Source organism: Lepidochelys kempii, chromosome 4 (assembly GCF_965140285.1).
Source record: "Lepidochelys kempii isolate rLepKem1 chromosome 4, rLepKem1.hap1, whole genome shotgun sequence".
NCBI lineage: Eukaryota > Metazoa > Chordata > Testudines > Cheloniidae > Lepidochelys > Lepidochelys kempii.
The window spans coordinates 26963636-27107814 of NC_136383.1; the positions used below are offsets into that span (position 1 = coordinate 26963636).

At 42.9% G+C, this 144179-nt stretch overlaps 2 protein-coding genes across 6 annotated transcripts; both read right to left on the reverse strand.

The window, feature by feature from the left end:
• Positions 1-29417: 29417 nt before the first annotated feature.
• On the reverse strand, positions 29418-119098 carry EMCN (endomucin). Of its 5 annotated transcripts, XR_012158499.2 has the most exons (16): positions 118880-118900; positions 93651-93704; positions 91709-91776; positions 88821-88895; positions 88605-88652; positions 84096-84209; positions 79885-79953; positions 74623-74748; positions 67980-68009; positions 64642-64695; positions 62576-62671; positions 60722-60746; positions 59791-59852; positions 37865-37938; positions 34076-34157; positions 29418-31211 (listed from the first exon to the last, which is right to left on the reverse strand). XR_012158499.2 is itself a non-coding variant. In XM_073340791.1 (14 exons), exons 1-14 carry the CDS (start codon positions 118962-118964, stop codon positions 31206-31208), a joined length of 897 nt encoding a protein of 298 aa, XP_073196892.1. In that variant the 5' UTR covers positions 118965-119096; the 3' UTR covers positions 29418-31205. The 5 variants fall into 5 exon arrangements, 2 of the variants coding, with proteins under 2 accessions (XP_073196892.1, XP_073196893.1); XR_012158498.1 differs by lacking the exon at positions 88821-88895 and having other exon boundaries at positions 91709-91762; positions 118880-119097; XR_012158500.1 differs by lacking the exon at positions 118880-118900 and having other exon boundaries at positions 91709-91762; positions 93651-93681.
• On the reverse strand, positions 52030-54612 carry LOC144930534 (uncharacterized). The gene is made up of 3 exons (XM_078852669.1): positions 54582-54612; positions 53223-53615; positions 52030-52635 (listed from the first exon to the last, which is right to left on the reverse strand). The coding sequence occupies exons 1-3, from the start codon at positions 54610-54612 to the stop codon at positions 52100-52102; spliced, it is 960 nt and encodes a 319-aa protein (XP_078708795.1). The 3' UTR covers positions 52030-52099.
• Positions 119099-144179: the final 25081 nt, after the last annotated feature.

Below are 144179 nucleotides of genomic sequence, written 5' to 3' on the forward strand. Positions count from 1 at the left end.
AATATGCAAAGCAACTTTTAACTCAAGCTTTCCTACAATACCCTGACTCTCAGTCCCCTCTATGCAACAGAAATCAAAACCAAAACAAACCCTGATCTTGCCTGATACCAGTAGGAAAGGCAGGGAAGAGATATTGGCACTGTTCTTACCCTTGAGAAGCAGGCATACAATGGAAATCTTTGCCACTGCAATAACCGCAGTCAGTTTAGTACTTTTTGGGCAAGTTAGTGTGGGGGGGTCAAGAACAGTAAGCTGGTCACAGTCATTCCTGTGGAGCAGTTACCATCCCTCCATAATACATCATGTACATGGGAACGACTGTACAATACCCATAGTGCCTTTAGAACGTAAGCTCCCTGGGCAAGGACCAACTTTATGTTCGAGCACAGAGCAGGTGGTAGGTGCTGAATGAATGAATGAGAGGGAAAGAGTGACGGCTCTTGTGCAAAGTACTCAGGAGCAGAGCACTTCTGAATTTTAATTCTGTCGATGGACATCTTGAGCCTGTTTGGAGTAGCAAATGGAGGACTAGATTTAGATTAACCAAGGTCCTGGCATGTAATTATGCGTCAGGTTTTCTTGCTTTGCAGTGCTGGGCACTAAAGTTCTCAGCCTCTATGCTGTCAAGTAGCTTTTACATAATTCTGCTGCAGTGAAGGATGCGCAAACTGGATCTCGCTATATAGGATTTGTATTTGCAAAATGTAATTGGCTTCATTTTACATAATTTAACTGGCATAAAAACAAACCCGGTGTATAATGAAGCTGTGAAAGCAGAGACATTGGATTTATCAAAATTAAGATGGTGCTCTGAATCTGTACCTCCATCTCCATTTTATGTATATGCAGCAGCTAAAAACTAATTGATTCTGATCCACTTTTGCTGTTTTAAATCAGGGAATCCCCATGGACTTCAGTGGAGTTACACCAACATAAAGCCAAAGACAATCATTGGCATCAAGCTTGTCAAACTCTGCATACCCCAATGGACTTGACTTTACTATGTTCTTCCTCCTGGATGTTGTTTTCTAGGGTCAGTGACCTGTGGCTCTGATGGTCTGTGCAATGTTCCAAACCAATTAACTTGATTATGAACTGCAGCCTAAATCCAGGTTCTATTAGTGTCAATGGCAAGACGCCTATTGGCTTTAATTGGGCCAAGATTTGACTTTGTTGCTGTATTATGTAAAATTAAGGTCTACAATTCATGTTCCGCATAGCTGGGAAAGGGCACCAAAAAAAGTACCTGCTAAATTCTGCAGCTATTTCTACAACTGTAACACTATCTGAGAGACAGCAAGTTGCTAGATGCACTTTAGATCCCTTCTATATCTGTCACTTTGGCAGCATTTGAAGCTGATCACGAGAAGGGGTGGGCAACCATCCACACTAGCAAAAATAGTTGCGTGAAGTGAAACAAAACCATTGCTTTCCACTTTCAAGGCTTCAGCACCTCAAATCCAACCTCCAACTCCTCTAAACGTTTCCAAAAACCACACACAAAAAAGCTAGCAACGCAAGAAAGAGGAGCAACTTCCATTTTAGCCAGACATACAGCAAGTCATTTGTCTAGCAAAAGGCACTCCCATCACCCTATCTGGTACACTGTGCAGAGGATCCTCTTGATGTCATTACTCCATTTAACATGAGATAACTAACTACATTAGGCCGTGGGGTGAGAAGCCACTCCGCAGACTGCCCGGCCAGGAAGATCCCCATTCCCACTGTCCTATGAGCAATGAATCATTTAATACAGGATCACAAATGACAAAGATATCACCAGCAGCTCACCCTATAAACATGACTAATCCCTCAATAGTTCATTTCCTGTTTTTGTTGCAAAGTAATTACTGTAAACCTATCATTTTAGCATTGTAGTTAAATCCAATGATCATTGTGTAGGCTTTTCACTGTAGTCTGTCTACTTTTACAAGCTCAGTATTAAAGACCATTAAAAAACTGATTTACATGTGAGCTTTTGCACAATGTGTTTCTTATTCTTGAATATGAACTGAACTTCCTCACTGTGCACACGCTGCATTTGCACTCTCTGTTGCTCTTGTAGGCCTGTGCCTGTTATCCAAGCCCAGAGTCTATATATGCTATTCAAAGCAGGGGTTCTCAAACTTCACTGCACCGTGACCCCCTTCTTACAACAAAAGTTACTGCATGACCCCAGGAGGAGGAACTGAAACCTGAGCCTTGCTGGCCAGGGTGAAGGGGCCAAAGCTTGAGCCCCACCACCCTGGGGGGCCCAAAAGCTGAAGCCCAAAAGTTTCAGCCCCAGGCAGCAAGCCTGTAACCTGAGCCCCGCCACCCAGGGCTGAAGCCCTCTGGCTTTGGCCCCAGGCAGAGGGGCTTGGGCTTTAGCCCCAGATCCCAGCAAATCTAAACCAGCCCTGGTGTCCCAACCCACAGTTTGAGATCCATTGCTACATTGATAAATATCTCAGAATACACAGTTAACAACCTTCGAGCTAAAAATAATTTAAAATATTTAAAGGGGGATGGGATCACATGAGGTCCTACCAAGTAACTCAGCACTGCAATCCTTGCACTTGTTTACGTAATTCAGGAGTGACCCGCATAGGGGAATAAAAAGGCATAAGGTGCCTCTCACGCTCCTGCATAGCCTACTCATATTGCAGGTTGCTGTACATGGAAAGGAAAACAGCAAGCAGGGATGGGGAGAGGACAGAGCTTTGGCTCCGCTATTGAATGGACCAGTCAATGTAGCTGAGTCATCATGGAAGGAGAAGTCATCTGTGCTCGAAATAGGGCTGGAGCAGATTACCTCCTTGCCCTCTGGAACAAGGGGGGGGGGGAAATCAAGGCCAGTAAAGGACTTTCATGGCCATCTAATCTAATCCTCTGCATAGCACAGTGTGTAGAATTTCACCCACTAATTCCTACATTAAGCACAACATGTGGCTAAACTTGAGTTTATATTTTAGAAAGACATTGGCCTTGATTAAAAGACCCCCAGAGATGGACAATTTACTATATTCCTTGGCAATCTCTTCCAATTACTTTCACCATTAAAAATTTGCATCTCATTCCAGTTTCTTGGCTGCCTTCAGCTTCCAGTTATTGTTTTAGCTCTGTCAGATGACTCAAGAGCTCTCGGATATCTTCCTGCGTAGGTACTTCTGTACACCCTATTCAATAGCCTCTTCAACTGCTCACCAATCAAGTGTATGGATGGAGCTCCACTAGTCCTAGGCGATGCCTATACTGCAGCTGGGAGTAAGCCTACTAAAAATAGCAGTGTTGATATTGCAGTGCAGACAGACCATCCACACTGCTATTTTAGTGCCCTAGCACAAGTCCTGCTAGCTCCAGTCTGCCGACCGGTGCAGAAAGGCTCACTCCCAATGGCCGGGTAGACAAACCCTCATTGATTTGTAGTCTACAAAACATGAATTACCATCTCATAGTTTTTAATCTCTCCCATCTGGCAGTCAAAGCCCAAACCAGACAGGTAAATCTTGCTGAGAGAGATGGCCAACTGCTCCAGCTCCCCCCAAGTCTCTCTGTTCTAAGGGAGGAGGCAGCTTATGGTCTACCCCCTTCCTAACATGCCCTGATGTGGTGGCCCACAAATTCCCTGAGCCCTAAGAACATCTTTGAAGGATTCCTTCTGGCTGACAGAAGAGGAGAGGCCTGGACCATCCAATTCTTAGGACTCTGGTTCCACATCCGAGACAGTTGCATTCTGGATTTTCTCTGACTGCCAACTGCCACCCCATGACCACTTCTTCTCGCATTGGTTGTTTCCTGTGTCTATGGGGTCTGACTTTGCAGGATAATCTCTGGAACAGACAGTATAATTCTGGAGACTAATCCACCGTCTTAAAGGTCCCACCTGCTGTGACCATTGGGCCTACAGATTCACCTGAATTGTGAGCGTAATTGTAAAAAGTTCTTAAAATGTTACAATAACCTATAATAAATATAAGTGGAAAAAGGTTCAAAAGGGGACAGACTCACTGAATTAATCTAAACAAAGAGGCCAAGTTGATATGATTCAACGACTGTGCTGAAATTATGCTTGTTAAAAACAGAAGATGTGTAGCTGGAAGTGAATGAGCCAAAACTTGTATGTCAGCTATTAGGCCTAATTGGTGGACAAAATGAGGGGATGGGCTATTCCACCTATCACTCCCTTTTTGGGTCCTTGAAAAGAAAGGGAAAATGAGAGAGAAGACAAAGAACAGACAGGTCGCTTTCCCTCATGGTTGCCACTGCCACCATTTCCTCACACGCCAAGCCTTCATCATTCTGGTCCTGCAAGGTCTCCTTGCCAGAATGGGCTACAAAGAGGGACCCAGATGACATCACCAGCCCAACCAGTGCCAGATGAATCCCAACCACCAGCTAGGATGACAGCTATTACATTCTTTGATACTGTTTAAGATGCTGTCAAACAAGGGTGGGGGTGGGGTGTCCTTCTAAAATTCTCTCCAGCACCAAGAAAAGGGAACAAAAAAAATGTTAAAATGAAAGCCTATTTAATACTTAACATTTCTAATGTTTTAACTGTTTTTTCTTCTTTTCTTTATCTTCAATAAAGAGTTTAAAAAAAAGATTTTTAATGGTGTGTTTTCCCAACTCTGTGTCTCTCTTGTCTATATAGATCGTCTTTGTCTTGAAGAATGTACAATCTACTACTCTATTTGTACAGTGCCTAACACAAAGGAGTCCTGATCTTGGTTGGGGTCCATACTAGCAATCAGAATATCAGCCACTATTAATATGCATTTCAGATATAAGGAGGATCAGAAATTCTTTGCAGTTCTATCTACCGTTGGCAACAAACCAGTTTTTGTCCAAAGTTAGTACTGCCCAGGCAAAATTCTCTTTTAGGTGGTCAGATTAAAATCCATTTTTGTGCTCGGCAATGGTAGAAGCTAAAAACCTTGTAAAAAGGGTCAGCAAGGGTCACCACCTGGGTGTCTACTTCTCTGAAGGGAGAGAGAATGAGATTGTGACCACAGTCTCAGTGAAATTCAAGGAGGCAATGTCAGCCGATGCAGCTATGCGGATAGCTGCATACCTCTCCACTATTCTGTGAATTGCTCACAGCTTGCTATTGCGCATGAGTTAAGGTCAGAGGATGACGAACACTTCCCACAGGAGGCTGTTGGCCTTGCTTGTGTCTTATAAGCGGAGCTAGAGATGCACCTGGCCAAGCTCAGCCTTCGCATTACTGGAAGTAGCTCTACTAACCAGTTGAGAAACGCCTGCTAAGGCCAGAGCTGGACGTACCTTTTATGTGTAATGCTTGGCTGAAACTTTAAGATCTTGTCTTGCAAGGGAGGCACAAGATAAATGTATTGTCAGGACATTCTCAAAATGAAGCAACAGTGGCATCTTTTTCCAATCACCTCAGGGAAACCAGCCATCTTCTAGGTCAAAACCAATAGTGGTGGTGCTTCTAGTCAAATTCAGCCCTCTATGTATGCATGAAGTCCGCGGCATTAATGAGGTTGCAATAGTAACAGAGGAGAATATGGCCTAATATTTGGTTCTAATCGTATACATTTCTCTATTAATTCCACTGAGGTTTACTGTAAAAGACTGACATTAACTTTAGAGAGTCTGTGAGGGCACTTCTCCACAGACCCTCTCACCCACTATACTCTTCCATGGCATGCAGTTGCACATCAAGCAAGAAAATATATTGCACCCCAGAAGAGTATTTTGCCAGCCATCAGGGAGGCTGCTTAGCACAGCAGGATACATGGAGACTCCTCATCATTTCAAGCCAGACTCTGAACATGTGAAAGTGAACCTACTACTGTCCAAGGCGGTGGCTAAAAACAGTGCCTTGAGAAAATCAACATGGCTCCCTCCCTCCCTTCAAAGAGAGGGAAAATAATAAGACCATGGAATTTTGCAATCCAAGTATAGGGGTATCTGGGTGAAAATTAGTGGCCTGTGATGTATAGGTGGTTCAACTAGATGATCTAGTGGTCTCTTCTGGCCTTGAAGCCTGTGAAAGTATGGAAAAGACCTATAGATCATCAAGTCTGTTCCCATGCTAGTGGTAGATGCAGTCTCTCTAGAGAGTATGCATCGGATTGCCAAAATTAAGTATAGTAGCATTTTATTAATGGCCAAAGAAAAAAATTCCTAACAATTGCTGTGCTGACTGTACTGCTGAAGTTTGAAGTTTAGACTCAAGAACAAATCACTGTGCATGGGGAAATACTTGAGGAATGTTATTATATATGGTGGAACACCAGAGGGCTTCCTACCTGTTTAGCCAACTGGTGCAGCAATGACAGCAGCTACTAGCATGTTCAGATGTCAGTTACCCAACACTGGAAAAGGCATGTATTAAAGAATCACACTGCACTATTATCCTCCTTATTTCTTCTATTGTGAAATTTACACTGCTCATGAAAACCAGGCTTGATCCCTGAGTCAGAGTGGAGCTTACAGTCTTAGTGAAATGAAAACTTCTACTGCTTCTGCAATTTGCACCTTGGTTTATCACTTGCTTGTTTACCACAAACAGAGAGGGGAGATGTGTCTGCTGGCAGTTCATGATCAGTCCAATTATTAGAGGCCTACTAAAGCTGTGGAAAGCCTGGGGGGGTAGGGAACCTGAACCCACCTGCTGCAACACATGGGTCTTATTGCCAAATTTAATGCTGCTATTTTTATAGTCCTCCACAACCTTACAGCAAATTGACAGGCAATTATTGTAAGCCTCTCACTGGTCTCTGGTGTGAAGGACAAATCTCTGCACTGGGGGCAAGGGGTTATTTGTGCTTTGTACCAAAATGTATCAAATTAATTTTAAGACCTTGGATGGAAATAAAAAGTGCATCAGATTTTTTAAATAGCTCAGCTATCATTAATGCCTCTCAGAAATCCACAGGAGAACTTATGGCAAATTCAAAAAGGATGATGCTATTTAAAGCCAGAATGTCCTTTAATCCCTGAAGTGCAGCGAAAGACAGGCAAGACAATTGTTGGAATGTAGACTCTTTATAAACCCAGTCCAGGGAAGAGACAGTAACATTCAGATGTCGTGTTCTTCATAACCCATCTCTACCTATATATTAAACATAGGAACAAAACAGATTTGCCAAGCTGTGTATTGCTTTTGAATGTTGCTAGGTTCACATTCTAACCTGACCCCTTAAAATGACCTCTTGCTGTTACATTGCATTGTATTTGATTAGGTAGCTGCTCAGCTAGACGTTCACTGCTTTAGATAAATCTGCTGTATTGTTCCCTGGACACTTAGGGCACAGTTCTGAACTTTTAAAAAATTATTACTCTGTTGACTTCAGTATCAATCAGCTTTAACTTCACGGATGTAAGCAAGATCAGAATTAGGCCACGAGGATTTTTACCATCTGAAGTTCTTATCTCTGGTCTGCACATTCTGGAATCATGGATAGGACTCAATTTGCTCACACACAGATCTTGCCACAGGTGGAACTCTGGACAGCTGGTGTTGCTTCTCTGATCACTTTCTAAGTTTGATTTGTCTACCAATGCACCCTCTGTTCCCTGCATAAACAAAAACCCAACATTTTCTCTGTCGTTCATTTTACGGTCTGTTCTTATAAGTTTCCTCCAATTAGACAATCATTCATAACAAACAAATCATGCATCTAATTCTGTGGTGATCATGCCTAAAGGGCTCTCAGTTCCTAAGAAACCAGAACAATAAGAAAGCTAAAAACAAAAGCAATGAAGCTTCATGAATCAGAAATACCAACAGCTCACCTCCACCCGCAGACATATAATATGGTTGTAGCTGCAGCCCTGGAATTCCAGTCCCATGTCACTTCTACAGGTCCTCTCTTATTTTGTGTGTTAGAACGCTTGTCAATGGAAAGTTCCCATTGACTTCTGTGCAAGACACATTCCCAACACAACCACTGTACCATAACACTGAACTGAGACAAAGCCAAGCAAAAAACAGAACATAAACCAGAAGGATATGACAAATATAAGCCGACCCTGTTATAGAGTCGTGAGCCCACAGGACTTCCATGGATTTCAGTGACAGTTCTGCATAGATAGTTTTTGCAAAATTGGGTCTATAATACTCTATATGGAGGAGAACAATCCAGTGCCATGGAGCTTATACAATTAGAAGTCAACAAATCAGGTTTTTGCTGTACTCATACAAAGTACCTTTAAACGCCCCCCCCACCCCGAAAAAAAAATGGTCAAGGAGCATCTAATCCATGAAGATTTTTTTTTATATTACTTGGCTTAATTTTGACAGCAAGTAATTTTATACATTAAACAACTGAAAGACTGATAACGGAAGTAATCACAGTGCTACATCTCTTGGCAAACCAACAGGATCTCCTCTGATGTTCTTCCACTAAAGTCCCGTACATACACATGAGGACACTCTTGATATGGCAATATACATGGATAGGGCCCTACCAAATTCACAGCCATGAAAAACACATCATGGGCCATGAAATCTGGTCTTGTGCATGCTTTTACCCTACGCTATCCAGATTTCATGGGAGAGAGCAGCTTTTCTCAAATTGGGGGTCCTGACCCAAAAGGGAGTTGCAGTGGGGTCACAAAGTTATTTTAAGGGAGGTTGTGGTATTGCCACCCTTACTTCCATGCTGCTCTCAGATCTGGGTGGCTGGAAAGCAGCAGCTGTTGGCCGGGTGCCCAGCTCTGAAGGCAGCGCCCTGCCAGCAGCAGCGCAGAAGTAAGAGGGGCAATACCATACCGTACCACCCTTACTTCTGCGCTGCTGCCTTCAGAGCTGGGTGGCCGGAGAGTGGCGGCTGCGGATTGAGGGCCCAGCTCTGCAGCCAGCAGCGCAGAAGTAAGGGTGGCAATGCCACACCGTTCCATGCTTCCTTCTGCGCTGCTGCTGGCGGCGGCTCTGCCTTCACAGCGGGGATCCCGGCCAGCGGCTGCTGCTCTCCAGCCGCCCAGCTCCGAAGGCAGAACTACCACCACCAGCAGCGCAGAAGTAAGGGTGGCAGTACCACAAGCCCCCCCCACCACACGCACACACAATAATCTTGCAACCCCCCCTCACACACAACTCCTTTTTGGGCCAGGACCCCCTACAATTACAACATCATGCAATTTCAGGTTTAAATAGATGAAATCATAAAATTTATGGTTTTTAAAATCTTATGACTGTGAAACTGATCAAAATGGACCGTGAACTTGGTAGGGCCCTATACATAGATGATGTCGTTTGATACATGCACATATTCATCTAGAACTGCTGTAGATAAAGCTGGGCTACTCACGTCAAGGACAATTCTAGTGATCACACCTGCTATGATACTGTGTCATTGCTGTTGAGCTGCTGATGGGGCAGCCCCTTTTTAATCACACATGCACAATGCTGTCCTGGCCTCTCATGAACTCTGCTGACAGGGGTAGGACTAGGAAATACCACCATGAAACATATCACTTGCTTTTTTTAATATGAAGAATTAACACTTTCATGGAGCATTGGCACGTAATATATTGACTTAATTTTTGTTAATTTATTCTTTTCTATTAAGCAGGACCTCAGGATAGATGCTGTTGGAAGAAAAAAATCAAGTAGCATCAGTATTCCTATCAACACGCATTCATTACTCCCTATGGATGCCTGAAAGAACTATTTACCAAGAACAGTTTTGAAGCCTGATTGGGAAAGCGTGGTTTGGAGGGTGCTTCTACCACAGAACAGCAATCAGCTTTTGGATGAACGTTGGCCGCAAGTCAAAAAAATCATAAAACTGTCTGAAAAAAAATATCATCCAACTCCAGAAATTTTCTTTTGGCTCAGCGTCCAAACCTGGAGTTTTAAACTTAATTGAAAACTACTTTCAGAAAGATCAATAGTGCTGCGAACCAGAAGGTTTACGGTTGTTGTAAAGGTGAATAAACCCACTAGTCATCTTTCATTTTGGTAATTGTCCAGGTACTATAAATACTAAAAAGGGAACCATAGCACAAACATAGAATAAAGGCAACATTCAATTTTATCAAAACCTGAGCTTCAGCTAACGTAAGTAGACTGGGCTCCCACACCCTGGATTCCTTTACTGCAAATCATAGAATCATAGAATATCAGGGTTGGAAGGGACCTCAGGAGGTCATCTAGTCCAACCCCCTGCTCAAAGCAGGACCAATCCCCAATTAAATCATCCCAGCCAGGGCTTTGTCAAGCCTGACCTTAAAAACTTCTCAGGAAAGAGATTCTACCACCTCCCTAGGTAACGCATTCCAGTGTTTCACAACCCTCCTAGTGAAAAAGTTTTTCCTAATATCCAACCTAAACCTCCCCCACTGCAACTTGAGACCATTACTCCTTGTTCTGTCCTCTTCTACCACTGAGAATAGTCTAGAACCATCCTCTCTGGAACCACCTCTCAGGTAGTTGAAAGCAGCTATCAAATCCCCCCTCATTCTTCTCTTCTGCAGACTAAACAATCCCAGTTCCCTCAGCCTCTCCTCATAAGTCATGTGTTCCAGACCCCTAATCATTTTTGTTGCCCTTCGTTGGACTCTCTCCAATTTATCCACATCCTTCTTGTAGTGTGGGGCCTAAAACTGGACACAGTACTCCAGATGAGGCCTCACCAATGTCGAATAGAGGGGGACGATCACGTCCCTCGATCTGCTCGCTATGCCCCTACTTATACATCCCAAAATGCCATTGGCCTTCTTGGCAACAAGGGCATACTGCTGACTCATATCCAGCTTCTCGTCCACTGTCACCCCTAGGTCCTTTTCCGCAGAACTGCTGCCTAGCCATTCAGTCCCTAGTCTGTAGCTGTGCATTGGGTTCTTCCGTCCTAGGTGCAGAACCCTGCACTTATCCTTATTGAACCTCATCAGATTTCTTTTGGCCCAATCCTCCAATTTGTCTAGGTCCCTCTGTATCCTATCCCTGCCCTCCAGCATATCTACCACTCCTCCCAGTTTAGTATCATCCACAAATTTGCTGAGAGTGCAATCCACACCATCCTCCAGATCATTTATGAAGATATTGAACAAAACCGGCCCCAGGACCGACCCCTGGGGCACTCCACTTGACACCGGCTGCCAACTAGACATGGAGCCACTGATCACTACCCGTTGAGCCCGACAATCTAGCCAACTTTCTACCTACCTTTTAGTGCATTCATCCAGCCCATACTTCTTTAACTTGCTGACAAGAATACTGTGGGAGACCGTGTCAAAAGCTTTGCTAAAGTCAAGAAACAATACATCCACTGCTTTCCCTTCATCCACAGAACCAGTAATCTCATCATAGAAGGCGATTAGATTAGTCAGGCATGACCTTCCCTTGGTGAATCTATGCTGACTGTTTCTGATCACTTTCCTCTCATGTAAGTGCTTCAGGATTGATTCTTTGAGGACCTGCTCCAGGATTTTTCCAGGGACTGAGGTGAGGCTGACTGGCCTGTAGTTCCCAGGATCCTCCTTGTTCCCTTTTTTAAAGATTGGCACTACATTAGCCTTTTTCCAGTCATCCGGGACTTCCCCCGTTCGCCACGAGTTTTCAAAGATAATGGCCAATGGCTCTGCAATCACAGCCGCCAATTCCTTTAGCACTTTCGGTTGCAACTCGTCCGGCCCCATGGACTTGTGCACGTCCAGCTTTTCTAAATAGTCCCTAACCACCTCTTTCTCCACAGAGGGCTGGCCATCTATTCCCCATGTTGTGATGCCCAGCGCAGCAGTCTGGGAGCTGACCTTGTTCGTGAAGACAGAGGCAAAAAAAGCATTGAGTACATTAGCTTTTTCCACATCCTCTGTCACTAGGTTGCCTCCCTCATTCATTAAGGGGTCCACACTTTCCTTGGCTTTCTTCTTGTTGCCAACATACCTGAAGAAACCCTTCTTGTTACTCTTGACATCTCTCGCTAGCTGCAGCTCCAGGTGTGATTTGGCCCTCCTGATTTCATTCCTACATGCCCGAGCAATATTTTTATACTCTCCCCTGGTTAAATTGGTTAGTCTCTAAGGTGCCACAAATCCTCCTTTTCTTTTTGTGAATACAGACTAAGACGGCTGCTACTCTGAAACAGCACTTGTGGGAAGTTCAACACCTACTGCTCTATTTACAGTGTGAACAGTGGCTCCCCACAGCTCATGGTTCTTACCTTGGCACAGGGTGGGTAAACAGAGATCTCACCTCCCTAAGATCTTGGACTTCTCTAGTCATTCCTTCCAGCCTTGCCTATTCCCTACCCCTGTTAGCTGTCCTCAGCTGATGAGCTGAGCCACCCCATTAATTGGTTAACCATTCACTTTTTAATCAATTATCTCCCTATTTTGGCACATGTGTGGATGCTTACCCAGTTTCCAGAGTGGTGACAGCCTATGAGTAGCTTAAGGCTGGCTCACCACTCTGTCACAAGGAGAAGTTTGATAATCATTTTTGCTTTAGAGCTGATGAGGATTGGACACAGGACATCAAATGTTAACTTTGATAAGCATCCAAGGTAGTCTGGACCTAAAGTCTACAGAAAGGTCTCTGGTTTCTGTGGCACTCTTATTTAGCAGACTGGCAATTCTGTGTCTGGTTCATTTAATTTTTTTTTTCAAAAGCCAAATTTAAATCAAATATGAAATAAATAATAGAAGAAATACTGATATAAAATTTAATTTCATACCAATTCAGTTCATTCCACATGCAAGGACTGTACCGAGAAGTGAGTGAAATTGGAAGGCTGGACAGTCTGGTCTGGGATATCTGCGAGTTTTGATACTAAAGGATGCAGTTTGGCACTGTCGGGTGACAATAATTGCTGGATATGTCTGCTAAAATCACTGACACTTAAATAATTAGTGTGATTTTAAACTCTAAAACCTAATGCTGAGAGTGAGAGTCGTAAGTGGCCTGATTCTTTTTTTAAAAAGGTGACTAGTACCCACAACTCCCATTGATTTCAGTTACAGTTGTAGGGGCACAGACCCCCTGAAAAACACTAAAGGGCATTTAGCATATGCGAAGAGTGCAGGATCAAGACCTAATTGTTCATGTAGGTAGAGCTGGGAGGCAGGATGGTCTAAGTGACTAGTGCACAAGATTGTAAGGAGATTTAGGGCTTGTCTACACGTAAAACACATGACTGCGGTGCAAATTGTCACTGTAATGCTTCAGTGAAGACACTACCTACGCCAATGGGAGGGGTTCTCCTGTTAGCCTAGGTACTCCACCTCCCTGAGAGGCGAAAGTTCTCCTTTTGGGCTAGAGCTGTCTGCATCAGGGGGTAGGTCCGTTTAACTGTGTCACTCAGGGGTATGGATTTTTCGTGCTCCTGAGCAATGTAGTTATACTGCCCTAATTTCCTAGTGTAGGTCAGGCCTTTAGATTCTATTTTAGACATTGTGTGCTTGGGGCAAGTCACTGCACTTCTGATTTCCAGTTTTCCCTCTCAGGAAATTGGAGATAATAGGCCTCTCTCTTCTTTAGAAAGCACTTTGATTTCTATGGATGAAAATTATTATTCAAATACTAAGTGTTATTCTCTGTTTGAGATAAATCCCTGAACGTGGGGAAATTCTTTTATCCAGTACAATTAAAGCTCCCAGTTCTTCTTTCTACAATTAAAGCTCCCAGTTCTTCTTTCTAGTCTTAGGGAAGATAGATTTCAGCATCCAGAATGTTCAGTCTCTTAACACCATCCATTAACTTTTCCTTATTTCAGCCATCAGATATGTGGTCTTTGTATATATTCTACAATAATTCATATTGCTTCAGAAACATGCTGGTAAGATAGCAGGTTTTACATATCTGACCAGCCTAAGCAAAGAAGGAACATATTTGCATAACAGCTTCTGCTCAGTTAAACTTTTAGTTTATCCTTTGCATAACAATTTCAAACTAATTATCATGCTCCTGAAATTGTTGCAGTAAACAGGACCGTGAGAGTTAGTCAGGAGCCCTCGTTTAGCATAATGTAAGAGGTCCTGAACATAATTAATGAAGCATTTATATGTCCAGAGGTCATCCCTATATTGAAATCCATAACAAATCTCTACTGTCCCAGACATCTTCAGACAACTCTTATTTGGGTACAGCAATGTCCCATCTTCCCGCTTTCCCCCCCCCTCATGGAGATCACATTGCTGTCCTTGCTCTTACCCCTCCCAAGTTCTACAACTCCCAAACTGATTAATAGGATTCCTAAGAAATATATTGGGCTGTTATGGGATCACCACTGGTCTAGCATTTCCTCCTGGTCACTCTGAGGATTAGCTACTGAGGTCAATCAACACCCCCTTATACAGTTTGCCCACTGTTGTTCCATCTCTCACAGGTCTGCAGCTCATCCATCAGCTCAAGAACCATGGCATCCTCTTTGTAACTCAGCCCGGTCACTCAGCAGAGTCTCTCCTCCCTAGCAGTTCTAGGTTATCCTCCCTTCCACTCTCTCAGTGGCTGCTATAAGAACCCTAGCCCACCCTCTACTCTGGGTTCCAGTCCAGGGACCCTCAAGTCAGCACTTCTGGGCTTTTTTCTCTTAGTCCTCACAGCTCCTTCCCCGGACTGTTTCCTACCACACCTGGCTCCCTTTCACTCTCTCTCTGGGTGTATCAGGCCAAAACCCTCTTTCCAGGGAACAACTACTACCTGCTTTTCTACAGCCTACCCCAGCAACCCCTTGCTGGTTGCCACTACTGGGCTTTATATTGGCCCCCACCTGTTCCTGCCCAGCCGGGCCTACTTCTAATTAGTGGCATGTCCTTCTCCTCCTCCAGGTGCACCCCGTGGACTTAATTGACCTGCCTGGCTACCTTAACCTCTTTCAGCCCTGTGGGGGTGGGCAGTCATCCCATACCAAGGGTCAAATGCAATAGTTTGGCTCCATCTGGATGCCTATTGTTACTAACAACTCTTTGCAACTTTCAGGTTTAAAGTGCTCCCAATTTTGTACTGAGATGTAGTGAACCATGGGTACAATGTAGGCCCCACTGATGTCAACATTCCCATTGACTTCAGTGGTGCCAGGATTTTACCCCATATGCTTTTAGGGTTAAATTAGGCCTCTGTAATGAGATGTAGAACAAGTGTAACATCCGAATGAGTCACTGGGCCTGATTCTTCCCTCCTCCGCAACTCATGTCATCTCTGTGTCTGTGCAAAGGGAGTGTAGCATGCTACCACTCTTATCTGGTAGTGCTTTACACTCACTTTGCAGAGGTGTAAATGACCACACATGGCGCAGTACAAGGGAGAACCAGACCTGGAGCACCTACGTAAGGTTTACTGCCACCTGAGCTGCTGGAGGAGTGGAGTGAGAGGATGCACAGGAGACAAATTTTAAAAGGTATAGCACTGCGCTCCCAATGCAGCACAGCTAGCCTTGTGCCCGGGGCAGGGCCATAACCAGGGCGGGGTGAGCAGGGCAGCCACCCAGGATGCAAAACCCCAGGGGACGGCAGAAAAATGGGGTGGAAACAGAGGTGACATGTAAAACCCTGTGTGACGGGGTTGGTCGGGCCAGCCCCATATGGCGGGGCTCTGGGAGGGAGAACCTCTTCCACCCTCAATGCACCTCAGCAGCCTACCCACCCAACCTGTCTGGGTTGTGGGAGTGCAACCAAAATCTCTGGGGCGGGCAGGCAGCGGGGGGGAGGGGGTGAGGAGGGAACCTGACCCTGCATGCTCCCCCAACACGTGTCACCTCTGGGTGGAAAAACGATGGGGGAAAAACCATAGAGGGCTCAAATATGCTTGCTTGCTCCGGGCGCGAAAATGCCGACTTATGGCTCTGGCCCAGGGGCCAGGCCAGAGGCCCCAACCTTTTCTCTATCCAGGATTGGCTGCTTTGAGGGCACTAGAATGCAGAAGCCAAACTGTCTGTGCACTGGAGAAGGAATCATGAGGGAGTTCCTTGTGTCCTGTCCTCCACCCCTGCCCAGCACACCCACCCCAAAGCGCCAAGCATAATCTGATTCTCAGTGTTTGATTTCCTTTATTTCCTGAGGGCCTGTGAAGTGTAATTCAAATAACTTAGGAACTCCAGGAAGTGAGCGTTTTGATTCGGTTGTTGTTCTGATTGTAAAGCTCTACATGGCCTGAATGCACCAGGAGGGTTTATAGCATTTTCTTAGGTCTACACACTGCTCCCCAGTGCAGCTTTGTCCAATGGCCTACTACTATCAGTCCTCATTTCACAAGATGTGCTGCATATCCAAATACATGTGTGGGTTTTTTAAGCACATGTCCTTTTATAACACTGCCACCAAAATGGGAAAGTTAGGTAGGTTTGTTTGCAAATGATGCACTACGATTAAATATTCTATAGGAGGGAATGAAATCAACAACCTGTACTGGAAAAAAAGGACCTCAAGGACCCTATGCTGGAAGCCCCTGCTGACGTGAATAGAGGCCTGCTGGTTCAAGTCCTCAGTTACAGTAGCTCTTTCTGGCCTGTCAATTCTTTTCGTTTCTTTTTCTTTTCTTTTTTTCTTCAAGTTTTGCTTTTAAAAAAAGTTTCCTTTCCCTCCCTTTGCATGGAAACTAATGCCCTGTTTTATCTTGTCTTTCATCAAAGAAGTTAGCGCCTATGGGTGCCTTTTGGGTTGAGCTTTAAATCTGTTTAGTTTTGCAATTGTGGAAAAGGGCTTATTGTAAATCCTCCTTCGAATGAGCTCATACCCTACATTCTCTCCCTTCTGCTCAACATTTAATAGTTGGTGAGGCCTGAACGTTGTCAGTATTTGCAGCTTGAAAGGAGAAGTAAGCGCTACACATGTTGATCCTAGAAAGTGTCTCAAATTATTAATGCCCCGAAACAGAGTAGCCCTTAATATGAGAACACAGACATTGCCAAACTGCTCTAGCTACTTTGGCAATTTGTCTCTGACAGGAACCTACACCAGTCTCTCTGAGGGCCAGTTTGAACGGAGCGGCGATGCCCAGAAGAGAACTGATCCCCAGGTTCTCATCAACTAAAGCCATGTGACCACAGGCCATTAGAATTCTTATGGCATCTGTTCAATAGTTCTATGCTGCTTTGCTATTCTGGGAGCAGTATAGCAGTAGCAATAAATTGTAAAACATTTGCATGTTTTATGAAAAAGGCATAAGAGCCAAACTCAGAGACCTTAGGTTACACTTAGGTAAGGGGCGTCTTCCAGGCCATTTTCATTACTGGTGTAACTCATTGTTTGTATAGCAAATATAAGTAGGTGTAACTCCTTTCTCCTCCAGCCCATTGGAGTGTATCATGAAAAGCACGTAGGGTGACCAGATGTCCTGATTTTATAGGGACAATCCCGATAACTGGGGCTTTGTCTTACATAGGCACCTATTACCCCCCATCCCCGGTCCCCATTTTTCACACTTGCTGTCTGGACACTCTACAAGCAAGTAACAAACCTTTGTGATGGTTGAGCTCAACCAATATTCCAACAGGAATAACTTATAGATCACAATCACACTTGTGGAGCCTGTTTATCTTCCTGAGGCTGCTTCTCTGACGGCACTCATATTTCCACACTATGGGGATAGCAGCCTCCTTTTGAATTTAAATTTGCTAAAAGCCTGTTGTCATTTAGACTTGCAAGAGAGCTACCCTTGCTTTGAAGACTGTGAATTTCTACACTTATGGAACAAGCCACAGTGGTTCTCAAACTGTGGGTTGGGACCCCAAAGTGGGTCGCAACCCCACTTTAATGGGGTCACCAGGGCTGGCATTAGACTTGCTGGGACCCAGGGCCAAAGCCCAAGGGCATCAGCCCTGGGACAGGGCTCAGGCTTCGGTTTCAGCCCTGGGTAGCGGGGCTTTGGCTTTAGCCCCCCACCCGGGGTGGCAGGGCTCTGGCACCCCTGCCTGGGTCAGTGCCACAGCAGAGCTCGGGTAGGCTCAGGCTTTAGTCCCCCCTCCTGTGGTAATGTGGTAATTTTTGTTGTCAAAAGGGGATCATGGTGCAATGAAGTTTGAGAACCCCTGAGCCAGCAAGAATAGTGATTTTTGGTTTTGTTTGTTTTCAATGGAGAGAGAATGGCACATGGAAAGCTGTGAGGCAGAAAAGCCAATACCCAGAAGCTGGTTTCAATTTTGGTCTTGAACAATTTAAATGATCTAGCAATAAGTAAATTAGAAATGGAGATGAGCCATTTGGATTGAGGCTTCTCGCAGAGACCACAGAAAGGCAGAGGCAAGCAGTTAAGTTTGGATCCTAATTCAGACGTGCACGTCCTCAAATTTCAGCAGTGTTCTGCTCCAGCATTTTGGTTTGGACCCAACTCCACTACAACTGCAATTCTGAGCATTGAGGGTGGAATTGGATCTGAATATTAAAGTCTGGATCTCTTTCTTGGGCTGGTCTTAAAACTGTGGATTTGAATCTACCACACCAACCCTGAGCTTTGAGATGCTTGAAATTCAGATCTGAATTTTGTGGCTTGAGCTCAGGTGTATTTATGGGGCTAAAAAGATTTTGAACCCCCCCCCCCGACACACACACACACACAAAAACCCAGGTGGAACACTATCAAATTGCATTTCACTGTAGCTTTTAGGGCATCAACTATTTTGGATCCAATTACCTATTTATTATACACCCACAGGACGAAATATTGAAGTCAGTGTCGGTTTTGCATTCTCTTCCATGAGGCCAGGGTTCTGTATAAGGTGACTTGGCTTCTTGCAAGGATTGAGATCTTGGAAGGTTCAGCTCAAGAAGGCAGCTAAGCAAGTGGACAGAGCTGCTAAGTCTTTTTGAAAACAAGAAGAAAAGGAGTACTTGAGGCACCTTAGAGACTAACCAATTTATTTGAGCATAAGCTTTTGTGAGCTCCAGCTCACTTCATCGGATGCATAAAGCGGAAAATACAGTGAGGAGATTTATATACACACAGACCATGAAAAAATGTGTGTTTATCATACACATTGTAAGGAGAGTGATCACTTAAGATAAACTACTACCAGAAGGAGAGTGGGGTGGGGGGGAGAGAAAACCTTTTGAAGTGATAATCAAGGTGGGCCATTTCCAGCACATTTCCAGGAGTTAACAAGAACGTTGACCCACCTTGATTATCACTTCAAAAAGTTTTCTCTCCCCCCCAACCCACTCTCCTGCTGGTAATAGCTCATCTTAAGTGATCACTCTCCTTACAATGTGTATGATAAACACACATTTTTTCATGGTCTGTGTGTATATAAATCTCCTCACTGTATTTTCCGCTTTATGCATCCAATGAAGTGAGCTGGAGCTCACAAAAGCTCATGCTCAAATAAATTGGTTAGTCTCTAAGGTGCCACAAGTACTCCTTTTCTTTTTGCAAATACAGACTAACACGGCTGCTTCTCTGAAACCTTTGAAAACAAGGTCCTACATGTTTGTGTTGTACAGAGACAGACAAACCACAGCAGGAATGGGTTAAATATTATTAAAAGCAACTGAAAAAGAGTGAGTAACTTAACTCTTTCAGCCAAAAGCAGCTTGGTTGAGATTTTCCACACACCATCTTCAATCCTGTTCTATTGAAGCCAGTGGCAGTTTTGCCATTTGAAGGGAGAATGAACAGGCTAATTAATTCAAGTATAACTTTACCTATAATTATGCTAATATCCTTGACGGCCTCAGGACAGGTGACTATGATAAAATAGCAACAAAACAACAATTAAGATGAAGAATGAATTAAAAAAATTTTTTTTTAACTATTGCTATCTAAGTTGTCATAAAGGTATAGAGTCTGTTTTACTCATTACTGCAGCATAGTACCTAGAGTGTATGTACACTTTATATTGTAATTGTCTCTCCTTATAAAAGTCTATTTATATTTTATAACATACCTACAAGAAACACAAATTTGATTGAGTTTTCAATTTTCATTTTACATTGCTTGACCTCTGAGTACTTCATTTTTCAATCTGAATGTTGCCTGAAAGCTTTTCATTTTTGCATACTTAGAATGCACAACCTGTGTGGGTGTCTTTGAAACCAGAGAAAGTTCAATCAATTATTCTTCTACCAAAGTCATGGGACTAACAAGAATTATTAAGACATGCCTATTAGGTGAATATTATTAACTATGTCTATACTAGGTAGCTCATAAGGTATTTTCGTATGATCACCTCATTCTAACAATTCCCTTTGACGAGAAACACAGGAGAACCTTTCTAAGGAAAAATGCTTGTGAATAAACACCTCCTTTGCACTCCTTGATAAACAAATAAATGCCAACACCACAAAGACATCACAGGTCTCTTTTAAACAAATCAGGCTGGATTGACAATCAACTGCATTTTCTTTTAAGCTTTTTATTTGGTTTGCAGTCCCAAAACAAAACAAAAAACAACAACAAACTATGTGCAGTCAAAGCAGGATCAAACCATGGATCCTTCGAAATCATCATGAGGAAGCCACCAGGCAAAGCAAATTTTCATCAACTTTGTGACAGAGGTTACCGAGATTGCTGCAAGAGAAGCTCTATGAAATGGATTGCTGCAAGGGTCTACGGCAGATACCTGATCGAGAGCTTGCTCTAAGACAACTCATCTAATTGATTGGCTATAGTCATGGAGAAATTCTTTCCATAACTGAAAAGTACAAGAACTAAAATAGCTGAACTGAAATACAACCCTTGGTAAAATATGATTGATGCAGAGGACCTCATTGGTATTATGGTGCATATTTGCTGAGGATGTTTTCTGCCAGCTTCTATTTGGATCAGTTTGACCGTGTTACTAACATTAAAATAGCAGTTCAATAAATTAAGAAGATCTGACAATAGGGATGCAGTTGAAGTAAGGCTCTTATTTAACAAGCATATTCCTTATCTTAGTTACCAATGTAGATTGTGTGAAGTGTCTGATTTAAAAAAGAAAATCAAGTTTACTTGTGCTTATTTCTTCTGTTTGCATTGCGCTCAGCTTGGATAATAAAAATCAGCCAGTCAAGTTCACCTTCTTGTGTTCATGCACAATGCTGCTGATCTGAGCTTGCAAAACTACAGAGGAATATTTTAAAAATCCTCTCTTTGAAAGGTTTAAAGATCATAAACATTTCTATTCATGTTCAATTTTGAGAAAACACTTTAAAAGAATGAGGCTTATCCTCAACTCCATCACACTTCTGTTATACTGATGGAAAACAGGGATAAAAAGAGTGGAGAATCAGGCCCCAAACCTAAGTTTCTCTTTATCTGACAGCATCACTTTCACAGTGAATCTGTAATCATTATGCATAACTGTGCACTTCAGTGTCCTAAAGGGCGTATGGGGGTGTGTGTGGGGAAGCTTTTCAGCTCATGTGACAGAAGGAATGTGTGTTAAAGGAAACTACAATAGAAACAGTAATACCCTTCTCAGACCGAACTGAGTTACCATTTCTATATTTCTACGTTATCATCTTTTCATGTGCTGTATATTTATACCTACCTCCTGAATTTTTCACTCCATGCCTCTGATAAGCCCACAAAAGCTTATGCCCAAATAAATTTGTTAGTCTCTAAGGTGCCACAAGGACTCCTCGTTGTTTTTGCTGATACAGACGAACACGGCTACCCCTCGGAAACATTTCTACATGATGAGGGGCAAAAAAGCTTTAAATTGCCCCATCTACTGGTCAACAACAAATGATACATGAGACCTAGTGGCGTGAACAGGCTCCTCAGAGGAAGTGCAGATAGGCTGTTGCTCATCTGATATAAACATTAACTGAAAGACACTACATTGGTGTTCTCAGATGAATGCAGATTGTCTGCTATAAATCTGAGTTCCATAAATTTAGAAGCCAAGGTGGGGGTGGGAATAACTAACCAGAAAACATGCTTAAGCCACTACAAGCTGCTTTGCTTGACAGTAACTCAGTGAATATGGCAACCTACTAATTGGCTCATTATTGACATTGAAAATAGGCCTTTTTTAGATGTGTTGATTGGGAGTGGAATGTCTGAGGAAGATATATAAGCTGGGTCTGTGGTTCTTCAGTCGGTCTGGATTTGGAGCATGGTGAACTAGAGAGAGGAAATAATGTAAGTGAATAGAGATAGCAATAAGTACACTGTACAGTCTATTTTAGTTTTGCATCAAGGCTAATATTGCTATAGCAGAGAAAATAAGAGCCTGTAGCCCTATCACAACAACCAGTTTCGTAGACAGCAATCAATCTTGTCACATAACACTACTGCAGTGCTTTAAAAATACTGCTCTACCACTCTCATTTGTTGCACGATACTATTCACCATGCAGATCCAACATAGCCATGAAATACGATGCATTGGGGGAAATGGTACGCTGAAATGTGATGTAAATATGCAGCAAAGAAAGTTTGTATAAGCAAAGACTTAGCATTTTCTTTAAAAAAAAAAGTGCTTTAGCTATCATTTATTTTTCCATATCCCAACCAAATAATGTTCAGTAAGTATTTGCAGGCGTTACTGTGTGTCTTGCTTAGTGAAAGACTGAGAATCTGAATGAGGGAGAAGAAAACAAACATTAGGAGCCTAATTCTGTTCTCTCAGCAGTGCAAGTCAGGACTAGTGTCTATTTCACATCTCTGTACATTACAGGTACTACTGCAAGGATGAAGCTGATCTGTGCAGGAGACAGAGTATTTTTGGGGACTCCTGCAGGAAGTGGAACTGGCTCAGAGCTTGCCATCTTCCAGACCAGTGCATGATGCACTTCTTCAACCTGGCCTTCATAAATAAGAGCACTTAGCCCCAGGGAAACAATAAAAACAAATCAAACGAGAAAAAAATAAAAACAGAGAACCCACCTACAATTTTCCACTTGGGAAGAGGAATGGAAAAAAAACACATGGGACAGATACTAGTCACTTTGCTTAATGCATTGTCCAGAAGGTGTTCAGTAGCCATTGTGATGGGAGCAACATAAGACCCTGAATAAATTAGAAAAGGGATAATGGAAGCCCTGTTTTCTTCAACCATAACCTTCTTCTCTAATAGCTTCTTGGACTAAATGCTATATTTTAATTCACTCAGTAAAACAGGATATTGCTAGAGATAGTTAAAATTCAGGGTCGTTTTGCAAAGCTAGCATTAGGGATGGTTCACATCTAGGTCCCATTTTATCTGAATGCCCAGTGGGCCTAATTCAGTACTTTCGCCCAGAGTGCTCAACAAAGTCTCAGCTATGCAGGAAGTTTAAATCATTGCCTTCTGCATTCACTATAAAAATCCCAATAAAGTACTCTGCTATGTATCCCATGCAGACAGCAACTTGGGAAGTCAGAGGGATGATGCTTGTTGCTGGTGGCCATCTCCCTGGCACGTGATCCAGCAGCCGTCCGTTGCCTGGCAGCCAACCTCCAATTGCAGCTTGCCAAAATGTCTCCACAGAGGTCTTGTCCGTAAGTTTGTGGCACACGCACCGATGTATTAGAAGCCAAGTTGTACTGCACACAAATCATCAGTCCGCGTCCATGTCAACCTGGCAGTATGGGCCTACCAACTCACTGTCTACACTGCATGAGTGTGTACACCCACAAACCACAATCCTGACAGAGAATGGGGCTGAATGGGCAGGGGACCCCTGTTTTCATCCTCTTATGGGCATTAGTCTTAAGTCAGTCCTGTGCAATTACCCACACATGCTGGAAAATACCACCATTCCACAGCATGCTACCACCTGCACATCAGAGAAGCTGCTATTGTTAGCGGTCTCATCTCATCCCATCCCGACAGGAGAGGTGTGAGACAGATAGGTATTATATGTGTAGCAGCAGCTAAACCACCTTCTCTGGGATGGGATAGCCAACGCTCACCCCTCACCCAGGGCCAGCCTATTTCCCCACCTGTACCGGACAAGAGCACCGGCTTCTGTACGAGGGCATACCTAAGAAGGTACATAATCAGGTTTTGAATTTGGAAGTGAATTTACTCCACATAGATCTGCTTATTTGACCTGAAAGTTCAAGCACACGGTGCCAGAAATTGACATATTGAACTTAGGATGTACAGAACGACTTTGACAGAAACTAAGTAGTTAATAAATTTTGTTATCACTTGGTCTGGCTGATTTTCTTCTTTGAGATGGTCTCTTAACTAGGGCTTGGTTTCACTAAGATAATCCATTAAATACAAGCCTTGGCTTGGGGAACCCTTCCAAATTTTGGATTCTTGGCAGTATAGTACTTCCACTGAAAAATAAAATTAGCTGAAGCCCAAGTACTAAGTCTTTTGAAAGATAAAGCTCTAAGGATTACATTAATGTGTTCACAGTGTTCCTTTCCTTTAAGTAAGACTTAGAAGAAGATCACTGGAAAATATGACGAAGGCTGATAAGGATGATCAAAATCCAGCAAGATCAACTCCCCCCAGTCCTTACTTAGGTGTAGCGCTCTCAAAGGTGGCTGGTGTCACGGCATTTAATTGTTAACTCAGGAAGAGTACGTATCACTTTTCAGAGCCCCAAGGGACAGGGTAACATTCTACTTTGCTTCACATCTGTCCTCCCTAAAGATAGGTCTGAGCTGCAGAGTTCCCCAGCCCTAAGGTCCCCAGCCCTAATCCTCACTGTTTCAATTTTAACAGCTGAATTCAAGGGCCCCACCTCTTGCACAAAAGCCTGAAAAAGAGAGTTCAGAAGCAGAGGTACTGGAAAAGGCCTTAACTGTAAAGCTTACGGAGCCCCTGAAGAGCAGCAGCTATTATATATCAACATGCGATGGGTCACATACATTTGTTTTAATTTCTCAGAACCAATTTCATCTCCATTTCTTAATTCTATTGCAATGTGCTTTGAAGCTGCTTTTGAGTAATTTACAACCAGGTCTTACCATCCATGCAAAATGGCTTCAATTATTACTTTTCATTAAAAACAAAACAGAATTTTGTTTTACAGATTTGCCTACATCAGAAGGCTGAGATTCAGTCTTTGATCCAGACATAGTCAATCCACATCATGTTCCGCTCAGTTGGCTTGTTGCTATTCTATGCTCTTCTTTTTGTGGTGTGTTATAATGGCACTGTATTTTAGTTGTGTATTTAGCTCCCGAAGAACTTCAAGCTGGTATGGTGGAGATGACTAAGCAATAAAAGTAAGTGGGGAGGGAGGACAAATGACAAATCACATCAGTTAAAGAACACAGTAGTGAATAGAGAAATGTCCCATTGATCTAATTAGAGAGCTACAAGATGTTAATAACAGCAACAACAGTATTAGCATAGTTATTCCTCTACTGAATAGAGCTACAGCTGGAAAAATTTTAAAGAATCATTGAAATTAGAGGTGAAAAAAATCATCTAGCCCCCAGGCCTGCCAGCATAGAATTGTTCTCTATAGTAGGTTTACTTTTCTTCTTTCTAGAAGAATGTTGAGTCAGATCCTCTGCTGTAACAGAAGCTTTGAGCTGCCTTTGTATGCCTTCAGTTCTGAGGCTGCTCTGTGCAGCACCATTCCCCTGAGTGCTGTTTGAACTTGTACCAACTGCCTATGGCCCCAAGGACTCATAACAGCAGCTGGGGATGTTTGGTGGACAGATACAACCCAGCCAGGCCCATTGTACTGGCATTGCTATTGTAGCTCTATGCTGTTTGAGGAATTCCCCCCTTCTCACAGAGAGGGTGGCATTTTCCAGGGGACAAATAAACTTTGTGTAAGGGGACTGTTGCCCCCTTACTAACATTCAGGGGTGAGAAGTAGAGGTTTAGTCTGAATGAGCAGGAATGGTGAAGTTCTCTGAGACCAACTCCACCTTTTGCAACTGCTATGCTGATGTAGGGGGACTGTTGCCCCCTTACTAACATTCAGTGGGGGTGGTTTAGTTGCTAGCTCCCAGTACTCAAAGGGGAAGGGTCGATGGGGAATCAGGACCCTGAGACTGACAGCCCACAGGAACAATGGGGAGAGGCCAGTGCTCCAGGTCAGCCTGAATGCAGGGCAAGCAGGCTAATCAGGGAGTCAGGAGGCCAGGGAGGTCCCGTCCTCCATGTGAGCTGGATTTGCCTGGGTCAGACAGAGTGGAGCTGAGCTAAGGAGAAAGCAGGGCCCCGAGCTGAGCTGGGGGAGGGCAGAGCTGTACCAGATTCAGAGGGACCAGAAAAGCAGCCCAGAGAGAGCAGACCCTGTCCTTGGAGCAGAGCTGCAGCCCCAAAGCCAGAGGCACAGCCCAGAGAGAGCAGACCTGTCCTGGGAGCAGAGCTGCAGCAACCAGAGCCAGAGAGGCCAGAAAAGCAGCCCAGAGAGAGCAGACCCTGTCAGGGAGCAGAGCTGCAGCCCCAAAGCCAGAGGCACAGCCCAGAGAGAGCAGACTTGCCCTGGGAGCCGAGCTGCAGCAACCAGAGCCAGAGGGGCCAGAAAAGCAGCCCAGGAAGCAGGTCACTGCTGGGAGCAGAGTCACAGAAGCAGCCTGCAGAGCAGACCTGTCCTGGGAGCGGAGCAGTAGCAACCAGAGGCAGAGGGGCCGGAGAAGCAGCCCAGGGAGCTGGAGGCAGGGGAGCAGCAGCAGTGCAGAGACAGAGTGGTGGAGCTGGGGCTGGAGCAGTCTGGAGCTGGGTGTGGTGAGCAGCTGGGGAGAGCGAGGGGCACCCTGGGCAGCGGGCCCAGCACAGGGAGACGCCTCAGCCAATGGGCTCTGCAGGCCAGGCTTGGATCGTAACCCCGCCAGGGTGGGGGCGGAGGTGACACTGGTAAAAAGGGTCCTACCACTTAGAGCCTGAGAGCATGTGGCCACCACCAGAGCAAGTGTCCAACCCACAGCATCCCTGCAGCACAGCCAGGGCCTGAGAAGGAGGCCTGGGACTTACAAGGAACAGACTGTGAACTGCCCTGACATTCCAGAGACGCTGTTTGTGATGTTCCCTGCCACAGGGCGGGGTGATGTGTTTCCTTTAACCTTTCCTATTATTCCTTATTCTTTTTAAAATTAATTGTTGATTAAATAACTTGCATTTGCTTTAACTTGTATGTAATGGTCAGTGAGTCAGAGAAGTGCCCAGTGCAGAGAGAGTACCCCGGAGTGGGGACACTCTAGCCCTTGTCCTAGGTGACCACAGCAGGGTTGGGGGTCGAGCCCCCCAGGAATCCTGGGCCCAGCCTTGGTGGGGTTACGAGGACTCTGCCAGACAGGAGAGTGGAAGGGGCGTCCTCAAGGGCAGGGAGGCCACTGGGTAAAGGAAGTGGGAGTGAGGACTCAGATCCTTTCGCTAGCCCACTTCACCAGGGTAGTGCAAAAGCCAGGAAAGGTCCCCACAAGAGCGGGACTGTTCCCCCGCTTACATTTGCATTGGCAGGTTTGGCACTAAAGTCTGGCCCTTTATGTTTTCAATAGGTATGAAAGGTTGTTGTAAAGATAACTGTATGGCAGGTCTTGAATGAAACTGGAATACACAGTGTAATTCTCCAGCACAGACATAACTATACAGCACAAATAAAAAACAATTAAAGAGAGAGAAAGAGAGTGTTTGAGAATTCTTGTTTTTTTTTGTTTCCATAACAACAAGATCATAGATGAGGAAGCAAGATTCTTATAGGGAGAGATGCTACTAGTAATAAGCATAAAGAGAAGAGGGTAGGATTAAGGGGAATGAGAGGGGTATGTTTATGTAAAGAAGGGGGCATTACACGGAGGTGCAGGTGTAAGCTGTGTTTACATATGGACTGAATGAAATTAGAGGTTTAAAGACTGATTTGTGTCCTACCATCAGTGTGCAAATGCAGAGAGAGAGAGTGCAAGGAACATTCCCCATGCAGGGGTTGAAAACAACCCCAGTTTGGCATTCAGGCAAGTGTAAGTGTGGACATAGACTAGAACCACGGGGCAAAGGAGGGACAGAGAGGTGGCTGGGCTATCGCTTGCCTTGAATGGAGTACATTTTGCAGGGTGACTTTCTCCCTCCATTCATTGTAGCACAGGGCCAGATCCTCAAAAATATATTTAGGTGCCTAACTCTACTTGATTTCAATGCAAATTAGGTTACTAAATACCTTTGTAAATCTGGGCTATAATGTCTCCCAGAGCTCCTACTGAGGCTGTGTACCTCTGCATCATCTCCAACCCAGGGCAGTGCCTATATCTGGTAAACCACATACAGCTGTTTAACACTACTAAGTTATGGGCCATCTTTCCAGCAAGCTGGCACAGCACAATAATAAATCAACGTTCTAAAGCGGGATCTGTTCAAATGTGTTTCTAAAAATGAACGTAAACTCTAAAAGGCAGGATTAGCCAGAACTTCCAAGTCAAATAGAAAAAATAGTTCTTACGAGGCTGCCAAGTCTTCTGTAAGTCTGGGCAGGAACAAACCGTATGAAATGTAGACACCATAGGATAAGCACTTGGACCCAAGCTGAATGCTGCCTAATACAAACACTGAGCATTCTTCTCCCCTGACAAACTTGACTCCAAAGTGCTTTATTAATCACGACTCAATACATCTCTGAAGGAGCTGAACATAAATTGCTTGCCGACCCAAAATATCTTTTATTCTTGAATTGCAACAATGCACACTAATTACCTTCTGATTATGTTCAGACTGCTGAAATTTTTGAATTCGGTTCATATTGCCATGCAGAACAAATACAGGCAAGATTCATGCCTTGGATCTAGCTCTTGGTTACACAGAAGGTCAGACTAGATAATCTAATGGTCTCTTCGGGCCTGGTTTCTATTTCAGCCATGTTTTACTGACAGGTATCAAACTGGATCCACTGGAACACATCTCACTAGGCTTGATTTTGCATCTCACCTAGAGATCCCATGAGTGTTTTATGTGTGTAGCTGTTTACCTTTCTGTTAAGCTAAAAGCCTAGTGTCTCTCCTTGGTGGGTAGTTTGTCCCCCAGCTAGACCATTAAACGCCACCCTGTTACCCCAAGAAAGTCCCAAAAGGGACGCTTCTAATCTCTTTCCCTGGGTCACAGCACTTCCTCAAGCATCTGTCAATCGTACAACTCAAGTGCCCCTTACTGGTCATTCAGAGAGAAAGCCTTGGCCCCTCAAAAATGAAGTGGGGGCAGGTCTAACCACTAGCTTGTCCCACTGAGAATATTTCCTTTTTTCTTGCTACAAACACTCACTTTTTGAGGTAACTTCGCCTGTGAAATTAGCATGGCTGTCTTCTGAAACCTCTTCCCAGGCCTTTTGACAGGAGAGAGACAGAGCACCTGCTCCTTTCCTAGTCTCTCTCTTGCTCCTTTAGCAGCAAGACTTACAGCAAGCCCAGCTCCTGCTCCTCTCTCTCTTACACTGAGAAAGAGAGCTCCTTATATCCCCAGCCTCTTTCCCAGTATGCTTTGCTGCAAGGCCTAAAACTCGCTGGTGTCCCTTGGAGCCACAATGCCAACAATGCTTCGCTGCAGAAACAGGGTAACATTTGGACCTGAGGCCTGCCTCATGCAGTGTGGAACAGGAACACAGGATCAGTCCAGTATTTGTAGTTGGTGTGGATTATATATTGTGTATTTGCAGAGAGAGAGAAGAGAGGCTCTTAATACAGATAAAGTTTTATTATAAGATTAACATTATCTGGACATTTCATGACAGTTTCTAAACAAATCTTGCATAATCACTGATATTTATCTTCCACACTCATATTTCTCAGCTCTTTCAAACTGCCCTATAAAGAATGTGTGACGAAACACCTATTTTACATTTACATGAAAACTTGGGCATAGATTCTTCTTTCTATTGGGAATCCTCAGCAGTCAGGGTGCTGAACTGGGTATAATACTTTATACAAACTCTTAAGTTGCATGTTTTAGATAGCCTCACCTTTTGAAAGTACAGCCATCATGATGCTTTTGCTCAACCAAACTCTCCTGAGTCACTCAGGTGATCCAGCACAAAGAATGCTTTATCTAAGCATAAAAGTTTAGCTGCAATCTGTAGTACACTGGTTTGTGGATTTGGTGCCCAGCTTTCACAGTGCTTCATAGAAGTTTTCCTTTGAGTCTCTTAGATACAGGGTCAGACCCATCAAAGAGAAAACAACACAGCTGATAATGCCTACCACTGGAAGAGCACTTTTCATCTTCAAAGTACTGTACAAACATTAACTAATTAATCTGCACAACAGCCCAGTGAGACTGGTAGGTAGATGCTATTGTTGCCACTTTGCAGAGGGGCAAAACTAGAAAGAGGAGCTCAGTGACTTGCCCGAACGCATAGCGGAAAGAACTAGAATAAGAATTCTTGGCTCTCAATCCTGTTTTTAGACCACTAATGAGACTGCTGTGTCTCATTTTCATATTTCAGCAAATAAATGAAACGAATCAACAGATTGACACTGATCAAATTATTATATTTCCCAAGGTTTATATATCTAGGAAAGCAGAACACATGGAGGGAGCAGCACTATTTAGATATTTACGTAAGTGCTCTATAAATTGAGATATTTTCTAATTATCATTAGAAGGAATCATTAAATTTCCAGAGCTGATAAATAATGAATAGGAATTCCATGCATTACTCAAAATTTGAGAAACAAGGCCTATAACTGTTGTTATTCCTTTGACAAATGCAGCCTGTAGTATTGTAAATGCCTTTTGATTCCTCAGTATATTATGCAGATTATATCAGGGAAATATTTTTACAGCAGATATAACAAAGTGACTACCCAAAGAACAGTCAAAAATAAACTATAATATTTGTTTGTAATTAGTTTGCATTTTAAGGACCATGTGCAGTGTTTTAAAAAAAACTCTAATGTAAGATGTAATTGGTAAAATTGCCCCCTTCATGGAAAAAAACAAAAACAAAACCACTCTATTATCTCTAAGTGCCCTATCCTGCAGACATTTACTACCAGGTGAAGTGCTTACTACTATGAGTAGCCCCAAAGAAGTCAATGGATGTACATGTGGTAATGATGATTTTGCATACTAATGTTTGAAAGATCAGGCCCCAAGTTTGCAATCTCGTACATATGATTTAAGAAGACTATTTATTGAGCGTACAAGAAAATATATTAACATATTCCTTCCTGTACGGGAAGAAAACATTTCTATGTACAAGAAAGACATCATTATTAGTGTCACACCACCAGATTTTTACAATACTTTTATCATTCCTGAAAGTTTCTCTGCTTTGATATATGTAGAAATAATAAATATGTACAGTACATCAGTTAAGTAGCCATCAAGAAAACACAAGAGTCCAGCAGAAAACACGAGGCATTTAGAGTATGGAAATCTAATCATAGAACAATTAACACAAGTGTCCTGCCTCTCTGTAGGAAGCTGCAGCTGATGCACATGTCCTCTGTGGAACTGCAACGTCAGAGGGAAGCTCCTTTATAACGTGGTAAAAGAGGCTGCTTCACATCTGAAATGACAATAAAAATCTCAAGATTATCATCCCGATTCAGATTAGTCAGTATCAGTGATTGGCATAGAAGCAAAGTTGTTATTATGGTGTCAAAATCAAAAGAAAACTCTTGGAATGGTAGATGGAATTTTTATTCTCAATTGCTTACATTTGTAGGAATTCACAATCTTTGTTCTCCCAGAGCAATATTTGATCAAAGGCCTCACCTGAGAACAAGGACTTGACTCAGTTTGTAAAATATTAATTGATTTCAATTGAGCAGTAATTTCTCACCAAACCTGTCTGGTGCAATGAATGTGCAAATTCATGAAAGAAAACTTGCTCCTTTAAATCACTTGACTACATCGGGGCACACTGGTGAAGTCTAATGGAGCATCAAGCAGAGCCCCAGCCTATAAGTAAAGAGCACAGTGACCAAATGTCCCACTATGCCCATACAAAGACTGACCCTATGAATTTACTATTATTCTCCAAAAGGCCTTAGAATGAAGGACAGGGGCAAGTTTGGCCATTTGTACAATGAGATTTTTTTTACTCTCAAAATGACCAGTAAAAACATTGAGTGAGTGCATTGTTTAGGAGCTGCTCCAGCTGCACTCATGGAAGCCAATGGGAGTTTTGCCACTTCCTTCAGTGCAAGCAGGACAGAGCCTTCTGTACATTTCTCATTTGTTGTTTCCTACCCATACTCACTCTGGGCCTTATCCTGTGATGTGCTGAGCACCAGCTCCCATTGGCTTCAAAAGGAGTTGAGAACCCTCCCTCCTCCCAGGAGGAACTTTGCAGGACCATGGGTTCTTCCTCAGAAATGGTGCTTCATTAATATATTCTTCACCAGTAGGTACTGTAATTTAAATGCTTTCTTTTTATCTACTCGAGATAGAAACCGCTTCTTATGTAAGAAAAAGTTTTAAGCATTTTGATCTGAACACTTTTTATCTAAATATACATAGTCTTTCTAATTCTGGTTAAAGGTTTGTTTTGTCTAATTCTGTCTACTTGCTATCCATATCTTTATGCAGGCTTTGGTGCCTTTGCTTTGGTACATACTGCTTGGTAGTCTATGCATTCTGTATTCCCCAGAATTGAAAATTGCCCATTTGGGAAATATATTTTTAAATTTTATTTGAGTTTTGCTCTCTGTGCCTATACTGCTAATTCCCAACTATCCTCATGTTGTGCAGTGTGCTGCTCATTGATTGGCTGCTGGCCTGACCCCCCAGAATGGCTGCGTTTCAGTGCTGTTGATTGTTTGAGTCTTATTCCTGCAATCAGACCCATGCAGTTAGACCTCTGCACCTATTTGGAGAACCAGTAAATCACTCATGTGGATCTGCTCGCAGGATTATGGCCCTGCTATATAAAGCTCTGTGTGGTGAAAAGTGCAGTATGAATATAAAATACATTTGCATTTTATACAGGAATTATAGAAAGAAACTGTAACTTTGTGTGGTAATAGTGATCAAGACCTCTGTACACTACAAAAGCCTCTTCAATGCCTCTGAAAATATTAATATTACTTTTAATTTAGCAGCTTCATTCATTCACAGCAACCAGGTTTCTTTTCAGTGATTCAGAACTGACGCTCTTCACTGCTTCCAGTGGAAGCTATTATGACTTCTAGTTAAGGTAGCAGAGTCTTAAATGGCAGGACATATTTACTGAACCGCTCCCCAACCTCTTGTGTTCCCCCCCCCCCCGAACAACCAGCAGCTTTTTGTTGCACATCTTTGCTATTCCCTCCCCCCTCAAATGTTTAATACTTATAGCCCACAAGTCAAGGCAAATAGCTGTGCGTACTCAGGCCCTTATCTTCCCCTTCCCACTTCAAAAGACCAGTCTGCATTTTGCAGAGAAGTATTAAGCAATATTAAAAACCAACAACCAAACAGTTAATTAAAATTGTACGCTTGTGGCTGGGGGGAGGAAATGTGGCAGTGGCTCTTTGGGGAAGGTCAGACAAACAAAGGGAAAGTGTGGCAGCAGCCATCTTGGGAGAAGTGCCACAAACAAGGATTTAAGATAAGATCATCTAGGTGTCTTGAAAGGAAAGAAATTCTCCAGTACAAAAGATCTGTCTGCCCTAAAACAAAGACATGGCCACAAAAGAGAGTAACTCCCCCTCCAGTAAACAAACTATGGATGTGGGTGGAGAAGCCCCAGTCACTGAGGCTGACTTGAAGGACTCACTGTTTAGAAATCAGAAAGATGAATAAAGGAGATGAGGGAAGAGTTCCAAGTTTGCTAAGGATATTTTAAAAAAAAGAAGAAATTATAATAGACACAGAGAGCGGATATAATTTAAATTAAGGGCTCCACTCCTTAAAAAGTAAACTCCCAATCAAGGGCAAGCTTCTTTTTATGATCCTTTTTTTAGGGATTTTAGAACGTTTAGGGAAGGGGATATTATTCTAGGGGGATTTTAACAAAGTACTTAATCCCACTTTAGATCAATGAAATGTATACAGACAGCATGTGGGAGCAGCAAGTGCAAATTTGTTGCATCATTGAGAAAATGAGGATCTAGGTGTATGTCTGGTGGGAAAAGAAACTGGATGTCTACTACTCATGGATACTAGGATTTTTATGATTTAAATGTTCTAGGATTTGGCTAATTTGGTCAAAAATCCTAATCCAGAAATTATAACTCGGTCTGATCATGCCCCCTGCATATATTAATTTAAAAGATTGGGACTCTGTGGAAAAACAAAGGGTCTGACAATACAATAGAACTCTGTTGTATGACCCCCTTAAAATTTTTAGCAATATATAGAAAAAATGATAAGGAAAGGATCAATAAGTGTTTTTGGGATGCTGGAAAGGCAGTAATGAGAGGGATACTTACAAATATAGCATCATACCTCAAAAAGATGAGAGCTCTTGAAGAAGAGAGATTGGTTAAAGAACTTTCTGTTTTGGAAAGTAAACATAACTCTACAGGATCTAAAAAAGAGTGTATAAGAAAATAAATGAGTAAGAGGGAAGATTAATCTGTTACAAAGATGAAAAGTTGAGCAAACACATATATTAAACAAAAATATTTTGAAAAGGACAATAAAGCTGATTGGGCTTTAGCCAGAAATTTAACAAAGAAACAGAATAAATCATCATCCTCTGATTAGAAATAAAGGGAGATTACTAACTGGCGTCAAACAGATCTCAGAAATGTTTGCGAACCTTTCCCATACTTGGAACATCCAAATCCTGAACTTATAAGTAGATATTTGAGAAGTATGAAAATCCCTCAGCTCTCAGAGAATGATGGGGCAGCTCTTGATAGGCAAATTGCTGCAGAGGAAGTTGAAGTTGTAATTAAGAATTTAAAATACAATAAAGCTGCAGGTCCCAATGGGTTTTCTGGGGAGTATTATTGAGTTCTAATGCAATTGTTGGCCCTGATTTTAACTGATTTGTTTAATAGTTTAATAATATTGCAGGGGAATGACATTCCAGATTCACTGAAAAAGAGGCAAATATTGTGGTCATTCCCAAAGAAGGAAAAGACCTTACCAAGTTCATATCATACAGACCTATTTCTTTCATTAAAGTGGATGCTAAAATTTATGCCAAGGTGCTAGCAAACAAATGGGGTATTATATTGTACAAATATATGCACCCTGACCAGTGTTGGTTTGTTGTTGACAGGCATCTGTCTGATAATAGTAGAAGAACTCTGAATTTGATCTATAATGTGCATTTGAGCAATTCTTCCCATGCACTGCTTTTTTTGGACACTGAGAAAGCCTTTGCCTGGCTAGAGTGGGAGTACCTCAGACAGATTTTGGTAAAGTTTCATTTTGGAAATCAGTTTTATGGGGCATATTGCCCCTATATACTCATCCTTGCACATCTGCTTTTGATAATGGTCATCAATCCCTTCCTTTTAATTTGTCTATAAGTACGAAACAGGGTTGCCAGTTATCTCCCATGTTGTTTGCTTTGGCAATGGAGCCATTTGCAATAAATGTTTAGAAACAGCCCCTTGATAAAGAGCATCAAAACGCCTTCTTGGATTAGAACACAAAATAGGTTTGTATTCTGATGACATCTTGTTATATTTGCAGGATCCAGAAGTTTAGATAGAAATTACAGAACAATTGACTTTGGAATTTGGAGAGCTATCAGGTTTCAAAATAAACCGTGATAAATCTGAACTTTTAGGAAATTAATATTCCCAAAAGGATCAACGTAAATTGTTATCAGCTATATAAATTTAAATGAGTAAAGGAATCTTAAAATCTTAAATTTTAAAGAATAAATACTGTGGAGAAACAATTGTAGAGCACACTACCAGGTTGGGGTATCTGCCCTGTTTTTGACAGTCTGCCCTGAGGTGATCTCTCATGGTCATTGAGCCATTCTAGACAGCATGACAATGTGCTATTAAAATTTGTATGGAAACCTAAAAAAACAAAGGTAAATTCTAAGCTTCTAAGGCCTACAATGTGGGATGAACTTGCTTTCCCTAATTTGGTTTATTATTATTATGCATCACAATTAAAAGACGTGAATCAAGTTAACAATAGACCATCCAAACATTGGGTAAAACTCAAACAAAACAAAAGCCCAAATATAGGCATTCCTAGTCAATGTTGGGTTAAAAAGAAATGTAGGTCACCAAAAATTAATAAAAAAAATCACCCATTCAAACAGACATCCTTAGCAGCTCTGGAGAAATTTAGTAAACTCCTGTTGCTTCGGCCCTCTCCTTTATCTACTTTCATTAATAATCAGGTATTTATCCCTAGGAAGTAAAGTGACTATTCAGTTTGGATATAAGCTGAGATTACTCAATTCTCACAACTGTTCCTGGGGCCTGATTTGAAATCATACCAATATGAAGATCCCATATTTTCAATATTTACAACTCAGATGTTTTATTGTGAAAACGGGACACAGGGCAGCTCTATCTAGACCTTGAACCACATTTGAAGAGTTGGCCAGCCCAGGAGCAAATAAAATAAATTAAATAAATAAAAGATTTAATTTCTAAGATGTGTACAATTTTGACTGGAAAAAAATATTGATAAGAAAACAACCCAGATTAAAAGATGGGAGACGAATTTGGACAAAGAAACTGATCTGGATGACTGGATGTAGGAAAGGGGTTATATGGCTCCAATTTGTGTAGCTCATAAAGAAAATTTTTATAAATTACTATATAGATGGCATTTAACTCCATTATATTTTTGCTAATAGAGAGGTGCTCTGTTGGCACGGTTGTGGTAAAAGAGGAACATACTTGCACATCTGGTGGCCATGTCCAGGAACTGGAGAGTTTGGGGAGGAAATTATTAAGAGATGCACTGACTGCTGACTTAGTGCTCTAGTAAAGGATCTGTATTTTAAACAGCATGGCAAATACATTTCTTTTTTCTTGTAAGCAGCTAAACTTTGTTTTGCACATTAGTGGTAAACGGTGACTCCTCATCCTATGGAATTTTGGTATAGTAAAATATGGACTGTCCTTGTCATGGAAAGGCTTTCACACAAAGTTTATACACAAGAGAAATGCCAAAAAGAGGATAGGTTTTTAGAAATTTGGGTACCCTTTGTAGGGTACCCAGAGTTGGAAATCTCCCTAGCCAGCCAGCCAGAATCTTTAGCAAGGTTCTTTGAATATTAATCGGATCATAAGTAACAAGTAATGTGTGGTGTAGTGTGTTAACATTTTGTTATAACTTTGCCTTAATAAAAAGTAAATAACATAAAATAAAATAATAATAATAATAAAAGCTATGACAAGTGGTTACTGTGAAAAGAGGGGCAAGGGTTCAACCATAGGGGGAAAAGATGAAAAGACATGACTGCCTGAAAAAACTTTACATTTGAAGAACAACACAGAGACTTTGATGGGTTTCAATTTTTGACCTGGATGGATTCTCTAGAGACCCCTGCCTTTCTATATTCAAAAATGTGGGACAACATTTTCAAATTTAGGGTGACTGAAATGAAGCACCTTAATCCACATTGAAGCACCTAAATAAAAATGGCCTAATATGCAGAGGTCTGAAGTGTACACAACTTCCTGTGAAACCAGTGGGGTTGAGAGCTTAGCACCCCTGTAGATCTGGCTGCTTTTATTTAGGCACTTGACTTCAGACACTGGACTCAGAGGGTAAACATATGTTTAGTTCAGGCTCACATACAAAAATATAAAGCTCCATCCAGTAGGAGATAATAGTCAACAGTCAAAGCAAGGAAATGCACACATTAGGCCCCATCCTGCAAGGTGCAGGGTGCCTTCATTTTCATTGACTTCAATAGGTATTGAGGTAATAGCACCTCTTAGAATAATGTCAGCACAGTGCAGGATTGACTCTTATTTTAGTAGAATACTACCACATGATATCAGCTGTAGCCCATATAAAAATCTTAACTTTTTGAGTACATGAGTGGCAAAATATCAGGCCAGAGCAGTGGAGCAAAATTCTAATATTGCTTTTGCAACACGGGAAAAAACCCCAGCTAATTTGTGATTCTAGTTCATGAAAGTTTAAGCAAAATGGCCTTAAGGTTCTTACTGACAGAAGTCATTAGTTTTTTTCTGCTTACAGTTCTTTGCTTTTTGTTTTAGCTTAACTGAACCATGCTAATGATAACACATATTAATGAAAGTTACAGAAAACAGAATGAAAGAGTAAACGTACATATTTATTGCCCAGGTGTGAGGAGGATTCATCAGGTTGGTGAGTTCTATTCTTTCCCTGGAAGATGTGCTCACCTAACAAAGAGAAGGTACATTTTGATCAATTAGGCATAGAAACCTAATAAGAAACAAGTGCAGCAAGAATACATCACAGGCTGCTTTGCAAAATTAGCCCAGTTTCCCTGTCAGAATTACATGACATGCAACATTCTCCATTCCACTCCACATAGTGGATCTTGACTTGGTTATTCTGTATTCTCTGTAGCTTCAATTTAGAAAAACAGGGATGGACTTAAGCATGCACTTAAGGCTTTCCTGAATTGTGGCCTAAGTGCTTATAAGTTCCATATATGTCTGTTTTTCCAGAACACCCTATTTCCCATGTTATTTCTGCTAATATCAATGGGAGTTCTATGCATGTAGGAGGAGCAGAATATTGGAGTCAAGATCTGTGTGGGGCTGAAAAGGATTCACACACTTAAATGTGGTGGGCTCCATATAACCAGAAGCTGGTTTTATGAAACACAGAAACATAAACTGAGTGCCTTTCTGTCCACTTCTCAAAGGGAATTTCTCACTTATAGGTGTATGAGAGACGACTAAATTAAGAGGTGTATATATAGTTAAATTACAATAAAGTTTGAAACATCCTGGTAAAAATGTATAATATTTATCATGATTACATACTGTATTAACATACAAGTCAATACAAATCAGAGGTGCAACAAATCCACTATGTTCTATTCAACCGAAAACTAAATTGTAGCTATTTATTTTAAATGAATAATTAACGGTCTCAAGTGACCTTACCATGGGCAGCGATATATGCCCTACAATACAATGCAATCTTCAGAGTTCAGCTGAGAGAGACCTTGGTATCCACTGGGATTCTATTAGAACTGGTTGAAAAATCCAAAAGTAATTTGACAAGAAAAACTGAATTTGTTTTCACTTCAAAGTGTTTAGCCTTTTTTTTTGTTTATTTAGATTTTTTTAAAAAGTTCAAAATGTCTATCAAAAACATCAAAAAAGTTATTGAAATGGTTATCAACAAATGCTTGCTTACCAGCCCTCCACCCCAGGTTTTAGTAAACAAAAAATACCAGGCACCAGTTCAGCAGCTTTTTACGATACAGATTTTTTGAGGTGGGGGGGTGGGGGGGAGGGAAGGAGAAGAGGAAATATTTTTAAAAAAAAGGTCCAGGGTTTTTTGGTGAAAAATGGAGCATTTCAACAATATCGCAAAATATTTTGCGACAGTTTTTGTTTTCAGACAAATGCCAAAAATGTCAACCAATTCTCGATGCAATACAGTTTTGTCCCAACCAACTCCACAGTCTTTTAAGGACCCTCCCTGACATCTTTATGGGTGATAACAGTCCATCTCCCCCACCCGTTTTCTCTTTTTGGCCTGCATGTTTTAACCTTGCTCCACTTTCAGTCATCTGTACAGCATGAAGAAACAGAGGGACTGGGGAAAGATGGGGGGTGGAGAGGATGACAACAAATAGACCTGGTTGAAAAAAAATGGGGAAGGGGAGGACTTCCACAAAAAAATTTGCCAAGATTTTTTTTGTAGAATTTCAAATTTGTTAAGATTTTCTGATCAGCCCTTCTGCCAAAGGTATTCTGCCCGTCCCTGCTACCCACCATGAAGACTTTATAAAAGAATCACAATGCCCCCACTGCAACATGACAGTTCTATAGCCTTGATCCAAAGCTGTTGATGTCAGTGTAAAGGCTACCCTTGATGTGAACGATCTTTGGCTCAGAATCTAAAATGAGGTGTGTTTCTTAGAACTAGCAACAATGACTGCTTCAGAAAGCTGACAGGTTTCAGAGTGGTAGCCGTGTTAGTCTGTATCAGGAAAAAGAATGAGGAGTACTTGTGGCACCTTAGAGATGACAAATTTATTTGGGCATAAGCTTTTGAAAACTGAATATCCAGACGCATCCCTGCCAGGAGTAGTGAATTTGCTTTCTTTAAGGTCCAGGTCTCTGCCATTAGTCTCTCCCTAGATAGCAGAGATCAGTGGCGGATTAATGATTTTGCCATCCTTAGGCCCTGAAATAAATGCCACCCCCTCCCCACAACAGCTCCCGGCCCCCCCCCCCCACCGCAGCTCGCCTCCGCCTCCTCCCCTGAGTGCACCACTGGGTCCTGCTTCTCCCCGCTCCCTGCCAGTGCTTGTGCGTGAAACAGCTTCGCAAAGGAAGGGAGAAGAGGGGGGAACGTGGTGCGCTCAGGAGAGGAGGCGGGGCTGGGGCAGGGATTTGGGGAAGGGGACCAATAGAGGCAGGGAGGGGGCAGGGAATGGGTGAAGTTGGGGCGGGGGAAGCAGCCTCTGGCTGCTATTATAAATTTGCCGCCCCGGCAAATTTGCCGCCCTAGGCCTAGGCCTTGTTGGCCTAGGCATTAATATGCCGCTGGCAGAGACATTTAGGCTAGGCACCCTGCCTAACACATGATCTATCTAGAGAGTCCAGTGTGATGTATGTGATGCCCACGGCAGGACTGATCCACTCAGAAATTGCTAGGTATCAGTGACCTCTTTGCAAGATCAGTGAGCAGCCACTAAGAATTTGATCTGACAGTGCAATGCTTCCATGGTTTTTTTTAGTTTGTTGTCTGTGTTAACGTATCGCCTGGTGGGGAGTTTTGTGGGTAGCATTCTAGAATAAACCATAACAATGCCTGCTCCATCCGTACTTACATATTTGGATCACATATCCTTAATAAACACAGTATTAGAGTCTATATGTATTACTCCAACCCAACAATTTAGTGAGGAGGACAGAATAGAATAGGATTTCAGAATAGAAAAGGGAACACAGGAAGTCTCTGAACAAAAGAAACTAAGGCAATAAATGGACTGTTTCAGAAATAAGATCGGATTATGCCTCGAAGAAGCAATAGAGAATTTTAGCATAAACGTGCAGTGCCTGGACAAGCCTACAAATGGGATAGGAGAGAGCAGGAAAAGGAGCAGTATTACAATGGTTGGATCCAAGATGTTTGCTCTGCTGAATATCTTGAGGCACCAGAAAAAATCCCAGATGAAACTAATTTGAATGTTCTTATTTAAATGTGAAGAGATTTTTATTAATCCAAAAAAAGCCTTAACTGAAAGATATCGTTCCCAAGACTGTAAAAAAACATGTTTTGACCCAGGTATTTTATAGCAAGTCAAAAAGGTTGGCTTCCATGAGCATGTTAGAACAGATGAGATTTCAATTTACTTGCAGAATTATTTAGCACTAAACGGTGCAGCACATTGCTAAGTGTGGCTTACAGGGGAAAGTTGTCTTGGCCAAAATCTCTGAATATAGTGAATCATTTTGAAAGTACTGGACACACAGCAAAAACATTGCTGTTCTCAAGCAGTCTAGATAGAATATATGGGCACCTTGGGGGACTGTTGTTCAGAGAAAGGACATTACACACAAATCACCAGAAACACCAAAATAGCCAGCCTTCAAAATCAGTGAAAAGCTGGCTTTTGTTTCCATTAGCTGATTCAAGATTGTCTAGTTAAAGCTAAGCAGCATGTTTAAGAAATTCCACCATTGGTGTAGTAGATGGAACATACTGAAGGACTGTATAAAAGAGTGTGAGGTCATCGGTGACAACTGACACAGAGCTGCCTCTCACTGTATGTTTGTACAGCACCTAACGCAATGGGGCCCCAGTCTCAATTGGAACAGATATGTAATAGTGTAATAATACTAATGAATTTTCCTGGTGCCAGCTAATTACTGTGGAAGATTCATTTCATGATTGTCTACCCTGTTAAAATTACTGACGGAATTGTTATAAAAAGGTGAAAATGTGGGAATTGGGAGGTATTGACAGAAAATTTTGCATGCAATTAAACAAGTGTTGTCAGCTGCACAGGTGTAAGTGCAATGGGACACCACTTTACCTGTGATCTTGACTTGCAACACCTCTCCAGTTGGAGTAGGAATTATCTCATATAGATTGGCAGAGGGCAGTGAGAAGCCAACTGCACATAAATCATACACTGCTACAAAAATGGAAAGAAATGATGCACAGATTAAGAAAGAGGCCTTAGGTAAAGTATTAGGATAATGGAATTACACAGAAACTAGCCTAGAAATTTTATTTGACAACTAACCATAAAACCTTACTGAAAATCTTAAGATGTTATTTCTATTACTTGCATCCTCCCTGTCTCTCATTCCCTTGTATTAGTGGTCATGCTCACTTGCTATGTTTTGTCTTAAAATGGATAGTAAATTTCTCAAAGCAAGGATCATGTAACATGTACAGGGCCTAGCACAATGTGGCCCTGATTTTGGTTTGTGCCTCTAAGCATTGCTGTAATACACATAAACAACAATAATGTTAAAATTAGGATAGCTTCACAAGGAGCTACTGTAATTCAGCATTGGTCTTTGATATGATTAGCATGTTATTATGGCACTTATGAAAAATTGGTTTTTGCAGCCAAGCAATTCAAATACTCTTATCAAAGTCATCAAGTGAAATTCAGGCACCAGACTATAATCTGATATGCAGTTTCCTTCCTTCTGTAGCCAGTTGTCATCCTTAATCAGAATGAGGGTGGAGGAGATAAAGAGCAGAAATTGATTATCATGTGAAGGTAAATGCAGTTCTTGATTCAATAATGTATTTACTTGAAATAAATGGGAAATGTAGATCTGACGCTAGCTAACTGCAAAAAAGTTTCCAGAGTCCAAAGTTTCAGTGTCAGGTTGACATTTTTTCAGAAATAGCACAGATGAAAACTTAAGTGTTGTTATTGAATAAAACCATTAACCTACAGCAAGCCAAGAGTTTCCAGCTATTACGCCTAATGTACTAAAAAGTACACAAAGTACTAAATAAATTGATGATATGAAAGGAAAAATATTGTATTTAGTGAAGCAGTTTTTTATTTGTTGAATGAAATTTTCACTTGGGTTGGAGAACATATGGCATATGTAACACCTACAAACATGTTAAATCGTTCTTGCAAGTTTCTGCCGTACACAGAGTGTCCTGACTGATCAGCTCATGAACATTTATTTTGACACCGTTTTGCTTCTGACTTGTGTGTCATTAGTTAGTGTATTGTGACTCTTTGTTCTACAGGGGAATTTGGGGTTCTGAAATAGACATTTCTCTGTTCTACATTTATTCAGGTACTTGAAATTTTATAACAGGGATGTTGGGTTTCCAATTTGACTCAGGATGCTAATGTTGTTACCCCTGTGACAGATATAACAATATCCTGGACAAAATTTATGGAATTAAGTTAAACCTTATTGAATTAAGTATTTTAGGAGTCCATTGTATTAAAAAGACAAACTTGTATGTACTATTGTGGTATTATACAGAATTTCTTTAGGAGAAAGACAGGATTAATGCAATCTGGGAAGCGTTAGGAACTTCAAAGGAATTTTTGGGACACTACATGTGACGTGCATTTCCTAGGAAACACTTGCAGGGAAGTGAATGCCAATGACCCACAGAGGATTGCATTTTTTTTGATGCTTCTCCTTGAGCAGAAAGCCACTGTCAGGCTGATGAGCATTCACGCTCTCTTCAAGGCAAACTGGCTACATGAGTGACTCACAGGAGGCATGAAGGTTCTTGTTCTGAGCAAAGGGTGTTATGAACTTGAAACCCTGTGTGGGGTTTGAAGGACTGCTCATCTGCCAAAGCCCATGCTGGTGTTGGGATAATCCTTGGTAAGCTTATTAGCCTGCATGCAGTTTCTTTTATTGTTTTAAATGTTTTATGTGCAATGCTTTATATCTTAAAATAAACATGCTTGCTTAGAAGGAACTGTGTAGTAACTTATAACTCTTGGCAATTACGCTGTTATCAATCTCTGAAGAGAAGGCAAAAGAAGCCTGCTTTGGCAGCCTGTCTTTTGCTGGGGATGCCACAGCATAGTCAGGGGGATCATGCCATCTGGAAATACCCTCATCAGAAGGGAAGAGAGCTGTGTGTCTCCACCCCAGGTAGACAATGACTGGGGAGATGGTAGCCCAGAGCGGGTGCCCTTTCTGGGCCACAGAGGGGGAATACATGTGCAGTTGCCTTGAACCGTGATAATCCCAAGCACAATACACATACAGGACATAATCAGAGAAGCATGAGGAGTAACAGCAGCTGTCCTACAGATAGGTCATCCAGAGGCCTTTATACTGCAGAGACAAGCACAAGGAGCTCTTTGAATTTAATGGGAGCTCTGCCCAAGTAAGCAATGTAGGCCATCAAAAATAAGAAGCTGTATTTTGTGTAAGATTTCTATGGGCATGTTATGAATGAGGCCAAGTGTGCTCCATTGTCACTCCACCAAAACATCTAACAGAAAAAAACCTGGCATATGTAACAATCATTTTGGTATAAAGCAATTGCAGCGTAAGTGTCTCTTGCTCTGATGAAAATGTAACAACAGAGGCTAATTTTTCCATAAAAGTGCAAAAGGCATCGGTGGAGACCAGAAGCTATATGTTTATCTCTATAATTCTAAAATTAAAAAGGGAGGGAGTGTAAATAATGCTTGAAAATAGAACTGTGCTGGACTGAAAATGCAGCCACAGCAAAACGAGAGTGCAAAAATAAATCCAGTGATGACTACACAGTTGATTGTGCCCTGTTCAGCTAGTAATGTTCTCAGTAACACACTAGGAAATAGGAGACAGTGTGAGACAGGTACTAGTAGGGGAAAAATCAGGGCAGAGGTAGCTCTCCCTTGTCCTGAACCCAATGCTGATCTCCTGGCCACGCTGGGCCTAACCAATGAATAGTTCCTTCTCACAACCAGCAGGACAGAGGTACCTAACCAGACAACAATGTCAATTATGGGGCACACTGGAATAGAAAGATAAGGGATAAGTAGCTGTCCATTGCTCAATAGCCAACCAGGGAAAAAATGCTGAAAAAGGCAATTTCTCTGAGAGAAGGAGGTCTCAGGATACAGCTGGCAAACCAAGTATCCCGAAAATTCAAGTGCATACATCTTTCCACAATGCTGTGATCCCCTAGCAGTCCCAAGAGTTCTCCTCAGTGGCGGGAGTAGACTTTGCTTTAAAAACTCTTGGAAACACATACAGGACACAAACAAAATAACACTCATAAAAACACAGCCACAGAGATGTGCAGAAAAATGTGTAATTGTACTAGATAGTAGCACTCAGAGGCCTCAGTCAGAATCGTGTGTTGGGTGCTGTACAAACAAAATAAAAGACAGTCGCTGCCTGGAAGACCATGTGGGGAGTTTATTCTTCAATTTCTATGAGGAAACAACAGTGACAGGTCATTATAAAATAAGAGACAAAAAAAAAAAGATGGTGAGAGAAAAATCAGAAAGAAAAGGAGTACTTGCTCTCCTCCCTGGGGACGACTTTCCATGAAGCGGCTCCAAGACTATCCACCCTCAAGGAGAAAAACAAAAAAAGGCATTGAAAGCACAGTTCACAATAACAGACACAAAGATTTACTAAGTAGCCAAAGTCACCACTTCAAGTACATAGGAATGCCTGTACCCTTTCCAGGCTTTCATTTTGCCAGTGGTCTGCTCCCTGCTAACCTGCACTGGAGGTCTCCTCATAAGAGAGAGAGGAAATAGAAAGCACTTCCTGCATCAGAGGGGCTTACGCTTTCAGGTGATCCTGGATTCCTCCCTGTAGATACTAGAAGAAATGAAGGAAATGAGAGAGAATGAAACCACTAGTGCAAACTGAAAAATGGGGTATAATGTGGAACCATTCCCCAAAGCCAAACTCCCTTTGGCATGAACAGGGCCCCCAGGATTGAGCCCCCACTGGGTCATACAGACATTGAAAACCTCAAAAAACAACGAAAAGGTGCCTTACCTCCTTAAGCCCCATCGCCCAGATGTGCATGTGCTCATCACAAAAGACAGCCGGCCTCTGGGCCTGTAGATGGAGGGATAATTTCTTGTCTTCCTCTGACAAAGTTCCAACAGCATGAGGGGATCGTGTCTCAGGACATACTTGTGGTTAAATGTGCTTGACAGAACAAATTGCTTAAACAAATCATTGACTCTCCAGCGGAGTGAAAATGGGGGTATGGCCTCATTGTGAAAGGATGTGTGACCCTTCTGCCCGTCAGAGTTGGCAGCAACAAGGGCCGGGTTCAGTATCTAGGGGTTCCATTCCAATAACACAATGCAAACCGGCTCGAGTCCTCACACAGTGACCTGGGACAAATATATACCAACCCTGCTGGGCGCCTCCAAGAGGCAATACTTCCCCTCTCGCAAGCACAGAGTCTGAGTGTAGCAAAAGCCTTTTAATAACAGAGAGAAACAATGTGGCATTATGTTGGGGAAACACCACCAACAGGATTCATAACACAACCCATGAGCAAAAAACCCACCCCAAGCAAATTGGGGCATGCCCTTTTCCCTTTGGTTCTTGAGTCCAGCAACCCAAAATCACCCAAAGTCCCAAAAGTCCAACAACCCAAAAGTCTCTGTCCCTGGTCAGGGCAGCCCCAGAATTTGAAAGTTTATCTGCGGAGCTTTACCTCCCAACCTGGGTGGAGATAGGGGGGAGTTAAGGGGCACCTTACGTGGTCCAAAGCTGATTGCCCCACCTCTCCATAGGGCTCTGCTCTGCCAGCCGCTCCCATGAGTTGCTCCAGGCATCCGACAAACTGCTCTGCTCCACCAGCCGGTCTGCTCTGCCAGCAGTCTCACAAACTGCTCTGCAATATATCTCCAGCCTCCCCCACTACTTAACACAACACTCAGTGATTTCAGCTCTTAGTAAGTTTAGCTCTTTTGTGATTTCAGCTTGTAGTAGGGGAGCCTCAGTGCTGGCGCACCATTAGCCCAAAGTGAATTCAGCTCAGCAGCCTGTAACTAGACTCCTAATGGAATCAAAATCTCTGATATTCCATAGTGGAGAGAGGAGAAAGTGCAATTAGCATGTGGGGCCCATACCACCAAGCATTAATATCTATCCTCAGCCTCTCTCCATTGACTGGGTTTTGGAACCCATGACCCTTGCCTAGCAAGTGCTGCTTAGTTGATGGTGAGTCCGTCCATCATAACAAAAGGCCAAGTACAGTTCCACTGTCCTTGATTCACATAATCAGGATAATAACAGTTTATTCCTGCCCCAGTAACAGAGAAACTGGGGCTCCTACAGCAGCCAAAGTGACCATCTAGGCAGGGTGGGTGTGCCTATGCAAATGAGATCTGAAGTTCTTTTCCACAACCCACCATGACTCGCCCCCAGATGTCAGGGTAGAGCTCATCCTGACTCTGCTTACAGATGGAATACCAAAGATCCAAAACACGGTTGCACAGGCATTTGCTCTGGAGAGCTGTGCTAGGTATTCAGACGTAAGTGCCACAATGCATACATATTCCAATGTCTGGAGTGTTGAGTGAAGTATGTGAGACTCCTTTTTTCTGTCTCTTGCTGATTAAATGAATGGTCAGACACCACGTGCGGTATTCCTTATCATAGAGAGGGAAGTTGCATGTTATGGATCATAGAGGTCATGATAGAGAACAGTATGTTAAACAGGGGAATGGCATAAAGAATTCACAGGCCATAGTACCAAAATAAAAATAAAAATCCATTCTGTCAGGTATCTCACATCTTCAGAATATGTAGCTCACATGACTGTGCACGGGACATACCTGTGGGCAATATCATGGAAACCTGGTAGGTTAAATTACAACCACTGGATGCTAGAAGACCTAAGATCATTAGTATTATTAATATCCAAAAGCAGTGGTTGGAGATGCTCAAGTATACAATGGACCTGGGAAATACTGGGGAGTGTGGCTGTGTGTTCTGGGTTCGTGACTGGTTCAAATGTTGTATTGTGCTATCTGTGAGCACCTTGAACAGAGAGATGCCTCTTTCCTTCAACGTGGTTACTACTTAGGAACCATGAAACATCTACCAGGAAGGGGAAATAAGGACCAGCTGAGGGGAAATCACTGTTCACAGACATCCATTCTGCCTCATTTCCTTCTGGTTGCGTTCATCCTCTGGGAAAAAGTACAGCAAGAGGAAAGGAGGGGAAAAGAAATGGTGACCAAAATACCACAGGAGGGCAAGTATAAGATGTCTGGGCCATGTACAGACTACCACGTCGACTACCCATACATTTGCCTTGTTTTTGCTGGTTTTGTTCAATAAAAACTCTTACAATTTCAATTTCTATCACAATGGAAATGTTTGGAATTTCCCATGCAGATATTACCATGGCCCACTTTAGACTCTGCAGGCCACTCAGCATTCTGAAATGACAAGCTAATATCTGATCCAAATCAGTTCTGGAATACTTTTTATTTACTTCCAGCAAATTCATTGCAGGGCTGATTACTTTCTTTACCTTCCCCATGACCAAAATCCTATCTGTCATATAGCCTACCCTGTACTCTCTCTCTGCAGCACAGGTTATTTTGGAAGGAATGACACCTGGTATATCAGATTACATTCAGGTGTCTGGATTTCTCTAGGGGTATGTCTACACTACGAAATTAGGTCGAATTTATAAAAGTCGGTTTTTTAGAAATCGGTTTTATATATTTGAGTGTGTGCGTCCCCACAGAAAATGCTCTAAGTGCATTAAGTGCATTAACTCGGCGGAGTGCTTCCACAGTACCGAGGCAAGCGTCGACTTCCGGAGCGTTGCACTGTGGGTAGCTATCCCACAGTTCCCGCAGTCTCCGCTGCCCATTGGAATTCTGGGTTGATATCCCAATGCCTGATGGGGCTAAAACATTGTCGCGGGTGGTTCTGGGTACATATCGTCAGGCCCCCGTTCCCTCCCTCCCCCCGTGAAAGCAAGGGCAGACAATCATTTCGCGCCTTTTTTCCTGAGTTACCTGTGCAGACACCATACCACGGCAAGCATGGAGCCCGCTCAGGTAACCGTCACCCTATGTCTCCTGGGTGCTGGCAGACGCGGTACGGCATTGCTACACAGTAGCAGCAACCCCTTGCCTTGTGGCAGCAGACGGTACAGTACGACTGGTAGCCGTCATCGTCATGTCTGAGGTGCTCCTGGTCGCCTCTGTGAGGTCGATCAGGAGCGCCTGGGCAGACATGGGCGCAGGGACTAAATTTGGAGTGACTTGAGCAGGTCATTCTCTTTAGTCCTGCAGTCAGTCCTATTGAACCGTCTTATGGTGAGCGTGCAGGCGATACGGACTGCTAGCAGTCGTACTGTACCATCTTCTGCCGAGCAGCCATGAGATGTGGATGGCATGCAGTCCTTCTGCACCGTCTGCTGCCAGCCAAAGATGTAAAAGATAGATGGAGTGGATCAAAACAAGAAATAGACCAGATTTGTTTTGTACTCATTTGCTTCCCCCCCCTCCCCTGTCTAGGGGACTCATTCTTCTAGATCACACTGCAGTCACTTACAGAGAAGGTGCAGCGAGGTAAATCTAGCCATGTATCAATCAGAGGCCAGGCTAACCTTCTTGTTCCAATAACGACAATAACTTAGGTGCACCATTTCTTATTGGAACTCTCCGTGAAGTCCTGCCTGAAATACTCCTTGATGTAAAGCCACCCCCTTTGTTGATTTTAGCTCCCTGAAGCCAACCCTGTAAGCGCCCCTCCCAGCGTCAGAGCAATGGCAAACAATCGGGCATCTGAGAGTGCTGTCCAGAGCACTCACAATGGAGCACTCTGATGGGGCTAAAACATTGTCGCGGGTGGTTCTGGGTACGTGTCGTCAGGCCCCCGTTCCCTCCCTCCCTCCGTGAAAGCAAGGGCAGACAATCGTTTCGCGCCTTTTTTCATGAGTTACCTGTGCAGACACCATACCACGGCAAGCATGGAGCCAGCTCAGGTAACCGTCACCCTATGTCTCCTGGGTGCTGGCAGATGCGGTACGGCTTTGCTGCACAGTAGCAGCAACCCATTGCCTTCTGGCAGCAGACGGTGCAATACGATTGGTAGTCGTCCTCGTCGTGTCCGAGGTGCTCCTGGCCACGTCGGCTGGGAGCGCCTGGGCAGACATGGGCGCAGGGACTAAATTTGGAGTGACTTGACCAGGTCATTCTCTTTAATCCTGCAGTCCTATTGAACCGTCTTATGGTGAGCGGGCAGGCGATACGGACTGCTAGCAGTCGTACTGTACCATCTTCTGCCAGGCAGGCAAGAGATGAGGATTGCTAGCAGTCGTATTGTACCATCTTATGCCAGGCAGGCAAGAGATGAAGATGGCTAGCAGTCGTACTGTACCATCTTCTGCCAAGCAGCCATGAGATGTGGATGGCATGCAGTCCTTCTGCACCATCTGCTGCCAGCCAAACATGTAAAAGATAGATGGAGTGGGTCAGAACAAGAAATAGACCAGATTTGTTTTGTACTCATTTTCCTCCTCCCCTGTCTAGATCACACTGCAGTCACTCACAGAGAAGGTGCAGTGAGGTAAATCTAGCCATGTATCAATCAGAGGCCAGGCTAACCTCCTTGTTCCAATAACAACGATAACTTAGGTGCACCATTTCTTATTGGAACCCTCCGTGCAGTCCTGCCTGAAATACTCCTTGATGTACAGGCACACCCTTTGTTGATTTTAGCTCCCTGAAGCCAACCCTGTAAGCCGTGTCGTCAGTCGCCCCTCCCTCCGTCAGAGCAACGGCAGACAATCGTTCCGCGCCTTTTTTCTGTGCGGACGCCATACCCAGGCAAGCATGGAGGCCGCTGAGCTCATTTTGGCAATTAGGAGCACATCAACCACCACACGCATTATCCAGCAGTATATGCAGCACCAGAACATGGCAACGCGATACCGGGCGAGGAGGCGACGTCAGCGCGGTCCCGTGAGTGATCAGGACATGGACACAGATTTCTCTGAAAGCATGGGCCCTGACAATGCATGCATCATGGTGCTAATGGGGCAGGTTCATGCTGTGGAATGCCGATTCTGGGCTCAGGAAACAAGCACAGACTGGTGGGACCGCATAGTGTTGCAGGTCTGGGACGATTCCCAGTGGCTGCGAAACTTTCGCATGCGTAAGGACACTTTCATGGAACTTTGTGACTTGCTTTCCCCTGCCCTGAAGCGCATGAATACCAGCATGAGAGCAGCCCTCACAGTTGAGAAGCGAGTGGCGATAGCCCTATGGAAGCTTGCAACGCCAGACAGCTACCGGTCAGTTGGGAATCAATTTGGAGTGGGCAAATCTACTGTGGGGGCTGCTGTGATGCAAGTAGCTCACGCAATCAAAGATCTGCTGATATCAAGGGTAGTGACCCTGGGAAATGTGCAGGTCATAGTGGATGGCTTTGCTGCAATGGGATTCCCTAACTGTGGTGGGGCTATAGACGGAACCCATATCCCTATCTTGGCACCGGAGCACCAAGCCGCCGAGTACATAAACCGCAAGGGGTACTTTTCGATAGTGCTGCAAGCTCTGGTGGATCACAAGGGACGTTTCACCAACATCAACGTGGGATGGCCGGGAAAGGTGCATGACGCTCGCATCTTCAGGAACTCTGGTCTGTTTCAAAAGCTGCAGGAAGGGACTTTCTTCCCAGACCAGAAAATAACTGTTGGGGATGTTGAAATGCCTATATGTATCCTTGGGGACCCAGCCTACCCCTTAATGCCATGGCTCATGAAGCCGTACACAGGCAGCCTGGACAGTAGTCAGGAGCTGTTCAACTACAGGCTGAGCAAGTGCAGAATGGTGGTAGAATGTGCATTTGGACGTTTAAAGGCACGCTGGCGCAGTTTACTGACTCGCTTAGACCTCAGCGAAACCAATATTCCCACTGTTATTACTGCTTGCTGTGTGCTCCACAATATCTGTGAGAGTAAGGGGGAGACGTTTATGGCGGGGTGGGAGGCTGAGGCAAATCGCCTAGCTGCTGGTTACGCGCAGCCAGACACCAGGGCGGTTAGAAGAGCACAGGAGGGCGCGGTACGCATCAGAGAAGCTTTGAAAACCAGTTTCATGACTGGCCAGGCTACGGTGTGAAAGTTCTGTTTGTTTCTCCTTGATGAAACCCCCCGCCCCTTGGTTCACTCTACTTCCCTGTAAGCTAACCACCCTCCCCTCCTCCCTTTAATCACCGCTTGCAGAGGCAATAAAGTCATTGCTGCTTCACAGTCATGCATTTGTTATTCATTCATCACACAAATAGGGAGATGACTACCAAGGTATCCCAGGAGGGGTGGTGGAGGAGGGAAGGAAAATGCCACACAGCACTTTAAGCACAGCACTTTAAAAGTTTACAACTTTAAAATTTATTGAATGACAGCCTTCTTTTTTTTGGGCAATCCTCTGTGGTGGAGTGGCTGGTTGGCCAGAGGCCCCCCCCACCGCGTTCTTGGGCGTCTGGGTGTGGAGGCTATGGAACTTGGGGAGGAGGGCGGTTGGTTACAGAGGGGCAGCAGTGGCAGTCTGTGCTCCAGCTGCCTTTGCTGCAGCTCAACCATACACTGGAGCATACTGGTTTGGTCCTGCAGCAGCCTCAGCATTGAATCCTGCCTCCTCTCATCACGCTGCCGCCACATTTGAGCTTCAGCCCTGTCTTCAGCCCACCACTTACTCTCTTCAGCCCGCCACTTACTCTCTTCAGCCCGCCACCTCTCCTCCCGGTCATTTTGTGCTTTCCTGCACTCTGACATTATTTGCCTCCACGCATTCGTCTGTGCTCTGTCAGTGTGGGAGGACAGCATGAGCTCGGAGAACATTTCATCGTGAGTGCGTTTTTTTTTCTTTCTAAGCTTCACTAGCCTCTGGGAAGGAGAAGATCCTGTGATAATTGAAACACATGCAGCTGGTGGAGAAAAAAAAAGGGACAGCGGTATTTAAAAAGACACATTTTATAAAACAGTCGCTACACTCTTTCAGGGTAAACCTTGCTGTTAACATTACATACATAGCACATGTGCTTTCGTTACAAGGTCGCATTTTGCCTCCTCCCACCGCGTGACTACCCCCTCAACCTTCCCCCCTCCCTGTGGCTAACAGCGGGGAACATTTCTGTTCAGCCACAGGCAAACAGCCCAGCAGGAACGGGCACCTCTGAGTGTCCCTGAAGAAAAGCACTCTATTTCAACCAGATGACCATGAATTATATCTCACTCTCCTGAGGATAACACAGAGAGATAAAGAACGGATTTTGGTTGAATGCCAGCAAACATACACTGCAATGCTTTGTTCTACAGTGATTCCCGAGTACGTGTTACTGGCCTGGAGTGGTAAAGTGTCCTACCATGAAGGACTCAATAAGGCTGCCCTCCCCAGAAACCTTTTGCAAAGGCTTTAGGACTACATCTAGGAGAACCGCAAATGCCAGGGCAAAGTAATCCTTTCACATGCTTGCTTTTAAACCATGTATAGCATTTTAAAAGGTACACTCACCAGAGGTCCCTTCTCCGCCTGCTGGGTCCAGGAGGCAGCCTTGGGTGGGTTCGGGGGGTACTGGCTCCAGGTCTAGGGTGAGAAACAGTTCCTGGCTGTCGGGAAAACCGGTTTCTCCGCTTGCTTGCTGTGAGCTATCTACAACCTCCTCCTCATCATCATCTTCTTCATCCCCAAAACCTGCTTCCGTATTGCCTCCATCTCCATTGAAGGAGTCAAACAACACGGCTGGGGTAGTGGTGGCTGAACCCCCTAAAATGGCATGCAGCTCATCATAGAAGCGGCATGTTTGGGGCTCTGACCCAGAGCGGCTGTTCGCCTCTCTGGTTTTCTGGTAGGCTTGCCTCAGCTCCTTCAGTTTCACGCGGCACTGCTTCGGGTCCCTGTTATGGCCTCTCGTTCATGCCCTGGGAGATTTTCACAAAGGTTTTGGCATTTCGAAAACTGGAACGGAGTTCTGATAGCACGGATTCCTCTCCCCAAACAGCGATCAGATCCCGTGCCTCCCGTTCGGTCCATGCTGGAGCTCTTTTGCGATTCTGGGACTCCATCATGGTCACCTGTGCTGATGAGCTCTGCATGGTCACCTGCAGCTTGCCACGCTGGCCAAACAGGAAATGAGATTCAAAAGTTCGCGGTTCTTTTCCTGTCTACCTGGCCAGTGCATCTGAGTTGAGAGTGCTGTCCAGAGCGGTCAGAATGGAGCACTCTGGGATAGCTCCCGGAGGCCAATACCATCGAATTGTGTCCACAGTACCCCAAATTCGAGCCGGGAACGTCGATTTAAGCGCTAATCCACTTGTCAGGGATGGAGTAAGGAAATCGATTTTAAGAGCCCTTTAAGTCGAAATAAAGGGCTTCACTGTGTGGACGGGTGCAGGTTTAAATCGATTTAACGCTGCTAAATTCGACCTAAAGTCCTAGTGTAGACCAGGGCTAGGCAACTTTGCAATAACTTCTACATTGCCACATTCTCAGGAGACTTTATATTAAATATCCTACTGGTGCGATAAAACCAAAGACCATTGCTAGAGTTAGAGAGCTGTTAGTGCAGCTACTCCAGCCTTGGTTCCAAAGTGATGATTTATGATCCATTATCTATGTAACCAGTACAGTTCTACCATGTGCAGTTCATATTTATGGGACATCCTCACTCCAAATACTATGCCTCAGGGCTTTTTACTGATCTGTGATCCACTTCTTTCAGTTGCCTTTTATGGAGGTTAATACATACATGGTCTACAATGAAGTACATGAGAACCCAGCTCCCACTACAAAAGGAGGTAGGTAGGTTGTCATATTGGGATTTTTAAGATGTTAGACAACTATATCTGGATGATGATTGTACTTGTCTCTCACTTGTCATAGAAAATCCGGCATTATTACGCATTCTCCGGAGATATACATGCCTAAAGCTGAAATGTCATATATGCAACTCCATGGTGGATGCTCAGTCCTAGAACAGGAAAACCCAATGTAAGCTCATATATTCACCCATTTTCCTGGCTGATTGTTCTGATGCACGCTACAGTATGTGATGACTTCTTGTTACTAGCAAGCAGAGCCCTTGGCATGCCACATAGCCAGTCTGGAGTGGCAAAGTTATTTCTCTGCATGGTCCATGTAAGGCTTTCCAAATTATATACAGTATCCAAAGTTCTTGTCCATGTCAAATTTTCACCACAGGGTCCACTTAAGCTTTATCTCACTTCTCAGATGTTCTAATGTATTATTAAACTCTCACATGAAATCCAAACCTTATAGACATATATCCTTCAGCACACACATTTTTCTTATTTGTTTCCAAAATGATGAGAACACTAAACTTAGTTTTATGTGGTTTTCCTAATGTCATAAGGTCCATTGGCAGAACAAATGTGTTTGGGCCAGCTCCGTGATTGGAAGACATTTTCTGCAGTTCTTCAGCATTATTGTAGATATCCCTCCATATGTTCTAAAATTCTTCATTACTTCTTTAAAGTATGATCCAAATGCACGGCTGAAATAGGCCAGTCTCCTTTGGTCTCTATTGCCAAAGACCAGATGCAAAATTCTGCCTTGACACACATCCCATGCAACTCCATTGAAGACAGTGAGTTTCCAGGGTTGCACGTCAAGGCAGAATGTTTCCTTGTACTTTCATTTGCTTTTCTAAAAAGTAATTGTTCCTTCCTCATCACCAAATTGTGTGGATAAATCCAAAAATACCAACTGTGCTTATTGACAAAGCTTACCTCAAATACAAGATCAAGATTAGCCATTCATGTAAACTTCCCAAAGCACTCAACCTCCATGGAATATTGAGTGACAACATACCCAATCAGTGAAACAAGAGAAGCATTACCATTGGTTGAATATACACCTTGAGGGCAAGACACATCTAAAACCACTGAGAGCTGATTAAGGTCCAGGAAAACATTTAAGCATGTGTTTAACTAACAAACTGAATAGCTCCATTGACTTTGATAGAACTACTCACACATGTACGTTCTTAGCTGCTTTCCTGGATTAAGACTCTCAACTTTTTGCAGATTACATATGCACCACAATAAATAAATAATAATAGTAATAGAGTCAATGGCAGCCAAAGTGAAGTCCTTTCAACACTGTTTGTGAATATGAAGTTGCTTATACTATGCCTTCCTCTTTAATTGAGTTGCTTTTCCTGAATCTAGTTTAAAAAAAAGGAATGCATATAGAAGTTTATATGACAGATATGGCAATTTCCTGCAATATCTTTGGGAGATCTTATTAAATTAAGCTTAAATAGTTTTGGAGTCCATTGTATTATAAATGCAAAGTTGATGTGCTATTGTGGGTTTGTATGTAATTCCTCTGGGGGGAGATGTGGCCAATGTAAACACTGGGAAGGATTATGAGCTTCAAAGGACTATTTAAAACAATGTGCCAGACAAGAATGAATTTTGGGACAAAGTTAAGTGCATTTCCCAGGAAATCTCTAGAGGGTGGTGTGCGCTATTATGCAAAAACTCAGCCTTTGGAAACTACACCCTGAGGAGGGCACCTTTGTCTGCTGATTACCTGTTCCTAGTATCTAAAGATCAAAGGCCTAAGCTATACAAAGGGGTGACTCTCAGATTCATGGAGGTGATTGTTTTGAGCCAGCAGCTGTTATGAACTTTTAACCACAGGAAAACCCCTTGGTGGATTTCAAAAGATGGATCACTTGCCAGAGCCATTGTTGGAGCTGAGGGGTGATCTCTGGTAAACCTATTAGCATGTGTGTACGTTCTTTTATTGGGTTTTAATAGGTTTTCTCTGTGATGCTCTCAAATGAATTTACATGCTTAAAAAGAACTATGTGGTAACCTATAACTGTGGACAATTACACTGTTTATAGCCTATGAGGAGAAAGCAAAATGCAGACGCAGGCCATTTAGGCAGCCTGGTAAAACACTTCATCACCAGGGAGAAAGATGTGGGTCTCTTCTCAAGAGAGTTGATGGCTGAGGAGCTGGGAGCATAACCGTGGGTGCCACTGCTGGATCACGGAGGGGGGATACAGGTGCACTGTGACAATTTACATTGCTCCAGAATAACTTTTTCACAATGTAATTGTTTTTTAGTATACTCCCTAAATTAGTCTGACACACCATACGTTTCTGTGTATTTGTGCTATTATGAAATGACTGTCTTTGGGCCCAAATCTGCAACCTATATTCAAGTGAGTAAATCTTACTTACATGAATAGATACCTTGAGGTGACTAGGACTTGTGTGAGTAAGAAGTATTTTCATAAGGTTTGTAATATGAATGGGTCCTTTTTCGGATTTAAAAAGAATTAATTTAATCATTTTAGGAAACTTGGAAGAAAAATGGCCTTTATACCTGTGGATATGTGTTTAATTTCGACATTTATTAAAATGTAGAATTTCATCAGCAAAAGAGTTAGGTGTATTAAATAAGAATAGCATTAACCAGGGGGAAAATTCATGTTCCCTAAGTGGTTACGACTCATATCTTCCAAATATAGCAAACGTACAGCATACCTCAGTAAGAGAATATTAAGCATTCTCTCCACAGAAGGTGTTCAGATAGTCAACCTGTGATCTAGAAGCTGATTAAAAAGACCTCAGGCCCCCTCTTGTAAAACACAGGGCACCTGATTCTCTTCTCATTGACACTGATTCAAAACAGGAGTAACCCACTGAAATCAACGGAGTTACTCCAGTGTTAAAATTGGTGAGAGGGAAGCAACAGGTCCTGTAGGTGTCCAAGAAATCTAGTACCTACCAGAAGCTTTATGCAGCTTTTTAAAGAAATACTGCAATTTTACAAACACACACACCCCTCCAACCCCCCTTAAAATACACCTATGATCTCAGTTTCCAAACAATACATTTTAAAAACCCCAAGCAAACCCTGGAATTCAATTTCGTGTTTTCTAAGACCTGGATTCCATTTGTCTTGCAACAGCAGGCCAGGGTCAGTTAGAGAGTGAAGGAGCGTGGCTCTGCATCCTACCTAGGATAAATGGGTACGGCTCCAGCCAGACAAAGCATTTGGAGCCTGATCTCTTTGACTGCAACAGCTTCCAAGGCAGGCCAACGGGAGTGGCGGGATTTGCAGTGCAGCCAGTAGACCGCAGACCATGCCACTCCTTGCTGCCATATGTAAGAGGTGGTTCGGATCCGCTACCAGGCCCCAGAAGATCACATAGGATTTTGAGGGGAGGGCACAGCAGCTATGTAGCAGCCCCTTGAAACTGCCACTGGGGGGAAGCAGTCAGCCAGGACCCATTAAAGGAATGGAAGAGACTTCCTGGAAGAGGAAGAAGAAGGGTGGAGACTTGAGGAACTCTTTCCCTGCAGATTTCTGATGGCGAGTGCCTAGAGCTGCGGTGGAGAAGGGCCTATGTAGGTCAGGAAGGGTCCTGTATTGGGATGGGGAGGGAGTGAAATCTGAAATCCTGTGAGGACAGTTGTTCTCATGAGAGGTTTTGCTTTTTTGGTGCAGTAACTGGGATTCAGATTAGCACGGTCTGAGTCTTGATCTAAACATCACTATCTCAGTCCTTCTACATTTCACAGCTTTTTCTTGCAGCTCCTAGTTCCACCTTCAGTCCTGTAGGGACATTATTTTATTATGCTTAAAATGAGGAAGGTTTAATTCCTTTCACAAACATTATATATATCCTCTGTTTCCTCCAGATTTTATGATGTAAATAATTTACAATAAACAACATCAAGTTAGCACACAAGAGAGTAATTTGTAATGTAAATCTGTAATGAGGGCAGTATGTTGTAACAAAAGAGACTGTTGAGTGATAGAAGCAGAGCTGGGCGCATACTGCAAAAAGTAATTGCAAACATTAATTCAAACCAAAAGCAGGAATTTTGGAGACAGTATTTGCAACTCCCTTTATTTGCTTTCTGCAAATACTAATAATCAGCCAAGTTTTGTTCACAAAAATATCTGCATAATGGGTCACACATGATTACACTCCTAGAAACGTTTCCTAGGTCATCTTAAAAGCCAAGGTCTTTGTGGGGATGGGAGTTATACACAGAGTAGAAACAGCTGACCGTACATAACTTGAACAGTAGATTATAAACAGCAAATACTAGAAGTCCATTAGCAAGTAGTTTTCAAGCAACCATTTGCTGAAGAGTTGTGAATAATGAACAAATTTGTAAATAATTAAAGTCTGTTCACATATAATTTGCCAACAGAAAAAGGGGATTATTTGTCAAATATGTTAATAGTTCACCCTGTTCTACGTAAGAATGCAAGCGTCCCACATAAATAAATAAATAAATAAATAAAAGAAGTGTTCTTTTGAAGTCACAAGAATCAATTATCCAGACTTACTACGTTTCCTTGATTTGGGCTCTTGTTAATGACTGGTGTTTAAAGGGACAGCAAAAACTTTAAAAATCATGTTTCATAAATTAAATTTGAACAAATTTTGAAAAAACCACTTATTTTCACTATATTGTTTAGGTCTGATCCAAAGCCTATTGAAGAGACTCCCACGGACTTCAACGAGCTTTAGATCAGATCTTTTACGTCCATTTGGCATTTCTCTCAGCTGGGACAACAAGAATCAGTGAAGTCAGCTTCTCAATGCTGCATTGCTTAGGCTGCAAATATTGCAGACCACTGTTTATTGAGTGGGGCAGCTGCTCTGCAACCGTTGTCCTTGAATACTTGCATTTTGGGTCCTTATTCCATATGTGGCATCCTGACAGCGTGAAAATACCTTCTGTCCACACTATTGGGTCAGTCGGAATTCTGCTCACAGGAAATGGCTATTCCAGGGGAATACTGAACTTGCTCCTAGCATAGAGCAAATTCATAATACTAATTGTCATTATGATTGTTTCTAGGTTTGGGCCATAAACATAGCTTTAATCTCCTCAGACAAGAGTAATTTTCCCCCAACTTTCATTAAAGACAGAGTCTGCATTTACTTCAAGTCACTATTTGGCTGCTACTAAGGAATCATTTTGTGATTTTTTGGGGGGCAGGGGCAGTGTAAAAATCAATCGACATCCAAACTCTTCTTCTCCCCAGCCTCTACGGTCAAAGAAAAGCATCCACTTACCAGTCTCAGGAGAAGTTGTCTTTACAGAAAGAAGTTTGACACCCTCTTTATCTGTTGGGGCTCTGTTTTAGTTGGGAGACATTTAAACAGACAGTTAGCATCAGACTTCTGCATATTTGTCAGTGCAGAAAGTACTAAGGGTATGATCCTGTAACAGGATCCATCCTGGTGGAATCTGTCATGTTGGGAATCCCCACTGATTTCAGTAGGGCTTTGCATGGGTACAAAGGTCTTCTTGCATCACTCTGATTGTAGGGCCTAAACCAACATTTCTCAAAGTGGGTGTGCAGAGGAGAGGGCTAATGGGAGAAGCTGCTGTGGGATGAAAGATGGGAAGCTTCCTTTTCTGCTCCTGCAATGTCTCTAATACACCTGGCCACAGAAGCAGCTCCGACATACAGAGCTATAGGTTCAAGAAGCAGCTCGCCAGCCAAAGCTTTGTGTTTCTTCACTCAAAACACAATTCAGCTTCATGAATACATGTCTGAGCCCCACTGAGTCAGCAACGGACCCTCCAGCCATCCCGAGAAGCATATAGCCTGATGGATCTGTCTCAATTTTACTCTGTGACAACACACGTACAGCTCATTGTACCAATGCAGTCTAATTGAATTGAAGTGAATTAGTGAGTTAGCGAATGGGGAGGAGAGCAAAAAAATAAAATAAAAACCAATAAAAGAGAAAGAAGAAAAAAGAAGGGAGATGGGAAAGAAAGGGAAACAAAGAGGAAATGGACAGAAAAAAGCAAAGAGGCTCAACTGTGCCCTGAAATATGTACTCTCAAATGATGTTTCCCTCTTTTTGCTATTTTTATGGGTGTTAACCGTTTATTATATTTCAATGGAGAAAATTAAGAACATGCAGAAATTGCTGCTTTCATAAGAGCCACACGACTAGGCTTAAAGGAATGCAGGGGCATAGTTTAACTTACTGTTCAGTTCCATTCTCTTGTCTCTCTGGAAGAGGAAACAAATTTATGTTATTCTGATTGCCTAGATGTGGGCTAAATAACAGGCTCAAACACAGCCATGACTAGCATAAACCTATTTTGAGATTTTGTAGCTCTGCAGCAAATATTAATAAAACAATAAACAAACAGGAATGATAACTTGCACTTATCATGCAGGGTCAACATGATTTATAAAGGTGGATAAGTATAATTATCATTTTTACCAAAACTCAGGAACAAGAACTAAATGACTCACAAGAGGTCACACAACAAGTCCTTGCTCCAAGACCATGAAGCTAAAGGGAACTGCTGTATGGTTTTTCCTATATAGATTGTCCAAGTTAAAGTCACTGCCCATCATGGAATAATCCCAATTTTCATGGGTTTGTTCCAGATCTTGCAAGCTTAATTTTGCAGCCATGCCACGTTTGGAACTCCCACTGATCCCACACACAAAGGACAGTTGGAGGCCTGATTTTTTTGTTTGGGGCTTCTCATGCATCAGTGTTTTTACATTGATCCTAATTTCATGGCATTGCATCAATAAAGAAAATCAGAGTACAATGTGATAACAGTATCATCATGGTGTGATTTGAGATAAAAAAGTTTTCCCTTCCTTTACATATCTGTAAACACTCCAAAGTTCCCATGTTACAGTCTCTAGCCTTCTAGACAAGAAGTGGACACACCCAAATAATGTATTATGCATGCTGTGTATTCCACATTCTTTATTCTTGTCCTGTGGGTGGGGGATTAGATTAGATATATTTCTACAGCACCGGTTGTAAGAGTGTGGATGTTTAGGTAGTGAGCTAGAGCTAGGCAAATACTTCAAAAGATATCCACAAATATTCATTACAATTTTAAAATAAATTTGCTTTGATTGAGTTTATTTGCAGGGGGAAAGCCAGAGAAATTCTCTCCACCTAAAATCTTCACTCCTTGGCAATGAAGATTCAATAATTTTCCAGGCAAGGAATCATTTCCCTTCTCTGTTTTTGCAGTTGCATTGTCATTTGCAAAATTTATTACAACATGCTATTTACCTTGGCCTGTAGCTTCAAGGCCTTGTTATGACTTCACATTTCCAGCCCCCAGGAATTTCACAGCTAAATCCCTGCACAGAGCTCCCAGCTCTTGTCAGCTTGAAAGCAGAGAGACCACATTATGGATTCACATTTGTGTCTCCTACTTAGTACCGCACTGCATTTGCCTCTAGACCACTAAGTTCAATATATTTGGCAAAATTAATGTAGTAACGTTATTTCCCCGTCAGCCTCAATATGTTATGGGCAATATTGGAAACGGTGGCAAACTGCTCTGTCCAAATCACTGCTTTATTGATGAAAATACTGTTTTCCCTTGGATTTTATGTGGACAAGGAAAAATATAAACACGGGGTCTCTCCAAAACAAGGAAAAATTGATTTTTTCCCCTTGTGTTTTCAACAGAGCTAAAATGAACACAGCTGATTTTAACAACAGATGCAACTTATTTTGCCCCTTCCTTTTCCAAGCAATTTTTCTCTGCAGACTATACTCATTGACAGTGTCAGCCCAGCTGTTTGTTAGGTAACTGCTAAAGAAGAGGTAGCATTAAACATATTGGATTTGTGTGTTCTACAACAGGTGTTGTTTCCTCCCCTACATATACCCCATGGTGATCTTAATAAAGAAGTGTTCATTCCTTTTTTGACTAAATATTTTAAAATCAGCACAGTTATCTATCTGAATACAACATTTGTATGATAGGTCAGATTTTAATACAAACATTTGCAGTGTTCCTTTAATAATATATCGAAGACTTCATGGCTGCAGAAAAATGTTGAACAAATACCTGGGGCTGTCCTCTGGCACATTCTGTACAAAGCCACCAGAATGAATACAGAAAGGGTTATTACGATCAAGGCAATCACAACTGGCAAAATAATACCTGCAAAAAGTGGAGAAAATTATTTTACCAACCACATTCCACTTGCGTAACTTTAAACATATAAATATCAAACAAATTAATCTCTTCTCTTAGCCTCTCCTCCATCAGTACAGCTGAAGCTATTGATTTCTCTTGAATCTTGTTACATTGGTTACTCCTCATGCATTCACTAGGTGTCAGGCTTGCAGCCTTTTTGAAAACCAGGACTTGAGGCAACAAAGGAAGATTTCAGAGTAACAGCCGTGTTAGTCTGTATTCGCAAAAAGAAAAGAAAAGGAGTACTTGTGGCACCTTAGAGACTAACCAATTTATTAGTAGCTTCTTCCACCATCCCTCATCATTCTGGAGTCTGTGTCTTAAATATCAGACTCCTAAGTAGACAGAGTGTATTCGCATGCACATGTCTTTGGACCATTAGGGTTATAATTTCTCCCCACATGGGAATACTCTAATCATGAGAAAAGTACAAAATGTTCCCCTTGAGAGTTAATAGCCCAATGTAAATTTTCAGCACCCATGTTCCAGGAACAATTAAAAAAAACCAAAAACCATGTACTGTAAAACAAGGCAGATTTGAAATTCAGTAACAAAAGTGATGATTTCTCTTTCAATATGGTAATCACAGAAAGGCGTGTAGGAGTTACACAATCTAGCAACATTCTGCACAATACCTCTGACCAGGATACCAAAAAAAAAAAAAAGCCCCCTTTTTAAAAGGAGGCAGTTTGTCTCCTTTTATTATTTCCTACCATCTGTTGTTTCCTGACAGGTGTTTCCCAGCCAAGTAGTAAGAATGTGTAAAAGGACAGATTTATGTAATAGAGACACTTTCTGGAAAATGTATATGCCAGGCCCAGTTTCTCTCTGCTTATAATTTTTCATGGCTCCATCCTTCAGGTTCAAGTTTAACAGGCTAGCCTGGTGGCCTAAAGGAGGGTTCTCTGCCCTGCAACATGGGAGATTCCCAGACATACACTAGCACTCCTCAAGCTGATAGAGCCCTGCATCAATTCAACAGCAACCTCTCTCACTGATTAAACAGTGGCATTGTCTGGATTCTGGGAAACCTGGCTTTAGTTCCCAGAACACCGCCAGCTCTCTCCAGGCTAACAGTGATGAGGAAGCAATAGGTTCAGACTCTGGGGAAGTGGGGGGATACTTTGCATTATTCAGTAGCAGTCTTTCTGACAGGCGAAGCACTAGCAGTGATACTGCTTGGATCCAAAGAAAGAGCTGATCTAGATAAAAAAAAGATGGTGGCCACTTGGAAGGGCCTCTATGGTAGGGGGATAAAATGGGGATGTAGCATCTTTATGGCTCCACCAAGGATGGAGTTGATCCTTTCCAAAATGTTTCTTGAGGTGATTTAAAATATAGTTATATCTGTACTGGAGCGAAGTTTAGATCTTAGAGAAAACCGAATTTGGATATAGCTGAGTAAATATTAGAAAGGAGATTAGAAACCAGACCTGCAATAGCACTTCCCTACAAGAGGTACATGTGTTTTATCATATACAAGAAAGGGAGTTGCACCCTCATACCAATTGCCTGAAGAAGTTTGGAGAATACAGCCTAGGACTACACACATTTACCCTGTGCCTTGACTGGCTCTCTCAGTGCTAAATGAAAGGTTTGTGAAAGGTGAACAATTTAGTTATGCATTTCCCCACGTCATCACTCAGTACGAACAACTGAGTTGAGGTTTTTCACTCATGTCCCATGGCCCTCAGTCCCTGGGAAAATTGCACTGCTCTGAGTTGAGAGTAGTGTTAGCTCAGTGCTCGGTAAGCCCTGCTTCTCTGTGAGTAAAGCCTTATAACAGAGACAGTTCAACTGGTTTAGTAATGGGTCCATGATCCAGGAAGGACTGAGATAAGGCTGCTAGTTTCATTGCTGATCACTCACCTAAAATCAAACAGTTTCTACCAGCAAATTCTAAAGACGGAGAATGAAGAAACATATGTACTCACTGGAATATTGGTCAGTATCCGCTTGTTTGTCATTGCTACCAGATCTGCCTTGACCTATTGACAAAGAAAGTAATTATCTCTCATGTTAATTTAAACCTTGTTTTGTGATAGCACCCCCCTATTTAATTTTATGCAATTCGTCCTGGAATAGGAGCGTGGCTCCTTCCCTTCCTCCCTACTGACATATGTGTTCTAAAGAACAGAGAAGGTATCATTTGGGCTGAGAAATTGCTTTGGTAACCTGGGCTCTGCAATGGGAAGGAGTCTAGCTGAGGGGAATTTGCTGTGGGCTAGGAGAAAAGACTCATCAGGAATCAGGGACATGCACTGTAAGTCTGACTAAAAGAATCCACAGGCAGAAACCAACACCACCACTGACAGGCTGAAACTTCTGAACTTTAACCACTTTCTTGAGAGTCAAGTGTTTTCGTGGGAGATGAATGCTCCCTCTGCTGTGTTTATAGACAGAAATGGTTGGTTAGTTTAATCAGCACGAGGAGTTCTCTAGGGATTTTCCAGGATCTGTGTTCTAAGCACTGTTTTCTACCTTTGGGCACTAATCTGAATCTGAGTCAGGTATCAATTACCCAAGTAGTTTATTACCTCACTGCAGAAAGATTAAAGAAAAACAAAATCATTGAATCTGAAAGAATTTGAAAGAAAAAGCAAACTGCTGTGCTTCCATTTCACTGCACACATGACAACATTTTTTAAAAAAAAAGGAGTTCTGAGTCACACAAGACGTGGTATTGTGCACCTAGAACTGCATGTGCAATTACTGCAACTGAGCACACAACCTAGGCAAATGGCCTGTGTAAACAAAGCGTTAGGTGCCTAACAATAATAAAACAGTGGTAAAGCATAGCATTTACATAGGATTTACATACAGATACACTATAAGAAATAGCTCTCCTACAATGGAGTAAAAAAAGAGAAAGGTGGATTCAATAGAACTAATAGCACGTAGAGTCATAGAGCTGAAGGCCAGAAAGGACCAATAGATCGACTCACCTGACCTCCTGTATATCACAGGCCACCAACACCTCCCTCACACTAAACCCAACAACCAAAGGTAGACCAAAGTATTACACAGCCCACAGGAGACTAGCCTATTATGTGCCACAGACAGAGTATATAGTAGTGTTATGTACAGCACATAGTATAGTTATTACTTTTTTAGTTATGTTATGGTAGCCCCTCGAGGCCCCATTCAAGATGGAATCCCATTATACTGCCCATGCAGACACAGACACACACACACAGAGTAATAGATAGTCCTTATCCCAAAGTGCTTATAATCTAAATAGAGTGAGAAAAAGGAAAGCCCCATTTTACAGATGGAAATTGAGGCACTCATAGAGATTAAGTCACTTTCCCAAGGGTCAGAGGAAATCTGAGGCAGAGCCAGAAACTTAACTCAACGGGCCTGAGGTCCAGTCCAGTGCCTTAAACTCTAGACTATCATTTTCTTATATTGGTACTGTAAATATGTAGGGATAGCATAGAATTGTAGTAACAAACTGAGTGTCAGACCCAGCTAAACCTTAGAGCATGGGCTGTCCCCTGCTGTACTAATTTCAAACTCAAAGCCAGTCCTGAGGGAAGCTTCAGTTTTTAATCTATTCTTTTTAGGTTGCCCATAACCCTGTGTTCAGAACATACTGATCTGCTCAATTATAAAACAGTAGCTTGCCTACAGCTGAAGGGGCAGGATTGCTTCTCTACAGGTTTGTTGCATTTTCCAGATAACTAGAAACAACAGATATTCATGAGAATGTTTAACATGCTACATGTCTGGTTGGCAGCAACTAGACTGGGAGTTATGATATCTGGATTCTATTCCCAGCTCTGGTACTGACTGGTTGTGTGACCTTGGGAAAGTCACTTCCTCTCTCTGTTTCCATTCCCATCCTATTTCTGTCTTGTCTAGGATTTTAAGATCTTTGTGGCAGGGATTATTGCTTACTATGTATTGGTACAGCGCCTAGCACAATGGGGCCCTGATCTTGGCTGGCACCTTTAAGTGCTATAATATAATATAGACAATCATTGTCTAAGGCCCTTATCTCTGCAAAGTACAAGTTACCTCTCCCAGGGTGTCTGTCTGCTGGGAAGTGAAAATACAAGAATGGAATTCATAAGCCATCATAAAGAGCCTGAGATAATTCTAATAACTTTCATAATTCAGTGCTATCTCTTCAGATTTCTCAGAGGAATATTATCAAAACATTCATTACATTACCTGTACTTGCTATAGCAAGAATTAGGCAAGCAAACAGAAAGCACAAATTCAACTGATCGTGGATACTGTTTAAATCCAGTAACAGAAACTAATTAAACAGAAAGGCTTGTCACAGTGAACGTAGTCCCCAGAACCCAGCACGTGTGTTCTCAGGTGAGAAGCTAAGGGTTTTAATTCATTCTTGTATTTTTTTCTAGCTCACTTCATTAAATGATGCATAGAAACACCCACTTATGTGACAGACTGACTGAAGAATAAACTATTTACAGGAACCAGTAGACTAAATCACATGGCATTTTATATATATATGAGACTCTCAGTGAGAACTGCAACAGTTAAAAGGAATCTCTATTAAGAGGATAAAATGGGTCAAGGAATACAAACTTGTGCTCAATTATCAGTTTCATTAGTTGAAATTCTCCCCCACACCAGGCCCACCCACCTGTACTCCCCATCCTGAATGTGAATTTGGAAGATGTTTAAACACATAGAAAATGATCTATGCAAGTCTTGGAGTATGGGGAGAGGGTTAGTCCTCCTGGTTGCAGGAGGGGAAGTGCTAGAAAGAACTGGAAGAGACAAAAGAACACAGTACTGAAGAGCCTGCTCTCTGATAACTCCAAAGAGCGTTCGAAAGGTCAATACCAGCTGAGGGACTGGCACAGAAAACCGTTGTCCCCCGAGATCTGCCAGTACTTGCTAATTAAAAGAAACATGATAAAAGAATTAACAATGACTATAATAATCATCTTAGAATATCTTGGCAAATATTTTATTCTTGTATCAATTTTCTGCTGCAACCTAATCTCTCTTTAGCCTTGTTAGATATCTTTAATTTTGTGCCTGTACCCTGTATGTTTTCAGTGTCTCCTGCTGTAATATTATGTTCAGTTGAATTATCAGGGGAAACCACTTCTTGCAGCAACAAATATGTGTCTCCTGTCCATTTCAGTGCTATACTTTGAACTCATTCTCTCTCCCTGGAGCTTCCTGGTGTCCTTTATATGTATGCTTCCTTTTTCATTCTGTTCTCCCTTCCCTGCATTCAATTCCCTTTAATGAATGTGTAAGGACTAGGTCCTTTTCTCAGTCTTACTTGGTGTTGATGTTGATTTCTTGTGTGGGCCTATAAAAAAAGACAAAAAGAAAACTATGGTTAGCAGTTGCTTTAAGATTAGCAGCACTGTACTGAACGGATACTTGGAGGAAACTGCTTGCATGCCTTAGAAACTATGAAACCCCAAAAGCTAGTGTTACTTTAAAGAATTTGAAACTTTGTTTGAAAAAGTTTTGCTATATGCTGTTATATGATGGGGGAACAGGCTTTAAATTTAATGCCCGTCCCAGCTGCAGTGAACATTTTTCACTAAGGGAGGTAAAGCTTTTTTGCATGATGGTTAGAAAGATACAGCTGGAAAAATACTAAATCAGTAGGACTTATTTATGAGGAGCGAGATAGCCACTTATTCAGTGAATGGCATGCGAGTGAGCTACAAAGTAATTGGGGTAGGGTCTCCGGGTATTGCATTGCTATTTTTGCAGCATCATGGGTCCATGCCACCGTGCATCACTGCAGTAACACAAAGCAGTGCTGAGATGTAAGGCTCTGGTTACTTTGTGATTCTCTTCGATTCTGTTCAACATGATAGCTTCTATCTTCTTTCCAGGCTCAGCAGAAGGAGCTCTGGTCAGATCAATACATTCGACAAAGAATGCATGTGTGGCCCAGAAGATACATGGGGGTAGGTATGATTTCTCTAAGGACAAAATTCACCCTATGCAGAATGCCAGAACCAGGCCTATTTTGAGGATTTAAGTAGTACATCGGCTTTGGGTTCGCTCATAGTACAGGGTGTGAATTTCAACCTCTTGTTTTAAGAGAGTTTAGATCCCTAGCACCAAGTTGTTCAGAATACGTGGAGGTTACTTATTGTAGAATTATCCGGTTACATACACACTGTCTTTCAGGTTAAGTCTGTATTACAACAGAATACACTGGAGTGGTGGAAAAAAGGGGGAGCAAAAAATAAAAGCACGTACATTTGTAAAAACACAGTATCTAAATAGAAAACAAATAGCCCCTACCTTCACCTTTTGTCCCCCACTTCTTCCTCTATGTTTCTGCTACCTACAATCTGCGCAGTGAAACTTTGAGAAACAGCAGTACTTGCCCCTCCTGGGCCCAGTGACTCCGCTTTCTAGCCATGTTATGAACAGATAGAGATCTCTCCTGCATGGTATGGAGCTGCTGGGGGCTTTCAGTCTGCTCTGTTCCTCAGAAGATTTTAGCCCTCAGACTTGTTTTTAGAAGATAATGTTAGGCACTGTGTACAATGCAGGTTTGTTTGTTTTTTTAAGAAAGAAAACAGTTCTAATTGCTTAATCTTAGCCTAAGAGCAAGAGCAGTAAAAGTTTAATCATTATGTTCTCAGTGATCTAAGAGCTCCTGTCCACCTCTGACCATCTCATGTGACCATATTGCTGTAACCCTTATTCTTCCTTGCCCAATCCCCTCCATAACTGCCAACTGATCTCCTACTTTTACGGGACTGGGTGGGGGCGAAAGTGACCTTGCACAGCATCAGCCGGATCAGAGAAGCATAAAGCCACTGGTGCTATGTGCCGCTTGGCTGTAGCCAAGGGCCTATTTGCTGCAACTAATATATTCCTAAAAAGTTCTGAGACTACAACTTGAGTAAGTGCCTTTCAATAGATAGCTGGCATTTAACTGGCAAACACCTTAAGTGTCTTCCTAAAACAAACTGAAGTGCCTCATTGTGACAGGTAAAGAGTTACTCCAGACCCTCAAGTGTCATAAACCCTTTTAAAAATGAATATTCATTAATTATCTTAGTGATTTTGGCTAGTAGTCTGCAGAGCAGCAGGAGTAACGTGCATCACTAATGAAGAAGAAATGGACCTTACAATGCATCATGCATAATGCTTACTGTCAGATGCAACATTTACTTCAGTAATTGTGCGGTACAGTAATTCCTATTCTTGTTAGAAGGCTGCTGTGCCATGTCTAGACTATAACATCTTTGGAAATTAAGAAGGCTAATGAATATTTCAGATTTGGAGCCACAGATTGTCATCACACCCAACAGTGCTCTTTATGACACAGTGCTAAACCCTCTCACATGTGCATTGTGCAAGTCAATGGGAGTTGGGCACCAAACCCCTCTTTGAAACTCTCCCCTTTTATATACTGGCAGTGGAATGCTGACCTTCTAGTGTGACACAGGCTTCCCCAAACCAGGGACTAACTGACTGTGACTGTTTCTATCTGGTGTGCACCTCATTGTCATCATCCTTGTCTTGGTGGTCTCCAAACTGGCTTATTGAAAGGGGGCTACCTTTAATGAATATTCAGAAGCTACAGCTGGTGCAGGATATGAGGCTTGATAAATTATTTGTATGAAAAATAATAACCAGATAGCAGCTGTTCTCCAAAGCTTTTAGAAGCTTCCAGATTGACCTGGGTGCAATTCAAGGTGTTAATTTTGACCATGAAAGTCCTACATGAGTTGGGCCTGGCTCCCTTAGAAACTGCCTCTTTCCTCATGTGCTACCCTGGCAGCTGAGAGGAGCTAGGATGTTTTTGCTAACAGCCTCAAACTAGGATTGTTTGGAGTTCAAAGGCAGGGCTCTGGTGAGCTCTCAGTTCTGGAATTCTCTTCCCCCGATTGTCTGACAGAACCAGCCAATATTGTGTTTAGTGAAAGGCCCATCTATTTTTTTAAGGCTCTTTCCTTGCAGGGTGATATTGGGGACTGCAGTTCTCTGATTTTATCCTGGGGGAATCTGTAAGGAGAGGTAGACTACAACTCTGCAAGAGAGACTGGCGCATGCTCTGCACTCCAACTCTTCTGGATGGTGAAGCAGCCCACATGCTGCTTGAGGGAAAGCTACCATAATTCAGAGCAGTCCTCTGGCTACTCTAAATGATACCAGGGGCTAAATCAGCCCCAGAGCAGACCAGAATCCTGGAGGTGTGTAAAGTCACTTTTGCCCGTGCTGTGCTTTCTATGCTATACCCTGTGCCGGCCCTCTGCATAACGGTCAATTATTCCAAGTGTAATCCTGAAGAGTTCACTCATCCTCTGGTTCTTACACTGCCCCTCTAAAAAATGAAGATATTACTTATCATACAAGTATGAAATTTATTTACTGAATGTCTGAAACACTACATAAGTGCTATTGGTTATAAACATTAGTATTATTAGCCAGAATATGCTCCCTAAAAAATAGAATGACTGCTGTTGTGTGTTTGTATCTACACCACAAATGTAATAATCATATGGGAAGAGTGGGATCAAAATAAACATACAGAGCAACCTACATATTACTTCTCCCACAAACCCTACTTTTAAAGAACATTACTAACGTTGCAAAGTCAAGCACACAGGAGTCAGGAAATGCAACCTTATTTTGGCCTCCTTGTACTTATGCAGTTTTTTGTGTAATTTCCTAGGTTTTTAAAAAAGCAAATTGAAAAAAGAGAAATCCCATCATGTGGCCTCATATTGACACACACAGGGTTCAGCAGAAGGGTTGGAGCCTTGAGATCCATCACAAAGACCTCTGCTGAATGCTTCAGTTTCCTCCTCCATGCTGCCTGGGGCACCAGGCTCTATCTATTTAGCTTAACACAGGGACAGTTAAGGGATGACTTGATTACAGTCTATAAGTATTTACATGGGAAACAAATATTTAACAGCTCTTCAGTCTAGCAGAGAAAGGTATAACATGATCTAATGGCTGGAAGTTGAAGCTAGACAAATTCAGACTGGAGGTAAGATTAATTTTTTAAAAAAATTAGCGTAACCAACCATTGGAATAACTTATCAAGGGTCGTAGTGGATTCTCCTTCACTGGCAATTTTTAAATCAAGATCAGATGTTTTTCTAAAAGACACGCTCTTGGAATTATTTTGGGGGAAGTTCTTTGGTCTGTACTATGTGGGAGGTCAGACTAGATAGTCACAATGGTCCCTTCTGGCTTTGGAATCTATGAATAATGCACACTGCTGTTCTGACAGATCTCTGGTCACTGCAAACACAGCCAGTGAAGGCCATTAGAGGACACTCAAACTATTTAAAGGGATATTCCCCACTTTAGCAGCCCACCTTATCCAGGGATTACAAAAATCACCTAACTCATGACCATTATTAAAGCTGCACAAGTATGAAGCATCTTTTCCAGATGAGATCTACATTCTGCCAAAATAGAAAAAAGAAAACAGAGAATAGTGAAGAGATTCCTACCCTCTCTCTTTTTTCTTCCATCTCAAGTATCCAGTTAAACAACTGGCCTGTTTGTTCTGGAGGTGGCTCAGCTGTGGTATATAAACCCACATGTTCAGGTGGCCAACACAGTAGATGTTTTTAGTTTGTATTCTCTAAATATTCAGCCAACAGACAGGTGTTTGGAGGTGGGGTCATGCACAGTGGTTTTACAGAAAGAGAGATGGGAAGAAAGGCAGGAGTAACAGATACTGTAGTTGTTCTGTCTGTTCCTAGTCAACCTCATCCTTTGGGGCTGTAAATTAGAGGGGCAGATGCTCTGTATAAATAATCTGGGAAGACTTCCAAATTCATCATTGAAAAGTGAAGTACAACATTGGTGGCACTAAATCCTTGTTGGGTGGTGAGCAAAACACTTTTTTTGGCACAACTGACCCCAGTTTGGTTTGAAAATACCTGACTCAATCAATTCAGAGATCGTTAGAAGATTGACAAATGGTGAAAGAAACCAATAACTAACCTCTCTCCATTGTATTCTCAAAGGTCCTCTACCTAAATAGCCTCAATAACCTGTAGTTTACTTCTTCAGTTTTGGAGGGCAGCCACATGGCCTGGCCCCACGCCATGCCGGTCTGGGAAGCGGCCGGAACCGCGGCCCCTGGGGGAGGGGGGTACACAGGGCTCCGCGCGCTGCCCTTTCCATGCCTCCAGGTACCTCTCTCAAAGCTCCCATTGGCTGAGGTTCCCCGTTCCCGGCCAATGGGAGCTGTGGGGGGGAGGGGAGGGCAGTGCCTGGAGGCAAGGGCAACGCACGGAGCCCTCTGCCTTTGCCCCCTCCCCCCGGGCCCCATGGACATGGTGCCAGCGCAGGGCCTGCGGCACCAAGGGGGGCAATCCCGCGGGCCGGATCCAAAGCCCTGAGGCGCTGGATCCGGCCCGCGGGCCGTAGTTTGCCCACCCCTGATCTCGTCTGTCATCAACCTTCAGCCATGGCCAGTACCTAACAATTCAAAGATGAAACCTCCACACCAGCCAGTTGTACCATGCTATTTGTAGGTTGTGGAAAATGAATGCCTTCATGACCTCACAGATGATCATTGTATACCCTGAACCACATCTTTTGGTTATAGCATTATCTTAGTTTCACAGAATCATAGAATTGTAGGACTGGAAGGGATCTCAAGAGGTCATCTAATCCAGTCCCTTGCACTCAAGGCAGGACTAAGTATTATCTAGACCATCCCTGACAGGTATTTGTCTCCCCTACTCTTAAACATCTCCAGTGATGGAGCTTCCAGAACCTCCCCAGGCAATTTGTTCCAGTGCTTAAGCATCCTGCCAGTTCGGAAGTTTTTCCTAATGTCCAACCTAAACCTCCCTTGCTGCAATTTAAACCCATTGCTTCTTGTCCTATCCTCAGGGGTTAAGGAGAACATTTTTTCCACTCTTCTCCTTGTAACAACCTTGTATGTACTTGAAAACTTGTCATGTCACCTCTCAGTCTTCTCTTCTCCAGACTAAACAAACCCAATTTTTTCAATCTTCCCTCATAGGTCAAGTTTTCTGGATCTTTAATCATTTTTGTTGCTCTTCTCTGGACTTTCTCCAATTTGTCCACATCTTTCCTGAAATCTGGCACCCAGACCTGGACACAATATTCCAGTTGAGGCCTAATCAGGGCAGAGTAGAGCAGAAGAATTAATTCCCATATCTTGCTTACAACACTCCTGCTAATACTTGCACATCCCAGAATGATGTTTGCTTTCCCCTTCCCCCTACCTGCCCTTCCCCCCCACAACAGTGTTAGACTGTTGACTCATATTTAGGTTGTGCTCCATTATGACCTCCAGATCCCTTTCTGCAGTACTCCTTCCTAGGCAATTATTTCCCATTATGTGTGTGTACAGCTGATTGTTCCTTCCTAAATGGAATACTTTGACTTTGTCCTTATTGAATTTCATCCTATTTACATGAAACCATTTCTCCAGTTTGTCCAGATCGTTTTGAATTTTAATCCTATCCTCCAAAGCACATGCAATGCCTCCCAGTTTGGTATCATCTGCAAACTTTATAGGTGTACTCTCTCTACCATTATCTAAATCATTGATGAAGATATTGAACAGAACCAGACCCACAACTGATCCCTGTCGGACCCCACTTGATATGCCCTTCCAGCTTGACTGTGAACCAGTTTGTAGGGTTGTTAGTGATCATAAACATTATAGTTGTTTTTCACTTTAAATTCTAGTCACAGTATTTGACTCAATGACCTCCTGTAGCAGTGAATGCCACAGAACAACTGTATGTGGCTGAAGTTAGTCTTTCCAGCTCATTTTATAAATTACAGCCTTTAATTTCATTGAGTGGGGAAAACTCTGAATCTTTTGAAGTTCACCCATACTAACTGTAATGCAAACTGTAATTGACATTTCACGCTGAGCATGGCTGTTTCAGAACACGGTGTGACTGACGATACAGGGACTCATCACTTACTTATAGTGTCAGCCTTGATGACTATTGCGTTGGTTCCTGTTACCGGAGTTGGAGGTGACCCATCAACATTAGATGTGGTTTGATGACCCTTGCTGTGTTCTGAGGTTATTACACTGGTAGTCAGATCTGAAAAGAAGGCAGTCAAATGAGCATTGATCAAATACAAACAGCATGCTTGATCCTCAACACCCACCTATCTGCCCGCCCTTCCGCCCCCAACTTTACACCTTACTTGCTCTCAGCCCCATTAGTGTAGAGTGTGTAGCTGGAGCACCTGACACTCTGGCAATCCTTTGCCAGCCAGCCCCTAAGGGGTTGTTACTACTAGCATAATTTAGAGCAGCCTTGAGGCCTCACTAAGCCATACCAGTGGCCAAAATAGCCTCAGGTCCTTTTTCCAGGATCAGGGAAATGGAAAAATAGCTTAGAGCCACTTCCGCCCCTACCCCATTCCTATGCTGAATACAATCTGGTCAGAACAGAGGAACTGGATTCCTGATAAAGTCTGTGTCAACTCTACAGCTAAACACCTGACAGTCACATGGTTTGATCTTATACAAGTTTTACAGATAGAAATTAATAATAGGGTTGTAACATGGTTCATGGCCCGCCCCTCTTCCTGGGGCCTGTTTGTCCTCCCCAGTAAGGCTCGGAGAGGCCTCAGGGTTGTGCAACACCTATGTCTTTATTTACTTAATGTTGTCCCACCACCAGTGTCCATCTATATACAAGCTTTACAGGGTTGGTTACCTCCCTCACAGGCAGGGTCAGACTTCAGCTAGGCGGCCGGCCGGCCGCTAGCTAGCTAGCTCCCTCCCTCCCTGACTGACGTCTCCGTTGCCACACACCCCCTTCTGGCTCCCTCCGAGCCTTTATAGCCCTTGGCTTGTCAGGTCAGCAGGTGTTACCAATCAGGCCAGCATCAGGCCTTTTCCATCAGCCCCAATCAGCTTCCCTGGATTGGAGCTGACTGGGCAGGGGCTAATTAGGTGCTTCTGCACCAGCACCCTGCTACAAGGGTCAATTGCTTCATTCTCTGCCATTGGGAGGATTTATCCTGCTGCTTAGAAAGTACAATATCCGGAGATCGTTAAATGTACAACTAAATGTCTATTCTCGCCTTTATTTCAGTTCTCATATGCTTGATACAGGGTCAGGGTTACTTGTATAATAACGAGATTTGCACTTGAGGTGAGTCTAAAATGATCCCGTGATGCACCCCATGAAGCAGCAGAGCTGAAGGTCATTGAACAACAATGAAACAGAATTTAAGTTGTCACGATCGAGTGGATAATTTATATTTTGTGTTCATACCTTAATCTAACAAAAGGCAAGATGTTACCTATTGGATAAAAACAGCAGGTACCCGATGGCAACACAATACTCCCTTTCTGACTTATGCAAAGTCTATAAGAGCCAGCTATAAACCAATGGAAGAGTGTCCACACAAGGGATTTAACAAACCATTTTTAAAAACCTATACATTTAAACTGGTGCAAATTTTGTATCTAGACCATGTCAGCCTTTGGGAGCGTATGCTTTAAATATGTACAGAGTCTCTGTATTTCCCCCAGTCTTCCCAGAGAGAGCCCTTCTCCAGAATCTCTGTCCACACACTTGGGGTATGTGTACACTGCAATAAAACACCCAGACTAAACAAACCCAGTTTTTTCAACGTCAACACTGCCATTTTATAGCCCTGCAAGCCCAAGTCAGCTGACACGGGTGTTTTATTGCAGTGTAGACATCCCCCTAAGGCCTGATTTTCATGTTGAACACCAGCAGTAACCAGTGACTTCAGAGAGAGCAGCAGGTGCTCAGCACCTCTGAAAAGCTGATCACTTATTTAGGCGTCTAAATATGAATTAAGATGTCTAGCTTCAGGCACCCAAATTCTAAGGCCTTCTGGATTTTATCCCACTGTCAAGCTCTGCTCAGAACTCAGTGACTTCTTTAGGTATTCCACACGCTGCAGGGTTGCGTCCTGGAGCCACGCTTAGCTAAATGGGCAAGTGGACTGCAAGTCGCTGTAACCCAAAAGCACATGAGCTACTCCCCCCGCCCTTCATTTTTTTGGGGTAGGATTTAGGTCTTATTCTAAAACCAGTTTTGTAAACATAATATTGATACCAAAAAGTACATTTGTACAACATTACAGAATTAAACTATGCTCCCCCTGCCTGAGTTTGCTAGAGCCCTTTCCCCTCCCAGAATACCCCTACAGGGGCCCAGGGAGCTAAGAAACACAAGGGGAGGCGGAAGCAGCATCGGGGGGGGGGGGGGGGGGGAGGGGAGATTTCAGGTTGGGGCCTTCGCCCTTCCCTGCTTCATGAATGTATTTCATCCAAATAGCTGTGCTGCAGGTAGTACTGGCCCCACCCGTTGAGCAGGCGTATAACAAGGAGTGCACCTTGCCTCTCTCCAAAGGCATAATGCCTGGGTTTCCAGGCCCCACCATTCTGGAGGTGTGTGCTGCCTCCCCCCTCCAGCATGACTCAAGCCGATAAGAGCCATAATTGCACCTTAAGGTTCAGGCTATATTCTGGAAAGCCTAGAAATTTTTGAGGTAAGGCTGAACTGCCTGTACCTCGCTCATTCTGCACACAGGATCACATATTTTAAAATTAATATGGAAGTCTAGTCTATAATAGAAGCTAATGACTTGCAAGCTTTCATTTAAATAATTTTAAAAAAGCTTTTTAAAATTATGGTGCAAGAGTTACACAAAGTCTCCGAAACCTCTGATCATTTCTGAATCCCCGTAACTTAAAAGGCAAACAGATTTTTAAACAAAGTTTTCTTTTTGTTTTCATTTTTATTTTAATTGCTCCAGGCTCTGTAACCTTGTACACTGAATTTTGACCTGAGGTCTTAAAACAAACAAACAAAACTCTCTTAACATGTAGGGGCTTACTATAGGAGATAATCAGAATGGTAGTTGCAGCAGGTTCCACTAATGATTCTGTTATCATAGAAGCAATAATATGAAATTATTACAACAATATTAATAAAAGCCTCTGATCAGAGACCGAAAGGAAAGCCAGACTTGCGTAATCCTTCATCTGCAGAGACATTCAACCATAAATACACTCAGCAAGCTGTGCAGAATAATCAGGTGAGTGGGAGAAACAAGGAGGGAGGCAGCCAGGCATCTTGTTCTGACATCAACCACCAGTTTGTCTGGTAACCCCACATACAGCTGTAATCCCACAGGGATCACATGTTCCAAGAGCTGCCTCACTACTGGCAGCAACCCAGGTCTAAATACTCTACTCGTATTTAGTTGCTGTGAGAACAGATTGTTCTGGGGAACATGTATATTCCACAATGGAGGATCAGTGGGAGGACATAATCTTCATTTATCTTTTTTGATACAATTTATTCAGCATGGGCAAAATTCAGCCCCTGAACAGAGGGATGGCCAAGGTATGAGCTGGGTAAAACAGAGTTAAAAGCTCCTTGAGATTGGGCATGAACACAGCCTTCTATTACCAGTACTGTAAGGATAAGTTAATCACAAGGCCCTCCACACAAGACAAAAGTGGTTCTCATCCTGCCCAGGAGTTTTGGGCTGAGTGGGCAGAGGTGTTTTGTTGCATATTGTCTGGGTAAGTGTGTGCGTGTGTTGGGTCAGGGTGAAGGGCAAAGGCAGAACACACAGAAACACAGAGGAGAGAGAAACACATACACACACAGGGGAAGACCACAAAAGTCACTGTAGGTGCAGCGGAAAGCATGGCATGGGACCCTGGAAGAAACCTGGGGAGAGGTTATTTGGGTCAGGAGTGCTGCCTGAAAAGAAGCTTGGGTCTGTGAGCAATAGAAACTATTTCTTGTTACTTTGATTCGTACTGCATTCAGAGACACAGGACTTGGTACATTCTTTGTAAATAAAACTGCCGTAAAGAAATACCTGAGGGTATGTCTACAGCTAAAACACTGCAGCTGCGCTGCTGTAGCACTTCAGCGTGGACGGTGCTTACGCTGATGGGAGGGGTTCTCGCATTGGCGTAGGTAATCCACCTCCCTGAGAGGTGGTAGCTAGAACAACGGACGAATTCTACTGTCGACCTAGCACTGTCTACCCCGGGGGTCAGGTCAGTCTAGCTACGTCTTTCAGGGGCATGGATTTTTCACACCCCTGAGAGATGTAGCTATGCCGATGTAAGTTCCTAATGTAGATCAGGCCTCAATGTCACCAATTTTTCCTCTGAACTGGAACAACCTATTAGACCCTGAGTTTTTGGCTAGATGCTCAGGTCAGAAGTAGCGATGTACAATATTAAATGGTTAAATGATTAACCGGTAAGTATTAGTCTTACTGTTAACCCAACCTAACTGTTAACGCCTGGTGTGGCGGCCAGAGCGGCTCCAGCCCCTCTCCCTTTAATCGGCTAACCGGTTAAATGATATAATTTTTATTGTTTAAACAGTTAGCTATTTAAATAATATTTACATCCCTAGTCAGAAGGGGTAACAGTACTACTTATGTCTTACTTAAAATCTGATGTAAAGCCCATTGCAGTTATTTAGAAAAAATCCCATTAACTTCAATGGGCTTTGGATCAGGCCCTTAAGCCCTATATTGAGAGTTGAAGTAGGCACAAAGTTGTGCACAGGCCCTCTGCACTGGATCTAACGTGAGCCTAAAGAGGCAACCTAATGAGGAGATTATCTTAATTCTATTTGTAATTTCCTTTACAGTTAAATATCAACAACTGATTTGGGGCCTTCAGTAGTATCTAAGCTTTGTGTCTAATACACAGTATTGCGATCTCCTAAGTAGATGGAGCAGTTCTTGTGCCAATCCCCTAAAGAGGCTGACTCATTCAGACACAGCCAGTGCTTATAAATGGAAGAGCTGCACTGAGCCTGCTAGACATTTGGGTTTTGATAAAACCCGTAACTCAGATCTATGAGAGACTTAATTTGATGTAGGAAGTAGAAGGAGACAGTGTAAATCTGAGTTCTCCGCTTATTACAATGCCAGGGTTCTGTAATAGAATCCCCTGCTGGTTCCTCTTGGGCACTCAGTGATCCAGATCTGCCCTTCCCACTGACACATCACTGCAGTAATTCATCATGTGCCTATTCCACCAGCTGCAGAAAAGATTTCTGCATGCTTAACAGGAGGAGGCTGAATTCACAGCAAAGCATCACAACAGAGAAAGCAGGTTGCTGCTGTAAAACAGTCACATCATTGTTTAATGGGTCTGTTGTCAACAGTTGATTATAAATAAGATTTTTAAAGGGATGCCTTACCAGACATCATCCAAGTGGAGTCTGATGCTGCCATCACAGAACTCGCTGGCAGTGATTCAGTTTTCCCTGCTGATATTTTGGTAGGATAAACGACAGTATGTTAACCGCTGTTCTCAACACATATTTGTCAAAGAAATAATCAGCAGGAAAGCAAGGGGAAAACTGGAGCTTTTCTGTAAATCTGATGTCTGAGCATCAAGTTTTGCCTACTACTTGTGTCCAATAGCCCTTCGTTTTCTTTTAATGAACTGAAATTTTACATATATCCTCTCTTGATCTCAGGGTGAATTACCACTTATCTTATATACAATCCACATACATTTCAGTTTTTCTACATAGTGCTCTTAATCTCCCTCCCAGCAGGCTAACTAGTTTTGATATTAGAACCACATCAAATAAGCCAAAAATGATTGCAAAGTGCAGAGAACATCAAAACCAAAATTATCTGTGTGTGAAAAATGATGTATAGTCAACCATCTCAGTAATTCATGACACGCTTCAAAAATTGAGGCTACTTTGGTTAAGCATCTTTCAGGCCAAAAGAAACAGTGTGTGTTTCCAGTCAAAATCTTTCTATTTCCAGTAAGAGATTTTAAGCAGAAAACGAAGTGATTTCTGTGGAGCTTACACCTTACACATATACTCACAGGACCAAATTTTAAAAGAGGATTCACTCAGGCGTCTAATTTTGCACCTATAATCAATCGCACATGCAGCTGATTGCAGATGTGAATAAAACCCAGCTTTTACCACCACACCTCAAAAGCACTTTATAAAGGAAGTCAGCATCATTATTCCCCCATTTAACAGATGTGGTATCTGAGGCACAGAGCAAGGAAGTGACTTTTCCAAGGCTACCCAGCAGGCCAATGGCAGAACCAGGTCTCCTGAGGTCCAGTCTAGTGTTCTATCCACTAGGGCATAGTGCAACATCAAAATCCTCAGGGATTGGAATGCCCAATCCCCATTCAAATTAATGGTAAATCATTGTTCAAATAATCAAGGCAGCTTTGAAAATCTCACAGTAAATGTCTAATTGATTGTGCCCCTGGTAGTCAGAGGTCTAAATTCTATTAAGTATAGAATTCTATTATTTATAGACACACTTGATTGTGCTCTTTTGCATCTGTAGTTCACCACAAACAAAAATACCAGAGAGACAAGGTGGGTGAGGTAATATCTTCTACTGGACCAACTTTTGCTGATGAGAGAGACAAGGTCTGGATCTTACACACAGCTCTTGTTTGGGGTGTGGACTGCAGGGCTGATGCAGTAGTTTTGATTTAGTAAAAGCTACTGGGGTTGTCCTCAAATATTAATAAAAGTTAAAGGAGAGTGGCCAAATATATCAATAAACAGAGGGAGAGGGAAAGAGTGCCTTTGGAGGGGAAGAAATATGGTAGACTGAGAAAAAAGTCTATTGCATTCTTTCACAAAGCGCACAGACTTTGTGAGGGCTTTTTCCAAATCTATAATGAAAGGTGACAGCAGCAACAGAAATAGTAGCAGAGATGGGGAGAGCTGTCAAATCTCTGCTGTGTGGATGGGATCAGGGGTTGGCATGGGCAAAATGATTTCCCCAGTTAAAAAGCAATATAAATGTTCTTTTGCAGAACGTCCTCATTTTTATTATTGATCCGGGCTAGTGGTTTTTTAAGGTGAAATTTAAAATTTCATTAGGCCATCTTAAATTATTGCCATTTGTCCTCTGAGACACACTGAAGATGGGGTGGTGGGAGGGAATGAAGCGTAATTGAAAAAGAAAGGTAGTGGCCAATATTGTAATAGACTAGTCTCCATTTTACAGGCAAAATCTGGTCTGTCTTGTGTACTTGTCACAGAGGGAAATGAGGACACAGGAAACATTTTCCCTGCCACACCCCTCCAGTGTGCAAATAAAGATGGTGGAATGCAAGTAATGAAGCCACGATCACCTTTCGTGAAAAATTATGAGGTTTCAAAATTTGTTTCAAAATTTGTTTTCATTCTGCATCAAAACAAGAGCGAGACACCCCAGAATAGCCAATGGAACAGCTATATACTGTCTTATTAATTTGCAGATGCAGTTGGAGGGCAGGGGGATGGATGTAAGAAAGCGTGCTGTGTTTCTTCTCTGCCGAGAGTGGGCATGCAAGAAAGGCCACCCTTCATGTTGTTTCCAATCAAAACCTTAACAGTGAAGCCCCTACTTTGATTATGGGGTTAAATCCCACAGTCCTTAATCAAAGCTCCCACTGATTTAAAGAAAATAAAGGTTGGGTAAGGACTGCAAATATCATCAGGGAACATTTGTTTCTTTGGTAGTAGTCTATACATGGGAATTAATTGGTTAAATTGAACATTTTAATTTCTTGCTCCAAGTGGCAGGGCATTTTATAAGTAAGAAGATCACATAATAAGCACCATCCATTAAGTTGCACACAGGCTGAGGGTGTGTTGGGCGAACAGGGAAAATCATATCTATTGAAATGGTCCTGAATTAAAATATCAGCACCCATTTAAATTCAAATACCCACAGATTTTGAGGCCCTATATCTTTGGGCCTTTTCCGGCTCGGGGCCATCTCTATGTATTAATGTATGTTTTGCTTATGGATATACCACTCACTAGACTTCCCCCTCCTTTCTTTCTCCCCTACTGCTTCAAAATATAAAAGAGGTTTCCAAGCCTGGCCTACTCCAAGATATCAATACTGACCACCACCTGGAACTAAGCTGCACAGACAGGCATGCTTTTCCTCATCAGCATTTCCTCACATGCCAGGAGCCCTACCTATCGGTATGTTTTAGTTCCAGATGGCTGTGCTGCATTGATACCCTTGAGTCAGGAACCTCTATCAAACCGAAAGGAGCCACATTAGTGATTTTTGTGAAGGGCTTTTGACACTTTCTCCCACACTTCAACAGTTTCTGCACTGGGGATATTTTAGCCATGCCTTCTGCAATAACAGCATCTGAATGGCTGGCCAAAATACAGTGAAGGAGGACCAAACACATTAGACTGTTCAATACAAAGGCAAAGCCTGAATTTTGAATATAGAATTTGAAAGTGTAACTGACAAGTAAAAGAGAGGACTGATTTTCAGGCCCAAAGGGTGGGGACTGGGAGTAATAGTTTGGAAATTGTTACGCTTCCCTAGCCTAAATTATCCTATGCTCACTTTGAAGCAGTTAAATCCATTAGATTATAGAACACAGACATAAGGAAAGAAAAAGAAGCTCTGGTGACTTATGCCATTTAAAACTAGACTCAACAACATTTTGGAGAATACGCTGGGAAGCCATTGCGCACTATTGGGGTGCTGGACTACATGACCACATAAATATTTCCATCTTTAAGTTCTATGATAACTTAAAAAAGGAATATTTTAAAGGCCCCAATTCAGTGAAGCTATAATCAAGCTACATAGTGAAGTCCTTTCCTATTTGGTAAAGTACCTAAGCATATGTAAAAAGTGCATCCGTCAGTGTTTTGCTGAAATGGGTCCAAAGTATTATTCTAGCTTTGAAAAGTAATGGTGAAAATGGCACTTTCTTACTCAATAGATCTGCTCAGAGTCACATCTATTTACTTTAGGGACAAAAGCGTGTACTAACTCCCTTTTCAGTCAACACAGCTGTGGGAGAGGCAGCTGGATTCTATTCCTGCTTGTTTGTAACAGGGTCAGCCACCGCCTGAGTTCCCCCTCATGGCCAGGAGTAGCTCTGCAGCACCCTGCCTCCATTTTCCTCTCAAAGCTCCTTAATAAATGTCACACTGATCTGTTTTGAGCCCATACTAGAACTGTTTAAAATCTGGGTTTTATTGTTTACATATGGGAATGCTATTCTGGGACCACTCTGATCACTTTACATGGTCATGTCTTGATTATCAACTTTCTTTTAAAAAACAGACAAACAAAAGACCTTATCATTCCACCTCCTCAAAATACAAGTTTGTTCAAATCCAATGCATTGGTTCAAAGCCATCTCTCTCATAAAAATGAAACATTTTAGTGTCTGAGCCACTGGAGAAGGACTTCATTATGGAGAGGTTTACAGTGGAACGAAGTATCTGAGAAGTAAACTTAACAGTTAAGAGAACACCGGCTCTCAAATCCCTAATTCTACCATCAGAACTACATTGTTTGTGCTCTCTACTGTTCCACACTATTGTTCAGAAATGCAGCCTCCAATGGGTTCAGTAGTTGATCAGCAAAAGTTATCACTTACCACTACTAGTTTTGTCATTTTCTTCTCTTATTGATGATGGTGATGTAGTGACCTGTGTTGGTTGTTGTGAAGAGTTGATCTGGGAAACTGGTTCCCAGATAACATTTGAAGCAACTGAAAGAAAAAACATTCAAGTTCTTTATTTTACCTATTTCCCCTACAATATATGTAGCATATCTATCAAATATCTCTAGGCCCACTTGCATTATTATATTTTTTAAAACAACATAATTCATCTAAATCGACAACTTCAGCAATACTGAAAGAACTCCCCTCTCCACACAGAAAACCAACAAACCAGAATACACCACCCATGGTCCCCCTCCCTAATAACTCACTCCATTAAGGAAAAGCCTATCTAAATACATGGGGTGAAATCCTAGCTCCACTGAAGACAATGGCTAAACTACCATTGATTTCAAAGGGGGCTGGATTTCACGCATCAACTTGGCAGCATATGAGGCCTGCTTGCCAAGAGTGCCCCTGTGATATTTGTGGGTTTATCTGGGATTTCCCATTCTGGTGTAGGCAAAGAACTGGAGAGAGAAGATGATGAGAAGGAGTGGCAGACTGGGCAATATGGAGACATTCCTGTGCTGGGTAGTTGAGCAACAAATGGAGTTAAAGAAAACCCGTCAGGAGTTTCAGATGACCCAGTGCACCAAGAGATAATTCTTGTTTTCCTGGCCAGCAGAACAACAAAGCAATATATTGCAGGCCAATTGCAAGTGCAGCAACAGCTCTTGGAGAAGCTGTTGAGTCCCTCAGTAGGGAGTGATAACTAAGTGATGGGCACAGGCCTGGGCAAAATAGGCCCAATGAATGACCCCGATGGCTTTTTGTTTATGTTTGAGAAGGTGGCTTTGGGAGCAGGCTGGGAAAAGACGGTACGGGCCTTCCAGTTAGCTCCCTCTCTCTCAGGAGAAGCTCAAGCTGTTTACATGGCGCTGAACAAGCTGCAGATTAGGATACCGTAAAGGCAGCCATTTTAGATCATATGAGTCCGTTGGCAGAATGAAACAGGCAAAGGTTTCAAGCAGCAAGCTGTACTGCACAAAAAGTATCAGATTGGGCCACTAGGTGGATGAGGCCAGATTGAGCCAAGGAGTGGGGGATATCAGGCCATCCATTATTTTGGAACAGCGATTGCAGAGTCTCCCTGAGGTCACCAGGGTTTGATGCAGAGGCACCAACCCCCTACTTTAGAAGCTGCCGTTAAACTCACTGAGGAGTTCATGGAGGCTGTTGTCCCTAGTAAAACAAACTGTCTCAGGGAGGAAAAGTGGGGAACAACCAATTGTAAGAGGGGGGAGGAAGAAAACCCTGCTCACAATCTGTCAGATTGTTTGTTACCAGTGTTGGGGCTCAAGACATCTGAAGAGGGACTGCCCCAACATGGACTGTAATCTTGCTGAGTTGTGTGTGTGGCTGGAACCTTTGGGAAGCAGTCAAAACAAACTTTGGGAAGCAGTCAAAACAAAACAAACACTCACCAACTCCATGAGAGCTGGGAAGGGGGAGGGGGCAATGAGGGCCAAGGGCCTAGTACATTCTGACACAGGGTGCTCATTGGTTAGGAGAGACGGGATGAAACCCTAATGGATGAAGCCGGGGGAAAGACTGAAACTAACGTGCATTCATGGGGAAGGGAAAGTCTGTCCAGTGGCCAGGATGTCTCTGGAGATTTAGGGAACATTTCGATGGAAGTGGGGTGGATGGTCAGGACATAGCCCAAACCTGTGTTAACTGCAACCCCTTTTGAGCCTTTTTCCTTTGAGGAAGAAGAGACATGCCCAGAGAAGCAAATGGCTAGAGGGGGAAGGACTGGAGAAGGTGAGACAACAAGAAAGAGGCCAAGAAGCCAAAGGAAGAAACAGGACAGACAAGACAAGAGACGAGCTAAGAACCAAATTCCTGGGGAGAACCCGAAGGTAAAGGGTATGAAAAAGAGGAAGAATTAGAAGCAGATGAGTTAGATGAAGACGACGAAAGGCAAGGGCAAAGAGGTTGAGGGCTGGAGAGATCCAGAAGCAAGGGCAACAGCTTATTGAAATCCAGGGTAAGCTGGGTGATATTGTAGATGGGGAGACTTCAGAAGTGGGCAAAAAGTCTGATGCGGAAAAAGGGATTCAGGTCATCGGCTGGGACTGTTAAATGGGAGAGAGGGAGGCTGAAAGAAGGGCAAAGAAGCTCAGGATCTCAGAGAGTTGAGACCTCTATTTCCCCCACTCTGTGCCATCGGGGTATGTTGAAGCTTGGAAAAAGCCTTAAGGTGATGGGACACGAAGTATATAAGACATAAATGAAGTACACTGTGGTGAATTTACGTGTGTGTGTGTGAGGACTGCTTGCAAAGGGAAATCCAAGGTGAGGAGCCCATTCTGAGAGACTCACACTGATTTTACACCTAATGTAACACCGCAGAATTCATTGCAGCTGCTCATAATCAGAATCAGGCCCTTGATGTTTACTGAAGTGAAAGATTTACTGTTGGCTAGGGCAAGGCATATTGCAGACTATAGCTTTGACAATGTAACTCAATTCCAGCTAGCTATGTTACCACCTGTTATTTCAACCTTAGGTCTCTCTGGAGCACTCTGGAACACAGACTGCCAACTGTACTGGATTTTATGATCCAGTTATGATCCAGTATAGACTGCCAACTGTACTGGATTTTATGATCCAGTTATGATCCAGTACAGACTGCCAACTGTGCTGGATTTTATGATCCAGTTATGATCCAGTACAGACTGCCAACTGTGCTGGATTTTATGATCCAGTTATGATCCAGTACAGACTGCCAACTGTGCTGGATTTTATGATCCAGTTATGATCCAGTACAGACTGCCAACTGTACTGGATTTTATGATCCAGTTATAATCCAGTACAGACTGCCAACTGTACTGGATTTTATGATCCAGTACAGACTGCCAACTGTACTGGATTTTATGATCTGAGAAATTTTCCTCATAGGGGGTCCAATAGTGAAGTCCTTAGGCAAAATTTCAATGAGAATATATCTCATTGATACTTTTAGCTGACTAGGGACTGAATAAAGACTTCAGGAGTGGACCCGGCATTGGAAAGACTCCAGGTAAGAAGGGAAAAGGAAATATGTTAAAATGGGTTACAGTGAAAAGCAGTATGTTTCTTAGACGGGCGGGGGGGGGGGGGGGGGGAGCGCAGTTCTGCTCTCACAGACACTGATGTAAATCAGAAGTAACTATTTGCTTCAGTGGAGATATGACTTTTGATTTACATTGGTGAGAGAGCAGAATTAGACCCAGTGTTTGCACATATGTTAATAGATAAAAACGTTATTAGGATTGCAAAATTAAGCCCTCAAAAGTTAGGAAATGCCAAAATTAAGGTTGCCAATACAACCTTAATTCATCCCCCCTTGTCCATATGCATTATGATGCAGTCTTTAATTGCATGATCACATCATATTTTTTCCACAGAACTCCTGTGTCATTCAGCGCATATGCTGGATTTGTGCTAGGGACAAACCAGAGCTATGTAGTGAAGGAAATTGTTGTCCGTGGGACCCCTGCTTCATTTGTTGTAGAAGTTGAAAGGTGTGTAGTGGATGAGGCAAGCATTCGCAGGAAGAGAAAGGATGGTCCCATGGTTAAGACAGCTGAATGTTGCTCTGGAAACTGGATTCTATCCCTGTCTCTGCCAGAGTTCTTGTGTGATGGCAGGCAAATCACTTAAACTAAACTTTTTACAGGTGGTCACTAATTGTGTGTTTCTCATTTACTGGCTGCCCAACTCTAGACCCTGTAGTCCAATTTGCAGAAGTGCTGAGTGCTCATAGCTGCAACTGAATTCAGTGGGAGCTGTGCTCAGACATATGAAGTGCTGCAAGATGTTAAGAACTCTGAAAAGTCATGTCCGAGACAGCTCAAATTGGGTACCCAAAATTAGTGGATATTTTGACCTTAATCTCTCTGTGCCTCAGCTCCCCCATCTGTAAAATACGAATAACAACACCCCTTCCTCTCACATAACAGCTGTAAAGATAAATGAGTAAATGACTGTGAAGCCCTCAGATTCTATAAACCCTCAGATTGCCAGAGAAAAGCTGATAAGGAAATTAATAATTCTGTCTTCAGAGCATGATTTCAATCGTGTGCATGGGGCCATACATTGATCAATGAGGATAAAAGAAAATATTGAAAAACTGCTCATCAGTTGAGCAATATCCATCCTGTGCAACAAATGAGGCAGGGATCCAGTGGGAAAAAATAGTATGCAATCATGTAATTAAAGACTGTATCATAATGCATACGCACAATGGGACTGAATTAAGGTTGCATTGCAGCTTGGAGGAGTTCAGCACAATTTTCTACTGACATTTATATTCCAAAAGCAAAAAATAAATAAATCTTCTTTTAAATGCATGCCCAAGTTTGTGGTGTAGAGGATCTCTCTCATTGTCTTACATGCCCAGCAGGTGACAGAGACCTCTGAATCCCAGGCAAAGTGAAAACCTTGGAAGCTTACCTGAGACATCTGTACTACTGTTTGTAGTAATGGTTGAATCACTGGAAACTGAAAAGTAATATAAAGGATTGTGTTAGTGCAGCCATCTTCCAGGTCTGTTTGGTGCTAAAATATGAAAGTTAATAATGTGCACACAAAGCATTTGTATTGTATTTAGGATCACAATGCTTTCCCTTATGTTTCCAAAGATGTGCAGGATTTAGCTATACCACTTACATTCACACCAAACTGAAATTAGTGGGAGCTGCATGGCTAGTCACATGGAAAGCGTAGGGGTTTCTGTTGGAAGCCCTGGTGGTATAGAGAGAAGTTAACTGTTGAACCATTGATTTGCTAATTTTTCCTGAAGATGTATAAAAAAGATGAATATAAACTGCATGGATTAGAACAGAGGTGCCCAAATTTTTCAGGCGACTGCAGTTTTACCAGAGTATGACCTTGGCCCACCACTTCCTGTTCAATTGTTCATGCTCTAACTCACAATGGAGTGATAGGTACACTCAGCTATAGGCCTTGTCTATGTTTGAAAGACCTAATGAAGGCACAGTTTAGGCTGGCAAAAGTGTTCTCTTGCTGGTATGGTTTATACCAGTTCCCCAACCAAAATAAACTCTAATGGTAAATGTAACTACTGTTACACTAGTCAAACTCCTAACCCATATAATTACACTAGCAGAAATTTTAGGTATAGGCCAGCCTTAGTCTCATAAACAGGCCATGATTTATTGTTTAGAGCATGGTCAAAGGAATGGGAGACAAGCAACAATGCATGGGCGTGCAGCACGTGTCTTGTGTCATCATCTACACCAGTGCAAAGACAACTCTTGGGAGATTATTCCAAGAAATGGTGCTTTTCTTAAAGCACCAGTGGCTGGAACCAGGTAATTTTGTGAAAATCTCAGCTTTCATCACAAAAAGTTTCTAGCTTCCACGGTTGTGGAGAAACGGTTGTGGAGAACATGACCCAAGTGCACACTAAAGGCTCAGAAATTAGAAGTCAAATTTAAAGAAACCCCAAATTTATATATTTTTAAAATCTTCTGATTTTTAAATCCATTTTTTTCGCTTGAGTCATGATTTTTGCACACTGGGGCTGGCAATGTGACTGCACCGTGGGTGTAAAACAGTGCTACATCAGGATGGCAGGGTTTTACACCCACCCTATACGGCTGCCAATGACTTCACAAGGTGCAGGGCGGCAGACAATCAGGGCCATGATAATCAAATCTGAGGTGGAAGAGATCAGCTTCATTAGTGAATAGAATCAGCAAAGAGGCACAAAATCATCACACAGTGTGACACCCTGACATTTGGCTTTGCATCATGATATACTGTGGTGATGTATGATATACTGTGGTGATGCATCCGATGAAGTGAGCTGTAGCTGATGAAAGCTTATGCTCAAATAAATTTGTTTGTCTCTAAGGTACCACAAGTCCTCCTTTTCTTTTTGCTATTATTATGTGTCTCCATTCATAGTGCTCTGATGTCGTCCCCCTGTATTGGCTGCTGGGTAGACCAGTCAGTTTTGTTCCCTTTGCTCAGCACACTGCACTCTCATTTGCATTTCTGAGACCAGCCAGAGTGAGAGAGCTGAGATATGACCTGTAAAGTATTAGCTGATTAGAAATCAGAGGAATCTGTGTGCTCTATACCATACTATATATACGTGAATGGTATATTAACAAAGCTGGCCTAAAATAGCAGAGTCATTCTTTTCTTGCCCATATTTCATACTAGGGCAACAAAGCTCTGGTTTGACACCCCCTTGTCTATTAATCTAGTCTTTGCTTTGTAAAGTGTGCAGTATATGGTATGAAGTATACTTTGCTAATAATTTGCTAACATAATCTGCTTGAAGAAAGCCATGGTCACCAATTCACATTTCTGGACGATGCTAATCTCGGTTTTTCTTTTCAAGGTCTCCAAACAATGACTTCTTCTGAAGAAAGGTTCCTATTCCCCCAATTTTTTCATAGCCAGAAGTGCATCCTTTCACTTTATGGAGACAACTATCAAGCAAGCTGGAGTATGGAAACAGCCTTAGAGATCTTGGAGGGAGGGGGTCAGATATGGGGCTTTTAAAAATATAAGGAGGGCTTAATTTTTCACCTTATTTTATCATTTATATTTGTGCCAAATGTATGCAAAATGATAACAGTGTGATTTCGTAATATTTCGTGCCCACTTGGCACAGCTGTAAATGGCAACACAAGACTCATTGTATGGTCTTAAGAGGTGGTTCCCCCTCTCTCCCCTACTATTAGTGATATCTGGCCATATCTGAACTGATGGGCTAGAAATAAAAGACTCTACAAACCCTTGAGCCTCACAGTCCTCCCCTGCACCCTCAAGTGTTTACCATTTTGTGACTAGGTTCAAGCTGCAGCATATGGTGCTAGCTCATAGCATTACCTTGCTATGCACAAATTCTTTCATCTGAGCTGCAAGGCAATAAGGGAAGTCTAACCACTAAACTTTTAACATAGTGCACAGGCTTTGTAGCCTAGCAACTACTCTTAATGTTAACAGGATCAAATAGCATAATATCTGTGCACCTCTTTGAAAGTGCAGGGTAAAGCACTCTGTGTAGGATGCAGTCACTGTGTCAATACTCTCTGATTTCCCTTGACATTTTCCTCTTGGTCACTCAGTGAAACAGTTCTGCCCTTCCCACTGATACATTACTGATCTAAGACATTAGTTGTCAATGGGAAATCATCATCAAATGGTATGTTTATCACAGGGTTCCACCTGGATCAGTACTAGGCCTGATACTATACATCATTTTCATCAATGATCCGAAAGTAGGTATATCATCACTGCTGATAGAATTTGTGGATTGGTGTTATGATGGGGCCAGAGCAGTCATACAGAGCTATTGGGATGACATGATAAACTGGGTCCATTTGGATAAAATGCATTTTAATTAGGGCTGTCAAGCGATTAAAAAATTAATCGTGATTAATCGCATGATTAAAAAATTAATTGCGATTAATTGCAATTGTTAATATAATAAACAAATACAAAATTAATTACAATTGTTAATAATGTGTCTGTTCTAAACAGATTATAAAAAAGATTATAAAAGGATGTAGTCTTACCTGGAGTGGACTGAATGTTCTTGGTTGTTGGAGTACTGAACTGGAGTGTGTATCCTAGAAAGCAATAACTTAGAAAAGGATTTATGGGTCATAGTGGTCAAGCAACTCAGCATGAGCTTCCAGTGCAATGCCATGGTAAAAAGAGCGAATACGATCCTTGGATGTATAAACAGGGGAGTAGTAAGTAGGGAAGTTATTTACTTCTCCATACAGCATTGGTGAGACCAATACTGGAATAGCATAAATAGTTCTGGTGTCCACATAGTAAAAAAGATTGAAAAATTGGAAAGAGTGCATTACAAAGCCACAGAAGTGGTTCGAGGACTGGAGAAAATGCCTTAAAGTGAGAGATTTAAAGAGCTTATTAAAAAGAAAGTTGTGTGGTGACTTGATGATAATGTGTAAACGCCTTCACGGGAAGAAAATACCAGTTACTAAAGAGCTCTTTAATCTAGCAGAGAAGGGCATAAGGACAGTGGTGAGCTGGAGCCGCTTCACACCAGTTTGCTGGAACTGGTTGTTACATTTAGAAGCTTTTTTAGAACCGGTTGTCCCGTGAGGGACAACTCATGGGACAACCGGTTCTAAAAAGGCTTCTAAATTTAACAATCAGCCAAAAGTGGTGCCTTAGGCGCCGACTCCGTGGGTGCTCTGGGGCTGGAGCACCCACGGGGAAAATTTGGTGGGTGCAGAGCACCCATTGGCAGCTCCCCTCATCCCCGTCCCCAGCTCACCTCCGCTCGTCCTCCGCCCCTGAGTTACGTGCCGCCCCACTCTGCTTCTCCGCACCCCCGGCTTTCCGCGAATCAGCTGTTCGCGCGGGAAGCCTGGGAGGGCTGAGAAGCAAGCAGCGGCTTTGCGCTCAGGCCCAAGGAGGTGGAACAGAGGTGAGCTGGGGCGGGGGGGCGCGAGGAGGGCCGCCCGCGCCGCAGCAGGTAACCTGGGGGGGCATGCAGGAGAACCGCTCCCCTCCCCAGCTTGCCTCCGCCTCCCTGGGCCTGAGTGCGAAGCCGCCACCTGCTTCTTAGCCTCCCCCCCCGCCCCCCGGGGGCGTGGGGGCGGAGAAGCACAGCGGGGTGGCGCATTGAGGGGAGGAGGTGGAGCCAGAGCGGAGGTGAGCTGGGGCTGGGCACGGGGCGGGGAGCTGCCGGTTGGTGCTCTGCACCCACCAAATTTTCCCCGTGGGTGCTCCAGCCCTGGAGCACCCACAGAGTTGCCGACTAAGGCGCCACTTTTGATGTGATAGGTGGGGGGAACGGCCACTCCCCCTGCTCCCTGCCTAGCTACCCTATCCTGCCCCTAGGAGCCAGAGGGACCTGCCAGATGCTTCCTGGGAGCAGTCCCAGGTAAGCACCGCCGGGACTCCCCACCTTGCCCCCCAGCAGGTCCCTCCGGCTCTTAGGGGTGGGGTGGAGTGGGCACCTACAACGGTGGCCCACAAGACCCTCCTGCCTGGTTCCGGGGGCATTCAGGGGACAGGGGAGGGGGGTGAATGGCGAAGGGGTCCAGGGGGGAGGGCACAACCCCCTTGTGGGGTGAGGAGGGAACCGGTTGTTAAGATTTTGGCAGCTCATCACTGCATAAGGAGAACCAAAGGCTGGAAGCTGAAGCCAGACAAAATTCAAATGGGAAATAAGGCCACATTTTTAAACAGTAAGGGTGATTAATCATTGAAACAAGCTACCAAGGGAAGCATCTACTGATGTCTTCAGATCAAGACTGGATGCTTTTCTGGATAATATGCTTTTGCCAAACACAAGGGATTGGACTCAATACAGGGGTATCTGAATGAAATTTAACAACCTGTACTATACATTAGGTCAGATTAAAAGATCTAATGGTCCATTGTTGCCTTAAACTTCAAGAATCTATGAAACATCATTGATTAATGTGTCTGTTCTAAACAGATTATAAATAAGATTGTGAAAGGATGTACTCTTACCTGGAGTCGACTGAATGTTGTTGGATGTTGGAGTCATAGATGACTTTTCTTTTGCTGATATTTTGATAAAAGAAACACTGTTAGTCAGTTAACCACCGTTCCGAACAGACGTCTGTCAAAGGAATAATCAAACAAGGAAGGAAAAGTGGAGTCCTTCTGCAGAGCAGCTCTCTTTGAGCAGCTGGTAATACTTTCCTTTGATGGTTTATGGATTAACCTTATCTTTTAAAAACTGCCAATTGTTCTGTGCATTTTGTGATTCCAAGAAACATTTGATCTCTTTTGGAGTGTGTTTTCTAATAGCCTCCTTAAATACTCCTCCAAATTTTGCAAGTGTATCTATTTTGTGCATTCAGTGACCTGCAAAGAGATACCGCTGCAAATTTTGCTTGCATAATTAAGAAGTGTGTTTCAAACTTTGACCTCATATCTTTTCTTTTAAAATGTCATCGTTACATTTGTGTAACAGCTACTAAACTACTAAAATTGTAGCAGCTAACTACGGGGTGTTGAATATGTAGTCCTGGACATATCCTGATCTGCTCTAAGTGGGCTGTCTTCCTGAATTCCATTCTGGGTGTAGAAGCTTGGCTTCTTGTATTATGGTCAGATAAGTAATTGAATGAGAGTCCTTGGGAAAAGCCAGGTAGGAAGCATTCAGAAGAAAACTTTTTATTTGCCGGACTCTTCTCTTTGAACAACTTCCCAGTAGGGTGCACACTGGCACTATGCTGCTGGAATTATCATCATTCAAATGAGATGTAAAACATTAAGTAGTGAAAAATCTCACAGCACTCTTCAGGAAAGCAAGGATATTAACTTAACTTCAGCATTCTGGCCAAATCCCAAGGTGGATATAATCTGCCTACCTGAAATTCCCTCTTTCGTTCAATATCACATTCTTCTTTTCCTCTCCTTAAGATGTTGTGTAGTTTTACAATATGCTTGGGAAACATTTATCACTTTTCACCAAAAAATTGACTGCCTTTCAATGACAGTACATAAGGCCAAATTTCCCCCCTCCACACACACGCCTTTCTTAATAGGAGTGTGTGCATGTGTCTGTCAGTCTGTATCTAATGGTAGAATTAGTCCAATAATTTATATAGAAACTATAATTTGTAAAATGCCCTGGGATCCATATCCAGGAAAGGGTCTATATGTGATACAAGATAATCACCATTAAAAAAGTATGACAGTCAGAAGATATTGTAATATCCAAAGATGAAACAGTATATTAAAATATACCCACTATAAAAACTAAATGAGAATGATAAACTTGATCCCCTTTTATAAGTCAAAATTTATTGTAGTCACTACCCTTAAATTACCACGATGCCCTTGGGATATGGCAGTCAGGGGAAGGCCATTTAAAAAAAGAAAGTCTACACATCAGTATATAATTTAGACAATACCACTGTGCAATTTATTGCAGATCAGCACTAGTATTAAAAGTGTACCACCACTTTAAGTGCTAAACACAAATGCAATCCCAGCTTTCTTTAGCTAAAGTAACATTTAAGTGGTTGCTTGCTTCAGCCAACTCCCAAATGTACAGAGCAGCTCATCCTGCCCACGTTCCTCTCCACCCCACCTTCTCTCTGACTAAATATAGTTAGTCAGTGCCCAGCCCCTGACTTCCCATGGCACATCCCTTTTCTAGGGTGACTCATTGCTTGCCTACAGTTGGCTCTGCCTTGATACTTTACAGGTCCCCACACTAAAGGCAGATAGCTGTGGTCTCTTGTTTAATTAGAATTACAGGTTAACTCCTTCCCTCCTGAACTTCTGGGTGGGGTCAGAACAGTTCATCACATACCTCAATGTTTTTTTAAAAAATACTGAATAACTAACAGTGGATCTAAACTATCTCTGGTTGCTTGCTGTGGTATGTTCTCATGAGTGAATCAAACAGGCTTGCTGAAGTCAACAAAATGCAACTGTGGCAAGATATATTTATTTCACTTTGCTACACCACCATTATTTTAAAAAATTTCAGTAGGAGGACAACTGAATACAATTATACAAAATCCAAACAGGTTTAAAGACTATATAAAACAGAGAAATAGGTAACTAGCCCTATTAATATTGGTTTCTAGATTTATGCCTACAATTAGAAGAATAAGTGAGACGTATGATGACCATTTTGGTGTTCATTAAAAATACATCAGTGAAGTGAGTTGCCTAGCACAACAGTAGTTTGACCTTGTGCATAGTGTACTTCTCACTGAAAGCCAAAAAGGAATTAGGTCCTTATGAACAGTCTTGACAGAGGATCTAGGAAGCTTGACTTTACATGTGAGGCTACAAAATAGATGTATGCACGGTTCTGAGTTGGCATGTTTTGAGTATAGGAACCCTAATGTGTTGATAGTGTCAGTGGTAACAAACTGATTTAAGACTATAATTTAAGTATGGCCACACTGATATAGAACAAAGGACTATCTAGCCCAGTATCCTATATCTCATCTGTGATGGGGCATACAAACCCCACACTGGAAAGGAAGGGGTTAAAAAGCTGCTCTGGCCCCATCACACCTGAAAAACATGAACAGGCTGGAGAAGGTGCTTAAAAGGGGAGCAGAGCATCTCAGGAGGTGGCAGACAGTGGAGGTAAAGAGGTTTACAATTGGAGCTTCTGCGAAGGAGCACAGCAGGAGTTCCTGAGGTCTGGTTATAAGGATTTGGTCAAGTCCTTGAAGGAGGAAGTCACACCTCTCCAAAGGACTTTATCTTTGAGTTCAGCAAATAAATTATTTTATTCACTGGGAAGAGAGGGGCTGGTAGGAAGTGATCCAGGGAAGCAGAAGTACAGCACTTTGGGGTGCAGGACTTAGCTGCTTACCACTGGGCCCTTGAATGGAACCTGGTGGAGAGGCTGTGTTCACATACCACTCCCTAGGGAGTGCCAAAGACAAAAGTCAACCCTTGGTATGGGGAAATCTAGTTTAGGGAAGGCCCTGAAAACAGAAGAATCTGGACCATGAGACCCTGACCCAAGGGGAAGCCGGGAGCCCCTTGCCTCAGAGGACAACTCCATTGCTGGACTTTTTATATACGCAAAAGAGGCAGAAGCAAATGAGTGATCTGGCCTGAGGGATGAATTCATGCTTGACTTCAGATTCACCATAGCCCCTAGCATGCATGCTCCTACAGCTGTACGTAAGCACCTCTCAGCTCTTTGAAAATGCTTACCTGTCCTCCCCGCGTCAGCAGTAATCCCTAATATAGCCAGCGGAGAGAGCATCTCATGCTTACAGGGCAGCAACTTCCTCACTCAAGTTTCTCTTGTTTGTGTTCCCCTGCCACTAAATGCAGCCATGTGACCTATGGCTATGGAATTCTCAAGCGTGGGCAGCATGTTCATAGCATGGTCCCTGAGCAGCTTGTAACGTCTGTCAAGTAAAGGATAGAGAAGATGGAGCTGCTAGGATGCGGAGTCAAAAAATAATGAAAGAGCCAAAAGGACTAAAAATAGAACAGAAAGAGGGGGGAAATAACAGGATGGTAAAAGAGGACAGAGGAAGGACAGGAGAGGTAGACAAAAGAACAGAGGAAATGAGATGCAACAGAATTGTGTTGGGACATGATGCAGAGGGATGTGAAGGGAACGGGAACACCCATCTGCCAAAACAAGCCAAAGGGGGTTCCTGCAAAAATAGTTAGGAACCATTGTATCCAGTGGTGGAACAACTCAGCAGAAATAAACAGTTGTGTAAATCAACAAAGTTTCTTCTTCATGTGCTTATTATAAAATAAAAAAGTAAAATACTTTCACAAGCATAAAGTAAACACAAATTCCAGTATGGGTTCAACCTACCGCCCTATTGTCTTAAAAATGTTCTCTCCGTTTTGTTTCAATCTTCACTAAAAAAATAAATTGTGAATAGATACTTAACATAATTTATATTAACAACAAGGGGGAAGGAACACAAGCCAAAGTAGGGAACAAACAGGTTAAAGAGTATTTAGAGAAATTAGATGTATTCAAGTCGGCAGGGCCTGACAAAATTCACCCTACGATACTTAAAGAATTAGCTGAAGACATCCCGGATCCATTAGCAATTATCTTTGAGAACTCATGGAGGACTGGGGAAGGGCAAACATAGGACCTATCTTTAAAAAGGGAAACAAAGAGACCCTGCAGAATTATAGACCAGTCAGGCTAACTTTGATACTTGGAAAGATACTAGAACAAATTATTAAACGATCAATTTGTAAGCACAGAGAGAATAACCACCAACATGGATTTGTCAAGAATAAATCATCCGAAACCAAACTACTTTCTTCGGTTTACAGTGTTACTGGCCCAGTGGATGGGGTGAAGAGGTAAACATGATATACCTTGATTGTAGTAAAACTTTTGACAGAGTCTAGTTTGCACACTCTCATAAGCAAACTGTAGGGATATGTGAGCTAGGTGAAATCACCATAAGGTGGGTGCACAACTGGTTGAAAAGACCACACTCAAAGAGCAGTTATCAATGGTTCACTGTCACACTGGGAGGATGAAACGAGTGAGGACCCACAGGGGTCTGTCCTGGGTCCAGCATTATTCGACATTTTCATTAATGACTTGTATAATGAAGTGGAGAGTATGCTTATAAAATTTTCAGATGACACTAAGATGGGAGAGGTTGCAAGCACTTTGGAGAACAGGATTAGAATTCAAAATGACCTTGACAAATTGAGAATTGGTCTGAAATCAAGAAGATGAAATTGAACAAGGACTAGTGCAAATTATTTAACTTAGGAAGGAAAAATCAAATGCACAACTACAGAATGGGAAATAACTGGTGAGGTGGTAATACTTTAGAAAGGGATCTGGGGTTTATAGTGAATCACAAATTGAATACGACTCCACAATATGATGCAATTGCGGAAAAGGCAAATAGTCTGTGGTGTATTAACAAGAGCATTGTATATAAGACACAGGAGGTAATTGTCCTGCCAGCACTGGTGAGCTCAGCTGGAGTAGTGTGTCCAGTTTTGGGTTCCACATTGGACAAATTGTAGACAGTCCAGAGGAAAGCAACAAAAATGAAAATGTTTGGAAAACCTGATCTATAAAGACAGGTTAAAAAAATCTAGGTACCTTTAGGGGGGAAGAGGGAAACTTGATAAGTCTTCAAATATGTTAAGCACTGTTATAAATAGGACTGTGATCAATTGTTTTCCATGTCCAAGGGTTACTCTAAATTCACTGATCAATGTATGTCTACACTGCAGCGAGCCACCCAGCCCAGACAGACAGACTCATGCAGGCTTGGCATGATCTAAAAATAGCCATGTGGACATTGTAGCACTGGCAGAGGCTTAGGCTACCCACCCAAGCTCAGATACATGGGTCATCAGTATTGCAAGGCTGATCTCCATTTCCCCGAAGTCTGGAGTTCTTTGGAGCCTTGTTTTTGGTGCAGAGCCATCTCTAAAGATATTACCCAAAAGGTACTCATTGAGCCAATACAGATCACAGAATCTTTTCAGCATAATTTCCTCGCAGTACACCTCATGTTTAATTGAATAATATAGATAATAATAATTGTGGACAGTTCATTGTTGGAAAGAAAATGTGCACTTGAGTGATTCAGATGATATGATAGAAGAGGAGCCATGATGGAAATCTGCCGCTTCAATTACACCTCTATTTGGATTTCTCATCTTTCCTGTACAGTTATTCCAAACAATGAGGGTATGTCTACACTGCAGTGTAAGTCCAGGGTTCAGACTCAGGCTCAAACCTAACCCTCCTTCCAACTACACACAAATCACACAAATGCAGGGCTCGGATGCAGGCAGGGATAGAGGGTTGAAGCATGAAGCAAACTGGGACCCAAGGTTCAAGCTTTGCAGTGTCGACGCAGTGCTCTGGGAATCTACCAAAAGTTTCTCACAATCCCATGGGCTGACTTTTTGTCCTCTGCACAGTGAAGTTCGATGACAGTCAATTTTTCCCACAGTGCACCACAAACAAAGGAAGTTTGGGATATGGTTGGTTGGATTTGGTCCCAGTATAGATGTTGGAGTTCCAGGTTGGGACCCAGGGTTCAACAATTCCTAACCTGGGGTTACAAATTAGTGTAGATGCTCAAGCCCTAAATTAACAAACCCACGATCTGCTAACTCAGGTCCTACTAACCCTGGGTTTACATTGCAGTTTTGACATACACCGAGTGTTGAATGGGAGGAGTGGAAATTGATCACATTTTACTACAGCCTTTTCAATACTATGTATGTAATGAATGATATTTTAAGGGCACCCAGGATAATGACAAGGAGTGGAATTCATTAAAGAAATTCTTCTAGCTCCTTCTCTCTAGTAGGCAATGCTCTGTACATGACTAGTTCATTTCAATCAGATGTGATTTTTGTTGCTCACTGCAATTAAGAGGGTCATGTAGTTCCATGAGCAGTTCACTGCTAGTTATCAGCAGGGTCAAAAGTTCCAGATACTTTTAAGAGCAAGTGTTTTTGATCTTTGGGTACAAAACTAACAACTCAGTATAAACCCTCCCTATAATACTTTTGAGCTTCCTGTAAAGTACACCATTAAGCCAAAGTGAAACAGCAACAGGGGTGACAGGTCATGGAGAAGTCACATTTTGGACTGTACTAGGCTCTCATATTACAATCTTGATTGCATAGCATTAGTAACTTATTATTATTTAACATTTAGATTACAGTAATTCCGAGAAGCCAACCACATCAGGGCCCCATTGTGTTAGGTGCGGTACAGACAAACATACCATTGATTAGAACTCTAGTTATTCAAAATATTTCTGAGACGTTGAAAACAGTTAGAGAAATGATGGTTCAGTTAACCAGGAGTAACCTGAAAGTTACATATGCTGCAGGACAATGCTGAAATGTAGCCATAGTGTGTCAGTTAAGTGGTGTTTGAGTAAACACTGTTATACCATACTATACATATCAGAAAGATCAGTGGGCACCACAGAAATTCTGGGGAAAAGGATTTGTATCCCAAATCCTTCCAAACAGAATGCACTATCAAGATTTTTAAACCTAACTTTAGAAGTTTCTCTTTAAAATCAAGTATGATCATTATTGCCAACCCAGGCATTCAAAACTCACAAGATTAGAATAAAATTAATTAGTTTTTAAAAGTAATAAACTTCAGGTGCGGGAGGGAGGTTGTCTTCTGGTGTTTGGAGCCCTTTGGGTTCACATTTTCACCTTTTCTTTCACTTTCCTCTGTAACCATGAGGACTAAAAACGAACTTTTTTAAAAAACGTAAAAGCTGAAGTTCGCATGTGTTGCACCCAGGGGCAGGAGCTTTTGGAGAAACACCAAATACTGCAAGACTTGTGATAAAATGATGGGTGTTAGCAACACTGAAAAGGTGTCACACTAAATGTAGCCATTTGTTAATTTCCTCGGGCAAAAGACAGACCGCCTCCCAGTTTGTTTATATTTCTCCCACAAGCCCGTGCAGCAGTTATAACACAGGTCATGCACACATTCCAAAGTGCTTGCAATGGTAAAGAAATATGACCAGCCAGTTTGAAATTGCCTTTGCCTATCACCAGCATACCCTACCTTGGCACTCTAGCACTAGCGTGGATAGAAAGTGCTGGTGCTGCAGGGACACCATTGAAAGGGGGCTTCCCAGCACAGTCCCTAGTGCTTGTGTAATCCTTTCTGTGATGACTCTGCACCGTCTCTTGTATTCCTGTTTGTTTCTCGCTTGGGGCTACTGCAGTTTCTGTGATTTTATTCATACAAGGTTTCTGTTTTGGAAGCTGCAGTGCAATGACTGGAGGGAGTAGTTATATGTAGCGGTTCTCAACCAGGGATCCGGGGCTCCTTGGGGGGCTGCGAGCAGGCTTCAGGGGATCTTCCAAGCAGGGCCAGCGTTAGATTCACTGGGGCCCAGGCAGTGATGAGCTGCCAAAATCTTAACAACTGGTTCCCTCCTCACCCCTCAAAGGGGTCGTTGCCCACCCCAACCCCCGGGACTCCTGCCCCATCCAACCCCCCATGTTCCTTGACGCCCCCCCCAGGACCCCTGCCCCATCCACCCCCCTCCTCTGTCCACTGACTGCCCCCAGAACCGGGCAGGAGGGTCTCGTAGTGGGTGTCCACCCCACCCCTAAGAGCCAGAGGGACCTGCCGGGGGGCAAGATGGGGAGTCCCAGCGCTGCTTACCTGGGGCAGCTCCCAGGAAGCATCCGGCAGGTCCCTCTGGCTCCAAGGGGCAGGGGAGTGTAGCTAGGGGGGGAGTAGGGGGAGTGACCGCTCCCCCCACCGATCACGTCAAAAGTGGCGACTTAGGCGCCAACTCTCTGGGTGCTCCGGGCCTGGAGCACCCACGGGGAAAATTTGGTGGGTGCAGAGCACCCACTGGCAGCTCCCCGCCCCGCGCCTGGCCCCAGCTCACTTCCGTTCCACCTCCGCCCCTGAACGCACTGCCCCGCTCTGCTTCTCCGTCCCACCCCCCGACTTCCTGCGAATCAGCTGTTCGGCGGGAAGCCTGGGAGGGCTGAGAAGCAGGCGGCGGCTTCACACTCAGCCTGAGGGTGGCAGAGGCGAGCTGGGGCGGGGAGCGGTTCCCCTGCGCCCACCCCTTCCCCCAGGTTACCTGCTGCGGCGCGGGTGGCCCTCCTCACGCCCCCAGCCCCAGCTCACCTCCTCCCTGGGCCTGAGCACGAAGCCGCCGCCTGCTTCTCAGCCTGCCCCAGCTTCCCGCGCGAACAGCTGATTTGCGGGAAGTCTGGGGAGGGGCGGAGAAGCAGAGCGAGGGGGTGCGTTCAGGAGAGGAGGTGGAGGCGGAACAGAGGTGAGCTGGGGCCGGGGGTGGGACGGGGAGGGGAGCTGCCAGTGGGTGCTCTGCACCCACCAAATTTTCCCTGTGGGTGCTCCAGCCCTGGAGCACCCGTGGAGTCGGCGCCTAAGGCGCCACTTTTGGCCGGTTAAATTTAGAAGCCCTTTTAGAACCGGTTCTCTCTCGTGGAACAACCAGTTCTAAAAGGGCTTCTAAATTTAACAACCGGTTCTAGCGAACCGGTGGGAACCAGCTCCAGCTCACCACTGGGCCCAGGGCAGAAAGCCAAAGCCCCATCACATGAGACTGAAGCCCAAGGGCCTGAGCCCTGCCACCCGGGGCTGAAACCGAAGCCTGAGCAGTGTAGCTTCGTGGGGGCCCCTGTGGCATGGGGCCCCAGGCAATTGGCCTGCTTGCTACCCCCTAACACGGGCCCTGGCTTTTCTATGCAGAAAACGAGTCGTTGTAGCGCAGAGGGGCCGTGGAGTTTTTATCGCATGTTGCGGTGGGCCTCAGCAAGAAAAAGGCAGAGAACCTCTGCTTATATGGACAGGCTGAACAGATTCACAATGGCGAGGTTTAATTGCCCCATTTCAAGTTGTCAAGGGCCATTTTTCTCGTGCAGACTAGGCTAAAAAGTGTAAGCCAAGGAGAGGTGCCAGTCTCTTTAGGCTTAGGTGCAGAGCAGCGTAAAGCAATGCCCCCCCCATTTCAGTTTGCCAAACAGACACCCTCCCTTCAAACCCTGTCCCCCATAAAGGGCAAATTAAACCTCAGTTTTTAAACACACTCAGAGTTGCAGACCCCTCTTCTGGAAGCAAAGAAGGAGGGAGCCATCCACTCCCACAGCAGGGGACATTCAGGCCTTGAGGGAAGCGAGCAAGGCCAGAGAGTCTCAGGAGGCAGTCCTACTATGATCTGTTGAGGGTAGGTCAGCAGCTCCCTGCTTTGATGTGGGAAGCAAAGGGAGTAGAAGTAGCTGGGAATAGGAGGAAGGAAGGGCAATGAGTAGGACCGAACCAGAACCCAAGCTACTGCAATGCGAAAGGAGAAAGAGGGTAACGGTGCTGCTGAGATGGAATCTAAACCTCACAGAAGAGGAGGCCTCTTACCATGACAGCTGGGAGTGACCAAAGGAAGAAAGGGGTGGAAGCAGTGGAACCTGATGCAATTTCTCTACAAGAGAACAAAGAGGAGCAGGAAGTGAAACACTGTGTTGATACTTCTCCTTCTTCCCCTTCCCAGAACACATGGGTAGCACTCCCTGGGCACCAGACAAACAGTCCATAAAAGCTATTTATATGCAAAGTGCACAGAAAACTGTTCCTACACAAAATACTATAGAGGAGAATGAACAGAATAATAGTGAATAACTACCGGCACAGTGGCTTAAGATAGATAGTTAATGGCAAATTATCAGCTTACAGATCAAACTTCTGCCTAAACATTTTTACCCATGGTCATAAATAGCACTTAAAATAACTAATGGACTAAAGAAAAAGCATTTCTGTCACTAGCTGTACAGTTTGCAAACTTTGTGCCCTGACAAAGTATAGTCAGTTTCACTGATCCCCCTCTATAGTCAGGCAAAAACCAATCAAAAATCCCTACTACAGTATCTCCACTCTGCATTTCCAATGAATTCGGCGTGTCTATGGGAAGCTCTACACTACAAACTTCAGCCAGTATAGCTGTCAGAGGGGTGATGATATGCGGTCCCTGGCCGGCATAGCCATGTTAGCAAAAGCCCCTAATGTAGATGAGCTTTTGCTGGTACAGTATAGCTTTTTTCACTGGGGCTGGAGCTGAGATAAGCTATACTGGCAAAAGCATGAGTTTTACCAGTATAAACTACATCTACACTAGGAACACTTTGCTGGTATAGTATAGCTATCTGGTCAAAGTGTTCCCTGCATAGACCTTGTCTCTCATACTATGCTGAGTGGTGCAGGGTCACTCTCTATTTTTGTGTATTACAGAGTGCTTACCTTACCTGTGCTTTATACTAGCAATGAAAGGCAACACTTCACAATCATCCAGGAAGCTAGGCTCCCAGTTCTAGAAAGATCTGGAAGTATTTACACCTCCAAAACAGTGGTTCTCAACCAGGGTATGCGTACCCTGGGAGTACACAGAGGTCTTCCAGGGGGTACATCAACTCATCTAGATATTTGCCTAGTTTTACAACAGGCTACATAAAAAGCACTAGCAAAGTCAGTACAAACTACAATTTCATACAGGCACTGACTTGTTTATACTGCTCTATGTACTATTCACTAAAAAAGTACAAAATTTATATTCCAATTGATTTATTTTATATTTACATGGTAAAAATGAGAAAGTGAGCAACTTTTCAGTAATAGTGGGCTGTGACACTTTTGTATTTTTATGTCTGATTTTGTGAGCAAGTAGTTTTTAAGTGAACTTAAAACTTGGGGGAATGAAAGATAAATCAGACTCCTGAAAGGGGTAGAGTAGTGTGCAAAGGATGAGAGCCACTGCTCCAGACCATCTCCCTCCCTTCTCCCTTTTTGGGGTGATGGAAGGGGGGGAGAGGGAAGAGGAATTGCAGGAGTCACTAAGGGATGATCTACCCACAAACTTGGGCTGGTTTAACTAAATCAATTTTAAAATGCAGTTTTGATTAACTGGTGCAAGTTTGTGTGTAGACAAGGCCTCAGGCTCCTCCTGTGCACTATCTGGAGGAGTAAGAGAGAGAACAAACTGAAAATGCTTATCCCTCACAACAATCAAGAGTGGGAATATTGATCCCCTTCCAACTCACCTCACCCAATAGCTGAGAGAAGGCTATAGGACTCTGAATTATGCTTAATTGCTATTACGTTGAGACCTTAATTGCCAAGTTTAATCCTGGACCATATTTTTAAGGCGATAAAATGGAAGCCCTAGAAGATCTTAACCTATAAGAAGAAACAGACATTTTAAAACAAACAGAGTCTTTTATTATAGTTAAGTATCAAGGGGTAACTGTGTTAGTCTGTAACCACAAAAACAACAAGGAGTCCGGTGGCACCTTAAAGACTAACTAATGCTCAAATAAATCTGTTAGTCTTTAAGGTGCCATCGGACTCCTTGTTGTTTTTATTATAGTTAGTTTGTTTACCACAATGTACTCAGCCCTGCACATTTCCCAGAAAAGCAGAATGTACTTACTCTTAACAGAGTCTGCTTTTCTGGGGTAGTGTACAGGGTTGACGACATGGAATAGGACTGGTATGCTGATGCACTTATCCTAGTCAATTAAAAAGTTTGCCAAATGTACAGTCAAGTATAAAGCTGCCTTCGTTGTTTTACATGCAGTTGTCATATAGCCACTAAACGGGATCTCTCACTCAACTTTTGATAGCTGGGGTCAGATTGTTCAAAATCTTAAACGAAAGTCAATGTGACTTGGACCCCTAAATTACTTAGGTGCTTTTCAAAGTTTTTACCCTAAAACATTTTAAGATCGTGAAGGGAAAGGAATTAATGATTACTGAGAACTGTTGAATACTGCCCAGCACTGGATAGAATCAGAACCACTTAGCTGTTTGCCATGGGCTCTATACTGCTAACAGCTTATTGTGATTCTCCATTAGAGGGGATGGCCTGTTCTTTCAGAACACAAAGATCTTAATTCTATTCTTTCTATTGCCTTGAAATACCAGGAGGTCAAGATGCACACCAGTGTGACAACTATGAAGTCCTAGGTCATAGATTTATTACAGTACTTGTTTTGCTGCCCCCAAATCAGTAAATTTTGTGTATGAAAATAAGGGGACAAAGGAGAACCCGAGTATGAGTCAACTGGTAGTTATCTTCTATCATGCACTGTCGCTGTAGCATGCAGTAAAATCATGGGTTTGTGGCTAGCTCTAATAGAGTAAGATTCAACTTGGCCTAACTGTACAATGCAGGAAGGGGTCATCGCAGCTGCTCCCACTATGTATGTATTTTTAGCATATCCTGTATCTGCTATACACTCACTCCAGCCACACCCACACTTGCCATTCTGTTGCTGCTATTTCTCCAGAAGCATTTGCGTTTGGAGCCTCGGATACAGCCTGACTCCCACATGAACTTCTGTGGGAATGATAGAAATTGCTTTCATAATTACTTTAATTTCATACTGAATTAAGTCCCTGTTCATCTTTTCCCACAATGCTTAGAATAAAGCCACAAGGACTAGAAGGTACAGAACATCCCAATATTAAAGAAAGCAAAAATGAGATATTTGTTATCAATTTAGCTATTGATGCATGCAGAGGATAAAATATCTGGTATCTGTAACGGGGGGCAGGCAAACGGCTGGGGGAATTAACTGACCATGGATATTGACTATCTGGGTCCACTCATTAGTCATTGGTTTCAGAGTGGTAGCCGTGTTAGTCTGTATCAGCAAAAACAACAAGAGTCCTTGTGGCACTTTAGAGACTAACAAATTTATTTGGGCCACAAGGACTCCTCCTTGTTTTAATTAGCCATTGTTACTTTGACTCTGCACCAGCCAGAGGGTACAGTTGGGTCCAGATTCTAAACGAGTATCTTTCTCGTATGCTTTGATGTTGCAGAGGAGGGATGGGTGTCACTAACAGTTGAGGCAGTAGGTCAACACAGCATCCAGAACAGGATGCTGTTAAGGGGCAATGAAGAAACAGAGGAGGTAAAGAGCATGACACTACTGCCACTGTCTGCCGAAAGAGAGACAGCTAGATAAGGTCTCCTAGTGTAACCCACACACCTCTTGGGTGCCGTGCTCTGACCTGTGTAGTGGCACCGAGACCACTTAGAAATGAATGAATCTGCTACAGCCATAGCTAACAGCCCTGTGCCTTTTAGCTCTTGCAGCAGAGGCTCATGCATTTAGCTTCAGAAGTCCCAGGTTCAATCCTGCCCGCCTACAGCCGGGGTCTGTCGGCATTACACTAGCAGATTAAGTCACTTTCATCTCTAAATTCCTATGACATTACAAAGTAGGTGCAACTATATCACGAAGTTGGCATGCTTATGAAAAGGGGTGTATCGGGGTACCTATATGTAGTGTTTCAGTTATTGGTAGCATACCTCTAGTACTGCATTATTCTGCAAGTATTTTAATACCAATCTTCCTCTTGATATTCACTGGAACCCCCATCAACCAACAGCTTCAAACGGAATCTAGTAATTCAGCAAATATATTTTCTGCCGCCGATATCATCTACACAAATACAGTGATATACTATAGCACCCTTCTGTTAAAAGAACACCATTCCCCAAAAGACACTCTGAAGTTGCATTAATATAATAGGGTGTTTGGACAGCCATCCTTTTAACATTACAGTGATATATTTCCAAGGCTCATATGCTGTGCTATAAGCTGGAGCTAAATTCTGCAGCAGGGAGCCCTGGATTCTGCAGGCTTGGATTTCCATGGCAGCCCTAAAGCAAATTTTAAAATTTTAACTTTTATTGAATCCCCTACGAAACTGAATAACTACCGTCATTAAAGTATCACCAGTGTCATTTACTCAGATATTCAGTTCAATTGCGTGAACGTTCAATTTTCATTGTGCTGCAGCATTTTGTATTCGCATATAGGAGAAGCTGTCAGGGAGAAGCTGAAAGTTTTGTCAGCTCTGAGAGGGCTATGTGGAGCTTTTTGGCATCTGGGAAAGTAATTGGGCCAGAGGGCAGTTGAAGCTATAGGCATGGCTGAAAGGATGAATCTCCTCTTTCCCTTCTTCTCTTGAAGGGTTTGATGTGATCATTTTTGGGGATGAGGGGTGTTGACTTTCTAGTTCCTTGTTAGCAACTAGCTTTCCCACTGCTTCTAACAACAACTTTTCGCTTAAATGGCCAGCTTCAAAACAATTAGCAACATTGACATTATTAGGTGTCCAAGTTCAATCACGCTGAGAATATGGGTAATGCCCTTAGCCTGAAATCATCTCTCTGAGATATCTACAGCTATTGACATATAATCACTGTATTTGTTTACACTGCAAATGTTATCGTCGCAGCCTTAAAGGCTAAGATTTATTTATTTTTTAAATAAAAGTCAACGTTCTGTGCTGGGGGGTGGAACCTGTGGCAAATTCTGCAGCCAGGAAGTCCTGGGATATGCCAGACTGATTATTTCTAGTCATTATGAAGCAAAAAATTCACATCTCAGACCAGGAGGGTAATTACATTATAAAATTGTATATAAATTATTATATAGAAAAGAGCTAGATTCTTTGGCCAGGAAGGCAGCAGATGCTAAGAATTAACAACTCGTTACGACAACCAATGGTTCAATTAACTTAACCCTAACGCTTGAATTGCACCAGTGTTCTTCAAAAAAGCTTCAACTCTGTGCTCTTGAGATGTTAATACAAACTGAATGTTCTCTTTAAAAGGATTAAATATCTTGTAGGATAGCAATGCTGGGGTATATCTCCCATGCTGGCAAGATGCACAATTTCACTAGAATGATAAGGCAAGGCAGAAAGGCTACAGAACATGTATGTGATGAGGAAATACCACTCTGTATTTGCTCCTTGCTCTCAGCCACCTGCAGTGTGCTGCTATCTACAACCTACAGCAAACACACCAGAACATCCAAGTGCAAGTAAAAATGAGATTAAATGTTGTTTTGAAAATACTTTGTTAACACATTGGGGTGGGGGGGGGAGGGGGAGGGAAGGCTGTGATACAGGTGAGTCCTGTCTGTTTTCTCCTACAGTCCCTGGAGCCGACCAAGTTGCCCATCTTCTTCACCACAGATTAGACTAATGGTCACATCCCCCTCCTGGAAAAGGAACATTGTCCCTCTCAGAGTCCAATTCTAGGCCTGAACCCAGGAATAATTACCACAATTCCATATTCAGCAAGCTCCTCCAAGTCAGAATTCTCCCCCACCCTCCGACCCCAAAGTAAAGCAGGTTAAAATGCAGCAGTCCTCCAGCCCTGCACTCTGGAGCCCAGCTCCAAGCCACACATCCAAGAGTCAACAATTCCTCCAATTACTATGCACCTATTCCAGGGCCTCCACATCTCCAGCAATTCTCCACGCTTCTTGCAGCTCTTCTCTCACAGCCCTCCACTCAGCTGTTCTGCAAGAGGGCTCCCTGCAGCATTCCACTCCTCGGGTCTCTTTGTTTGGAGTCCCACCCCTGCTCATGGGAACCTCCCTCCAGAATCAACTCTCTGGTTCCTGGGCTCAGCCTGCACTGAGTGAGCTGGTTCTTCCCCTTTATCGAGGATTCTCTGCACAAGTCTTCTATTCAGCAGGGTTCCCCCACTCTGGCCAGTTCTCTCCAGCAAATCCTATCCATAGCACTCTCCCAACAGTGTTCTCACTGAACTTCACCAGCAGCTCTTGACTACTGTTCTTTTGAGTCTCATAGAGCTCTTGACTGGCAACTGTCACCAGCGCCTTACTGCTCCTTCCCTATTCCCTTTTCACAGTTGCTGCCTGAGTCTTCATAGAGGCCAGGTGCTCTCTATCAGGCCTAGCTGGGAAGGACCTAACCCATCACAGGAGAACTGGACCCATTTCCTCTTTAGGGGGCCTTATGCACTACTGGAGCAATTCAAATGGCTTATATCACAGGCCAGGATCTGGCCCAGGGATTCCAATACCCCAGTTTAAAAATGGGATACCTGTTTCCTTGCATGCTGTCCTGTTCTTGGGCTTGCCAAGTGCAGATTATGGGATTTTATTAGAGCCTGGCCTAGACTCCTGACTTGCTGTATGGAAGCAACAGTTCCTACATATCCACTGGGCCAAGTTCTGTGTCAAATGACACCCCTTGCACTCCTATTGAATTTTGACAGTTTTGCCAAGAGTTTTAGTCTGGGGAGAATTTTTCCAGCAACAGCCATAGTTTTACAGCATCCCAACCCTGACATACCTTTTTCCTAACCAATTACAATGTACATTTTTAAACATGGTATTTATAAAAAGTAGATGATCAGTCTTAAATTTGCTTCAGCATAAAATTAGAAATTCACTGCAGTACAAAATCAGTAACATCTCTCTGTGGGTTGATGCTCTGTGGTCTGAACATTCTTTAAACTGTAATGATAGCTTCACGGCAGAATGTCACCAGTTAGAACCTTCATTAGTCTAGTCGGAGACAGTATGTCTGGAAAGAGTTTTGTCACTTATGTATCCACAGATTTTGCAGAGGCTGGAGATAAGCATGTAGGTAAACAGAAGGTCAAACACTGAGCTTCTTACTCATTCTTTAATTAGGAAAAGCTTATTGAGTTCAGTGGATATTTTGCCTCTGGATTTGGTCCAGATATAGGAGACAGAAAAACCCAGAAAAAAGGACATCAAAATCATTTCAAGTGAGAAAATGTATGAAAGCAAGACAGCCTCTAGTTTGGTATTTTTAATATTATATGGTGTCGTGTTTGCAGCCAGAGGTGGCTGAATTTAATATTCCCTAAGGATCCAGCTTCCATTTGTTCTGGCTGCACATCATGCCCTGGTCACCGGTCAAGTGAGCTATTTCTATTCTCAGCTTGTGTTTCCTTATCTTATCCACCTGCGTTGAACCTGCCTTTGTGTTTGGGAGTAAAACATACTACAGAACAGAACAAAAATTGTAAGTTTACCTTGGAAATCCACAAGCCATTACTGGCCCAACATGAGACAGCAGTAATGAGTCAAAGGAATGTGTCGGGAGGGAGAACACCACCTGCCCAGGAACTAAAGCTCAATTAAAGGCTAGAGTAAATTCCATTTACTGCAATTGGATGTTTGAAAATGTCCATCTTGCAAATTGATTTCAGATGTCCCCACCTACGAACAACCGGCAAACCCCAAAATGTTTAGAGTGCAAGTTCAAGTTCAGTTCAGATAAGCATCCAAAATTCAGCAAATTACCCAAAGCCTATTCAATTTCTTGAGCCTGCAAAACTGAGCTGATGAGCTGATGCAGCATTTGAGGTCTGAACCAAAACAGAGGGGAAAGGGACACAGAATGGGAAGAAAACATATTCAAGTGTTGCAATAGCTCAAAAAAATGGCTCCCTTTGCATCTAGTTCCTAAAACAAATGAAGGTTTGTGTATATGGGGACATGAGCGAGGGAAGGAGAGGAGAACAGTTTGTCCATCGCTTCCGGCTACAATTAACGATACTTACAAACTCAAAGCGCATCTAAATAGAAATGCAAACAACCATCACTTGAAAATGCTCCTGTTAATTAATATCATTTTGTCATCATCAATTGTCTCAAGCTGCAAAGCTGGAATCTGGCTGTTTGGTTTGTCTGGTTATAGAGATGGGGTGACCCACAAAGCTCAGTAGTGTTCAGATCTGGGGGCTTTGGTTTAGGTTCATCTCATTTAGGGTTTGACACAAAGCCTAATGAAATCAATGGAAAGACTTCAAATGACTTCAGTGCCCTTTGGATCAGGCCTGTAGTGCCAAATTCTGCCTCACCACTATCCCACACACCTGCCCACCCACACTAATTTAATAGTACCTTTCTCCGCCAGTACTCCTGTTTGTTTCGAATGCCTGATTTTGACAGGAGTGCTTGGTGGGCAAAGTGCTACTCACTGTCACAAAGAGTCACAGAATCAGATGCTTAGTGAATATATGTACTGTGCTTTGAAGAAGATATGCATTGTAGAAGTGCTAGGTATTATTCTATAAGCACATGCTAATGCCTACACTCCACTGAAAACAATTAGAGAACAAGCTTCACTTTAGTCTTGGTTCATTTCTTCAGGAAAATAAATCTTGGTGTTGACTCAGAAGGAGTATCTGTATTTGATCATCATCAAAGGTGGGGGCCATTGAATTGTGGAGGTAAATGCATGGTTACGCAGGTGCTGTCGGAGAGCGGGCTTTGGATTCTTCGCCCATGGCATGTTGTTTCAGGAAGAAGGATTGCTAGGAAGAGATGGAATCCACCTAATGAGGAGAGGGAAGAGCATCTTCGCTGGCAGGCTTGCTAACCTAGTGAGGAGGGCTTTAAATAGGTTCGCTGAGGGATGGTGACCTGAGCCCAGAGGTAAGTGGGATACCCGGAGGAAACACAAGGAGGAGGATGCAACAGGGGAGGCCTCCTGATTCATAGTGAGAAAGTAGGGCAATCAGCGAGTTATCTTAGGTGCCTGTACATGAACGCAAGAAGCCTGGGAAACAAGCAGGAAGAATTGGAAGTCCTGGCACAGTCAAGGAACTACGATGTGATTGGAATAACAGAGACTTGGTGGGGTAACTCACATGACTGGAGCACTGTCATGGATGGGTATAAACTGTTCAGGAAGGACAGGCAGAGGAGAAAAGGTGGAGGAGTTGCACTGCATGTAAGCGAGCAGTATGACTGCTCAGAGCTCCAGTACGAAACTAGAGAAAAGCCTCTTGAGAGTCTTTGGGTTAAGTTTAGAGGTGAGAGCAACAAGGGTGATGTCATGGTGGGCATCTGCAATAGACCACCAGACCAGGTGGATGAGGTAGATGAGGGTTTCTTCGGACAACTAACAGAAGTTTCCAGATCACAGGCCCTGGTTATCATGGGGGAACGTCAATCACTCTGACATCTGCTGGGAGAGCAATACAGCAGTGCACAGACAATCCAGGAAGTTTTTGGAGAATGTTGGGGACAAATTCCTAGTGCAAGTGCTGGAGGAACCAACTAGGGGCCATGCTCCTCTTGACTTGCTGCTCACAAACAGGGAAGAATTTGTAGGGGAAGTAGAACTGGATGGCAACCTGGGCAGTAGTGACCATGAGATGATCGAGTTCAGGATACTGACAAAAGGAAGAAAGGAGAGTAGCAGAATATGGACCCTGGACTTCAGAAAAGCAGACTTTGACTCCCTCAGGGAACTGATGGGCAGGATCTCCTGGGAGGCTAATATGAGGGAAAAAGGAATCCAGGAGAGCTGGTTGTATTTTAAAGAAGCTTTTTTGAGGGTGCAAGAACAACCATCCCAATGTGCAGAAAGAATAACAAATATGGCAGGCGACCAGACTGGCTTAACATAGAAATTTTCGGTGAGCTTAAACACAAAAAGGAAGCTTACAAGAAGTGGAAACTTGGACAGAGGACCAGGGAGGAGTATAAAGATATTGCTCAAGCATGCAGGGGTATAATCAGGAAGGCCAAAGCACAATTGGAGTTGCATCTAGCAAGGGATGTGAATGGTAACAAGAAGGGTTTCTACAGCTATGTTAGCAACAACAAGGTGGTCAGGGAAAATGTGGGACCCTTACTGAATGGGGGAGGCATCTTGTGACAGATGATGTGGAAAAGGCTGAAGTACTCAATGCTTTGTTTGCCTTGGTCTTCACAGACAAGGTCAGCTCCCAGGCTGCTGCACTGGGAAGCACAATATTGGGAGGAAGTGAGCAGCCCTCAGTGGTGAAAGAACAGGTTAAGGACTATTTAGAAAAGCTGGACATGCACAAGTCCATGGGGCCGGATCTAATGCAGCTGAGGGTGCTGAGGGAGTTGGCTGATGTGATTGCAGAGCCATTGGCCATTATCTTTTAAAACTTGTGGTGATTGTGGGAGGTCCCGGACAATTGGAAAAAGGCTAATGTAGTGCCCATCTTTAAAAAAGGGAAGAAGGAGAATCCAGGGAACTACAGACGACAGCCTCACCTCAGTCCCTGGAAAAATCATGAAGCAGGTCCTCAAGGAATCCATTTTGAAGCAGTTGGAGGAGAGGAAGATGATCAGGATCAGTCAACATGGATTCACTAAGAGCAAGTCATGCCTGACCAACCTGATTGCCTTCTATGATGAGATAACTGGCTCTGTGGATATGGGGAAAGCGGTGGACGTGATATATCTTGACTTCAGCAAAGCTTTTGATACGGTCTCCCACAGTATTCTTGCCAGAAAGTTAAAAAAAAGTATGGATTGGATGAATGGACTATAAGGTGGATAGAAAACTGGCTAGATTGTCAAACTCAACAGGTAGTGATCAGCAGCTTGATGTCTAGTTGGCAGCTGGTATCAAGTGGAGTGTCCCAGGGGTCTGTCCTGGGGCTGGTTTTGTTCAACATCTTCATTAATGATCTGGATGATGGGATAGACTGCACCCTCAGCAAGTTTGACACTAAGCTGGGGGGAGAGGTAGATATGCTGGAGAGTAGGGATAGGGTCCAGAGTGACCCAGACAAATTAGAGGTTTGGGCTAAAAGAAATCTGATGAGGTTCAACAAGGACAAGTGCAGAATCCTGCACTTCGGACAGAAGAGTCCCATGCACTGCTACAGGCTGGGGACCAAGTGGCTAAGCAGCAGTTCTGCAGAAAAGGACCTGGGGAGTCTAATGGATGAGAAGCTGGATATGAGTCAAGAGTGTGCCCTTGTTGCCAAGAAGGCTAACGGCATATTGGGCTGCATTAGTAGGAGCATTGCCAGGAGATTGAGGGAAGTGATTATTCCCCTCTATTCGGCACGGGTGAGGCAACATCTGGAGTATTGCATCCAGTTTTGGGGCCCCCACTACAGAAAGGATGTGGACAAATTGGAAAGAGTCCAGTGGAGGGCAACAAAAATGATTAGGGGGCTGGGGCACATGATTTACGAGGAGAGGCTGAGGGAACTAGGCTTATTTAGTTTGCAGAAGAGAAGAGTGAGGGGGGATTTGATAGCAGCCTTCAACTACCTGAATGGGGGTTCCAAAGAGGATGGAGCTCGGCTGTTCTCAGTGGTGGCAGATGACAGAACAAGGAGCAATGGTCTCAAGTTGCAGTGGGGGAGGTCTAGGTTGGCTATTAGGAAATACTATTTCACTAGGAAGGTGGTAAAGCACTGGAATGGGTTATGTAGGGAGCGGTGGAATCTCCATCCTTAGAGGCTTTTGAGGTCCGGCTTGACAAAGCCCTGGCTGAGATGATTTAGTTGGTGTTGGTCCTGCTTTGAGCAGAGGGTTGGACTAGATGGCCTCCTGAGGTCTCTTCCAACCCTAATCTTCTATGATCCCATAGCTCACAGCTCTTTGGCTCAGTTTCTCTCCCAGCTGTCCCTCCCTCCCTGTTAGCTCTTTTCCCCAGGTAATAGGTAGTTGGAAGCATGATGAATCAGCCCAGGAAGCATTTCTGTGCTAAGGTATATGTATATTTTGGTGCAGACGGGGATAGCGGGAAATGTGGTTAGGCGAGAGCACTTTAATTCTAGAGTCAAGGAATTCCCAAGTCCACTATGAAGTTTGGGATTCAGAGAAGCCTTTAGACTAGAGTTGAGTTGTCAGGAAGGTTCTGGGGCTTTTATTTTGCTATCAATGGATCCTGAACATTTCTAGATTCATCCAGCCTCCAATAATACGCTTGTGCATGAGAGTCCAAAGAATTTCATATCAAAACTCTATTGGAAAAATTTTAGGAAAATATTGCTAGCTCACAGACTGAATTTAGATCCTAAAATTTTCCAGTCCTGTGAGGGCTGCCAACTTCTCTCTCTCTTTGTATTTGTTTCTTGCAGGAGGCTGAGTCCAGTATTCATCAAGCTGCAGTTAATCCCTGCAGGCTAAGGAAGATGACAACTATATGTCCTTCTGGGGAGAACATTCAAAAACACTGCAGATCATAATAGTTGCATCTGTATGTGTGTATGTGTGTGGAGAGGTTCCAGACAAATCCACAAATCGCAAACATTTCAATGAGTGTTGAGCCCAAAATGCACAATTTGGATGCAGTTCCAAACTTCTCGATAGTGTTGGGATGGGAGTGTTCACCTCCAGGCTATGGTTTGGCTGAATCTACAATTTCAACTAAATATAATTCTAAAATATGACAGTGCCTCCTATTAAGTGGGACGAAGTATTTTGCCAGAATGTGGGAATATTTACAATCCATTGCACAAAAAGGGATGCACACAGGACTGTATAGTTTTGAGATGCATTTGAAGGCACGCAACACACATTAAGATAGGGAGATGCAAAAAGCGGCTCTGTCATTTCCTGCCTCCATTGGTAGTCAATACCTGATGCTTCAGAGGGTGATGTATGTCCTCCCCACACACCCTATAATGCTCCCAGACAATTGTGAAAGGCCACACATTATCTGAAGATATGAGAAGGGGAGACCATTGGAAGTCTTCAGGGTATGTCTAAAGTGCAGCTGAATGGAACACTCCTACCCTTGGCAGACACTCAAGATAGCGGAGGTGGAGCTAGCTTGCTAAAACCAGCAGTGTGGGGTTGCAACTCAGGGCCCTGGATCTGAGCTTGAGTGGCTAGTCAGAATTTCTGCCAGAGCTGCAACTTCCCACTCTAGCATGAGCCCCACCACCATGAGTCTTTCCACCCAGGTCACTGCTAGCTGCAATGAAAGCATACTCTCAGAGACTAGAGGAGCAGCCAGTTAGCTTTGAGAGGGCCACTTACTAGGTCCCTAAGATGGGGAACATATGTCGACTGACTTTAAAAAAAAAGTGAGGTTGCCTTAATTGCATTTTACTTAAAGGGACACTGTCAACTTAAATCACAGTTACTGCCCGACATTTTTTACCTGCTGTTGCGACAAGGAACACCTAATCAAATTAAATTAAAGGAAAAATAACCCTCAGTTTTCTCAGTCTGTTCACTTTGAGCATTTGACAGAACTTTGTGCGTATAACAGTTTCACTCTCCCCATATAGTCTCTGGGTGGGTCTTTCACACGGCAATAGGAGAAAAAATATTTTTAAAAAATAGGAAAGTGGGATTATAAAATAACAGAAACTAGCAGGGGGATTCAGTAGGAAGTGTTGTACCTGAATTTGCTCATCTCATTTTTTGAAACTGGTCAGATTTCAAGTTAACAGTGTCCCTTTCAATAGGATTGTGTCAAACATGAGGGGATTCCTTTCTGTCCTCCACAGATTATCAATTTATGAAGTTTTCCAGCTCCACTCACGTTTCATTTGTATGGTAGAGATGGAGACATACGCTTTGTATTTTTCCACCCATGGTCTTCCTTTTTTTCTTATTATTTTACCAGTGGAGTTTCAGCATGTCTGTTTTGAGTTTAAGATTTTTATAACAGAATAAAATAGTTACAAGCAAATGACCATTACTTGATGATATTGGCTAATTCAGCGTGATGAGCACTACCCAATCATTCCCATTCAGCGACAGGAGAGGTGTTAGGAAATGCATTTGACAGAAATCGTAGCTCTCCTTTGCATCCCCTTTAACCTGTGCATGTTGCTTTCTAATAAGCTTTTACAAACAGCACCGCTGAGCCTGCTCCTACTGAACTAATCCCACCTTGCTTTTCAAAAGACCTGCAATGAAGTCAAGGTTTAACAATGGCAGGAAGGCTGCTCATTCTAACCCCAGCAGAGAGAGCATAAATAGCAGCCCAAACACGTACTTACAGAGTTCATACTGACCTGGCAGGGTTTGAAAAGCAAATTTTCCTGTAGCAACAATATTACCTGTCAATCTCCATCACGTTTTTAACAGCAATGAGCCAGAATAACAACACAAGTTACACCACACAAGACACACTTGTTTATTTGTGCATCAATTTCTAACATGTAACCCAAGTAAAAGTTTGAGGACACAGTGGCCTGCAATTACTTAATCCATTAATAACAGAGTTTCTGTTCACTGGTTAGTAGCCAGTCACTGAAAGCCATCTGCTCTAATGACATCTGTAAAAGCTATGACTACAGATCTGCTGCATAATGGGCCAAAAAATTGGAGAGAGAAAATCAGCTTTGTTTTCAAATTAATCCTTGATAAAGATGATGAAATGATAGTTTAAGTTGTAGTTGCTTCCCACGCTAATGAAATGTAATTTATTCTGCTTTGAAAGTACACAAACTTTTATGCAGAAAAACATTAGAAAAAGCAGGTCAATGGCCATTATGTCACCTAGTATCATCAAGTATTTGGAGACGGGAGTAACTTTTTCACATTGCAGAACTAAAACACTACTGCCCTGGGCATTGTGGGATTACACTGGAGGAATGTTACAAGTCTACATGTATTTGTGGTCAACATACACTGGCTTCTGATAAGCAGACTTGGCCAAATTCATTGCTAGTGTAATTGCAGTGAAGTCAGCAGGGTTACACTCGGACACACTTTAAGTTCCCCAGTGTGTTAAATGGTATTTTCAAATCTGACAAACATTTCAAATCCTTTTAAAAGTCCCGAAAAATATATTTTTCACAGGAGAAGAAGGAAAACATTTTTTGAGTAAATGGCTTTTCCCAGTTGCTGGGTGCTTTTAATCCCTCAGGTTTGGGAGGCTCATGACAGCTGGACAGAGATAGGCCACAGAAACTGATCGGTCAGTAGGCTATTTCACTATAGACATTTAATTCGATTAAAAACCAATGCCCTCCTTGCATTCCTCCAAATGCAGTTACTCAGCCCATACATGTGGGAATGAACGACTGAGCTGCTATAGTACAGTGAGGTGAAGCCTAGCAGAAACCCATAAACGGTGCCCAGGCGCACTTAGCTGCTTACCAAGAAAGTCAGAAGAGTGACAGAGAACAGTGCACTCTTACCATTTGCAGTGCAGATGCTGAACACGGCCAGGGAGAGGAGGGCAGCTCCAAGCAGCTTCATACTTGTAATCTGTAGCATGGGCATTCCCTTGCAGAGCCAGGCAGCGTGTTTTCTCTCTCTGTGAGGCAGGCCCTAATTAGTAAGTGGAAAAAGTGTGCAGAGACTGTGCAAAGTCATTGCCCATTCCAGCTTATTTTGGGGACTTTGATAAAGAACAGGAGGAAACGCAGCATATTCCCTCCGAGAGTTCAATACAGAGGAGACTTATTGTTTCAGTCCTTACAGGAACTCATTTCCTTTGGCAGTCAACTGTGTTTTTGTTAATACTTTATTTTGTGTTTTTTTCAGCCCAGAGGCCAGGAAAGGTTCTAAAGAGAGGCAGATCTTTCTTTAGAATGGTGTACATCAGACCAATTTTTGGTAACATATTTTGGATGTTTTTAAAAGGGGACACTTAATAGTGATGGTCCAAACAAGGGCCATTTTATAGCAAGGTACTGAAATACAGAGCAAACTGCAATTTAATATAGTCTGCAACTGAATAAATGGTAATATTGTAAGACAGGAAACCTTGGAATTCCAACTGCATGGCCAGAGATGACTCAGAATCAACAGTGAGCACGAGGTGGCCTGGCATACAGGAATTACTGCTGGTCTTTTGCAATCTCCCACAGAGAAGGGAATGCACCATGAACCCAGAATACCTTTCCCTTACCCCAAGGTTATGTCCCAGGATGGGAAGATCTAATTATGAAATGCAGTCTGAGTAAGTCATACTCTGCATTTGATATGAAATGGCAGGTCATTTTAACAGCCACATTCCATAGCCAGAAGGATAGGCATTTGGACTGCCTATGAGAAACTTAGATTGGCTAACTCCCATTCTGTACTCTGTGCAGAAGCATTCAAATGATCCTTGGTCAGTCACTACTGATACGGCTGGTCATAAATGGGCTAAAAAAACCCTTCAGTTTTTCTCTAAAAATGTTGAAAATTTCAAAACCAGCTCTAATCACTGCATCCAGAATCGGAGTCATAGTACCATGAGGTATATTCTTGTTCTGCTGTACAGTGATTTCTAATCTTAATTCACTGCACCGTGTGATGAGACTATATCCTTAAAAGTATAACTCTCTACCAGGCTTTCTAATGAGCTAGAGTCCTCCTCTACTTTGACCTCCCCTCCCCCTCCTTCTCAAAAGAGACCTTGGTGGAGCTCTGTGATACAGCCATTGGTGCCAGCTGGCAAAGGGTTCAGCAAACTCTGTTCCAGCAACTCCTAACAGGCCTGACAAACTCACTACTTCTTACACTATTTATAGTATTTATCCTGCAAGTGTCTTGTAAGGTATCACATGAAAGGTGGTGAGACACACTGTCATTAATATCATAGTGCAGTGGTTCCCAAACTTGTTCTGCCGCTTGTGCAGGGAAAGCCCCTGGCGAGCCCAGCCAGTTTACCAACCTGCCACATCCGCAGGTTCGGCCGATCGCGGCTCCCAGTGGCCGCAGTTCACTGCTCCAGGTAAACAAACCAGCCCGGCGTGCCAGGGGCTTTCCCTGCACAAGCGGCGGAAGAAGTTTGGGAACCACTGTCCTAGTGAAACGTGTGCATTGACACTATATGAGGAATTATGTATTTTCTACTGATATTATGCTTTCAAATACATATCCAAGGGAGAAACATATTTCTTCCAGACTGGAGGGAAGGTAGTTATCACTCCCATATGTAAATTAAGCATTGTGATCCAAACACACTGGGAGCTACATTTACAGGTGACGTAAACAGGAAAAACAAGTTAACATGGGGATGAGAGGGCACCATGACAAAGCACACTGGAGAACAACCAGCTGGAACACATTTCAAAGGTTTACTGAACTATAACAGAACATGTAAGGACAACACCCTGTTATTCAATTTACCGAAGAACACTCTTGGAGGAGGAGGAGGAGGAGGAGGAGGAGGAGGAGGGTTTTTGATAATTTGGTTGTAGGTTTGACTGAAAACCAGCAAGTTCTGTAGAAAGGCTGAGGGTGCAAAACAGCTTTAGTCAAGAATTGTGACTGTTAAGATGTAGTTTCTAGAAAGTGCATTATACTTTTGTTTTATTTGTACCCAATTCTGTTTCCATTACCCTTACTTAAATGCAGTGCTTAATTTGTGTCAGAGCTTGCCAGGGCTGAGCCCTGGCACCTCTAGGCTTGACAGTTAATAACTGTGTACCTCTGGGTTTGTCGTGTCAGTTATGAAAGTAAAAAAATTGCTTGAGCTCCAGCACTTCTTTCATTACAAATTAAGCACTGCTTAAATCTCTATCTTTGTTAATAAACTTATTCTCATGTTATGATAAATACATCTCAGTGCTTTGCGATTAAGCAAATGTGTGAAACCTGAGTTGTAATCTTCCAGCTGTGTGTATACTGTCTCATTAGGAGGCAGCTTACTGGGTTATTCCTTTGAATGGCCAGAGACAGGGACTAGATAGTACAAGGGAATGCTCTTCAAAGGCCGGTTCGGAAATTGGGGTGGACCTAATGGTAACCTGAAAAGCAAAATAGGACTGGCAGAGTCCTGCGAGAAAACCATGAGGAACAACTGACCTCATGAACTGCCTGATCTAATAATTAGCACAGCATACAGTAATATGTGGGTAATTTGTTCCTGCTGCTGGTAAAACAGGAAAAGGGGGTGGGGGGAAAGAGGCTCTACACATACGTGTTTGGTACTCATATCTTTTTTCATTTAGGTCTTATAAAACCAAAACTATACTCCAGAGCTCATAGTGCAACTGCAGATTATTTTAGGAGTCCTGAGAGTCAGTACAGATCATCTTGTTTTTGTGCCCGGCCCAGTCCTCACTCCTAAGCACTCAGATACCACAGAATATGCTCCAAGGAGAAAATCCGGGATATATACCTTAACAAACTTAAAACTGCCTTTACCAAACAAGGACACTCCACCGGAGAAGTAGATCATATCATGAAACGTGATACCCAAATATCCCAAGAGAACCTGCTTCAATACAGAAATAAAACCCTCTATGACTGCACATTCCCAGACCTACCAGCCTACACTGGAACCCATACAGGGTATCAGATAACTAAAACCCATACTCAGTGGGGATCCCAACCTGAAAGAAATCTTTTCTGGACCCTGACTTCTGGCCTTCACCTCCCCCTCGCCCCAACCTCTCCATGCTCATTATCAGAAGCAAGCTTCTCACAGACCATGACACACCAACTTGAAGCAGCACCAGACCCCACCAGAAGAACAGATGCAAAGCTTGCAGACATATCTCCACTGCTACAATGATCAACCTCCTCTCCTGCACAACACACCTTTCGATTTCAATGGATCCTACACATGCCTATCCCAGCACATGGCTGTGACATTCAATACCTTAAAATAACACCATGGAACTCCCATATTCACCACTATGATATGATTAGGATATGTTTGGTACAATGCATGCTTTATGGGATATCATTTGAAAAGTCTTGATCTGCTGAACATTAATATCCTGTTTGATTGTGTGTGCTATCATTATATGGAAATGTATGAAGTAGTGCTGTATGCGTCACTGAAATATGTTGTGAGGTTGGAAACACCCACAATCAGCCTGTCAGGCACAACACTGGAATCCACTCTCCCAAGGGCCATCCCAGAGACTTATCAGAGGGAGCACATAGATAATGGAGACTGCGTAATCCCCATGTCACAGCAAAAAGATCTTTCCAGCAAGCTGGAAGAACATATAAAAGAGGGGAACTGACATCATCACTTGGCCTCTCCCTCCCCAAACTCAACACCTGTAGGAATGTCTGGAAGACAAAAACTTTGAACTGGGGGAGTGTGGTCCCAGGCTGTGTATTGAAGATCTGTAACCTGCTTGTACTATCTATCAGGGTGAGACACTGCTTGATTCAAATCCTGTTTAGTTTGTAGAACTTACACTGCAAATTTATTTTTTGTTTCTTAAGTAACCAACTCTGATCTCTACGCCTGCTACTTGTAATCACTTTCCATTTATGTTTCTGTAGTTAATAAACCTGTTTTATATTTTACCTAAAAGAGTGTGTTTTGGTTGAAGTGCTTGGGAAATCTCAGCTCAGTTTACAAAGGCTAGTGTGTGTCCTTTCCACAACAAGGGAGGAGCAAACTGGATAATGAACTTACACTGGCCAGGCTTCTCTCCACTGCAAGATGGCACAGTTCTGGAGTGCAAGAATGGGGAGCTGGGGGAAATTGGCTGGAGTCTCCCTCTTAATGGTTCATGAGTGGCAGGGATATCATCATGTATCACAGTGTGTGTAAGTGCAGTGCCTATCAGATGAGAACAGCATCACAATGAGAGAGGAATACCCCACGTTGGTGGGACAGGGGGCTCACCAGGCCCACAGTCCAGGTTGTACCCTGAGGACCTCGTCCCAGTGGTATACCTCGTCCAGTGCACTACATGCCCCAACAACAACTAGATGGATGAAACCAGACAGTCACTATGCTCTCAAACTCACAGAGAAAAATGATAGAAAAAAAACATATCATCACCTGATGGTGAACACTTTTCACTAAGTGCTAACTCTATATCTGACCTGTCAGTTCTCATCGTCAAAGGAAACCTGCGCAACCCGGTCAAAAGACGAGCCTGGGAGTATAAATTCATGATTCTGCTTAACACTAAAGCTACATCTACTCTGCACTTTCATTGGTAAAATTTTTGTTGCTCGGGGGTGTGAACACACCCCAACCAACAAAAGTTTTACGGACGAGAAGTCCTGGTGTGAACAGCACTTTGTCGGCAGAAGACGCTCTCCTACCAACAAAGCTACTGCCCCTTATTGGGGATGGTTTTATTTTGTCAGCAGGAGACCTCTCTCCTGCCAACAAAGAGCAGCTACATTGCATACCTTACAGCTGTGCCACTGTAAGCTGCACATTATAGACATAGTCTTAATATCATGGACTGAACAGAGACACTGGATTTATGGCTTATTACGACAATCTGTAACCCACTAATGCCCTCTTTTTGTCTGATGACTGCAGAGGTGTTAACAGGTCACTCTATCTTCAATGGTCCCTTCCAATATGTGCTCACTACTTACTCTAAACAATCTGTTCCACCTTTCATTTTGCTGTGACTCTGGGAGTTCCTTTCCCAGACCTGAAGAAGAGCTCTGTGTGGCTCGAAAACTTGTCTCTCTCACCAACAGAAGTTGGTCCAATAAAAGATATCACCTCACCCATCTTGCGTCGTAAGCCAATAGAGAGTTTGTAAAATACTAGGTCTACCCCATATCATTTGATTAAACTTCTGAGGTAGCAATTAGACTTTCAGCTGATATCGAATTGTATGTATGCATCTTTATTTATGAGAAAATAGGATCAAAATTTCCTCAAAGTGACATGGGTATAAATGGAGTTTATCTTCCCTGGGCCAGAGCCTCAGCTGGAGTAATTCAGCATAGTGCTATTATTTTAATGGAGCTATGGCAATTGAGGATATGGTTCTTTGGCTTTGGTAGCTGCTCCAGACTTATATGGTGTAACCGAGAGCAGAATTTGTCTCTTTTTGTTGTTACTTAGCAACTAAACCATCCACCGCTTGGCTGACTCTTGCCTTTCTGATCAGAAGTCACATTCCTGACTTGGAGAGGCAATGTGTTGGTTAACAACAAATATCCATCTAAACACCACAAGGAAAGGAGGAGGAGATACTTTTGGGTAACATGAGAAGCTGCACTCTGGAAGAACTATTAATACTGATGTGCTAATATTGCCACATCACTGATTAGACGCAGACTCAGACATGCTGACAGCAACAGTGGAGGGAGGGTGATGGAGAGAATGTGACTGGCTGCATCAAGCTAAATTGCATGCTTATGGGTGGGGAGTCTAGAGAGCTGCAAGAGAAGTTATAAACAACAATTCAGTGGGAAACTAAATATGGAAGCTTACAGACTTATGTCATGTAAAGACTCCCAAAATGTGTTAATGAGCTTTGCATCCTGTCCTGAGCTAATGAAATGGGAAACAATGAGTCATTCTCAGATTCTCTTGTGATTTGAAACTCATGGAATGATGATAATCGTGGTTGTCTCAGAGGAAACAAAACAGAAGTATGTGTTTCGGCCAGACCTTAATTTTCCAAAAAAAGGTTGAATAAACCCAACCACTATCTTTCCAGACACAAATCTTGTCTTAGAATCATAGAATCATAGAATATCAGGATTGGAAGGGACCTCAGGAGGTCATCTAGTCCAACCCCCTGCTCAAAAGCAGGACCAATCCCCAATTAAATCATCCCAGCCAGGGCTTTGTCAAGCCTGACCTTAAAAACATCTAAGGAAGGTGATTCCACCACCTCCCTAGGCAACGCATTCCAGTGTTTCACCACCCTCCTAGTGAAAAAGTTTTTCCTAATATCCAACCTAAACCTCCCCCACTGCAACTTGAGACCATTACTCCTTGTCCTGTCCTCTTCTACCACTGAGAATAGTCTAGAACCATCCTCTCTGGAACCACCTCTCAGGTAGTTGAAAGCAGCTATCAAATCCCCCCTCATTCTTCTCTTCTGCAGACTAAACAATCCCCGTTCCCTCAGCCTCTCCTCATAACTCATGTGTTCCAGACCCCTAATCATTTTTGTTGCCCTTCGCTGGACTCTCTCCAATTTATCCACATCCTTCTTGTAGTGTGGGGCCCAAAACTGGACACAGTACTCCAGATGAGGCCTCACCAAAGTCGAATAGAGGGGAACGATCACGTCCCTCGATCTGCTCGCTATGCTCCTACTTATACATCCCAAAATGACATTGGCCTTCTTGGCAACAAGGGCACACTGCTGACTCATATCCAGCTTCTCGTCCACGGTCACCCCTAGGTCCTTTTCTGCAGAACTGCTGCCTAGCCATTCGGTCCCTAGTCTGTAGCTGTGCATTGGGTTCTTCCGTCCTAAGTGCAGGACCCTGCACTTATCCTTATTGAACCTCATCAGATTTCTTTTGGCCCAATCCTCCAATTTGTCTAGGTCCCTCTGTATCCTATCCCTGCCCTCCAGCATATCTACCACTCCTCCCAGTTTAGTATCATCCGCAAATTTGCTGAGAGTGCAATCCACACCATCCTCCAGATCATTTATGAAGATATTGAACAAAACCGGCCCCAGGACCGACCCCTGGGGCACTCCACTTGACACCGGCTGCCAACAAGACATGGAGCCATTGATCACTACCCGTTGAGCCCGACAATCCAGCCAACTTTCTACCCACCTTATAGTGCATTCATCCAGCCCATACTTCTTTAACTTGCTGACAAGAATACTGTGGGAGACCGTGTCAAAAGCTTTGCTAAAGTCAAGAAACAATACATCCACTGCTTTCCCTTCATCCACAGAACCAGTAATCTCATCATAGAAGGCGATTAGATTAGTCAGACATGACCTTCCCTTGGTGAATCCATGCTGACTGTTCCTGATCACTTTCCTCTCATGTAAGTGCTTCAGGATTGATTCTTTGAGGACCTGCTCCATGATTTTTCCGGGGACTGAGGTGAGGCTGACTGGCCTGTAGTTCCCAGGATCCTCCTTCTTCCCTTTTTTAAAGATTGGCACTACATTAGCCTTTTTCCAGTCATGCGGGACTTCCCCCGTTCGCCACGAGTTTTCAAAGATAATGGCCAATGGCTCTGCAATCACAGCCGCCAATTCCTTTAGCACTCTCGGATGCAACTCGTCCGGCCCCATGGACTTGTGCACGTCCAGCTTTTCTAAATAGTCCCTAACCACCTCTTTCTCCACAGAGGGCTGGCCATCTATTCCCCATGTTGTGATGCCCAGCGCAGCAGTCTGGGAGTTGACCTTGTTCGTGAAGACAGAGGCAAAAAAAGCATTGAGTACATTAGCTTTTTCCACATCCTCTGTCACTAGGTTGCCTCCCTCATTCATTAAGGGGCCCACACTTTCCTTGGCTTTCTTCTTGTTGCCAATATTCCTGAAGAAACCCTTCTTGTTACTCTTAACATCTCTCGCTAGCTGCAGCTCCAGGTGCGATTTGGCCCTCCTGATTTCATTCCTACATGCCCGAGCAATATTTTTATACTCTTCCCTGGTCATATGTCCAACCTTCCACTTCTTGTAAGCTTTTTTTTTTATGTTTAAGATCTGCTAGGATTTCACCGTTAAGCCAAGCTGGTCGCCTGCCATATTTACTATTCTTTCGACACATTGGGATGGTTTGTCCCTGTAACCTCTACAGGGATTCCTTGAAATACAGCCAGCTCTCCTGGACTCCTTTCCCCTTCATGTTAGTCCCCCAGGGGATCCTACCCATCCGTTCCCTGAGGGAGTCGAAGTCTGCTTTCCTGAAGTCCAGGGTCCGTATCCTGCTGCTTACCTTTCTTCCCTGTGTCAGGATCCTGAACTCAACCAACTCATGGTCACTGCCTCCCAGATTCCCATCCACTTTTGCTTCCCCTACTAATTCATCCCGGTTTGTGAGCAGCAGGTCAAGAAAAGCTCCCCCCGCCCCCAGTTGGCTCCTCTAGCACTTGCACCAGGAAATTGTCCCCTACGCTTTCCAAAAAGTTCCTGGATTGTCTATGCACCGCTGTATTGCTCTCCCAGCAGATATCAGGAAAATTAAAGTCACCCATGAGAACCAGGGCGTGCGATCTAGTAGCTTCTGCGAGCTGCTGGAAGAAAGCCTCATCCACCTCATCCCCCTGGTCCGGTGGTCTATAGCAGACTCCCACCATTACATCTTCATTGTATTAAATTGAAATGAGCTAATTCTTCTTGGCATGGTTAAAAATAAACAGCAGTGTGGGAAGACAGTTACCTAAAGCATATCTCAGTCCTGTACATTCATATTTACTTTCTGTTCTGATTGTCATTTTCAATATGCGCAGGCATCATGCTGAAGAACATTAAAGTGGTGATGAGATGAACTTCTGTGGCTCTCTTTTTTAATTTGTTTTCCCCTGGAAACATCAGAGACAGAAGTTGCATTTTCTATCTTTGCTGTCCTTTTCTCTCATTCTTTTGTGTGTTCATCTTGTTTTGTCTTTTACAAAACTGGATTGTACTTTAACACCACCACCACCAATGACAGCTCCAGTCCATTTCTATTAACACTTCTTCCCTAAACGAACAGTTATTAGCATCTTTAATAATATCTAAAAACTGTTGGACGGGTGGGGGGGAATCTTTCTAAAAACTCTTTACAGCTAAGGGGAAAGGTAACAAGGGATTTCATTAAAATGAAAGCCTTATTTAATACTTTACATTTGAAATGCTTTAACTTTTTCCTCCGTCTTTCCTGTATCTTTAATAAAAGGTTAAAAGACTTCTAATGGTGTATTTGCCATGGTACTAATCAGGCTGAAGTCTCTGTAGACCAAACCCTGAACCCTAATGCAACAATAATTGGGTTATATTAACATATTTGGCCCATATATTCTATCAAAATTAATAAAACAGTGGATCCCTCTCTCCTACATAACAATTGGAGGGCCCCTGGGGAGCTGAAGATAAACAAAAATAAGATGCTTAACTGATTAATTGTTAAAATTGCCTTATTGACCTTGCCGGGACCCTTCACAATCTAGGAAATATAACAACAGGATATAACTATACTTTAAACAAAAATCAAAGCCAAATCTCAAACCTATTCCATATTTAGACATAAACTAAGCCAACATACTAACTACAAATTAAATCCAAATGCACAATCCTATTTCTAGAAACTAATCTTTTCAAGTAAAATTAAAATTTCATCTTTTGTCATCTCAGGCCTTGTCCACATATAAAAAGTTGCAGCAATTTAACTAATCTGCTTTAGAAATTGATTTTGTTTGATTGGTGCAGTCCCCTTGCACAGACCCTTCAACTGTTGCCAGAGTGCCTTTTGCTGGTTTAGTTTAAGTTCATTCCTTACTGATGGTTCAACTGTTGTAGGTAGAGCAGTGTTCAGTGCAAGATGAACCTGCAAAAATTCTGACAGCTTTGGGCATGCAATGGTGATAAGTGAGTAACTTTACAAATGTGAGTAGTCCCTTTGACTTCAGTGGCAATACTCAGATGCATAAAGGTACTCATAGGATCGAAGTCTGAACTGTGAAAGTTACAGAAGATAAAATGGAATTTATCAGATGCTCACAGTTTACTCAATACTAGTAACTTGTAGTTGTTGACAGTTTATTGAGGGAAATGTTGATGATCTGTGAAGAACATGGGAGAGATCTGTATTATTTTTTATGACTATTTGTATGTATCTCTGGTCAAATATGATTAATTCCAGCTGGAGCTCTCCAGTTATACCAGGAACCATTTAATGAGTAATCAAATTAATGGTGCTCAGATGAACTATTCAGTGAACCCATCGCTGAAAGTCTTCCTCCAACCCAACTGCAAAGGTGCATAAACAAGATGGACTAGGTTCAGGGGTCCCAGGACAAACTTTTGAAATGAATAAAAGACTGCCTGAGAACTCAGAGAAGAGACACTCATTGGTGGATCAGACTAAGAGGCAAAAGCTGGAGGGGTGCAGTCTGTCTTACTGAGCCTCAGTGCTGGGGGGCCTACTTCATCTTACAAGAAAGGCTAAGGTTTAGGTAAAATCGTATTCATATAGGCCTTTTGTTTTAACTTTTCTTTCTTCTGTGTGTGCCATGTTCCTATGGATAAATAATTCTTTGTTTTGAACAAGCTGTTCCCTACCACGGCACTTTTATACTGGCCACCGGCTCCTGGAGTGAAGTATATAACAGGAGCCAAAACCCAGCTGGACCTGAGGACACAGTTAATAAAACAGGGGTACTGTGTCCTGGTCACCCAGTGTAAGAGTAAAGGTGAACTGTGGGATTTTAATCTAAATAGTATGGGTATAGGGCTTTCATTTGTAAAGGTGCCCAGGGGGAGACAGAGGTGAAAGGTACATCTTGCCCTTACTCATAACAGGAACATTTACAAATTTTTAAGTGAGACCTACCCCTGAAATTTAGTAATTGTGTCTGAAACTATTTGATATATTTTGGATTTTATGTATTTATTGTACCCAAAGATAGTTTTCCTCTTTCTGCACTCCCATCTCTTTGCAATTCTTAGAGTGGGCCAGAGTGCCTCTTTCTGCAGAAAGACCCATGGGAAGTGACAAATGGGGATGGAAACTCAATGAGATTATTCTCTTAGGGTGAAATTCTGCTTCCATTTAAGTCAATGGCAAAACTTCAATGCGACTAGGATTTCACCCTTAGGTCATTCCACTGGAGGGAGGGAATGTGTGTGATTAATTCCTTATGGGATGAATAGGCAGGTTCATCTCCCACAATCTCCCAATACCTTGGGATCCAGTGCAGCAGAGGGCTACCAGTGCAGGAGACAAAGACACTGTGTTCCTGCTACTGCAGGGATCTCCTTTCATTCCCTGATATAGTGCCGTGCTGGAACTGCACTTCCTCAATCCATCACTGCTCTCAAGACCTCCAAGCACACACATGCTCACGCATGAAGCAGAAAGGCTTTGCAGAATTATATGTTCAGTGGCTTGTCCATGGGGCTGGTGTAGGGACAATGCACAAACTCCTAGTCCCACTCCAGTCTACATATTTAAAACGTAATAGACATTTGTTGCAAAGTTTAGACCTAGAATGGTCCTAAATTCTCGGCTAGTGATATCAGAGGTTCGGTTTGGGTTGGGCTTGTTTATCCCTAAAAAGTAACTACCATCAAGTACCAATCAGTCAATGATAGGAGACAAATTAAGTGGAAGCTAAGAAAAGTGAATTATGCTGAAATGCAAGATTTTTTGTTCTTGTTACAGAGTAACAGTTGTGGCAGACTGTACCCCTGTGTTCACCACTATTACAAGACTATGATACATTTTGTAGGAAATATGCCTTGTGAAGCATCATTTGAAAATTCAATCTACTGAACATTATTGTCCTGGTAAAATGCATGTAGCAACATTGTATGTAAAGTTAAGATTTTACAGTATGACATTGCTGAGACAGGCTCCAAGTTTAGAAAAGCAGCCCAAACCAGTTCCTCAAAGACAAAAGGCAAACTGACACCTCAGCCAGGTGTCAACAAAATCAATTGAATAAACACCTGGGTAAGCAGCAATTCTTTGACTGGGAAGATTGGTGTGAGTGATTTCAGAGTAACAGCAGTGTTAGTCTGTATTCGCAAAAAGAAAAGGAGTACTTGTGGCACCTTAGAGACTAACCAATTTATTAGAGCATAAGCTTTCGTGAGCTGTAGCTCACGAAAGCTTATGCTCTAATAAATTGGTTAGTCTCTAAGGTGCCACAAGTACTCCTTTTCTTGGTGTGAGTGAGAAATTTACATCTTGGCAGACAGAATTGCTGTTGCCTGAACCCCAGCTGGAGATGATCTTCAAAGGGGAAAAAAGAACTATAGAAATGAGAAGAGAAGCCCCCAACCACTCCTCCCTTTCTTTCTGCTCACGTCATCGGCACCTGAAGGAACACTGAACTGGGGGAGGGATCCTGACTGAAGGACTTCAGCTAATGAAAGCAGGTGATAAGAAAAACCTTTGATTTGAATTAATTTAGCTAGATAAGTTAGGTATTAGTTTGCATTTTACCTTTTATTTCTTTGTAACCAATTCTGACTTTATGCCTCATTTTAAGTGATTACAAGCAATCTATCTTTCTGTAGTTAATAAACTTGTTTTATTGTTTTTATCTAAACCAGTGTGTTTGGATTGAAGTGTTTGAAACCTGCATTTGAGATAACAGAGTTTGTGCATATCATTTTCTATTAATGAAGTGACAAACTTTCTATGAGCTTGTACTGCACAGAAGGAAAGAACTAGGCAGTACAAGACACACATTTCTGGGGACAAGTCTGGGACTGGGAATTTGCTGGTGTCACTCTGCAATATAATTCAAAAATGGCTGGCTAGAAGCACTCATATAATTCAGTTGGGAGTGATTTTGCAGGCTAGAGGCTGTGTGTGAACAGGCCAGGAGTGGGTATTCTCAAAGAAAAGAAGTGTGAAAGGCACCCCAAGTTGGAGGATTGAGAGGACACAGCTATTCAGCTGTCCAGATTGTACCCTGGGGATTGTCACAACAGTATAAGGATGTATGGCTTTGGAACAGCTCATCTTAAAGAGCAATTCAATATTGCAGCAAGGAAAACTTGAACAGTTTGCATGGGAAGAAATTATAAAGCCATGAAGCTATTGTCCATAAGACATTATAAATGGAGCTTTTGCTCCTGCAATAATTGCTGGCAGCTTTTCTGAGTTTCTAGAACTGCATATCATCGACTAGGTAGAGAAGTCAGGTAAACCATTATGAAGACAGATGGGAATGCTGTGGGCAGTGAACCTTCAGTGAATCACTGATTTCCCCCCCTTTCATCCTGCCAATTGCTGTTTAAAATATTGTTAGGTGGATTCTAGTTTGGGAAGTAACTTGAGTATTGTACTCTTAAAACCTGAATATAGGACTGTCATAAACATACAGCTAAGGGTAGCATAAAATCCCTCCTTTACCTGCAAAGGATTAAGAAGCTCAGATAACCTGGTTGGCACCTGACCAAAAGGACCAATAAGGGGAGAAGATACTTTCAAATCTGTGGGGGAAGGTTTTTGTTTTGTGTTTCTTTGTGTTCTCTCGGGAGGCAGAGAGGCACCAGGTCAGGGAAATCCATCTCCTCCAAACAATCCTGAAACGAGTCTCTGATATTACAAAAAGTGTAAGTAAACATGGCAAGGTACGTTAGGTTATCTTTTGTTTTAGCTTGTGAATTTTCCCTGTGCTAAGAGGGAGGTTTATCCCTGTTTTTTGTAACTTTGAAGTTTTGCCTAGGGGGGAATCCTCCGTGTTTTAAGTCTTATTACTCTGTAAAATTACCTTCCATCCTGATTTTACAGAGGTGCTTCTTTTACTTTTTTTTCTTTATAATAAAGTTCTGTTTTTTAAGAATCTGATTGGTTTTTAGAGTCCTCAAAACTCAAGGGTCTGGTCTGTGCTCACCATGTTTACCTATCTGGTTGATAGATTATTCTCAAGCCTCCCCAGAAAAGGAGGTGAAGGGGGTTGGGGGAATATTTTGAGGAAACAAGAACTCCAAGTGGTCCTTTTCCTGAATCTTTGTCTAACTCACTTGTTGGTGGCAGCAGTACCCATCCAAGGACAAGGAAGGATTTGTGCCTTGCAGAAGTTTTTAACCTAAGCTGGTAGAAATAAGCTTAGGGAGTCTTTCATGCGGGCCCCCACATCTGTACCCCAGAATTCAGAGTGGGGCGGGAACCGCCAGTCAATTGCCTTTGCTTGGCAAGTGAGCAAACAAATACACAGACAGAGCTGGGGGGTGGGGAAGATGGAGATGTCCATTTCAAAATAGGTGAATTATTATTATTTATCGTTTCTTTTATAGTAGTGCCTAGGGATCTCTATTGAGATCGGGCCCCACTGTGTTAGGTTCTGTACAAACAGTCCCTACTCAAAGAGCTTACAATCTAATAGACAAGACAGGCAAAAGGAGGGGGTAAGAATCTATTATACTCATTTTATAGATTTGGAACTGAGGCACAAGAGATTTAGGCCCTGATCCTGCAAGATACAACATATGAGCTGGGGTCAGCCCAAACATTGTAATTTGCAAAATTAGCGCCTAAGTGATTTGCCCACAGTCATGCAGGGAGCCTACAGTGGAGCTGGGCACCAAACTGAACTCTCCTGAGGACCAGCCAGAGTCTTTACAAGACCAGCTTACGCAGACCATATATATTAAGTTCATATATACAAAAAAGTTCAAGGAATCCACCCGAATAGGTGATGGGGGAACATCTCTTATCTTCTTGTGTATTAGCATGACGATAAAGACCCAAGACTGTTTTATTACACAGCCATCGGACACTGGGAAGTGCCACTTGTCATACATAGAAAATTATAAAAATGGGGATCATCAATAAGGGTGTGATGCAGGGTGGGGGAACCTACCAGGCTGACTTCAATGGGCAATGGATTAGGTCTTGATCTCCGACAACACTATCCTGACTGCTTTATTCACAGTAAAAATCCCATTGCCTTCAGCGAGAGCAGGGTTAGGCCGATGCTGCACGCTGTTGAAAATTCCACTCTTTGGGTTTTTACCACCTTGAAATAATCTGTTCCTAAGCTACACTATTTTAAAAGACAGTTAATTTTTTTATACATTCAGAAGAGGCTGCACAGCCTCATTGGGCTGCTTTTTGAACTCACTATGCTTCCTATTTGGCTCTTTTTTTTTAAAGCTGCTTTTATTTTAAACAAGATTTAAGAATATTTATGTATTACAAAACTATAGCCCCGATTCCTCTTCCCTGCCTTAAGTCAATGGGAGTGTTGCCTTTAACTTCAGTGGTATATGATCCGCAAATAAAGGTAAACTCTTGGCCCCATTGAAATTAATGGCAAAATTCACACTGACTTCACAAAGACACCATTGTCTGCTACAATTCCATCACCTTACTGTCTTATCTGAAAAAAATCTGATGCCTACAGGGTACTGTGAAGTCCAATAAGATTATAGTTCATTTAAATCTTGACTTAGAGAGCTTCATATCACCTTTCCAAACTCTTGTTCAGGGCATAGGTAGAAACTCTATTGGTCATTACAGGTGAAACATTTCAGTCCTAACTCAGTCAAACTCTCACTGACTTCCTTGGCTGCAAGCTTTGGCTCCATAGGTGTTATGGTATTGTGTTCCACATAAAACAATGTCATTTTTTTAAGCAGGGCTATGTTGGTTCATTTACATACTTTTGATTAGGCAAATGGTGAGTTGATAAGTGGAGGCATCTAGTCATTTTTTAGTTTCTAAAAACCATTTTTGAGTTGTATGACCATAAAATACATGTTAAACAACATATTTATTTTCCAATCCTAGATTTAAAAGCCTGCCAGAGTTTTGGAAACAAAGATTTTTTCAGATTGAAGCCAAGGTTGCCAAGTTTTATCCTGAAAGGAATTTTCCCTAAAGTTGTGTTCCCCAAACACAAACAGGATTCCAAAGAGTATTGGGGCTATCTAAATTGGCTCCAGATGCTGTCCCAGAAGTACTGATGGGGTCTATCTACATATTACAATCTGAGGGCTGTGCACTGGCCAATTTAATTGTATTACTTTCAATTCATACTAATATTAAAAAAAAAATTCTCTAATTATTTCCAAGCTAACAGACATCTACAACACACAAACGGCAGCCATAACTGGCATTCTTGATATATTTTGTAGTTATGCATGATTATAAAGACAAAGAAAGCAATGTGTTTTATCATGACATTAAACAGATATAGGAGAATTCAGCAGCATGTTAAGCGAAAGCTGATATAGCAGTGATATAGGTCATATAGTACTGAGGGTTTAAGGATCTATATATTCAAATTCCATACAAAAATCAGACCCTATAAAAAAAAAAATCAAGCAGCAGCCTGTTGGTTCACACTGTGCCCACCCACCTTTAACATGCTACATAAATATAACAACAACAACTTCAGAGGACGTGGCCCAGAAAGTGAAACACAGCCAATTTATAAAGTTCTGGGGGGGTTGGAGACTGGTTACAGGCTTTTTAAAAAATCATTACTATATTAAAAAAGGGGGGGGGACATTAGCCCCCAGAATAAATTTTCATATTTTACATACTCAATTTTAAAAACAACACATGAAAACATGATATTGAGAAGGCAGAAGAGGTACATAAAAGGATGGACAAGAGGATGTAGACAGCAATTATTTTAGTCCATAACTTTAAAATAAAAGGTCAAAAGGAATTTCTTTGATGGACCTTTTGCAATATCCCAAAATAGAATAAACAATTGTAATGACAGGAAATATTCAACCTCTAATACAATCAAATGATGCTAGTTAATAAATGTGATACAGACTGTTGTGAAATGAGGTGCTGATACATATCCTCCGTATCATCCCCCCTGTGCTCAGTGAATGTCTGCCTAGAGGGGAACAAAAGGTAGCACTGAACCAGCTCCCTGGTATCAGGGCTGGCTGGCACTGCCCCAGTGCTCACAGAGTAGCCATTAGGTTACTCTATCTTATACCAGTTGCCAACAGTCTCAATAGGCCGGCTGAGCAGTTAGGGATCAGCTGGATGCAGCAGTGTCCAACCCACTTCCTCTTTGCCCTCGTCATACCCCTGCGCCACTAGAGGAATCCCTGGAATGGCCACAACAGTCAGATTTAGGTCTGTTTTGAATTAGTGAACCTGCACAAATCAGTCTCAACCAAGCCAACTATCTCTCCCTGTGTACACTGTAAGTGGTGCTACGTGCCAATAAAAACTATTTAATATTAGATGTGTGTGTGTGTGTGTATATATATATATATATATATATATATAAAGAGAGAGAGAGCGAGAGAGCACGAGCGCACAGCATTGTCGTCAGTCTCAGCAGACAGACCAAGGATTGAATGGCCCTGGAACTGAATCACCATCTCTTGCATAGAAGGCATACCTCCAGAGAAGTGTTGATGCAGTTTCTGTGCTACCACTAGGCTAAATACTGAGGTATTTACTTAGTTTTTATTCAATCATTCCTCAGACAGCTTCTATTGACTTGACTGGGAGTTGTTCCAAAGTAAGAACTCAGTTAAACACTGAGTAAACCCCTCCAGTTTGGCACAAGTAGTCTTTACTTAAGCACAGACTTTAAAAAAGAATGGTGTTTGAGATATTTTGTAAAGGTTGGCTGGGTAGAGTAGGGGAAAGCCATACACTACCACTGCTTGTGTTATCTGTGGTCTCTGTATTGAATCATTCAGTCTCCATTTCTATCTATCACCTTTCATAAGCACACAGATTCACTTTAAAGGAAAATATTAAGTCAAGTCAATGGGAGCAGAATTAGGCCAAGGCTGAGCACTTCTGAAAGCCTCACACTTTCAGTGTATGCTTACACTGCAAACAGACACCCGCAGCTGGCCCAGACCAGCTGACTCGGGCTCACAGGGCTCAGGCTTCAGGGTTGTTTAATTGCAGTGTAGACGTTCCAGCTCAGGCTCCAGCTTGAGCCCTGGGACCCTTCCACCTCACAGTGTCCTGTAGCCCGGGCATCTACATTGCAATTAAACAGCCCCACATCCTGAACCCTGCTGTAGCCTGATCTATAGATTATGAAGAAAAATTCCCAGTTATCACTTTCAGGGTTGACAGTTTCTTGCCCAAGATCAGGACTAGTATTATTAAAATTAGTATGTACTTGGGAACCCCAATGTGCACAGGTGTACACTCACACTATAGGAACTCTTTTATATTTATAAATAATTTATTAATACATTTAGTAAAGTCACATACACACTAACTCAGTAAGGTAGATAGAGATAATACAGAAAGTACATCTGAAAATCCACACTGTCACCATCCCCTGCAGAACAGCCTGAAATGTTAGCCATTATCTTCTCATCTTCCCCAGTGGCCATCATTCTGGTCCCTCCCAAGGGCTACATCTCTCTTGCCTACTGCCCTGGGACATCACTTTTGTAATATGTTACACTGATGTTACCACGGCTAATGCATATTCAATAGGGGTTTCTCTCCTCTTCCTTATTTGTATTTCCTCCCCTTACCAATGTTAAGGTGTCCTCCTTCTATAGGTTAATGTATTTATGATTTCACCCTATTATCCTATACATCAGTTCGTTGCCTTGGCACTCTTGCAGTCGGATGTTCCACCCAAAACCTTCCAGAAGCCGGTGTCAATTCATGTTCTGTGGTTGGCTGATGTCATTATGGACAAAATTCCCCCCAGTTTCCCAAAATTCCAGTGACCCAAAACTTATGAGTTACCTAAGTTTATCTATGCCAAAATTCTTAGGCCTCAACCCTCATGCTAACCACTGAAGCCAATGACTTACAGGACACAAGCCTGGAGGTTCCTTGCATTACTGCTGAATATAATAAAGTGGACTATAAGGCCTTAAAGCAATGAATATAATAGAGGTAAGCTGGCTCACTGGGCTACACTGCAGGCCTAAATTAGCTGGCATGGGCCAGCCATGGGTTTTTAATTCCAGTGTAGACATAACTAAATGATCCTAAGACTCTTAGGGTATGCCCCTGAGTTTCAGTTGCATCACAGTTCCAAGTTAGAAAGGAAACCTCCAGAAGTGGACCGTCTACCACAGATGGGCTAATCCTGCACCCACTGATTTCAATGGGAGCACAGTTAAGCCTTGTCTAAACTACAAGGGAAATTCGATCTGAGCTATGCAATTTGAGTGATGTGAATAGCGTAACTCAATTCGACGTAGCTTAGATCTACTTACCTCAGGGTCCACACTATGCGATGTCAACAGGAGACGCTCTCCCATCGACTCCCCCTACTCTTCTCGATCCAGTGGAGTACAGGAGTTGATGGGAGAGCAACCTGTGGTTGATTTAGTGGGTCTTCACCAGACCCGCTAAATCGACCGCTGCATCAATCCCCCGGTAAACATAGACAAGTCTTCAGACCCTTAGTTAGCTGAGGGAGGAAAAAAGAAGTGATCTCCTTTGTACTTCTGATCTTGGAACTCCCCTGTTGTACTGGAGGTACAGGGCACAGCAACTCCGATGAGTGAATAGGTGGACTGTAAACAACCATCTCTGCTTCCATGTTTACTTAAGAATGTTATATTTGGCAGCACATTTCCAGTAGCTGAAGACTCATTTCCTGATATCAGCATGCAATCTGCCAGTTAATGCAGATTTCCCAGTGAAAGTCATAGCACGGTTTGAGCACAACATATAAAAGGTCCGCAGTATTAAAATAATCTGGCTAAACTGCTATGTCCATATTAAAATGCCCCAAACTATACGATAAAGAGTTAAGACTCAGACACAAAACCAAAGAAGTTGTGAGATATGGTTGCCAAAACAGTGACAGCACCTTTAACTCAGCCACACTGGCATTGATTCCCTATATGTTCCATGTCTAAGTCCTTTTACCCTGGGAAGTTTTCTTTACAAACAAATAGCAACAACCACTGCATGAATTGGGCACAAAATATTTAGAGCCATCTGCAGAATTGACTTATTATGTGATATAAATAGTCACATTGTCCCCTGGATTAAGAAGCAAATAAACGACAATCCTGTGGCAACATTATCCAGATATGCAGGAACCTGAAGATCTCTTGCTTACGTGCTATAACACATACTGTTTCATTAAGAAATGCCACTGCCTTATTTTAATCTATTCACTTAATATTAATTTAAGAAGAACTTTCACTCACAAAAACATCTCTCGAGCTTACACAAACAAATGTGTGCAACTTCCTTGGGAAAGCTAACATTGTTATTTGTTTTTGAAGGAAGTCTTTTTTTTTTTCTCATGGCAGGTCAGATAAAAACAACTGCCTTTGATTATCTAATCTGAAGGCTATGTCTCCCTTATATTATTAATGTCTCTACTCAGTGGATGCAAGTTCTGCTGCCACTACCCATCTTGATTCATGTCCACAAAATAAAAGCAACACCAGTGGCTCACCAGTAGATCCCAGATTGCAGCAATTATTCTTAGTAGCCAGCTAAACAAACAAACACAATTTACTGGCATGTTTTTTGTTTAAGGAAACACAGAAACTGAAGTCAGGAAAGAATGAACTGTGATTGCTACTGAGGAAAATCAATCATGGAATATGACCACATACTACTATGTTCCAGAGGAATCTATCTAGATGCCAATATGGCCCTCATCATCAGAGTATCTGAATGCCATGCAGTCTTGGATAAATTAATTTATCCTTATCACACCCCAGTGGGGAACTGAGGCATATGGACAGAGTAAATGACTTGGCCAAGGTCACACAGGGTCTCTGTGATTGAGACAGCAATCAAACCTATGGCTGTTCAGCCACAGTCCAGTGCCCTATCCATTAGACCACCTCACCCCAGCCCCCCACCAAAAAAAAAAATCCCTCCTCCAAAAGTCTGAAAATCTGCAATAGGAAAACAGTTCTTGGCTACCAATAATTTGGTGTGGAGTTCAGTCCTGTGGGTATGAGCAAAAAGATAAATCATCCATGTTTATATTCATTACCGTATATACTCTGAGTATTATTACTACATATCCAAATAATTTCCCTTAGAATCTCAGCACCCCTCAGAGCAGCTAGTTCCCAAATGTTGAGTATTCTATGTACTCTATCTCTTCTAGTCATCATAAAAATCTGAGGCATCTGACAACCACATTTTTACAGCTATCAGGATTAGAATGCCCTGCCAAGCAGCTGCGCATTTGCCCAGTTGGACAATGCTTGGCATGTGATCCAGAGCCAGTGCTGCCTGTGTGGGAACATCAGTCTGGCTCTGCTTATCTTCTCTAGTCCAGTTTCAGCACAGGCAGAGGACAAGTCACACCTCCAGTTCCCTCCTTCAGACATCTTCTAGCCACCTGAGCCACTAGGTGGACTACCCTCCCTCAGAAGGCCCACCTACCTTCATTCCTTCGTTCTTGAGTCTCTTCTCATGGAGCGAAGAAAGGAAAGAAATCTTACAGTGGTTTCCCTTCCTGTGGCCTGCAATATAAGAAAGGGAAGAATCATCCCTGGCATGGCCTTCCTGCCCTAAATAGCTCTCCCAGCCTGATAAACTCTGTCCTCCTCTCCCCAAATCAGAGCCACCCCCCCATGCAAACCAGCCTCTTTCTAACAACACATACAACTGACATGAGAACATCCTTCATCCACCTCCCCATGACAGTCTGGATACCTTGCACTACCCATTCTGTACTAAGAAAAGGAGTACTTGTGGCACCTTAGAGACTAACCAATTTAGTTGAGCATAAGCTTTTGTGAGCTACAGCTCACTTCATCGGATGCATACTGTGGAAACTGCAGAAGACATTATATACACAGAGACCATGAAACAATACCTCCTCCCATCCCACTCTCCTGCTGGTAATAGCTTATCTAAAGTGATCACTCTCCTTACAATGTGTATGATAATCAAGTTGGGCCATTTCCAGCACAAATCCAGGTTTTCTCACCCTCCGCCACCCCACCCCCACAAACTCACTCTCCTGCTGGTAATAGCTTATCCAAAGTGACCACTCTCCTTACAATGTGTATGAAAATCAAGGTGGGCCACTTCCAGCACAAATCCAGGTTTTCTCAGCCCCCCACCCCCATACACACACAAACTCACTCTCCTACTGGTAATAGCTCATCCAAAGTGACCACTCTCCCTACAATGTGCATGATAATCAAGGTGGGCCATTTCCAGCACAAATCCAGGTTTTCTCACCCCCCCCCCAACTCACTCTCCTGCTGGTAATAGCTCATCCAAACTGACCACTCTCCTTACAATGTGTATGATAATCAAGGTGGGCCATTTCCAGCATAAATCCAAGTTTAACCAGAACATCTGAGGGGGGAGGGGAGGTAGGAAAAAACAAGGGGAAATAGGCTACCTTGCATAATGACTTAGCCACTCCCAGTCTCTATTTAAGCCTGAATTAATAGTATCCAATTTGCAAATGAATTCCAATTCAGCAGTTTGTCGCTGGAGTCTGGATTTGAAGTTTTTTTGTTGTAAAATAGCGACCTTCATGTCTGTAATTGCGTGACCAGAGAGATTGAAGTGTTCTCCGACTGGTTTATGAATGTTATAATTCTTGACATCTGATTTGTGTCCATTTATTCTTTTACGTAGAGACTGTCCAGTTTGACCAATGTACATGGCAGAGGGGAATTGCTGGCACATGATGGCATATATCACATTGGTGGATGTGCAGGTGAAGGAGCCTCTGATAGTGTGGCTGATGTTATTAGGCCCTGTGATGGTGTCCCCTGAATAGATATGTGATCACAGTTGGCAACGGGCTTTATTGCAAGGATAGGTTCCTGGGTTAGTGGTTCTGTTGTGTGGTATGTGGTTGTTGGTGAGTATTTGCTTCAGGTTGGGGGGCTGTCTGTAGGCAAGGACTGGCCTGTCTCCCAAGATTTGTCAGAGTGTTGGGTCATCCTTCAGGATAGGTTGTAGATCCTTAATAATGCGTTGGAGGGGTTTTAGTTGGGGGCTGAAGGTGACGGCTAGTGGCGTTCTGTTATTTTCTTTGTTAGGCCTGTCCTGTAGTAGGTGACTTCTGGGAACTTTTCTGGCTCTAGTTTGTGTGTGTATGGGGGTGGGGAGGTGAGAAAACCTGGATTTGTGCTGGAAATGGCCCACCTTGATTATCATTCACATTGTAAAGAGAGTGGTCACTTTGGATGGGATATTACCAGCAGGAGAGTGAGTTTGTGTGTGTGTGGGGGGGGGAGGGTGAGAAAACCTGGATTTGTGCTGGAAATGGCCCAACTTGATTATCATACACATTGTAAGGAGAGTGATCACTTTAGATAAGCTTTACAAACACTGCCATGGATGACCTCTTGAGAGCCAGAAGAGCAATGTGTGGGATTTTCTCATTTACTAGCCAGTACTTTATAGGAACAAAAGAACAGCCATGCTGGGTCAGACCAACATGTACATCTATCCCAGTATCCTGTCTCCACCAGGGACCAGTACCAGAATTTCAGGAGGAGTGTACGTAACAGGGCAGTTGGAGTGATCCACCCCTGTCATCCTCTCCTAACTTCTGGCTGTCAGAAGTGTAGGGTCCCCCCAAGCATTGGGTTTCAGCCCTGGCCATCTTGGCTAATAGCCACTGATGGACCTATCCTCTAAGCATTCATCTAGTTCTTTTAAAATCCAATTATACTTTGGTCTTCACAATGTTCTATGGCAATGAGTTCCACAGGTTAATTGTGTGTCATATGGAAACAGTACTTCCTCTTGTTTGTACTACAGCTGCTGCCTATTAATTTCATCAGGTGACCCCTGGTTTTTGTATTGTTAGGAAACGGTGAACAATACTTCTCTATTCACTTTTCCCACACATTCATGATTGTATAGACCTCTGTCACATCTCCCCTTAGTCGCCTCTTTTCCAAGCTGAACAGCCCTTATCTTTGTAGTCTCTCCACATATGGAAGCTGGTCCTTACCCTTGATCATCTTTGTTGCCCTTCTCTGAATCTTTTACAATTCCATTATATCTTTTTTGAGACTGGGCAATCAAGACACAGTATTCCAGGTGTGGAAACACCATGGATTTACACAGTGACATATTTTTTGTCTTATTTTCTATACCTTCCCCGTTCCTAACATTCTGTTACCTTTTTGACTGCCACGGGACATTGAGCTGAAGTTTTCAGAGAACTCTCCACAGTGACTCCAAGCTCTGAGGGCTCTAAGTTTAGAGAATTCTTTCCCAGGTGTCTAGGGGTGGGTCTTGTGGACATGCTCAGGGTTCAACTGATTGTCATATTTAGGGTCAGGAAGGAATTTTCCCCCAGCTCAGAATGGCAGAGACCACTGGGGTTTTTACTTCTGTGGAACATGGGTCACTTGTTGGTTTAAGCTAGAGTAAATGGTGGATTCTCTGTAATTTGAAGTCTTTAAATCATGACTTGAAGACTTCAGTAATTCAGCCAGAGGTTATAGGTCTATTATAGAAGGGGGTGGGTGAGTTTCTAGGCTTAAAGTGTGAGTCTATGATAATTCTGTTCTTTACTATAGTTTCTACCAGTTTGCCCAGTACTGAAGTTAGATGCACTGATCTATAAGTGCCAGGATCACCTATTGAGCTCTTTCTAAAAATGGGCATTACATTATAGTCAAACTTCTCAGAGTAGCAGGGGAAACACAGACAACACATGTCATGTTAATGATATTCCAGAGCTGCATCCATTCATACCAGCTGAAGATCTGGTGGTGTATGTCTGCCTGATCAAAGCATATCATTGGAGCGGATTACAGAAAAGGCAAGGGGCATTCCATGAGTGTAAGTACTTGCACATTGCCCCATTTTAAAAAAGTGTTCTCGTGCAGAAGCATTTATGAAATTACAAAATTTCCTGTGTGTATTACCCACATGTACATATATCATTTCATATTCATATTGCCATAGTGCCTGGAAGCCTCACTTGTGGACCAGGTCCCCAGTGTGCTGGGTGTTGTACAAACAGAACAAAAAGACAGATTTTAAGCTCTTTGGGACAGAGGCTAAGTATAACACGAGAGACAATGGATAGGTACAGACAGGGGAGCACAGGAAACTTTATATATCTGAATATACACATGCAGGTTTGAAGCTTTAGCACTTAGTAGATAACTCAGCAGCAGTGAACAACAACAGTACCGGCTGAGAACAATAGTGTAGGTTACACAGAGGTCACCGAGTGTCAGAGTAGCAGCCGTGTTAGTCCGTATCCACAAAAAGAAAAGGAGTACTTGTGGCACCTTA

Coding starts and splice junctions, on each gene's coding strand:
- EMCN (XM_073340791.1), bottom strand. CDS start 118,964: ATGCCCATGCTACAGATTACAAGTATGAAGCTGCTTGGAGCTGCCCTC. Junction 91,763..93,650: donor CAACATTCAGTCGACTCCAG/GTAAGAGTACAT, acceptor ATTGCTTTCTAG/GATACACACTCCAGTTCAGT. Junction 74,749..79,884: donor CTCCACTTGGATGATGTCTG/GTAAGGCATCCC, acceptor CCTTCTTTTCAG/ATCTGACTACCAGTGTAATA.
- LOC144930534 (XM_078852669.1), bottom strand. CDS start 54,612: ATGCGTAATAATGCCGGATTTTCTATGACAA. Junction 53,616..54,581: donor TGCCGGATTTTCTATGACAA/GTGAGAGACAAG, acceptor CATGAACGAGAG/GCCATAACAGGGACCCGAAG. Junction 52,636..53,222: donor AGGCGGAGAAGGGACCTCTG/GTGAGTGTACCT, acceptor TTTCTCCACCAG/CTGCATGTGTTTCAATTATC.